Raw genomic sequence first — 121,896 nt, forward strand, 5'->3', positions numbered from 1 at the left:
CGCCTGGCCTACTGGAAAGGTCACAGGTTAGAACACACAGACCTGGATTTTAATTCTGTCTCTACCACTTCAGTGACGTGAGGCAGGTTATTTAATCTCTCTCCTGAGCCTCATTTTCTTCCTCCCTTAACAACAACAACAAAAGGTAGATCATAAATGAAACTTGCAGGGAGATTGTGGTGATTAGGAGTTAAGAAAAGCACTTGATAGTGGATATTCAATAAATAGGAACTGTGTGACCATGGGCACACCACACCAGTGCACCAGGGTCCTCTGGACCTTGGGCCATCATTTCTTAGGTTTGTACCTGGTACAATGCAGAGAATTGGGTGGGGGAGGAGGAGGCAGGCAAGGTTGGGGGTGGGTGGTAAAGGGGAAAAAGGAGATCAAAAGACCTATAAATATCTGTCAAACTTTAAAATGCAAATCCTTTGCCTGTGGCCCTGTTGGGACCAAATCTTCCATTATCACCTTTCTGGGAAGAGTTCAAGAGGAAAAAAAAAAAAAGATTAAACATAGTTTTTCCCTTTACGAAGTGTTTTGGTTTGGTTTGGTGTGATTTTGCAGCCAAGGCTGGATATGTGATAAATGTCTTCATTTTTTTTTTTAAGATTTTATTTAATCATGAAAGACACAAAGAGAGAGAGAGGGAGAGAGAGAGAGAGAGAGAGAGAGAGTGAGAATGAGACAAAGACACAGGCAGAGGGAGAAGCAGGCTCCATGCAGGGAACCCAACTGGGGACTCGATCCAGGGTCTCCAGGATTATGCCCTGGGCTGAAGGCGGTGCTAAACCACTGAGCCACCAGGGCTGCCCAAATGTTTTCATTTAACCCAGACCTGCAAGCATAGTAGGAAGTTAAGACACTAACTTCATATGAGTTTCTTTGTGGATAGACAATGAGTTCCTGAAGAAAACTGTCTCCCCCTTACTATACACCCTGTAATCTGCATGATACTTGACACAGAGTACCTACTTGTTGGATGGATGGATGGATGGATGGATGGATGGATGGATGGATGTTTATTCTGAGCATACTAAGTGATCTTCATAAGTTGGTGACCTAGTTCTCAAAGATCCCCTTGCTTCACATTTCACTGGGAGCCATGGTTGGGGTTGGAGGAATCTCTTCTGAGGGGCAACTGTGGCCCTCTGGCAAACTCTTGGATGGTCTCTCCAGTGGCCAGGGCTCTGTGCAACTCTATACCTGGGTATAAATGATGCTACAGAGCAGTTTTGCCCTACCACTTGCCCCCAAAGAGTTGGCCTCTTATGTGTTCCCACTGTTGGTGACTTATTTTTGGAGAAAGCATAGAATTCCAGGTGAATTCCACAAAAAGGAACTTCAAGGAGAAGAGAACCAATAATTATCTGACACTCACTGTGTGCCAGGTCCATCCCTCCCACCTCCCCAATCACAAGTCAGAAATAGGGAGCATTCACATCTTTTCTCCTTTCCTCTTCCCTTGCTGGCATTGTTTTCCCATGAAACTGTACTGGTATGTAATGGGTGAGGGTTTTTTTTCTAAAATGGCTCTAATAAATGTCTCCAGTCTGGGACGACCTAAAATACGTGTCATTGTTTAGACTGTATCCCGGATAAACTCACCAATGCTAACTAAGGCCTTATCCAAGAACCCAATAGTCTTCCTCTCCCCTTCTCTAATTGCATCCATCATGCAAACCTCCTACCAGCCACTCACCTCTAGAAAATATCTAAGGATTGTCTGGGTCCTCACTGACCACTGCAATCTGATGCTCCCAGATGCCACTGCCTTCATCCAGGTGGTATTATTTTTATCCCAAGAACACATGATTTTGATATTACAACTAAATTATAAACATCTTGGAGGGAGGGATCAGATTTCACTCCTCTATACTCTGTAACACGCCTAGCCCAGGACTGAATCTATGTTAAAAATTCAATTACAAATGGCAGCATGTTGGTGGTCAAAGCATGGGCTTTGGCTTCAGGCAGATTTGGGTTCAGAGATTAACTTCATCCATTCATTCATTCAACAAAGGTGTATTAAATGTGTGCTACATGTTAGGCACTGTTGAAAGCTCTGGGAATTCTTCATTATGAAAGAACAAAATGAAGTTTCTTCCCTTATGTTTTTATTCTAGTAATAAGAGCCAAACACAAAAAGATCTAGTAATTTGTGAAGAAAATAAGGCAGAGTAAGAAGCGAGGATGAGAGAGAGTGTGTCCAAGCAGTGGAGGTGGCTACTTAGCTAGGATGGCCACAGAAATCCTAGCTGAATGAGGATAAGAGATCTGCAAGAAGTCCAGGCAGAGGGAGAGCAAGTTCAAGAGCCAGAGCTGGATGGGTTTCAGGAAATAAAAGAAAGTCAGCACTCCTGGAGCAAGATGATGGAAGGGCAAGAGGTTGGAGATAAGGTCAGGGAGATAGGCAGAGGTCAGCCCTCGTGGACACTTTAGGCTGTGTCAGGGACTTTGGAATTTATGCAGAGCATGATGGGAAGTTTTAAATGGGTGTGGGTTGGGGGGCTGTTAGGATGTGATTTTCAATTTCAGTAGATTTATTTGGCTGACACATGTGCTGTGAAGGGCTCGAGCACTTTGAAGCTAGGAGACACTTTGAAAGCACTTTTGGTAGTTCATGCAAGACCTGCTGGTATCTGCCCTTTGGAGGCACAACACAGTTGGGTGGAGACGTGTGTACTGTGTGACCGCAGACATGTTGCTTTACTTCCTTCAGTTGCTTTCGAGATTAGTAAAACATGCATTTATTTGATTATAACAAGGTCTGGCCCATTGCAGGCACTGTGCAAAGGTGATTAAAGTTAGAAACAACTGCAAAAAGGAGATACTCTTAACCAATGCTCCACTGTGAACTTGTGGATGACTCACCTTGAGGACATTTGGCCCTGGTGGTTAGAGCTTTGAAGGAAGGGGACGAAAGCTCTGGGAAATTCAGTGCCCTTCTGTCCCTCACATCCTACTCCTTCCTCAAACACCCAATTCCCCAATCTCCCCACGTGTTGACTTTGATAGTTATTTTTTAATTCTGAAAATTAAAGTAACTTTCATGATCATTTCTTGAACATCCACAATACTGCTTCTTTCTAGGACTGTGTACTACTCTGATTTAGTGGCCAGTTTTCTATAAATCAAATCAGTACAGGTCATTGTGGCTCCCTGATGGGTGGTTTCTTGAAAAGTGCCACAGCCTTAGATAAATGTGGAGTATAGAAAAGCCTAATTCTTGCCAAAGAATCTTTAGAGATAGACTAGTTCTGGGCTTAAATGCTGGTTCTGCTGCTTACTAGATGTGGACCTTGGATGAATTCCTCAGCTTCTCTTAGCTTCATATATAATAGAGGGTAAAAGTGCCTGCCTTTTGGAGTTTTTTTTGGGACATATTTGGTGGAAGTTGAAGACTTAGTAAAGTGGGTGGACACAGTAGTAAACAATCTCTGTCATTTCTCTTCTACCAAGATTCACTAATGTTTTGCATAAGAGACTTTTTAAAAGATTTTATTTATTTATTTATTTATTTGAGAGAGAGAGAGAGAGAGAGAGTACAATCAGGGAGGAGGAGCAAAGGGAGAGGGAGAAAGAAAGAAGATTCCCTACTGAGCAGGGAGCCCTTGATGGAGTTTGATCCCAGGACCAGATCATGACCTGAGCTGAAGGCAGACACTAAAGTGACTGAACCACCCTGGAGCCCATTGCATAAGAGACTTTTGAAACTAGAAAAAAAAAAAAAAAAAGACTTTAAAATTGTGTGAACCTATTAAACTCTTCAGTGCCCAAAATACTCGATCTTGTCTTCCTATGTAAACTAGAGTAATTACTGCCTCAAAAAAAAAATCATACGGGTTATAATGGATCACATTTTAAAGATTTGTGGTTCATCAATGGATTTGGGATGCCCAAATCAGTAATGCTGACTTTGTACATTAATATATGTCTTTCAAGAAGCCATTCATCCCTAATATGTAAATGATTGTGAATAAAGGAGGAAGTATCATTCTCTCCCTACAAGAAGGAAAAACAAGCTGGAGGCTGGGAAGGTGGTTAGTCTCTTCGGAACTAGGACCATTACTCAGACCACTGCCTCTGAGGTTAAAGAGTGTCCTTTGGTCTGTTTCACAGGATGTAGACCTGGTTGTACCCAATCCTTTGACACCTCCCATAGAACTATCCCAGCTGTGAAGTCTTGGGGCCTCACAGGCCCTGGAGAGGAGATGCCTGTGTTTGGACAACCTGTAAAATAAGCCTTCTGGGATCTAGCATCCACAGAGAGAGCATTCTCAGTTCAATAGAAATAGAGATGATTTTAGCAATAATGATTACAGTGGCGCATTACTGCAACCAGTATCAGTTGAAAACAAAATAAAACAAAAAGGGAAAGCATGTGTAGTCTACCTTCCAAAGGACATTGAATAAATCACTTATTCTTGTACCCAGATTCAAAAGGAGACAGCCCTTTCCAACTTCACTCACGGCTGTTGAGTGGTAGATGAAGAGATCTAAGTCATGAGGATGCAAACACTATAGAATTTTTTCAGTAGGCCTTTTTATCGAAGAATTCTAAATACACAGACAGTTTTTGCCATTTGGAAAGGTCGACATTTACCTTTCCCAGTCTTGGCTCAGAATAATGCTGAGGAAGCTCAGATACTTAATGTCTGTTAAAGAAGTTCTGCTTCGGTGCTTACAAGAACTCTTCCAAACATTAGCAAAATAGTCAAAGTCAGTCCGCCCTCACAAGGGTCAGCTTATTTTGCTGATGACCCTCCCCTCCACTGCCAAACAGGCAATTTATTGAATTTATCTGGCCTGGAGATAAATAAGCCATCCATCCTTACAATCATCGGAAAGGATTCCACTTTTTTGGACTCTGACAGGGCTGACTCTGCAGCATGTCAGTTTATAGGCAATGTGGCAAGTCCTTGTAAGAGGCTGATGCAAGCTGTTAGCTGAGCCTGATAAAAGCTTTTCCTGGCTAAGGAGGTGATAAACATTGCCGGGTTAATCTGCAGATGAAAGGAGGTCGCCTTCAGTGATATTATTTATACTGTTTCACCCCAAGTGCTACCAGTGCAACAGAAACAGTGAATAGTTAGTTCAGCCTCCCCGCCTTAGGAAGGCAGGCATCTCACTACTATGGCGTCTATAAAATGACTAAGGGGCCTGCCATCAAGCTGATGAAAGGAAGCATCCAACCAGATTTGATCTTTATCCATGGAGATTGGAAGACCTAAGACTCTGAATTCACCACCAGGCAATCCACACCCATTCACTGAAGCTCTCTGTGTCAGCTCCTCTGCTAGGTGCTGCAGATTCAGAAGTACAAGCTGCTTGCATCTGGTGTCAGAAACAAAAATGAAAAACTATTTACAGGTAATAGTTTAGAAGTCTATCAGAAATAGAAGGGGCCCATAAGAAGCTTTATATATATATATATACATAAACCTTTCTAGAGAAGATCATATTCACAGTGAGTCTTGGTGGGTGAGTAAGAATTGTTGAAGCAGAGAATCACACTTTGTGCAGAGTTCTGACAGATACAAAAATAAATAATATTTGATCCCTGAAAGATTTCTCAGCCTTGTCTTAGAAAAAGATGGATACAATTATAAAGAAGAATATTGTGCCTCCTGCATAGAAGGTGCTCAACTAATATTTGTTGAATGAATGAATGAATGAATGAAATGTGATAAATATTCTCATGGATGTAAGCACAATTTCCCTGGGAGCACAAATAGATCAACTAATTCTGGTTGGAATTAGAGAGAAGCTATGACATTTGAATTGGTCCTTGATAGATGAAAAGGAGTTATCTAGCTAATAAGGAAGGAGCAGGGCTTTCGGGCATTGAGCAACTAACTCATGGGCAAAGACATAAATCACTGTTCAAGGAATAACACGTGGTATTAGGTGGCTAGAGCCAAGGTTCATGGCTAAGAATGCCTTAGCTGAAGCCAGAGAGATGGGTTGGAGTCAAGCTGCCCCAGCCTTGTGAGCCATGCTGGAGTTCTGAGACCATATTTTGCAAGGACTGTGCAGTCATACCTGGTACAAGGCTCTGCAGCAGGGGGATCACTCACATGGCTAGAAGTTCCTGTGCTGAGCACTGTACCATATTCTGTGAACAAAAAGGACTCAGTCCCTGCCCTCATCAAGTTTATATCCTGGCTTGGAAAATAAACAATGAAATAGGCCCCAGAAACATTTATAATGTTAGGCACTGCTAAATGTAAAAGGGAATAATTTTATTTTTAAAATTTATTTAATTTAATTTGCCAACATATAACATCCAGGGCTCATTATATCACATGCCCTCTCTAATGCCTGTCACCCAGTTACCCCATCCCCCCACCCACCTCCCCTTCTGCAACCTTTCCCAGAGTTAGAAGTCTCTCATGGTTTGTCTTCCTCTCTAATTTTTCCCCACTCAGTTTCCCCCCTTCCCTTATGATCCCTTTCACTATTTTTTATATTCCACATATGAGTGAGACCATATGATAATTGTCCTTCTCTGATTGACTTATTTCACTCAGCATAATACCCTCCAGTTCCATCCATATTGATGTAAATGGTAGGTATTCATCCTTTCTGATGGCTGAATAATATTCACATTGTATATATATAGACCACAGCTTCTTTATCCATTCATCTGTCAAAGGACATCGTGGCTCCTTCCACAGTTTGGCTATTGTGGACATTGCTGCTATGAGCATTGGGTTACAGGTATCCATCACTTCACTACATTTGTATCTTTGGGGTAAATACCCAGTAGTACAATTGCTGGGTCATAGGGTAGTTCTATTTTTAAGTTCCTGAGGAACCTCCACACTGTTTTCCAGAGTGGCTGTACCAGATTGCATTCCCACTTACAGTGTAAGGGGGTTCCCCTTTTTCCACATCCTCGCCAACATTTGTTGTTTCCTGTCTTGTTGATTTCGGGCATTCTAACCAGTGGAAAGTGGTATCTCATTGTGATTTTGATTTGTATTCCCGGATGACAAGTGATGTGGGGCATTGATTTATGTGCTTGTTGGCCATGTGTAGGTGAAATGTCTATTCATGTCTTCTGCCCATTTCTTGCCTGGATTGTTTGTTTATTTGGATGTTAAGCTTGATAAGTTCTTTATAGATCTTGGATACTAGCCCTTTATCTGATATGTCATTTGCAAATATCTTCTCCCATTCTGTAGGTTGTCTTTTAGTTTTGTCAGCTGTTTCCTTTGCTGTGCAGAAGCTTTTTGTCTTAATGAAGTCCCAATAGTTCACTTTTGTTTTTGTTTCCCTTGCATTTGGAGACATGTCTAGCAAGAAGTTTCTGTGGCTGAGGTTGAAGAGATTGTGTTCCCCTTTAGGATGTTGATGGATTCTTACCTCACATTTAGATCTTTCATCCATTTTGAGATTATCTTTGTGTATGATGTAAGAGAATGGTCCAGTTTCATTCTTCTGCATGTGGCCATCAAATAAAAGGGAGTAATTTTAGATGAGGTCAGGAAAGGCTGTCTGAGTTGACAGTTGAGTAAAGAACTGAATGCAGTATGGAAACATAGGATGTTTCCTTCACTAAGGATTTGGGAGACCTGGGTTCTAGTCCCAGCTGGATATGATTTGGGAAAATTATTTTAAAATCCATAGACTTCCAGCTGGCTGTTATACACAGAAGAGCATAGGAGGCCTGCACAAAGTAGGTCCTCAGGAAATACGTTAGGTGGCTGATAGATTTTAATCACCAATTATATCTGAACAAGCGCCTTATTCTTTTCACCTTATTCCAGTATCATAAACTTAGCTCAAAATGCCATATTGTTTAGGATCCCTTTTCTGATGATGTTAACCTAGAGGCAGAGCTTCCTTTTTCTGAAAACACTTCTGCTCTCACCCTGCTTCTTAGTAGAATGTTACAGTGTTCATGATTTTTTTACTCAAAGGGGAGTGTTTGGCTACATTCAGCTTAAATCCAAATCTGAAAGTTTGTTCCCCTTCCAAATGATAGTATCTGACACAGATACCATTATCTGAGTGCCTATAATGTGTCAGTGGTGGCAGCCACTTTACAGATATTAAAACAACCTTATGGAATACAGTTTACCACTGTGTCTCCAGGACCCAGCATAATGCTATCACATAATAGATGTTACAGAAATATTTGAATGAGTCTCAAAAAAAGTTAGGAAATACCCCCAGGTTCACATAGAAAATCTGTAGCAGAAAAGAATTTGAAAAGAGGCATGTCCAAGAACACGATCTATGTTACCCCCACCCCACCCAACACACACACAAAAGGAGGGTCCTCCTTATTATGCAATCTGGAAGAAAACTCCAAACCTTAAGACTGATCATACAAAGCCCAGAGTAGTTAGGCCAGAACAGGGCCTTAGTTTGAAGCCAACAGGGAGAAACCAATTCTAGGATTCTGGTAGCTTAGAGGCGGAACTTTGAAAGAGTATTTTGGAGTAAAGCAAGGCCTCGCTAGCAAGACAGTCAATGAAGAGACGAGCAAGTACATAAGCAGCAACTTAGGATAAAAGCCTGTTATCACAAGTGACATTATAGACCAAATCAGCAAGGAAAAGAAACAACATAGAAGGCTTTTTAAAAAGTGATATAATCTTGACAATGAAGGAAGGGAAATCTTTCAGGAGAAGCTGAAAATTGACATCAGAGTTCATATATTCATGCCCTATTAGATATTAGGCAGAATGAACACAGATCAATCACTTCCAACTAATTTTGTTTCTATCTCGTAAAATCCCAAGGACACCTCCAAATGCCCAGAGTGAACAAATCAAATCAAGATAAGCAGATCCCTGGAGGAATTTGGTGGTTTGCTTATTATTATTTTTTTAAGGAATGTTTTAAGGATTACTTTTGCTTCTGAATATTCAAAATACCGCAATACAGCCCTTAGAGTTGTTGAGAAGATTAAAAATCTTGTGAAAAACCTCGTTTGTATGTAGTAGGTATTCAAGAAATGTTCATTTTCCGTCTTGCTCAGCAATTTTAAATTCGGCATCTTTCTCCTCTTCTATGACTAGGTTGGGTGTACCTTTGGTAGTTTGTGGGAATTGATGATCTGACATATAAGCTATTATATGTGGCTTATATGTTCAGAATGCTTTAGTATCCTGGACATGTTCTTTGATACATTTTTTCCTATTTATTTAGCCTTTTGCCCTAAGATACCTTGGCTCACTTTCTGTTCTAGATTCCTCATCATCTCTCCTCCATTCTTGGCCATTTCTTTGCCTGTATAGTAATTTTGTTCTCTGGAGACCAGGGTTCCAAGTAAGACTCTGTGGCTGAGGGCAGCCCAGGTGGCTCAGTGGTTTAGCACCGCCTTTGGCCCAGGGTGTGATCCTGGAGACCCAGGATTGAGTCCCACATCAGGCTCCCTGCACGGAGCCTGCTTCTCCCTCTGCCTGTGTCTCTGCCTCTCTCTTTCTGTGTCTCTCATGAATAAATAAAAATAAAATCTTAAAAAAAAAGACTCCACGGTTGAAATGGATTGTTCACTATTCCATCAGCATGCCAAATCTCATGCTTTATTCCATGTCAATGTCACTTCATGCTGTTTCCACATCCGCTGAAATGTCCTCTGCTCAAAATGCTGCTCCAATCCTGCCAATCAAATTTCAAAGCCTCTACTTCAAAGCCTAGTCAACTCTCATGTTCGCTAAATAATCCTCCCTCCTCTGAAGGACTTGTGTAGTGTTCATTTAACAGTATTCTGTACTAGCCAATATATTCTTGTATGTAAATGCGCCACATTTCCCTACCTTGCTCTAGATTGTCAATTCCATGCAAGTAAAAATTGGATTTCACACCACTTTGTATTTCCTGGCAGTCCTTGACATTTGATGTGTACAATACTTATTCAGTTGACCATGATAATATCTCTTATCAATGTGCACTATCCAAATGACTTCACTTGGAACCAGGAACTGATTACAGCAAGGCTTGGAACTACATTGAGGTTAAATGTGTCAGGCACCTTAGAGCCTCTACCATCTTATTACAATACTCTTATTCCTAGTGATGTCAGGAGTTGGTTAAATAAGTAGATCTATAGATAAGGAGGGAAGCTTTAAAGATCTGTATCTGACTCAGAAGCACTTATACAATTGAAGTCATTAGAGTAGAAAATATCTAGAAAGACTGCATAGAGAGTAAGAGTAGGAGAAGAAAGAGAACTGGGATACCAGTATTTAAGGAGCATGAATACTTAAGCTTATGAGTTTAACATTATAGCCCAGGAGAGACTACATAAACCAAGAGGCAGTGTTGATATGGAAAACAAGAGAAACAGAAATTTTCAAGAACGAGGGAAGTTCAATAGTCCCAAATTCTGCAGAAAGGTAAATTTAAGACTATAAGTTGTTTATTAGCTGTAGTAACAAGCAGATTAAATTGGTGACTGACAGGAAAATATAAACAATGAATAAAGATAAACTACCTGATTTCAAGACTTACTCTAAAGCTACAGTAATCAAGACTCTGATATTGGGGACTCCTGAGTGGCTCAGCAGTTGAGTGTCTGCCTTCAGCTCAGGGAGTGATTCTGGGATCCGGGATCAAGTCCCACATCAGGATCCCTGCGTGGAGCCTGCTTCTCCCTCTGCCTATGTCTCTGCCTCTCTCTGTCTCTCATGGGTAAATAAATAAAATCTTTAAAAAATTTTAAAATAAAATAATGATGGCAGTGCATATGTGGGAGAGGTTACAGCATAAACATTTTAGATATTAAAGAATTTAGACAGGTAAAATTCTTGAAAAAATTTGTTTTTAGAACAGCTTTATTGTGATATAATTCACATACCACAGAATTTGTCGATTTAAATTGCACAATTCAATGGTTTTAGTAAATCGGCATTTTGCAACCATAATCAAAATCAACTTTAGAACATTTTCTTTATCCACTCACTTTCCCCCCCAAAACCGTCCCATTAACAATCATTTTCCCTTCTTCCTTCTAAACCTCCTATCCTCCATCCCAACTCTCACAGTCCTTGGTAACCATGAGTCTACTTTCTGCTTCTATACAGATTTATTTATTTTGAAGTTTTTACATAAATTGAATCATATATGCCGCCTTTCCAAGCAGCCTCTCACTTAGCATGCTTTCAAGGTTCATCATATTGTAACAGGTATCAGTACTTCCTTTTCTTTTTAATGCCAATATTCCATTGTATTGATATGCCCCATTTTGGTTATTCATCTGTTGATGGACATTTGGCTTGTTTCCAATTTTGGGCTATTATGAATTATGCTATGAATATTTGCATAAACGTTTTTGTGTAGACATATGCCTTCATTTCTCTTGGGTATATTTTTGGGATTGGATCTGCTGGATCATATGGTAACAATGTTTAACCATTTGAAGAATCACCTTTTTCCAAAATCACTTTTTCCTATTTTACATTTCTACCAGTAGGTTATGAGGGTTCCACTTTCTCCACATCCTCACCAACACTTGTTTTTATGATTCTGCCTGGTGTAAAGTGGTATCTCATTGTGGTTTTAATTTGTATTTTTCTGATAAATAACGAATTTGAGTCTTTTTATGTTTATTGGCCATTTGTACATCTTCTTTGGAGAAATGCTTACTCAGATGTTTTATTCACTTTTTATTATTGGGTTGTAAGAGCTTTTTAGACATGTGTCTCTAGTCATAAGTCCTTTATCACATTGATGATTTAAAAATATTTTCTACTCTTTTATGGGTTGTCTCTTCATTTTGATGGTATCCTCTGAAACACAAAAGTTGTTGGTTTTGATGAAGTACAATGTATTTGCTTTTGTCATCTAGGCTTTCAGTGTCACATCTAAGAAATTCTCCCTTAACCCAAAGTCAAAAAGATGTTTGTGTTTTCTTCTGTAAGTTGTATAGTTTGTAACCAGGTCTGATCCATTTTGAGTTAACTTTGCATATAGTAGGAGTCAGTGCTTAAAATCCATCCTTTTGCTTATGGATATCCAGTAGTGCCAGTAGAATTTGCTGAAAGAATACTGTTTCCCCATTGAGTTATATTGGTACTCTGGTTGAAAATCAATTGAACATAAACGTTAGGGCATGTATCTGGATCCTCAATTCTATTTCATTGATCTGTGTATCTATCTACCTTGATGTCACTACAACACACTTATTACTGAAACCTTGAGGTAAGTTTTGAAATCAGAATCAGGAGAGTCAAGTCTTCCCATTTCTTTTAAGATGTTTTTGTCTTTCTGTGCCCCTTAAATTTCCACATGGAGTTTTAGAATCAGCCTATTTGTGCAAAGAAATCTGCTGAAATTAGTAGAGAAATTAGTAGAGATGGCCTTTATTCTATAAACTAGTTTGGAAAATATCTTAATAGCAAGTTGTCTGATGCATGAACATGGGATGTCTTTCCCTTTAATCTGGGCTGAGTTATGCTTCTGGGAACTATGTTCCCTTTCATCTAGGTTTTCTTTCTTTCAACAATATTTCGTGGTTTTCAGAGTGTATATTCTGCATTTCTTTTGTTAAATTCATTCCAAAGTATTTTATCCTTTTTGATGCTACTGGGAACAGAATTTTTTTTTTTTAAAGATTTTATTTATTCATGAGAGACAGAGAGCAGGCAGAGACATAGGCAGAGGGAGAAGCAGTTTCCTCTCAGGGAGCCCGATGTAGGACTCAATCCTGTAACTCCAGGATCACGCCCTGAGCCGAAGGCAGACGCTCAACCACTGAGCCACCCAGGCGTCCCTGAACAGAATTTTCTTAATTTCATTTAATATTATTCACTACTGATGTATAGAAATATAATTGATGTTTGTATATTGATCTTGTATCCTGCAACCTTGCTGAACTCATTTGTTAGTTCTTGTAGTTTTCAGTGAGCTTGTTAGAATTTTGTATATAAAGACCTTGTCATCTGCAAATAGCAACAGTTTTACTTTATACTTTCCAATTCCGTTACCTCTAGACTTCCTGATTTGTTAAATAAATTAATGCACAATTTAATATTTAGAGTTACTGAAGTGAATATTGTACAAAATCACTTTTAAAAAAAGGAAAAAAGTGATATATATATATATAAAAGCCAATAGATTAGGAGGTGAGAAATCTGGCTCCCACACGATTATTAATCAGTTGTGTGATCCTGAGCAAATTTCTAAGTCTTTTCTCATTATACATTCTATTTGCAGATTTTTCCATTTGGCATAACTGTGAACTCCTGGGGTTAGTTAAGAAGTTAACTTTCCTCAGTTTTTTCAGCCATTACAACCATCATTTTCACTAACTATATTGGGCATCTTCCTCCTTTTCCATTTTTTGCCCCTCACAAAGAGAATAAGGTTACCAACAATGGAAGAACACACTAACTGTATCTTCATATTGAGAGAAATAAAACTCTGAGGAAAGGCACATTAGAAGACATTGAGAGAGTATAGGCAATTACAAAGAGTTATCTTCATCAGAACAGGCTGAAATATAAACGAAAACTTTAGAGGTTTGTGGAAAAAATGAATAAAAGCAAATGAATGAAGCATTTACTCTAGGACCGTGCTAACATCTTAAAACTTTAAGGAAAAATCAATAAAGATATAAAAATGACAAAAGTATGTTCTAAAAGTATACATTATCTTCAGTTTTTACTACAAGGATCATCTTTTAAAACCAAAGTTTTAGGCAACATTTTTTATTTCAATTTTAATTAAAATGGAAAAAGTGTCTCATGATATACAGAACCACATTCCATCTTTATGCCAAATGTAGAGACTTTGCCTCTGCTTCTGCTAGTGCTGATGGCACTAAAATAGTAAGTTATATTAAAATGTTTTTAATTTCACTTCAAGAGTTTTGGAACCTTAGTTTTAATCGCTGATATAAAGGAAGAGGACTATCCACAGAAGCAGCAGAGTCACCTTTATCCTTATGACACTGTAGAGAACTCAGAGAACCTTTAGCTGCATCTGGGAAACAGCATTCTTCATTTCCAGCTGCTTTATAAGCCTGGATGCACTGTTCAGTTTCTTTAATATATATTTTAGGGTTATTCAACTTGTTGGCATCATCTTTCTTGAATTGGGCTGAGTTATGCTTCTGAGAACTATGTTTCATTTTCTGAGTTGTGTTTTTAGCTTTCTCAAACACTAGGACACTTTCTTCATCAGAAGAATGTCTGTCAAGGCAAACGCTCTTCATTACACTTTTCTGAGTGGTGTGCAAATCAACTTTTTTACTATGATGTAAAGCAGTATTTGGTGGTCCAACTCTAACATCGGAGGTCTTTACTATTGGGTTACTGGCAGTAGAAGATACAGAAGTAGTCATTTTATAGTTTTCTTGAAATAGCTGGTCTCCTTTTAGAACTTTAGATTTTCTAGATTCATTTTGGAAATGAGTTCCTAGAAGATTCTTTGAAAGATGTGATGGACAATCAGAATCACTCTTAGCAATACAAGATTCATTTATGGTAAGTAGGGACAAAGTTTTCAGGTCAACATTTGGTTGCGCATTATCCTGCGGATATGATGATTTTATACGTATTCGTTCCTTTAAAGGCAAATCCTGAAGATGTAAATAAGTAATGCCAGAAAGTAGATGCTCTTCAGCAGTAGTCTTCTGAAGATCCTGACCCAACACTTTATTAATGTTTGTGGTGTACCATTCTGATTCACATGTTAATTGTGCCTGGGATATTTTTAAAATTTTCAGGGATGGCTACTTCAAGATCTGACTTTAAACTGAGAGAAGAAGTGTTACTTGGAATAGCTGGAGAATTACTAAAAGAAGTACCTTCCCAGTCAATGGTGCTTAAGTGTAGATCAGCAATTGCTGACATGTTATGGGATGAGGTACCAGGTTGACTAGATTCTGGAATTAGAGACATACTAACAGCTAGATCCTGCTGCATAGCCAAAGGTCTTGGAGAAGACATTAAGTGCTCTTGTGTATTCAAACAGGGAGTATCTTCAGGTAACATCAAGCTATTCAATGAGGCAGAAATAGATTTCTGGGGTAATGCACCATCAGGGGTAATTTCCAAACTTAACTTGGAATTCTGCTTAGAAAAGACTTCACATGTGGGGTTTAAATTCATCTGTGACTGGAAACTCATCATATTATCTGATTCTGGCTGTCTGTTTTCTTTAGACTTAATTTTCATGCCTAAAAATAAAAATAAATACAATACTATTAAAATCTCTTTTATTTTCCTTGTGTAAACAAATAACGAGTTTATATCAGAAATCTTCTATATGAGCAATTTTTATTTTTGTTTTTTTTTGTCTCAGTGCATTCCTGGAAACTATTTATAACTGTGTTATAAATAATCACAGCAACATAATTGTTAATATTATAAAATATTTTCTTTTGGAGACAATGTTATAATTGAATTTGTTTTCCTCATCAAGTTTTAGAAAATAAGGAAAACCTGTTTATAATCCAAAAGCTGCTATACATACTAGTTGCTCAACAAGTAATAGTACAATTACTATTAACACTTAAGTTAGCAGACAAGAGCAGAATGGTTTACCTATGGCTTTAAAAGAAGTGTATCAAGACAAAGAAGTAAGAGTAAAATTCTAACTCTTGATTTTATAGAACTTCCAGCAAAATTTAGACAAGATAGATTCAAATCTATCTATAGAAGAATAGGTAACTCTTCTATAACATTCGTGTGTGGCATCGATAGCTATGAAATGCAATACTTACATTTTTGTTTCTTCCCTTTCAGTTCTAAGTTTTGTTTTTGATAAACAGCAACAATCTCAGGATAAGCCGCTTCAAACAATGATTTTTCTTCTATTGTTTGTAGAACCAATTCTCCATGTTGATCTTCTATAGCATAATGTTCTAAAAGATTAAAAATTTAAAAATTAAATATCTGTTTTAATCATCTGTTGATACTAGTGCAGAAATGAGTTTCTTCTGCCTTGCAAGACCTGGAAAAAGATTCCTTTCAAAATGAGAACTTTAAATTCTCTCGCTCTAAAGGTCTACAGGATGGAAAACTTTGCTTAGATAAGATTAGTTCCTTTTAATTTAGTAGAGTAAGTGTTAAAATTCCAGATAAGGAATAGGAATAGACAGTTTTCTAAAACTCCAACATTAACTTTCTTTAGTGGTGGCTCCTGAAAAGAACAGAATTGAAGAAAGATACAGCCAGGCTCACTGGGCTCACAGCAGCTACTAAATGAAAAGGAGAATGCTTGCAAGTAAATTTACAATATGATATAAATAGACTAGATCCTTTTGTTTATACAGGAGGAAAAAATTGCATGAGAAGCCACACTATACTGAAAATATTAGTTGATGAATTTAAAGTACGAACTATGGAAACAGGTGAACTTACATTGTTTCTTAGTTAAACTGGTTAGGGGTAAATTTTCTCCCTTAAGAAACAGCACCCACAAAGGGCAATGCTCAGTTCTGGACAGAGGGTACTGCTAAACTGGGTTAATAGGATTTTCTTCTCTTAAAATATACTACGGTTGGTGGAACTGTTCCCAAATAGTCCTCAAAATTCTTCAGCTTTCCATTTTCCTAGTATTGCTTAGAATGGTTTATCAAATTCTTTGTAATTTCATTCTTCAAAATTACCTACAACTTAAACGTTCATTGACAAATTAACTGCCTTACTCATTCACATATAATCACACAATCTAATTTCAAAGTAAAATAGAAATAAATTTGGGATTACTTTCCTTTTTAAATGATCTGTGGTTTCCTTGCCTTCAGACTGAGAACTAATTCAGAATTCACTACATTTTTGTCTGTAGCAAAATAAGAGTAATTTGACAACTATAAATGCTCATGAAAACTAAACAAAGAAAGGAGAGGAAGAGTACCTCAGGTGCCATGCAGCAACCTTGATTTCTTTAGATACAACCACACAATGAAATCCAATGACTAGACTGTTTGCAGCAGCATTTTTTTCAGAAATATTGATTAAAACTACTTCCATACTATATTCTAAAACATTAATTATAATAGAAATGTAAACTTAAGATATTAAGATAAAATTACTTAAAGTAACTAAATTTAATACTTACTGTTAGTTAAAACTTAATTTATTTTTTATTTTTTATTTTTTATTTTTTTTTTTATTTTTTTTTGTTGAAAACTTAATTTAAGTAGTACAGGAAAACTATGAAATCAATCCTCAGTGCATGTGCTATGTCTCTTTTTCATTTATATATGTATTTATATATGTGTTTCTGTGTGTATACATATATATATGTATATTTTACATATGTATATGATATCTAAACATCTATGGTTAAATGTTACAAATTTTGTTTAAAGTGAATACATACCAGGCTTCTCCCATTCTATTTCAAAGCAATGAATTCCATTTCTGATCCGAGATTTAACAATTCTGAAACACAAATTCTTCTAATGAGATCCAAGTGTAGAAGTTATTTTGAAATTTTCAATTTGTAGGATGAATCATTCAATTTTTCAATAATTCAATTACTCAATAATTCAATTTCCATTGATTTTATTCTATTTTTATAATATTCTAAAAATACTGTAAAGAAGGCACCTGGATGGCTCAGTTGGTTAAGTGTCTGCCTTCAGCTCAGGTCATGATCTCAGGGTCCTGGGATGGAGCCCTCTCTTAGGTTTCCTGCCCCTGCTTCTCTCTCTTCCTCTGCCCCTCTACCTTGTTTTGCTAGCTCAAAAAAATAAATACAATTAAAAAAAAATACCGCAAAGAATTATGGCATAGTTATTCCTTTGACTAGTTTATTCAAAAGATAATTTCATTGTTAGGGGTACAGAGTTGATGATTGTTATATCCTATCAGTAGATTTCATTATTATCCAGTGTTCCTCTTTTCCATAATAATGATTTTTCTTTTAAAGTCTATTTCGCTTCTGTTAACTTTGCAACATCACTCTGCTAAATATTTATGTGATGTAATCTTTTAAATCTCTTTATTTTCAAATTTTGTGTAGTTTTATTCTGTACATGCCCTATAAATAGCAGACAATTGCTGAATTTTGTTTATTCATCCAATATATTGCCTTTTAATAGAGGAGTTTAAGCCCACTTATATTTATTGTGATTACTGATTTTGCTGGATTCATTCATACACCTTATTTTATGTCTTCTGTTACCCAAATTTTTCTTTGCTACTTCCCTCTTCCTCCTTCCTGTGATTTTTTTGGGTTGACAGTTTTACTTTCCTATTTTATGTACTGGTTTCAAAGATAGATTGTATTTCTGGTGTTTTAGTGGTTACCTGTAATTGTTTTATATTTATGCTTTGGAAGTTTTAGTTCATTATCATCATTGTATATAAATCATCAAGCATTATACAGTTATTTATATACATATTTTTTCCAGTTAGTTTATTAAAATAGCTAAATACATTTTATTGATTTCTCTATATTGATTGACCACTTTTTTGTTATCCACATCATCTCTCTGGGTTCATGTTTCTTATTGCTAAGGTACATCTTTTAGTAGTACTTTTAGTGGGGATCTGTGACTTATTCACCAACCAGTGAATAAGGCTTTACTGATTATTTTTACTCAAGCTTTGAAGTGTTATTCTATCAATTTCTGGCTTCTATTGCTGTCATGAAAGATGTATGCTATCAGATTGTCATTCTTTTGTAGTTTATCATTTTTCTTCGATACTTCCTCCCACCAAACTTTTAGTTGGAAATTTTTAAACCTTTAGAAAAGTTGCAAAAATAGCACAATGAATATTCATATACCATTTGCTGAGTTTTACCAATTCTCAGTTTCTATCCCTCTATTCACTTTTCATTTTTGTTTCCTTTCTGGTTCATTGAAATAGTTCAATGGTTAAGCTTGGCTCTATCATTTTATATTTATTTCTTTTAATAATCTGTTATTACTACTTGTTTGAAGCAAAAAGTGTGTGAAGGCATGAACTATGTTATCTTGATTGTAAATCCTGAATAAACTTTTAGTATTTCCTACTAGACCTTTACTCCATTTTTATGTAACAAAGAGCTATATATCCTACTACTAAGAAGATTATTTTAGATCATAAGATACTCAAGTGGAAACACCTCTTCATACAACTCTTTATATTACCGAATTGGCTGTAGTTGATTTGAATTCCTTCTACCGAGCTTTCTTTCTATCATGTCATAGTGGGTCAAAAGTACTAACAATTTCTCACATGCATAGTGATCGGGCCATTCCATTTTTTCAAGAGTAAATCTCTGTAAATATAAAACAAATAAAACAAGATTTTTTTATCTCTTGCAGACAAACAGCCCTGTTAGGTGATACAATTTTTTTCTTACAGAATTAACATTAGTTAAAATAGTATCAATGAGAATATTCCCAGAAAGAACAATGAGCCTCCTAAGGAGGCAAAATTGCATGAGAATTAAGTGTGAGGGTTGTCAGTTTGAACCCCAGTATCATATTTCTGAGATGTTGAGCAAATTACTTAATCTCTTTTAGCCTCAGGATTTCCATCATAAAATATAACCCAACTCAGAGATTATAAAGATTAAGTGAGGTTACATGTAATATGTTATTTATGATATTAAATTTTAATGTTCAGTCAATGTTTGTTGCCATTAGTATTACTGTTGTTGGTAGGGATAAGCAACAAATACGTATAGTTTATTGAACCACTCTGTTTCCCTAGCCACTATACTAGGGGTTATTATAACCCCTAATTTATATATTTAGGTTAAATATCTCATTTAATCTTCATAATGACTTCATGAAAAAAAGTAATATTATTTCTCTTTTGAGGACAATACATATACAAGGTCACACAGTAAGTGACAGACTGTCCAAATTTAAAGTTAGGTCACTGATTAAAAATCCCAATGCCCTTTGGAGAACATGGCATAATGTATAAACTTGTCAAATCACTATGTTGAACACCTGAAACTAATGTAACCTCATGTGTTCACTAAAAAAAAAAAAAAAAAAAAAATCCCATTACCTTTGCAAACTGTATTACCTTTTATAAAAACATACTGGAGCGTCACATTCTCTGGGTATTAGGCCCCAACCTCAGTATCTTCCTGAACACAATGTATCTGTACATGGTATATAAGGTGTCTTCTAAATAATAGCATAATTATGGTTTGCCTTGTGGTCTGCAAAGGTTTCTAGTGGCAAAGGAATGAAGATTAGAAATAAATGCTTAGAACTACATGTGCAGTCAAACCTCTTTCAAATCTCCTCTCAGACCACAGTGATTATCCCTTCTTATTTTCCAACTACATAGCATAAAGAAAGTTTTTATTTTCCAGTACCTGAAACAATAATAAATCAGGTCTTTGGTACCTGATTACTTTCACCAATTTATCCTTGTTCAAAAGGAATTCTTGAGTAACCTAGCAAGAGAAAATAAAATAGGAATTCAGATTTCAAACTTTTTAACAGAACTTCTGAAATAAAACACTCATTTGAATGTTAGTTATTACCTCATAGAATGGGAATCCCTCGCAACTGCATGCTTTTCTGAAAATAAATTACATACATGTTGTTAATACAATCAGGCAATTTTTCGACAGACTCTAAATTCATTTCATCCAATCTCTGCTCATTTAATGAAAAATGTCCTTGGATAATATCCGTCATCAAGCTTCTCTTTGAATAACTATTACATCACTATCTTCCGAGATAGCCTAATATTTGTACCAAATCAAAAAAAGGATTTTGTGAAATGTTACTAACCTAGACACGGGGGAAGGTTATGTAGAAATAATTCAAGTAGAGGTGTATATATATATCACGACAGGAAAAAAAGGAGTTAAAAAAAAGAACTTACTTCTTAATGCTATTCTCTACCGCAATCAATTGTCTCTCATGCTCGGTACGGTGCCAGTCACAAGGACAACAGTATTCGTAATCATGTGGTTCACAGTATCGATTAGTTTTACATAGTTTGCATCCATTACGTACATGATCCTTAGGTGAACCTTTATGCAAACACAAAGTAGGATTTTCACCACTTTTAAACTTACCTTCTACATATATGTTTTGCTTTTTTATCCTTATCCAAATTTTTAACAATGAATACTGCCTTGCAGAGTCCTTAGCATATAGAAGGTTCCATTACATTTAGACTGAATAAGTGATGCACACTATAATAATTCTTAAGACAATGTAGATCCTAAGCTACCTATAAGCTCCTCTTATATGACACTGCTTTTTGTTGTTGTTTCTATAGATTATTCTTCCATCTGACACTGTTCATTTGTTTTTTTTTTTTAATTAACTTTTATTGGTGTTCAATTTACCAACATACAGAAAAACACCCAGTGCTCATCCTGTCAAGTGTCCACCTCAGTGCCCGTCACCCATTCCCCTCCAACACCCGCCCTCCTCCCCTTCCACCACCCCTAGTTCGTTTCCCAGAGTTAGGAGTCTTTATGTTCTGTCTCCCTTCCTGATATTTCCCAACATTTCTTCTCCCTTCCCTTATATTCCCTTTCACTATTATTCATATTCCCCAAATGAATGAGAACATCCACTGTTTGTCCTTCTCCGATTGACTTATTTCACTCAGCATAATACCCTCCAGTTCCATCCACGTTGAAGCAAATGGTGGGTATTTGTGACACTGTTCATTTGTAATTAGAAATTATCATTTAATAACCAACTATAGAAAACTTTGTGATTTGGTAGCTATACACAAGAAAAGTAGGATATAATTACTAGCATTAAAAAAAAGATTATTTACCTAACAACAGAATAATTCATGAAGTGGTTTCCTGAATGAGAATATTAAAAAAAATATAACAGTTAATTACCTCTGCTAGTGTCTAGCCCTCAGTTACCTGCACAGCTATTTTTAAACTGTGCTTGGAACATGAACGAATTATGACTATGGCACAGGTGTGGGGCCCTAGTTCCCTTTTGAAGGAAAGCACAACCACTTTTAACATTGTTTTTAGAACACAGAAGTGCACACATAATTGATAGGAACTAAAACTGTCATTTATAAAGTCAAAAAACGACAGAATTGAATTTTATAAAGCATCTTACAAAAACATTTGTCCATGATTTCATCTATAATTTAATAATGTTTACGAACACAAAGACAAATAATTTTTCTTTTTTTACTTGTATTTATTTATTTTAAAAATATTTTATTTATTCATGACACACACACACACACACACACACACACACACACAGAGGCAGACACAGGCAGAGGGAGAGGCAGGCTCCATGCAGGGAGCCCGAAGTGGGACTCGATCCTGGGTCTCGATCACGCCCTGAGCAGAACACAGATGCTTAACCGCTGAACCATCCAGGCATCCCTACTTTTATTATTATTAAAGAGTTTATGTATTTATTTCTTTGGGGAGAGAGAGAGAGAGAGAGAGAGAGAACATTACCTGGAGAGGGAGGGTAGAGGGAGAGGGAGAGGCAGACTCCTCGCTGAGCAGGGTGCCAGACTCAAACCCTAGGACCCAGGATCATGACCTGAGCTAAAGGCAGATGCTTAAATAACTAAGCCACCCAGGAGCCCCAAGAACTTCTTCTAAAAGATGAACTAATAAGATCTCCTACTCTCTCCTGGGAGTGAATGGTGTTTCTGATCCAGTATATTTATTAATGACATTTTTCTTTTACCAAGGCTAATGAAGAGAAGCCAAGTTATTTTCAGTAATAATGAACACATATTAGAAATTAGTTTTAAGTCACTATCCTTATGCAATAAAAACAAATGGTTTCAGTTCAATTTTTCCTTAAGGTTTAGCAGTATGATATATTTTTTTTTGTTTAAATGGATTTCTATATTGAAACCATAATTTTAAAATCTATGTAATTTGGTATTATAATTTGAAACTGCACTTATCCTATATTTATCATGTATATCACATTATTTCATTCAATTAACAATTACTGAATGCCAACTATGCATATGTAACACAACCCCTGACACGAGGATTTTCAATCTACTGAGGAAGATAGGTATGTAACAAGTATAAGAATAGGATGACGATGTGGGTATCAGACACTAATGTTCTGCAGATATCATTCCCCATATCTGCTCACCTGGATGGGAACACACAGAACAATGGGCCAGTTTTTTAATAGCTAGTGGTTGTGGATCAGAGCAAGATTCTTCACTCCACTGTGTAAATCTGTAAAAAAGAAATGTTAAAAGGAAAACAACACAAAACAAAAAGAAAGTCACTAAAATGTCATGCTCTCAAATGTCAGGCTATTCTAAAAGTTCCCTTCCTTACCTGCCTACTTGTGTTCCCTTTGGTGGCAGATAAAGTCGCTGGCCCAGCCTGGAACACTCTCAATCTATGTTTTTCAATTTAAAAATGTGGCCCCAAAGACAACTGAATTACAACAGGGGGAAGAGAGAGTAAGACAGTTACAGAAAAAAACAGAAGTAGGAAGGGGGGGGCAGGAGAAGGAGGTAGCAGGAGAAGGAGAGAAAAGGAGTATGTATTCGTATATTCATATGTGTATATTCATATATTCATTCAGTTTTTGGAGTTTTTTTTTTTTTTAGAGAATCTTAAGTTAGGCAGCAATACGTAGGGAGAATGATTTGTATATGTCTATTTGATCTCTTTTCTGTGTGTGCGTATAAAACAAATAGAATTGTGAACATTTTTCTGTATCAGAAAGAGGGGTGAAGGGTAAAGTATAAAACTAAATAGAACATTAAGTTTCTGGGTAAACACTGTTTAAAAAATCTAGACTATGTGAAATTATCAATTTCATAATCTCTTATGAAAACAACAGAACATTATCTGCTCAATGGGTGATTTTAAGGAAAATGTGTATCTGCTAAGATTTCTACTAAATAAAAGTTAATTTTATTTTTGGCTAAAGTTCTAGGCAATATAAAGCCACCAAGGGGATAGTTAAGTATTCCTCATAAAACACAAGTGCTCTGAATTATGTTCCTCTACTTACAGAAGTTAAAGGTCTAATAAAAAGCTAAATTATCTCTTCAATTCATTGCGCAGTAGCTGGTACTAAGAGTCATTATTTGGCTTTTGGAATTTCCGACTCATTCACTACAAAGACCAGGTATAAGCTTGCTAAAAATTAACATAGATGCTGGATAAATCTATTAATGCTAATTTTTAGCAAACTTACACCTGGTCTTTGTAGTAAATGAATAGAATGTGGAAAAAAACAAGGGGGGAAAGTCAGTCTAAATTAATGTTAGAATGATACATTAATGATAATAAGGTAATTTTTTTCTTTTCAAGTGTTCAAAGATTTCATAAAATGTTGCCAAAAGCACATATTTGCTGAAATTACGTCAATAAGGATGATTTGTAGTTAGCCAAATGCCATACCTTCTTTTTATTCTTTATATCATTCTTTAAATTATTCTTCACAATTCCCAAATGATTCCATGCCAAAGTATACCTTTCTTTCCTGCTTTAGCACAGTACTCATTGATACCAGTAAGGGATTCGGTCAAGTCTTAGATCTATCAATAGCTTTATAGCTGAAGAAGCACTGCGATTTCTAATTTTTTCATGGTCATTCCTTCTTGATTTCTACAATTTAATATTCCCTTTTGTGCACTCACCATCTCAAACCTACTGGTGGCCAAGACGGCTGAAGTGTCCCAGTGCCCCAAATCCCTTTTATTCATTCCACACTTTATCATCATTAACATTAATTAGTAATTAATGTTAACATAAACCATTGCTTTCATTAAGTAAATATAATTCACACGCTTTCGAAACTAGACAGCACAGTTGGTAAACTTCCATATATTCTGTACCTTAGCTGCGCAGTCTATACTAATTAGAATTAATATATTACCAAATAGGTGGCTATAGAACAAAGGGCACCCAAGTAAAAACTGTGATCAAGTGTTACTTATTATTAAGTATTTGCAATATATTAGACATTTCACTTATAGAGAAGAAATATGATATCAAAATATTTTATGTCAAAAATAATTTTATTTTTTTGTTTTATTTTTATTTTTTAAAAAGATTTATTTATTTATGAGAGAGAGAGAGAGAGAGAGAGAGAGAGAGGCAGAGACACAGGAGGAGGGAGAAGGCAGGCCCCATGCTGGGAGCCCGACATGGGACTTGATCCCGGGACTCCAGGATCGCACCCTGGGCCAAAGGCAGGCACCAAACCGCTGAGCCACCCAGGGATCTCCTCAAAAATAATTTTAAATGTAAAATTATTTTATGGTTATGTTTATCTTTAAATAGTCTAAAATAGCCTGCGGTAAAAGCCCATGGTTATAAATAAACACATTTGGCATATTACTACTTGTATTTGTATTAAAACAATGCAGTATGGCTTAGGACATGTAGTCTCATTTTTTTCTTTGGAAAATTCCAGAATGAATATAAATCAGTGATTTTATTATTATTATTTTTTAAAGATTTAATTTTTGGGGGGGGGCACCTGGGTAGCTCAGCCAGTTAAACCTCTAACTCTTGGTTTTAGCTCAGGTCATGATCTTAGGGTCCTGAGACTGAGCCCCAGGTCCAGCTCCACACTCAGTGGGGAATCTGCTTGAGATTCTCTCCCCCTGCCCCTCTCCCTCCCTCCCTCCCATCCCCACATTCTCTTTCTCTAAAAAGTGATAAATTAAAAATCTTCAAAAAATTAAAAAAAAAAAAGACTTTAAGTAATTTAAATATGGGGCTCAAGCCTGCAACTCCAAGATCAAGGCATGCTCCACTGGCAGCCAGTCAGCCATCCAAAACTCAGAGATTTTAGGTGTGCTTGGGTGGCTCAGTTGCTGAGTGACGGCTCTTGGTTTTGGCTTGGGTCATGATCTCAGGATGGTGAGATGGAGCCCCATGTCAGAGTGGAGTCTGCTTGATATTCTCTCTCTCTCTCTCTCTCTCACTATCTGTGCCTCCCCCCACTCATGCATGCACACGTGTTCTCTCTCAAATAAATAAGTAAATAAATAAAACCTAAAAAAAATAAAACCAACATAATTCTAAATGAAAATATAGATCAGTTTAAAAATATGAAACCCAGGGCACCTGAGTGGCTCAACTGGTTAAGCATCTGACTCTTGATTTGGGCTCAGGTCATAATCTTGGGGTTGTAAGATCAAGCTCTATATGGGGCTCTGTGCTGGACATGGAGCCTGCTTAGGATTCTTTCTCCATCCCCTCTGCCATTCCCTGCCCCCCCCCAAAAATAAAAATACAAATACAAAAGCCTTTTTTTGGAAAGCATAACTGAATACTTTCTGTAATAGTCACTATTCAGTTCAACAAGAATAAAAATGTCTAATGTCACAAGAAAAGAAAAGAGTAATTTTTAGTTACCTTTGAAGTAAACTTTGCCCCTTCAAAATCTGTATAAGTTTCAATGCTTGCTCTTTGCCAACTCCAGGGACTCCCTTTTATAAAGTGGAAAAGAAATTCAAATGTTAATCATTGGGGAATAAAGAAATGAAGTATGACATGTTCATTCAATTAGAGATTGTGCAGTTGATAGAATAAGGTAACTATGTAATGACAGGAAAAGATGTGTAAGATAATTTGCCACGTATAAAACAAAAATTGCAAAATATCCCACCCTGTGATCTAGATTCGTAAGTAAAATAACTACCACATTGTTAATCTATGCAAACCAAAGAGTCACAGGATTATATAATATACCACTGACAGTGTTTATTTTATGGGAATGAGGAACAGAATTTTAGAGGACTTTTACTTTTCAAGTTAATTATTTTGATAACCTTTTTTTTTTTGATAACCTTTTAATTTTATCTAACTCCAGGTTATATTTGTAATCAGAAAAAGCATGTTCATTTAATATTTAAAGACCTCAACATCCAAAGAGCACAAAGGAGAGTTCCAAGTTAACTCTTGAAATTAATAGCTTAAGAAAAATTAAAATAACTGTTAAGTTGCCAACACAAAAAATGTCAATAAATGTATATTTGCACAATTTCTGGTTTGAGTCTTCCAGTTCCTATAAAAGCTTATGAGTTTATCCTTATAAGCAGGGTTGCTATTCAGCTAATACACACTGGGATAGACATACCAGTATTAAAATATTTCCAAGTTGGTTAGTAAATAGTTACTGAACAAGCATCCTACGTGCCTGCTGGCCAAAGGCACTTTTCAGCCTGAATCCTCTTCCCAACCCCCTTACACTTAGGATCAGCAACTAAAAGCGTAGCACCTGGCATACTAGTGGTCACCAGAAGTCTGTTTCATGGCTACAGCCTATGTTTTTACATACCCGTTGCTAGATATTTTGCATATCAACTCTCCTTTTATTAGCATTTAGCCACATGTTAAGTTTTTTGAAGGTAAATCATGTTAGTCCATAGGTGGTAAAAATCTTTAAGTAGAGCAAAATAAATAGATACCAGTTTCATCACAAAGGATAGAAAATGTCAAAATAGCTAAGGTTAATACATAATGTAACACCACTGTAGCTAAATTGGTTTCTGTGAGTTTAATTTTGTAAAGTTTTTCTTACATTCAACATTTGACTGTTTCTAGACTTTAATTATGATATAATTACATATGGGAAATAAGAATCTTCTATTTCAGAATGAGAATTATAATAAAATAATTACTTTTATGTTACTTAAAAGTTTCCCTCCTTCTGCTTCCTTTTCCTACTAGTTAAAAGAAGTGTTTCTCTCTTTGGTCACTGATGACATGTTAGAAATGATGGTTAATAATTTTACTATCCTGCTATTTTTTCCTTTCCCCAAGCTCTGGCAAAAAGAATATAGATGTCATCCTTCGTTAGATTCTCTTGGGGATAGCATACATAGTATAATGAGGGATTTAGTAAAAACACAGAGATGATCAATAGGGACATAATGATGGGACTACATAGTAAGAACTACAATACAAGGCATTTCATATTTTTAAATATATTTAAAAATGGGGTTATCCTTGTAATTCTTAATTTATCACTCACCTATTAGTATACCTGTTTGTTACAGAGTACTGTACTGTGCATCTTAAATAAAATGTTTTCATGAACAAAACTCAATGCAATGCCAGGAGGCAAGGAAGAATGAATGGCTTACCCCAATAATCATGTTGCCTAGCAACAGTAATAACACTGAGCATGTGCACAGTTGGAAAGCTACAAGAAGATTGAAAATGAAAAAATAGACAAAACAGTGATAGAAATTAATATTGGCATGACACAAGAAAAGAGTAATTCCTGTATTTTTTTTTAAAATGGTAGTAAAACTTGAATGTGAATCTCTTAGTCTAGAGTAGTGGCTTACTGCTATTCAAGCAGTGGGACTAGTTATTACTCCATTCTCATTTATAACATTCAGTGTCACAATAAGCCAGTTTTTTTTTTTGAGCCAGTTTTTTAACAGCACTTGAAATGCTGATTAATTACCAAATTGTTTATTATACCAAAAATTATACTCTAAATTAAACTCTTTTTTTTAAGATTTATTTATTTATGATAGACATAGAGAGAGAGAGAGGCAGAGACATAGGAGGGAGAAGCAGGCTCCATGCAGGGAGCCCGACGTAGGACTCGAACTCGGGACTCCAGGATCGCACCCTGGGCCAAAGGCAGGCGCCAAACCGCTGAGCCACCCAGAGATCCCTTAACTAAGTTAAGTTCTTAATCAGATAGCCATATTATGTTTATATTTATGCAGCACATAAGGTATCAAAAAAGACACACTATGACTAGTAAGTAAATATAACAGTCTAAGCATACCTTTGGAAGATAATCACAGCCAAGTAGTATTGCTAGTCCAACCAGAGCATCTCTATCCAAACCTAGTTTACTCTTGATAGATGACGCTGTATAACAATCAACATGTGGATCCTAGAAGAAAGTACAATTTAGTTTAATCTTCAAAAAGTAAACACTTATACATTAAACATTACAAAAAATAATTTGTCAGAGTTGTCTCTAAATGCTTAATTATTCCTAAAAGGTAAAATAGGAAAAAATTATCCTGATCACCAGGATCTTCACAGAATCTAATGCTTCAATATCCGGAAATAAAGTCATAATTTCAAAAACTGGCTTAAAAAATAATCTATAATGGGCAACATTTTTCTCTTTATTATTTTTTGACGTCTACAAAAGATTTTCATCTTACAAAATTAGACACTGTAAAGTGAATTTTATAAAAAGTAAACATTCCTTGTAATTGCAGTACCTAAAGTTAACTATTATACTATCATTAGTAGTGCAGTGCATGTTCTTTTTTTTTAATTAGTTCAGAGGTAGAATTTAGTGATATATCAGTTGCATATAAACCCAGTACTCATTACATCAGTGCCCTCCTTATTAATACCCATCACCAGGATGCCTGGGTGACCCAGTGGTTGAGCCTTTTAGCTCAGGGCGTGATCCTGGAGTCCCAGGATCGAGTCCCACATCAGGCTGCTTCTCCCTCTGCCTATGTCTCTGTCTCTCTCTCAATCTGTGTCTCTCATGAATAAATAAATAGATTTTTTTAAAGATTTTTTTATGTACTCATGGAGACACACACACACACACACACACACACACACACACACACAGAGAGAAAGAATGGCAGAGACACAGGCAGAAGGAGAAGCAGGCTCCATGCAGGGAGCCTGACATGGGACTAGATCCCGGTCTCCAGGATCACGCCCTGGGCTGAAGGTGGCACTAAACTGCTGAGCCAGCTGGGCTGCCCATAAATAGATCTTTAAAAGAAAAAATTAATGCCCATCACCCAATCATCCCTCCCTTCACCTCTGCTCCAGTAGTTTGTTTCCTAGAGTTTAGTGTCTCTTATAGTTTGTCTCCCTCTTATGCATGTTCTTGCAAAAAACCCTTGACTCACATATACAAGTATTTACTATTAGCTATGTTTAGAATTATATGAAAGTACTATTTTGTAACATTTTTGCCCACCAATATACTTTAGTATCAATAATACATATCTTTTTATTTTTTGACTTTTTAAAATGTTTTTAAAGATCAAGACCTGAGCTGAGATCAAGTCAGCTGCTTAACTGAGCCCTCCAGGTGCCCCAATACTATCTTTTTAATGACTGCTTGCAATTACATTATAATGGACCCTAAGGCAATGTTTCTCAGTGGGGACACTATTAGCATTTTCAGAGAGATAACAGAATTGTCTGGCAAGAGGTTTGGCTTTCCTGGCTCCAATCTACCAAATGTCTATGATCTCTCTTATCCAATCTTGAATAGTTACAACCAATATTTCCCCTGGCAATATCTCTCTAACTAAGAACCATGGCTATGTTTAACCACTCCCTAGAAATGGGCATATGAGGGGTACCTGGTTGGCGCAGTTGGTTAAGCAGCTGACTTCAGCTCAGGACATGATCTCAGAGTCCTGGGATCAAGCCCAGGGTCAGGCTCCATGCTCAGTGGGGAATCTGCTTCTCGCTCTACCCCAACCCCTGTTCATATGCGTGATCTCTCTCTCTAATAAATAAATAAAATCTTAAAAAAATAGAAATGGGCATTGTAATTACTAACAATGCTGCGATTAACATCCTTGTACATCTCCTCTTGCATATTCAGAGGTATCTGAGGATAAATTACTAAAAATGGAAGTTATAGGTCAAAGCAAGATATTTCATATGTATTTTTATAATATATTATTGAAACTGATTTAGAATTAAACCATGTGAAACAAATCAAGCCTTTTGGAGAGAAATCCACATTTCAGAGAAAATGAATATCAATTATCAATATTTGTAACAATACTGCATTTCATTTAGCAACCGCTATGTGCCGGGCATTATGGTGTTTTACACGTATTATTTCATTTAATCATTTAATAATTCCTTTAAAAAAGGTACCTTGTGAAACAAATGCTGAAAAAGAGAAAGAAAAGTACCTTGGTATTCATAGTGAAATTCCTATAAACGGTCTGGGCACCATAGAGGAAAGCATCTCCATCATTAGTGAGACAGCCATCTACATGACCACTGGCATTAAGATAAGCACACATGGCTTCAGCTTCCCCAGCAGCTTGGACCCAGGGAATTCCTAAGCATTCCAGCATATCGAGACACTGAAAAGAAAACATAGGTGCAAGAAAACTAAGAACATTTTTACTTTTTTTTTTTTTTCAGTGTTTAACTGACTTCAGTATTCCAAATATTAATAGTAACTACTTAGGCATTTTACAAATTATGATATTTAAGATACAACTGGAAATTTGAATAGTGAATACTTTATGGCATTAAAGAATATATGCTAAACTTTAGATGTGATGATAAGAAATGTATTGTGGTTATGTTTTCATCTATTTTTTAAGAGTCCTCATCTTTTAACAAAGATTCTGAAATATTGAGACTAAGGCAATATTATGTCTGGGATTTGCTTCAGAAAGACATGGGAGTAGGCAATGAGTGAGGACACTGATAATGCAAGATTGGCCAAGAGTTGGTAATTGTTTCAGATTGATGATGGGTTACTTTTATATTGACCTAAAATTTTCTATAATGAAAACTTAACAAAATTGTCAATTAAAAAGCAATCCACATTCAATTAAAGAGTAATTTTAAAATTACATTTTAGGGGTGCCTGGGTGGCTCAGTTGGTTAAGTGTCTGCCTTTGGTTCTGGTCATGATCCTGGGTCCTAGGGTTGAGCCCCACATTGGGCTCCCTGCTCAGTGGAGAGTCTGCTTCACTGTCTCCCTCTGTCCCTCTCCCCTGCTCGTTCTCTCTCTCTAATAAACAAATAAAATCTTTACAAAAAGTTACATTTTAGACAAAATACTAAATATTCAACTTTCAGTTTTGTTCAATGTTATCTCAAGATTTAAAAGAAATATCTTTTTAAATGATTAATAATTAATCACCTTAAGATTTACATCTGCAAAACTATAAAAATTCTTCTCACATGATGGCCAAGGTAATATGAGCTCTTCCAAAGAAGATGCTACTATCAAATTTTACTTGAGATGTTACAAGTCTCTTCTTTTCCTCTATCATGCCTGTACAATGAAACTCTAATGTTGTGGGAAACCACACAGGGACCAGTTGTTGATTTGCTCCCAGAAATCTAATATCTATGCAGATTGTTCTTATCAATTTGCTGATTTATAAATATTTCTCTAAGAGCTTCCTTTGTGTTATGAGTTGAATCCAGATGAACTTATAGTCTAGCCTTAGAGCCTAGAGCATTCTTTCTTGATGTTCTTGCACTTTACAATGAGAAATACTGGGTATGGTGAGGAAAAGAGGCTTTTTACCTGTAGTTTCTAGAAACTGATATTATAAATATCTTTCGCTTTAACTGATTGCTTGCATGCTATATTACATAATAAAAACCTTTGCCAGATGTTGCCCAAGGTGGATGCGGTTCAAAAAGACAAAGTACTATGTTGGAAAAAAGGCAATTTTCCAAGACTCTGGCTGGGTGACTTTAGGGAGATAGTTTTGTTATAGATGTTAGACAAAGTACTATGTTGGAAAAAAGGCTATTTTCCAAGACTCTGGCTGGGTGACTTTAGGGAGATAGTATTGTTACAGATGTTACCTCTGCCTTCCTCTAAATAAGAAATATCCTTTCAGGGGCACCTTGGTGGCTCAGTCTGTTAAACTTCTGCCTTCAGCTCAGATCATGATTTCAGGGTCTTGGGATGGAGCCCTGTGTCCAGCTCTCTGCTCAGTGGGGAGTCTGCTTCTCCCTCTCCCTCTGCCCCTCCCCCATTTGTGCTCCCTTTCTTTTTCTCTCAAATAAATAAATCTTTAAAAGAGAAAGAAGGAAGGAAGGAAGGAAGGAAGGAAGGAAGGAAGGAAGGAAGGAAGGAAGGAAGGAAGGAAGAAAGAAAGAAAGAAGACAGAGAAAGAAGAAAGAGAGAAAGAAAGAAAGGAAAGAAAGAAAGAAAAGAAAGATCCTTTCATAATAAAGAAGAGAGTCTGGAAGTATTTCAAATTCCTGCATTATTTGCCATTCCAACTCTTCAAAAACCAGGACAGAATTTGTAAATTTCCCTACTGTAAATCTCTATCATGTGGAGTGGTGTTGGAGAAAGACTATTTTGTGTTTCATGCTTATACCTAAAAGATGGCAGTGGGTTATTAGGAAGTAGGGTCTGGTAATTGAGGGTACAGAGATATGAAAATGAGTTTTTTATTCATTTAGGGAACAGTGACCACTGACACAAAATGCTTAAGAACATCACAATCACTGTAAGAACGAAATAGAAATGCAGCAGTTTTCTCAAGAAGAGATGGGCATCTTTTTGCTTTAGACTGGGTATTTAATGCCCTGAATGTATGTGGGTCATGGATATTTCCAGGAACAGACTATGTAAGAAATAACTAGAATCCAGTACAGATATTTTCTTCAACTACTGATAGTCATTAAGGTAGAAAAATCACTAATTGAAAACCATTTTAAAGATCACATAGGAATAGAAAATAAAATTTTAAGAGAAAAATGATTGTTATTTCATGTAATATCTTTTAAAAAGAATGAAAATTTTAACCATGATGCAAAAGAAAAATGGAGATATGAATTAAAAGCAAATATGATAGAAAAGTTTATATCTCTAACACAAAGAACTTGAACAAAAAAAAAAATAATTAAAACCTCCAAAGATTTTTCAGGCAAAGACACAATGGCCATTTATCAACTGAGATGCCAAAAACTAAAATGTTTAACCTCACCATTAAAAGACCAATACATATTAAATATGTACTATGTGTATTTATATGTATTACATAAAGAAAGAAGTATCTTTGTTTACTAAAGAATACAAAGATAAATCTCTTACCACCAATGTTCCTCAGGTGTACTGAAATTGCATTATCTCATATCTGTGCTGGTGGAAAGTGATTGGTGAGAACTATAAAATCATTTCTAAACTTTGGTCTATCCATCCCACTTTGGGTAATTTATCTTAAAATCCCAAGTGAAATTATAATTTCACAAATAATAGAGAAGAATGAAAAGTAAACATTATATATAATCATGGGGGATGATTTCATAGCTCTTTATAGTATTTCATACACATTGCACAACCATTACAAATTATGGATTTGGATAGAATGTAGCAAAAGGAAATGTGGGTACTATAAGCTAAGTTACAAATCCAAGATACAAGTTAATTGTGGGGGCACCTGGGTGGCTAAGTCAGTTAAGTGTCAAACTCTTGATTTCAGCTCAGGTCATGATCTCGGGGTTGTGAGATCGAGCCCCACATGGGCTCCACACTGGACAGGGAACTTGCTTAAGATTCTCTCTTCCCTTCTCCCTCTGGTGCCACCCACCCCCCTGCCCCAACCGTGCACATGTGCACAGGCACCGGCACACACTCTCTCTCTCTCTCAAAATAATAATAAAAAAACCATTTGTGCACTATTATGGCAAGTTTAGAAAAATATATACAGTTAAAAAGAGGCAAAAATAATAGTTGCTATTGTTTTAATTATATATTTTATTTTAGTATAGATGATTTCTCCTTAACTTTTATAAAAATATACATTTTACGAGCCACCTGAGTGGCTCAGTGGGTTAAGTGTGCAACTCAATTTCAGCTCATGTCATGATCTTAGGGTCGTGAGATGGAGCCCTGTGTTGGCGTCTGCACAACATGTGGATTCTTTCTCTCCCTTTTTCTCTCCTGCACCTTCCCGTCCCCCACTTGCTCTCTCTCTCTCTCTTAAAAAAAAAATATAACAATAAGTTCTTTTAAAAATTACAAAGTCCTAAGGATAGCCAAATATATTTTCTATATATAAACTATTATTAATCCTGAACGAGTGAAGTTTAAATTAATTAGACCTCTAGTCTGGGAAATTCTTTTAAGGAAAAACATAATAGGTAACATGTATCAACTCCCTACTATGTAGTAGTTGCTTTAGATATTGGATATTTTCACCACATCCCTGCAAAGTCTATTCGCATTACACAGGGTAGAAAGTGAGGCAGATATAATTTTAAAAATCTTGCTCAACGTCTCAGAATTTTTATGCACCAGAGCTGGGCTTAAGCTTAGGTTAGAATATAAACCCTCTTCTCAAAATAAATAAATAAATAAATAAATAACAATAAAAAAATAAACTCTCTTCTCTATCCTATTTATAGTAAGGTTAGTGAGTATTAAAGATGATTATATATAACAACATTTATCAGAGTAAAATGTAATCTCTAACTCAAATCAGAATTATTGAATGATATCTAAACATTTACCTCTTTTAAGACTGATTTAAAATGTGATCTCCCTGCTTTTTGAGACCATGTTTTTCCAGAAGGCCCATACCGAATCTGATTCCTCCTGCTCATGACATCAGCTTTCAGCTTCGGGGGTTCCCCTTCCATAACGAATACCAGTTTTACGTCCATTAGTGTTAAATATGAGATACGAAAAAATAAATTCCTGAAATATAAAAATTAGTAATACATTAATCATCATATACAGATAGCAAAGTCAACACAGCAGTATGACCTAATGGCAAGAACATCAGACTAGTATCAAAAAAGTTATATGCAATCACTGAGAAATCATTGAATGTTTTTAAGCAAGAGCAATTTTTGATTGTTCTAAGTGCACATGGAAAATGGTTTAGAGACAGAGGAGGTTTGGAGCTCAGGAAGGAAAACTCCTGAATATGTCATTTCAGTATAGATAAAGAGGATGGTGGCATATAATGAGGTGATATCTCTGAACATCAACAGAATTTATGAACACAAGGTGTATTTTGCAAGTAGAGCTGGCAAGACTTCCTGATAGATTGGATGTAAGGAGGGGTCAAACAGAGAATGGCTCGCAAACTTCTGGCTTCTAGTCACTACAGTTTCCTAGTGGATACATTAAGTAGGCAGCTAGGTCTGTGAATCTGGAACTCAAAGGATAGGAAGTACAGATTTGTGTCACTGATTTAGAGATAGAAACGTGTTAGTGTATTTTAAAATCTCAAAACATAAAGCAAGAACAACAAAAAAACAAAGTGGAAACAAAACCAAGACATCAGCTGCTTATGCAATCCTACATTTATATACTAAGGACTTTTATTATATACCTGAGGTGGGGCTTCATGACTGTTCCAATCATTTTTTTGACTGTCTGTGCTTCACATACCCAGAGACTCAGATCAACTGCAATGGTTTTCCCACAAAGATGATGCAAGTGGATGTGCTGCTTAACAGGCTCCAAAATTTGCCACAAGTCGTTCACTCCCATTCTGGTGATTACCTGATGTTACTTGAAACACACTTCATAAGACTGTTAAAAGACACAGAAGCTTAGAACCGAAATTCAAATAATGTATTCTGTGTTTGTTTAGGATAATTCATAAATAGAGAATTCTCCTTGTCAGCTTTTTGGAATGAGTCAAGAACATGTGAAACATTAATAGTGGTAGTAACTGATTTACTAGCTACAAAAATATTGATGTATCTAATGGATTAAAAGTTATTTGTGGACCGCTGGTTGGCTCAGTGGTTCAGCAGTCTGCCTTTAGCTCAGGGTGTGATCCCAGGGTCCTGGGATTGAGTCCACATTAGACTCCCTGTGTGGGGCCTGCTTCTCCCTCTACCTATGTCTCTGCCTCTTTCTTTGTGTGTCTCTCATGAATAAATAAATACTTTAAAAAGTTAATTGCAAATTGTACCATGCTAAGTTTGTTCATTAAACCTACTCATCACCAAATATGGGTTTCTCTGTAGTACTGAAAAACAAAGTTATATTTAAATTTAATGTAACTCAAATGTCAATGGTCTTATCCCTCCTCATTTTCTCTTCTTGTCTATGTTCTCCTTAGCAGTGGTTGAGAATAATATTTCTCACATGGTTACATTAACATTACATGAAATTTAGAAAAGGAGAAAGAGACCCAAACATAGTAACGGGCTTTGTTCCAGCTGTTAACAAGAGATGACAAATGCAGAGATGGGTACCAGGGATGCTGCAAATCGTATGTCTTCTTAAGAAGTCACTCCTTGATATACATACCTAAAGGGAGAATAGGACTAGTTCTCTATCATAACCAGGAAAAACAAGAAAACAAAAGCAAAGAAGCATGCAAACAACTAAAAAAAAATCCCCCCAAAACCCAAGGGGTCAATGAAAGAAAAGTATGATGAAAAATGAGGAGGGATAGGGTAGGACAGAAAATGGAAAGCTGGAGGCATATGGAATTATCGTTTTTAAAAATCATTAGTTCTTCAAATTGCAAAATCACACGTGCTCACTGTAGAAAAATAAAATATCTTTTAGAAGAACAAAAAATTTTAAATCACCTATAGTGCCACTATTCAAAGAAAACTAATACTAAATTCTTCAGCATACAAAACATTTTAAAAACAAAATTGACCTAAACTCTGCTATTCTGGTGTGCTTTGGTATCTTCTGTAGTCTAGTTTTTCCTTACTAAACATCTATATCTTTCTCTTAATTTTTTAAATATTTGATGAGAGTATTATGTAATTGCAATGAAGATTCAGTCTGACTCTACAAACATAATCCAGATTATCATTCTCTGAATAATGACCTTAATTCATTCCAGAAACACAGGTAGGATACAAAAAATACTGCAAAAGTCATCACCATGCATCGAAGTAAAACCAGGGCAAAGTCATTCCAAATAAAAAAAAATACTGTCTCATCTATTTAACAGATCCCACAACCAAAGCAAATTTTCTCAAATCACACATGGCTGCAAAGAAAATAAATGCTGGAGTGTTATTTTCTCTGCACTTTTCTGAATCTTAATTTTATAACGTGGTCAGGGTCGCTGTAAATATTGTGTATTCATTTTCAAAATACAGAACTGCACCAATATTTACTGATAGGTCACTTTACAAAGAAAAATATACACATTTAAATTCAAAGTCTAAAGCATTTAGTAGTCAGTTTCACATAAAAAGCCCCTCTGGTTGAATGTTGCACGGTGGCATTAATTTAAAGATAAGGTTTTGTCTCCATTAATGTATAAAGTTGTAGTTAACTCTGGACAAAGAGTGGGGACACACTTTTGTAAGTCATTATTATGAAAGGGAATGAGACTTTTATATTCTTAAACATCAGAATGCATAAAATTCAGAAGGAGAAAGTCTGAGAGGGACATTTCTTGTTGACAGTTTGGTTTTCTATTTGTGATTCAAGTTGTATACTGGAAGGGATGGCTATTGAAGGAAATTATGCAATTTCTCTCTCTGGAGGAATATTGTAACTGATCACATTTCATTTAAATGTGACCCTGACTCTAGCTGTCAAAATTTTAAATGCAGGTTATCTTCTGATTAGCAAAAGCTCTCCCAGGAATTTAAGATACGCTCTTAGCTGTGAGCAGATTTATATAAAAGGGTATCGATTGCAGCATTGTCTATAATAGCAAAACAATGAGAAGAACCAAATGTCCATCAATAGAGGAATTTCTTTAATAAATTATGGTATGTTTGAATAGAATAGATAATGCAGCAGAAAAAAAAAAGGATAGATCTACATGTGCAAGCAGTCTCCAAGTTTTAAAATGAAAACAGATACAAAATAGGTTCTATATCAGGGATGACTATAGGAAGGGGAAGAATAATTACTCTTCAAAGTATACCCCCTTTGTGTTAATCTTTTAAATAATCATATGCATATATTACTTTTCAAATTAAAAAAAAATTAAAAAGTATGATCCTATCTGAAAAACGTTGGGGAAATAAAACTAGAAATCTTTAGATTGGTTTACTTCTTGCCTAAATATGGAGACCAAATATGACCATAGTTCATGGGTCAAATTAAAAAGCCAGTTTCTGCAAACTTATATAGAGTACCTCACATCAAATTTGTCTTGAGAATGGCTTTTTTAGGATGAGAGATTCACATTTTTCTGGTTTCCTTCAGATTGTGTAGGAGCTAGTCACGTGGACTTAGGCAATTCACATTTTTTCCTCTGGTCTTTCCTGCTCACAGGTTCCTTCCTTCCTGTCTTACCTCTAATGTTTCATTACATGAGTTGACTAAACATATATAAGTAAATAATAATGAATGAAGATTGCCATCTAGTGCAGTGTTATTTATGATGGCATAGATAAACACACATTTATGTACAGGACTGCAATGCATATTATATTTCTTCTGAGGATTATAGAAAAAAAAACAGATATTGATGAAGTAGACTTTTTTTTAACAACTGTAGTTCTCTAAACACTAGGAACATTTTGTAAAGACTTTAATGGAATACTATTCACTAGAGTAGTGAAGCCTGGAAAAAAATAAGGCTGGGAAAAAAAATAGGGCTGGAACTGATTCTATTAAAACATTAAAATTCCACAGATTGGATCACTTAATCAAGAGGGCTTTCAACTAAGCCCATAAATAGTATTTTAATGTAACATGATTATTACACTTAAAACTTAATTCATGCTATTTTATTTTCTTTTGTCAGAATAAACCTGGTTTAAAGAATCCACAGTTATGTTACAAAACAACCAGCACTGGTAGTTGAACAGTTGTAAGTAGTGTCTATCTGGGGCATCTATTTTGGCTATTCCTTTATTAAAATGTGAGGGAACACTACAAAGTTGTAACAATAGCTACTTAAACACAACTGTTATGAACAATGTAGGCAAAAAGAAAAGTAACAATTATCTATTGGTTCCCAGACAGCAAAATTTGAGTTACTGTCTCTGAGCTAAAGTGTTTTTTTCTCCACTTTTCCTGAGTTATGTGGTATTTTCCAGAAAACTGTCTCTTTCCTTGCCAATCTTTTTGGTCACTATATTTTAAAAATCTATCTCAAAGCTTTTAGAACAACTTTGATATTTCACCTTACAGTCTCCGTGTATCTATTGAGATGGATTTGAAAAAGATGGGAGTCTCTCTTCTGCTCCCCAAGTACACACCTATTAAATAGTAATGCTTGCCTCAGTTTCTTTCATTAGCGTAGAATTGTTGCTACTGTGAACTGTGCTATTTTTTCCACTTTTCTCTGAATGATAGGAATCAAGGGGACATCTTATAGGAGCTAGCTTCTATGACATGCCCCAAAGAATCTTTTTCTCTGAGTAACTTGAATGAACTTCTATTAGACCTTCTTGAATTACAAGGCTTTATAAAGCTTTCACTACTTTTAACTAGAAAATAATGAATTAGAACAATGCCAAACAACATATTAAAAAGGTGTGGGTGGTGGGCATGGGAATTGGAAAGTGAGCAGAAGGAATTATAGGAAGAGTATTTTTAGAGGCAGAGGCAGACTACACTAGAAAGCACATTATTGCTGAGCCTCCTTTGAAGACTCTATAGTAAACTCTTCTCCATTCTCCCCAATATTATTTATCCCACTTCATCTGCCATCTCCTGTGGGCACTTAACTAGATTTGCCTACTTTGCCTTCATGTGGATGCATAATATGCATTTAACTATTGATTCCACCACATCTCCTTAAAACTTTGATTTCCAGTTGCTTAGACCAAAAACTCAGCAGTCCTCCTTGATTCTTTACTTTGCTCCCCAATACCCGCTCTACCAGCAAATCCTCTACCTTCAAAATATATCTGAAATCCTCATTTTTTAAAAAAGACTTTATGTATTTATTCATGAGAGATATAAAGAGGCAGAGACATAGGCAGAGAGAAGAGCAGGCTCTCTGTGGGGAGCCTGATGTGAGACTCGATCCCAGGACCCCAGGATCATGACTTGAGCCAAAGGTAGATGCTCAACCACTGAGCCACCCTGGTGCCCCTGAAATCCCCATTGCTAATGAAAATCCCCTGGCATTGCCTGTATATAAGTAAGTCTCCCAACTGGCCTCCCTGCTTCTTTTTACTACTCTTCTCCCTCACACAACTGTTCTCCTCAAAGAAGCCAAGTGATCCTGTTTAAAAACTTAAAACATTAAATCACCTTCCTGTTTGTCACATGTTAATTTACTTCTTCACTTAACGGTGCTATCTTATAGCCAGTTATAAAACACACACACAAAAATAAATAAATAAAGAGTAAAATTACCTAAGTGTTTGACATGTAATCCATTATTTCAAAATCCTATTTTAGGATTATTGTCATTAGATCTACTATCTAAATTGGTTAAGTTTAAAATGCATGTTCCTTTTGAAGATCACTCCTAAAAGCAGCATAAAGAATATCCCAATAGACCAGAAAGAGGAAAATTATGTGAAATGTGTATTTTATGAAAAATAACACGTTTTAAGAATGCAGTTAATCCAAAATGTCTATTCCCACGTTCTATAGTTCTCCACTCCATGCCACTTTCTTTGCTCCAGCGCTTCCTCTGAACATTAAGTTGCAACGGTAAGATGATAAAAGGATATAAAGTTCCAAAAGGGACAGAATCCAACAACTTTTAAGATATTCAAGTACAACTACACTCAGAGATAGAATAGATGGTTTTTGAATGAGTTCATGATCAACCTGATGAGGTTACTTGAAAATAGCTCAACACTAAGTAAAATTTAAATACAACATATATCAAACTCACAACTATGTATAATTTTTTCTTGCTTAATTTGAAAAATTTGTGATGTGGGACATGGTGAGTCTCTGTTCCCATCTTTTATAATGTCATAGTTTTATTGACATCAATATGTATTGCAGCCAATATATATTACATATAAAGTCCCATTAACATAGTAACAATTCTTAAGAATTAATGCAGCACAATACTTCATGTAAATCAACAAAGTCAGAACAACCCACAGTAAGTAACTTTATAACCTATTAGTGTATTCAATTTATTTAGTTTACTGAAAAGCGCTTGTCTTGGGATGGAAACCTAGGATGTTGGTCTTGGATGTAATACTGAAGCTGTATGACCTTGGAAAGACATTTAACCCATCTACAAAATGAGAGGTACTACACCAAATGAACCCTAAGATTCTGATAGTCTCTGAATTTCATGAACAATTTTGGTAGTTTGTACTACAATAAAAACACTCTATTCTAGATCCTACTGCTTGACAGAAAGAATATGAATTTCTAGTTTAAAAAAAGGGCTCAGGAATCCACTTCAGGTTAAAACAAAACAAATCCTTTGATGTAACCATATGGTGCCCATAAATCAATTTATGCTCCTAAAACTTCCTTAAAAGCTAATAAGCTTTTATTGGTTAATTATAAAACTGAATGAGGTGAGAAAAACACAGAACCTTGCTAATTCCAGTAATGAATCAAATTTTAAAGAACATAAAAAGAGGTCAGTGGATTGATTTATGCAAAAATACACATTTTATTAAACCAACAGTTTTCCAATTTTATTTCAGTTTTAAGCAAAAACATTAGGAAAAAACTGTTTAATGATAAAGTGAAACATTTTAAATTTCCCAATTCCCAAGACTATGTTTTCATATAAAGATAGGTAAATGGTTTATTTCAGGACAAGACTGGATTGTATGGGATTTCCACATAATTTCACTAATTAATGCTGTTTTTTAAATTATTTCTTCAGTTTTATTTTCCTATGAATTTAGTGTAGACTTTGAAGCATAACATACCTCAGACTTAAATTATCATTAAATATTTATTAAATGCTTATTGTGTACCAGGCACTCTAGATGCTAGAAACAATAAGGAGAGATAAATCCCTTCATTTAAGGGTTTTAGTAGGGCAAGTGAAACTAGAGGTGAAAAGACAATTACAACAACGTGACAAGGACAGGCAGAGGTACCAGGAGTGAGCTATAGAAGTACATAGACTACGTACCTCACCCAACATTGGGCATCAAGGAAGGCTTCCTAAAGGAAGTGACATCTGAGCAGAAACCACCCAACCGTTTCCCATTGTTTACCAGGGAGGAACCATTGAGACCAGATATTGCAGTGTTCTAGTCTAGTTTGACCAGGTCCTACTTTTCATTGTGCCATGGCAAGGGCCACGATGGGAACAATATACATTTGATTATCTTTAGAAGCAAAAGGTGACTTCGATGGAAAAATTCCATTCCTGGAGCCCAGAAATGTCCTCTATTTGGGGGTGAAGCGGAGTAGCGGTAAATGCCACTTTTTCCCATCCGCTAAGGGAAGGCTGCGGAACACAGGAGGTAGAATATTTGACTAGATCAACGTAATCACTTGAGGAGCTGTGTAAAGGCAGAAGAGGCAGGTTAATAATGTCTGGGCGACTACAGCACTGAAAACTACGCCAAGAAACTTAGAACCTCATTAGTTCCGATATTTCTTGGGGAAGAGGGGTGGTTACACGGCCACCCTGGTTAAAGGCTGTAACTAACCACAATGCCTTAAGGTAACTGCTATCATGGAAGTATTTTCAGAGCACATCATGAAAAAAGGAAAACCCCAGTGTGATTACGTCCGCTTGGGCCTGGAATAAGGTGTGGGCATTCGCCCCACAGTGTGCCCAGGAGGACGTCCAGGGGCCGCCCCACAGTGTGCCTGGGAGGACGTCTAGGGGTAGCTCCACCGTGCGCCCGGGAGGAGGACGTCCAGTCCGGGGGCCGCCCCACAAGGTACCCGCGAGGAGGACGTCGGGGGCCGCCCCATAGTGCGCCCGGGAGGAGGACGTCGGGGGCCGCCCCATAGTGCGCCCGGGAGGAGGACGTCGGGGGCCGCCCCATAGTGCGCCCGGGAGGAGGACGTCGGGGGCCGCCCCACGGTGCGCCCGGGAGGAGGACGTGGGGGGCCGCCCCATAGTGCGCCCCGGAGGAGGACGTCGGGGGCCGCCCCATAGTGCGCCCGGGAGGAGGACGTCGGGGGCCGCCCCATAGTGCGCCCGGGAGGAGGACGTCGGGGGCCGCCCCATAGTGCGCCCGGGAGGAGGACGTCGGGGGCCGCCCCATAGTGCGCCCCGGAGGAGGACGTCGGGGGCCGCCCCATAGTGCGCCCCGGAGGAGGACGTGGGGGGCCGCCCCATAGTGCGCCCGGGAGGAGGACGTCGGGGGCCGCCCCACGGTGCGCCCGGGGAGGAGGACGTCGGGGGCCGCCCCACGGTGCGCCCCGGAGGAGGACGTGGGGGGCCGCCCCATAGTGCGCCCGGGAGGAGGACGTCGGGGGCCGCCCCATAGTGCGCCCGGGAGGAGGACGTCGGGGGCCGCCCCATGGTGCGCCCGGGAGGAGGACGTCGGGGGCCGCCCCATAGTGCGCCCGGGAGGAGGACGTGGGGGGCCGCCCCATAGTGCGCCCGGGAGGAGGACGTCGGGGGCCGCCCCACGGTGCGCCCGGGAGGAGGACGTCGGGGGCCGCCCCACGGTGCGCCCCGGAGGAGGACGTCCGGGGTGCACCGGCCTCAGCGGAGAGGGGCGAGCGAGGAGCGGCGGGGCCAGGCGGGCAGGGCCGCCTCCGACGCTCCGCGGGACTTACCCGGACAACCCTCTCTCCTCGGTTTTGGAAGACGCCCCCTCCGTCATTTACCACTTTGGCCCGAATCCTAACAGTTGCTGCCTCCAGGTTTACAAACTTTCTCTAAAAAAAAAAAAAATAAATAAAAAGGAAAGAAAAGGAAACGCCTTCCCTCCTTTTGCCCTAAGCAAAGGCCAACGTTTGGGGCGCAGCACCCCGACGCGGGCGGCCGCGGGGCGCGCTTCTAATTCGGCGCCTCCCCACGTGGCCCCGCCTCTTCCGGGAAGTAGCCGTCCCCTCTCCCGACCGCCTCTCTCGCCAGCCTTTCCCAGCGCCCAGCCGGTCGGCTCTACGCATGCTTGGAACTGTTGCCGGGCTACTCCGACTCGTCTTCCCTTTCGCTTAGGCAAGTCGGTCGGCCCCGCGCGTCCCGCCGACGCCGAGCCCTGCGTGCCTACCCGCTTCCCCGTCCGCAGAGGGGCACTTCCGGCCCCTCCTCCTGGGCTCTAGTGGCGCGAAAACTCCGAACCGCGCACGCGCGGGCTGAGCCCCTGCGGGAGGGGGGGCGGGGCGCAGGCGCGGAGCGTCCCGCGGTGGGCGCCGGGGCAGCCAGCCTCCAGCCTCCTCCCGCCGCGGGCGCGCGGTTCCCCGCGGCCAACGGCGGCCGGCCGAGGCCGAGACGCCCCACGGTGCCCTCAGCGCCCCGCCGCAGCGCCACACCGCGCCGGTCCGGTTCCTCGGGGAGACTTGGACTTGTTCGAGGTAAGGTGAGGGCGCGCGCTGTCGCTCCCCCCGGCTCCGAACCGTCCCCTGGCGCTGCCCCCTCGGCCGGCGCCCCCCAGCCCACCTGGTGGCGGCTCGGGCACCCGAGCGGCGGCGGCGGCGGCGGCGGCCCGGGTGTCCCCGCGGGCCGGAGCGGACGGGTCCGCCGGCCGGGACCTTCGGGCTGTCTCTGCGGGGCACACGGGTCCCCTGAACCGCGGGAAACTTGCTCGTCGCCGCTGTGGGCCCCTCCTCGGGCTCTGCCGGGCTGTGGGACCCGGCGCCCGGCCGCGGGCGGCCCTCGGCTGGGAGTCGCCGCCTGAGGGGACGGGGTCGGGGGGGGGAGGGGAGGTCGGACATCCGGCTCTCCCTCGGCGGCTGCAACTTAGTCTGTCGAGGAGATGCAGGCGATGAGCACTTGGGTTGGATTTGTTGTCGAGCCCCAGCGTCATGACAACGCAGATTGTATCATCTAGAAGAAAATTAAAACTGTCATGTGTGGAGGTTGCGTGGTGGCATTTCTGTTCCCTCTTTTTCTGGTGGGAACGAGCTGGAGAGGAATCCCGACTGGGAATTGTGGAACCCAAGACTCCAGAGAAACGGCTGCAGGACCAATAAGACTTGAGAGAATACTGTGGTAATTCCTGGAAAGAGCCGCTATTTTGTGTGTAAACCTTGGAAGGCAGAATTTACGCGAGCTCTCGTTATCCTGTACATCTCACGAGTAGGAGATTAAAAGCGAGTGTTTTAAAGACAGGCTGTAGCGGAATGTATATTCAAAGAAGAAGAAAAAAAAGTCCAAACTCCCTAACTTTTAGATGGCTGCTGTCTTTTAAAATATTCAATAGCAAAACAAAAACAAAAAAACCCAATAGCCTGTGCATTGGCCTGCAGGTATTAGGTGTAGTAGTAGTTCCATGGGTGTGTGGTTGGAAGGGAACGTATTAGAACTTCTGCTTAGATTGACTTTATCTGATTCTTGTACTGTGTGAAATACAGAGTGATAATCTTATGCTGAAATATGTATTCAGATTTTCTTCTCCTGAGTGGGTAGGAGTACAGAAAATTGGGAGATCCCTAGAACATTGCCTTAAAGACATGTTTTTATGTGAGAGAACGAGTGTCGGGAGACCCAGAGCTTTTGGGTATCACCTCTCTTAAGTTTTCCTTCTTATTCTATAATTGGAGGAAAATAGCTGTAGTACCTAACCGCAGGATTCTTAAATATGTGTGTGTGTGGTGGGAGGAGGGTATTTATAGCCCTATCTCTATCTGTAATAATTATACATCATTTAATATTGAACCTGGCAACAGGGTAAGTACAAATGGTATATTAAAGTTGTTAAAGTGAGAATCAGTTTTTATTCCCCAAAGGCTAATTTTACTAAGTGTCTAGAGGTGGAATTTTATATAAAACCTGCCTAAATTTTGACGCCTAAATTTTGACTTATTTTAAAACTAAAGTTAGAAAAGTGAATCAAAGCTGTACTTATTTTTAGGAATCCATAAACAAGTAACTCAAATTTTACCGTAATGATATGCATATATGCATTATAGTTAAAACACAGTTACTTGTCACAGTTCTCTACACACACACACTCACTCACTAGTAAGTCCAGGTCCTTGAGGGTCAGGTAGAGTCACTAATATTAATGTTGCCATTCTCATTTACTAGTTAATGAGATACATTTTTTTCGCACTTAACATACTTTCCCTGGTGACCAAATTCAAAATAATTTCTGTAGCTTTCTTAGTACCACTCCCAAATCCACTCCTACTGCTGAGCATATTTTACCGCCTATTGACCTCTCCTTCGCAATGTCGTAGGCGCACTTCAAACTCAGTGTTTCCAAGCAAAATAAATGTATTATTTATCCCTTTTCTTTCCAAACCTGCACTGTCTACTTAAAATGACATTTAGCATTGTGTGAAGGTTGTTTCTAAAAATGAAACACAAAATGATTTTATAAAGCTCAAAGTTTTAATAGTAATATTAGAAGGACACATCACAATAGAATTCTTTTTGTAGTTTTATACATTAGCAAAGATAGATAAGAAGATGACTAGATTAATAGCCAGTTTTGCTGCCTATAAACAAACTCAGTTGCTTATGCCTGGAGGAATCTAGGCATTGAAGAGGTTTGACTTTGGGTTTTGGCAAACCTGGGTTTAGATGGACCTCTACTAAGGTATAGCTACACAAGCCTGGGCAGAATGTCTTCCCCTGGAGTCTCAATATTCCTTTTTGTAGAATAAGGGCAGTACTTATAAAGATTTTGAGGATCAAAGCAGATAAATTGTTTATCTCAAAAGCTAAGCATGTAGTAAGTAGATATTTAAGGAAATTAATGCTACTCCCTCACTTTACCCATACTTTTACATCTCTTGGTTTCTTCTGTTCCTTTCATCCCTGATCCTGCCACTGCTTTGCTGCACTGCCCCCTCACCCTTTAGTGGCTGGTCTTATTTGCCCCTATTCACTCTCTCTTATTTGACCTCCAGGTTGAGGCTACAAGGATGTTATTAAAAATAACATATATGAGTCTTATAAATAAATAAATAAAGTCTGAGTTTTCAGATTTTATTATCTGAAATGCTATGCTTGCTGTTTCCCAGTTTTGCAGATCTAGAATTGTTTGATAGACTTAGGAATTTTTTTCACTTAAATATTTGTATTACTTGTTATGTGTTGCATCTTATGATTTTGTGATATATCCTAAGCAGTGTGCTTAATTAATTAGTTCCATACATTAAAAATGAGATTGTTTAATGCAGAATTTAGTATGTTGGTGGTGGTGGGAGGGGCAGAATTGGAGATGAGGTAAATAGTCTACAGCTGATACAGATGTAGCAGCAATTTTCCTTTATTTTTTACCACATTTTCTGTTGATAATTTCAGTTCTGTCTGTTCTCACTGCCCTTGGTTCTTACTTGGGTATTAATGGGAAGTAGGAATTATTAGATGGCTCATGATAAAATTTAAAATTGAGAAATTTATATAATCCTGTTGAAGTGTATTTGATCTATCAAATTTCCTATTCACTTGCTGCAATGAACTCTTGGTTATTGATTTTTCCTTCTTCAACTTATTTTTTTATTGATAGTTGTATATATGTTACTATTCTGCTCTGATTTGCCTCCAGTGAGGGATAGGAGATATGTTCCTTAATTCTGACTTTTTTATTCTAAATAAACAAATGAAGAGCTTTAAGGATGTATTGAAAATCTCAGAGGAGATTTTTTTTTTTTTTTTTGCCTTTTGTATTTCAGAATATTAGAAGTATTTTTCTTTGCATCTATTTATATGTCTCTTCAGCCTTTTGGAAACAATTTTACTGTTTTAACTTGTAGCTACCTCTCAGGACATTCATATGTGTTTTTAAAAATCCATTATCATTAAATTACAGAGTGATTTTTATGTTTTTTAATTTTTTTTTCAGAGTGATTTTTATTTTAAAAGGTAGGATCCTTCAGTGTCTGTCAGATGCATGTTACCATGGCAACCTAATAGCAAACTGCAAATCTTAGGCCAGGCACAGCAAATAAAAAACATCGTCATCGTGTAGCACACCATCTTCCGTGTAGTACAGAATCTCACATTCATTGTAAGAAGCTTAACCACATTTATCTATATGCACCTCCTCCCCAGAGTTTTACTTGAAAAACTGCCATTTTTTTTCATGGTAAAATACTAAGATCAGTCAGCTGATGTCTCAGTGTCTGCTAACTGCAAGATCATTATTGGGCATTAATGAAACAGTATTGGTAATGTGTCCTCTTTGCTCTCCTACAATAAATAAATTACTGCTCAGTAAATGTAAAGGAAATAGAGGATGGGTGGGAGAGAAGGAATTTTTGGGAAAATAATGGCATGGTGATATTCTAGGGAATTTAGGTAGCAACAAGCTGAAACTAATATACATTGAGCCTTGTTAAATAGTTTGAGGAATAGGTTGGATTTTCAAGTTTTGACTTGTGTAAGAGATTCAAAATTAACATTCATTTATTTGTAAAAAAAAAAAGATGTTGAATATTATGTAATTATGACGTAATGCTAATATTATTTTAGGCATTTGTTTGGGTTAAATGTCCTTCACATTTGATCTAACAAATACCTTTTAGATGGTATTTGTTTTATCATGATTAGGTTCTTTATTGCCTTATGGATAGGATAAAGTCGAAGTTTTAAAATGTTTACAACAGTTCTTAAACTTTAATGCACTTACGAATCTCCTGAGGTCTTGTTAAAAATGAAGATTCTGATTCATTTGGTTTAGGAGGGGCCTGAGATTCTGGATACCTAATACATTCCCAGGAGATATAGATGCTATTTGCTGGTCCTTGGACCATACTTTGAATATCAAATCTATTAGTCATTCTATGGTTGGCTTCTTCTCTTCTGTTCTAACTTAATTGCTTACTAGCTATGCCTCATAATTTATGGCACTGTGTCATGGACTTGCTTATAGTATCCCCTATACTAAACAGTTTGCAGAGAGTGGTCCAGGATCCATGAGACTCTTTGAAAGGGTCTACAAAGTCAAACAGTTTCAAAATAACAGCCTGATATTTGCCTTTTTCACTGTCATTCACCTATGAACGAATGGAGTTTTCCAGAGGTTATAAGAAATGTCTCCTTTCAGAGTCATTGCTCTGAGGATTTATAGAAGGTGTACATGTGTGTTCTTTATTTTAAAAGTTTCTCAGTTTTAATTTACAATATGGTCAATATTGATAGATATAAACAAAAAGCTCTTTGAAGTCCTGAGAACTTTTTAAGAGGTCAGTCACAGCCTTTGAGAACTGTAGCCCTATGATATTAGGTTGTAGATGCAAAGATTCTTGTCTAAAACTTTACCAGAGCTCTTTCCTTAGCTGCAGTGACTACTGGATCAGTGGGAATTTTGGTGTTTCCATGTACTTTTACCTCCCTGGGTAGGGGTAGAAGTTCTCATGTGACACCATCCAATGGGAAATAGGAGTAAGTAGCACCCTATACTGCCTGATGGGAGTGGATATCTAGGCTCTCTAGGTGGGCCCTACTGACACCATTATGGCTCCCTATTTGGCCAACGTGGCATTCTCTGACACTAGTCCAATTGGGATGTGGAGATGCGTACTTAATGGTCTTATAAACTGGAAGTACAGGCCAGTGCTTGGCCTTTGCTAGTGTGTGTGTGTGTGTGTGTGTGTGTGTGTGTGTGTGTTGTTGGGGGAGTAGAAGGAGGCACTGTAGTTTTTTTTGTGGTATTTGGCTGGAGCAGAGCAATTATGATTTAAATGTCTTCTGTCTTGTTAGGATGCAGTTTTTCTGGTCCTTTGGCTGGAGAGAACAGGCTTTCATTTGGGTCTTTTTGCCCTCTGCACCTGCTGATTTCTCCCCAGCTGCTGTCTTCTCCAAGTCTGGGATATTTGTGGCAAAGCAAAAACTCAGGGAACTTACCACGATGTCATTTCTTGTGTCCTAAGGTCCCTGGCCAATCTACCTCCTTTTCATTCAGAGTCATCTTATGTTTGTTGTATATATATAATTGGTAAAGTTTTTGGTTTTACTAAGCAAGAGGAATAGGGAAAAGTATATCTATTCCATTTTCCTGGAAGTGGAAGTCTCTGATTGCTTTTAATTTGTGCTTTGAAAGATTCAAGGATTAAATTCTCGACCCACTGCATATATCCTTTATATTTGGTTGTATAAAAAGTATGAATAAACATTAAAATATTCCCATTAAAGAAAACCTAGATTGGAAAAAGCAAAGATCTAGTTTTTGGAGAAAATATTTCAGTATTTAGTTAAATAGAATTTATATGAAGGAGTCATGACTGCAGATGAGGATTTTACAAAATGTAAGGTAATCTAGCTTTTTACTCTCAGTGTTTTGGAAAATAAAATTATTATGGAAAAATGATTCAGGAGGATATAGTGAACCTGTGAAAACTGATGTACAAGAAAAAAATTTAAATGATTTCAAAAAGTTAAATTTCAAGTCTCTACTTTCTAATAGCTTTAAACCTACTTCTCACTTTGAAAAAACATTTTAATGTGTCATGCAGTAGAAGTGATTTCAGAACAATAAGAGGATGGGAAAACCACTCAAATCACTTAATGAGGCATGCATTGTCAAAATAACCAAGTCTGACAAAGGTAGTTCCCCAAAATATGCACAGATATTTCTGCAAGATTGGTTATGTCAATATAAGTTTGCAAAGCAGTGGATTAAAAAAATTAAACCCTGTGTTAGGATGTCTCTTCCTTTCTTACCCTCCTTTTCTTGCTCACACTCCTTCTAATAGAGGCCCCATTCTGGTTCCAGCACATCTCTTTGGAACCCCATTCCACTCTTCCCCCACCCTTCCGACAAATATACAATAAGATTGGCTTTGTTGCCCTGTGTGCATATCGTCACATATGGCTGTCGTCTCTATTGAGGACTACCTGGAATCCATCAGTCTAAAATCAAGAGAGAGAAAACCTTATTAACTCTTTTGCTGCCCAGGTACCTGGTGCAGACCTGGTTGCTATGGTATGCTACATGGGGTCTTAAATAGATCAAGAGTAGAACTGTTCTTCTTTCTTTGTATCTTAGACATTTTTGATTACCTATATTGTGGATTTTTCTCTCCATTTACTCAGCAAATAATTATTTGGTACATATCATTTTAAGTCTTAAATGTATTTTATAGAGAAAAATGAAAGTAACAATCAGTATTTAATTTTAATCAGACTGTCCTCTTTAACTTGAGGTGCAGTATTCATACGTTCTGAAAATCTTGTATAATTTTAAATACATTTGTTTTCTAGGCATACATTTTATATATATTGGTAAAAAGTAGATACCATGGACTATTTCTTTAGAGAATAGATAAGGGAAACAATAGTTTTATCTGAAAAAAAAAATGAATGGTTGCTCTGGGATAATTTCAAAGGCATTATGGCATCTCTATTAATACATCTAGGAAACTAGAAACCACAGCTTCACAAGTAAAATCTTTTACCTTTTGTGAGTTTAGGAGTCAGAACATTTAGATAGGCCCATATCAATAAAATCTTGGTCATGAATAACTGAAATAAAATCAGATAGTGTAGCATATGCACATGATTTAAATAGGTGAAATCATACATTTATTACCCTGCAGGTTGTAAGTCTGACATGACTCCCAGGGCTAAAACCAAGGTGGCAGTAGGGCTGAGTTTCTTTCTGGACACTTGAGTGGGAGAATATGTTTCGTTGCCTCTCCAGCCTCTAGTGACCACCTGCCTTTTTTGGCTCTTGGCCTCCTTTCTCATGTACAGATGTTATTTTTACTTTTTTCAAAGTAAAAACCAAATGAACATAGTACTTAAAACTTAAGCTTTGTTTCACTTATTTTGTTAAGTTCAATATGTATGGAATAATTATATGGATGCCTACGCTTGATTTACTTCATTGTTACTCTAATAAATGTTCAGACCCGATGGCCAAAAGAAAAGAAGAAAATTTCTTCTCTCCTGAAAATGCCAAAAGACCAAGACAAGAAGAGTTGGATGACTTTGACAAAGACGGTGATGAAGATGAATGTACAGTTTCTTTCACTAATGGTACCTCTACTTTGGTAAGTGCAAAATTTGGCAACTAGCATGGTTTCATGTCTGGTTTATATGTCATATTCTTGCTAATTCAGTATCAGGAAAGGTGAATGATTTTTTTTTTTAAACTAAGGTAAAATAATATGACTACTTTTGATATTTATGTTAATTATTAGAAACAATCAGTAAAGAAAACAGTAAAACAAAGAGCTTGTTCTTTGGAAAGATCAATAAATTTGACAAATCTCTAGTAAGGCCAACAAAGGGGAGAAAAGAAAGAAGACACAGATTACAGATTATAGGAACAGAAACAAAACTGTAGCATCAACTCTGTAGACTTCAAAAGGACAATAAGGGACATGAGATGGTGTTCAACATCATTTGTTATTGGGGAAGTGCAAATTAAGACTACAGTGAGATATTACTACACACCCATCAGAATGAGTGAAGTTAAAAACAACAGTGACAAGTTCAAATGCTGGCAAGGATGCAGGAAAACTGAATCATTCATAGGTTACTGGTGGGAATATAAAATGGTATGGCCACTCTGAAAAATAGTTTGGCTGTTCTTTTTCTTTTTTTTTTTTTTTAAATTCAATATGCAGCAACTTACAGTACAACTCAGCATTTGTCCCAGAGAAATGAAGATATACCTTCACACAAAAATATATACATGAATGTTTATAGCAGCTTTATTTGTAATAGCCAAAAACTGAAATGACCCAGATGTCATTCAGTGAGTGAATGGTTAAATACTATGGTACACTCATACCATGAAATATTACTTAGCAGTAAACTCCCGATGTAGGAAACAATGGATATTTCTATAACATTTGTGGAATGACAGTGTTTTATAAATGGAGAACAGATTAGTGGACCAGGGGTTAAGGTGGGGGGAGATGGGCTATAAAAGGACAACAGGAGGGATCCTTGTGGTGATGGAAATATTCTGTATGGATGTTGACTATTTCAGTGTCAGTATCCTGGTTATGATAGTGTACTACAGTTTTTAAGATGTACTATGGGCAGAAACTGAGTAAAGAATTCATAGGATCCCTCTGTATTATTTCTTACAACTAATCTACAATTAGATAAAAATAAAAATTTATTTTAAAACTCTTCAACCATAATTTCCAATATTCTGCTCATAAAAGGATGTAAATATTTTTGCTTTTTAATAAGATGATGTCCAGAAGGAGAGAGCCAGGGAGTTTTTATTTATTTATTTGTTTGTTTTTTGCCAGGGAGTTTTTAAAGACACTGTTAAAATAGATGGATATTGGTAATATATGGTTGATGTATTTTGGTGTTTCTAATTACAAAATGTGACCCCTATATGCCAAACTCTTGATTAAAACATTTCTAAAACTCCAATGCTGATGTATGTATATTTACACTATGGGAATAATTTCTGTTTTATAGATTTAGAAACTATATATTCTTTATACATTGTCAAAGTCACACAGTTTATCAATAGTGACAGAAAATCACAAAAAAAGTTACTTACCTTTTAAGAACATGTGCTCTATTGTTTGAATTGTTTATAGCAAATTGAGTGTTCGAACCATAGCTGGATAGTCATCTTTCAGGGATGCTTTAAATATTGTTTTATATTTTATAGGAAATTTTACTGTACCAATGATTCTCAACCAAGGGGAGATTTTGCCCCCCACACCCCAGAAGACATTTAACAATGTCTGGACATGTTTTTGGTTGTCATAACTTGGAGTTAGCTGTGTGCTACTAGCATCTGGTGGGTAGAAGCTAGGGATGTTGTTAAAATTCTCAAAATGAGGGCAGCCCTGGTGGCCCAGCGGTTTGGCGCCGTCTTCAGCCCGGGGTGCGATCCTGGAGACCTGGGATCGAGTCCCGCATCGGGCTCCCTGCATGGAGCCTGCTTCCCCCTCTGCCTGTGTCTCTGCCTCTCTCTCTCTCTCTCTCTCTGTGTTTGTCATGAATAAATAAAATAAAATCTTTAAAAAAAAATTCTCCAAATGCACAAAATAGCCCCACTCCAACAAAAATTACCTGACTCAAAACATTAGTATTGTCCGTATTAAAAAACTATGTGATACAGTTATTAGATCCTTTAAGGACTTTAGAATGAGTGATTACTCCTAGAAAGTTCCCATTTAATTTCTTCTTACTCATGGAAGTTAAGGTTATTCAGTTACTATAACTGTTCATTATAACACTGCTGATCTTTCTCCAAATGCTTAGATGATTATAGTAAATTTATTAGATTGTTTTCTCTCTCTTTTTTGTTAATAGACTGCAGCAGAAGTTGGAATAATTGAGAGTATTCAGCTAAGAAACTTTATGTGTCATTCGATGCTTGGACCCTTTAAATTTGGTTCTAATGTCAACTTTGTTGTGGGCAACAATGGAAGTAAGTGCTTTTGCTCTCCTTATTTGACTTTGAGGAGTACTTTACAGTTAGAATGCATTAGCTTTTTAAAACAGATGGCTGTGAATGCTAAAAATTGAAGTTTTAGATCTATAACTTGCAGTCATGAATATTTTCAGTATTTGCTGCCAGCCTGCACTTTAAGAAAATAATGAGTTAACTTTAAGTTCATTATTTATACAGTAAGAATAAACATTTCCTGCTTAATTTTTTTTAAATCCATTTACCTTGGAATTCATACTGTAGAAGAGTGGACAAGCTACCCTCATTGGACCAAGGTAGCCCAGCATCTTACATCTATTAAATGCTATAATAGAGCATAAACAGAGTGCCATGGGAACCAAACATGAAAGAAACTAATTCTCACCATGGCCAATGAAGCTTAAAGAGAAGGTAGTATTTGTGGTGCTACTTGAATGAAAATTACAGATTATTTAGATCTCATTGTCAAAGAGGCTGAGATATTCCAAGCAAAGATTACACGTTAGCAGAGGTTTGAAGGAGTAGAAGTAGATGGGCATGGACAATGGCAACAACTTTATTTGGCCTTATTCTACATGATAAGGAGGGACAGAAACAGACACTGAAGAGTCCTGTTGTAGGTGATATTGGTGAGGATCTTGAATGCCATGAGAAAGATTTTAATGTTTTATTCAAAAGTCAGTGGAGAACCAGGTAAAGTTTATGAGTAAGGATGACAAGGTCAAGATTTTTGAAACAAACTGGCCGTGTTGTTGTGGACAATGGATTAGAAGGGAAGAGAAGAGACACAGGGTTAGAAAGACCTGTTAGACAGCTTTTGTGATGGGCCAGCGAGCTGTTGACATCTTGATTGAGCCAGTACACAGAGTCTACAGCTGGTGGTGGTGCTAGAACAGGACAGTAGGTGAGTGCAGCTTTACATTCTGTTTAGTGTATAGTTGTTCTTTGTTTCCTCTGCTCTATATTCAGTGAAGAAAAAAATGTTTTCAGAAGGAGAGAATGGACAGAGGGATCAGTGCTGCTGGGAAGTCTCATGGGACAAGAAATAAGGCATGACTGGTGGGTTCTTCAATTAGGTCTTTTTTTGTTGTTTTTAAATTTTGAAGCAGTGATTTTATTAATAAAATAATGCAAATAGTGGAGGCAATGATTTGGAAATGAAGAAGCTGGGACTTAGAGATTTAGAGGCTTGAAAGGTATTCCAGATTCTAAATCAGGTTAACCAGTAGTATATTTGAGTTAATTTAGGGTATATTGTTGAAAATGATGGGTGTGGTAAGAGTTGATTGAATTAGTTGATTGTGGAGTTCAGAAAATGATTACATATTCTGAGTATTTGTTTAGATTTTGAAATTCTAGCTTATGATATAACTGTTAGTGTAAAAAGAAGTATACTTTTCAGAAAACTAGCAAATGAATAATATTCAAATTAGGAATAGTAATTGTCAAAATATTACACAGAAACATTCATCTTTATGACTGATGATTTTTCCATATTTAAGTTCATTCATTCATTTGGTAAATACCAGAGTGCCTATTATGAGCTGCTTTTGGAGATACAGCATTGAATAAAACAGGCAACATCCCTGTCCTTATGGAGCTTGCTTTTGCATTTAAGGGTTGTTAAAAATAGTTTCTGATTTCTGTGAATTTATGGAGAAAGTAAATTACGCCTAAATTAGAATGTAATAAAAGTTAGATGAAGTAAGTATACATGTGTAATCACAAATATAGGCTTGTTTTTAATAGGCTGATGGACCAAGAGAAACAATGAGAATTTTATGTTGGAAAGATAGCAACCATTTTTACCATTTCCTTATTAGTGGTGAAAATTTGATTTCTGAAATGTACTGTTTTTTTTCCTGATAGCAGCAGCTAAATATCTCATGATAGGTACAACTTTTTTAAGGTCTCTGAGAGAAGATGATAATTGAAGTGTAACACTTCAGGGTTAGAACTAATTTACATTTTTATTCAGAAATCTTTTTACATCAAATGGTAGAAGGCAGCCTTTTTGTTTCTCTCTCTTTAATGAATGTGATTTCTTTAACACCTGTCTCTTTAGGTGGGAAGAGTGCCGTGCTTACAGCTCTCATTGTTGGCCTTGGAGGAAAAGCTGTTGCTACAAATAGAGGCTCTTCTTTGAAAGGTTTTGTGAAAGATGGACAGAAGTAAGTGTTTGCTTTCTACGTGTATTTTTCAATCCTTTAGTAAGAAACAGCTGCTTTAGATTCCTAGTTCATGTAAACATGATAGGGAATGAATTGGCTTCCCAGAAGTAGAGCCAAAGAGTCCTATTTTTGCATTCCTTTCTCTTGCTCCCTGTTGCCAGCATGGCCGCTGTTGCCTGTTACTCTCTCCAGACAAAAAGCTTGTGTAAAGTATTGCCGTGTACCTGCCCACTTACACTTTTATTTCTCTTACCTTTTTGAAGGAAAGAACTAGTATGATAAATCCATGTATTTCTCTTTAAGGGAATATTTATAAACCTTGGACTTTCCTGGCTCTTGACCCAAACTTCACCAAGTCCATGTTAATAAGATGTAGGCAAAAGCAGAGTCAGTGACCAGCCAAGGGTCCCTGCATAAAATTTCTGCCTCCAGTCCCTAAGAATTCCAAAGAAGTATTCCATTCTCTGTCTTTGATTTTGTGTGCTTTACTCAGGTGGTTTGCCAGTGAGTTTGATTTGAGGACCACAACCACACATCTATTTGGTGGTCCATCTTGACCCTTGGAGAATGGTCATGTAACTACTGTCGTTGGCTCTGTGCATATTTTTCTTCTTTTTTTAAAAAGATTTTATTTACTTACTTATTCATTTATAAGAAAGCAAGCAAGTGAGCTAGAGAGCAAAAGAGCAGGGGGAGGAGCAGAAGGAGAAGCTAACTCAACACTGAGCATGGTGCCCAGTGCGGGCTTGATCCCACAACTCTGAGATCATGGCCTGAGCTGAAATCAAGAGTCAGATGCTTAAGCACCTGAGCCACCCAGGCTCTCCACTTAATATTTCCTTTTGATATAGCTTACCTTCATGTAACTTTATATTAATTGCCTGATTTGCATCATTGTAGACTTAAGGGCTTTTGCCCATTAGGTGGGCTCTTCAGGCTGAGGTCCTTCTTCTTCTTAATATAGCTTTCAGTAACTCTGAAGGGTTCCTTGTGTCTCCTAAAAACTGGAAGTAAACTCTTGTTATTCTAGCTCTCAGAGTGAGGCTACTCCCATTGCTCATTTCTCGTGCATTCCCATGCCCAGAACCTCTTGGAACTTTGATAATTAACAGTGATCTTCTTTTTTCATATAACAGATTTTCCTTCTGCTCCCTATCATATCCATTTAACTTCTTCAATTTTTTTTTGCTAAAATATAGAATGGGGATGGGATGTGGACCAGGACTGTAGTTTTCTTCTGTATCCCTCAGAAAACTATAGGAATCTTAACCCTAAGCCAGAGTTCCATGTGGACTCAAAAGAAGGGATGAAGATACACAGAAAGTAATTTCCCATGCTCTCTGGCCTTGGAAAATAACTATTTACTAACAATTCTCCAGCATATTTTCTGTCTCTCCATATCTTATTTGGGTGCCAGCCCAGCAAGGTCCTCTTTCCTTCAGAGTCCCCAACCAAATAATAGCTGTAGTCAAAAATTAGTTGTTTAAACATTTTTAACAATCCCAGCTCTGTTTCAATTGATTATACTTAACTATACATTTCTCAATTGTCCAATCAGTCTACCCAGCCAGATAATACATTGATCTTTCAAATAGGAGTTTTAGGAAAATAAATTTTTTTCTGTACCACTGGATATTTTATTAATGTTTCAATTAAAAATTTTTTTGGTTTTTTTTTTTTTTTTTGGGGGGGCCGTTTGGGAAGTATCTGGACCAAAGCAGGAACTTCTTTCTGAGACTTATCCTCAGAATATCATTTTTAAAAAGAAAGAGAAAAAGAAAGACCAGCTCACACAAATCACCAACTTTCAAGAACACAGCTGCCTGTAGATAGTAATATTAATATATTTTAAAGTTAATAACAGTTGAAAGCTTTAATTTGAACTCAGTCTCCTTTTTTACTGACCTTGTCTGAAAAAGTAACTTAAAAATAGCTTTTTCAAACCCAATACTATTCTTCTCTAGTCATCCCCTTCTTCATTTAAAATTTAAAAACAGCTCCTCCCATGGTAACCTCTCTCAGTAATCCAATCCTCTATTTCCATCTTAGTTCATTTTTCCTTCCCTTCCCCTGTGTCCATGTTTTGTTTCTTAAATTCCACATATGAGTGAAATCATATGATGTTTGATCTACCTCTGACTTACTTCACTTAGCATAATACCCTCTAGTTCTGTCCAAGTCATTGCAAATGGCAAGATTTCATTCTTTTTGATGGCTGAGTAATATTCTAATTTGTGTGTTTGTAAGTATGTATTCTTTATCCATTCATCTGTTGATGGACATCTGGGCTCTTTCCATATTTTGGCTAATGTAGACATTGCTGCTATAAGTATTGGGGTGCAAGTGCCCCTTTGAATCACTGTTTTTGTATCCTTTGGCAAAATACCTGGTGTTGTAATTGCTGGGTCGTAGGGTAGCTCTATTTTTAACTTTTTTTTTTTCTTTAAAGATTTTATTTATTCATGAAAGACAGAGAGAAAGAGATAGAGAGAGGGAGGCAGAGACATAGGCAGAGGGAGAAGCAGGCTTCACGTAGTAAGCCCGATGTGGGACTTGATCCGGGATCACACCCTGAGCCAAAGGCAGATGCTCAACCACTGAGCCACCCAGGCTTCCCTGTTTTTAACTTTTTGAGAAATCTTCATAGTATTTTCCAGAGGGACTGCACCAGTTTACATTCCCACAAACAGTGTAAGAGGTTCCCCTTTCTTTGCATCCTTGCCAACATTTTTTTTCCTGTGTTGTTAATTTTAGCCATTCTGTCTAGCATGATGTAGTATCACATTGTGGTTTTGATTTGTATTTTCCCAATGCCGAGTGATGTTGAGCATGTTTTCTTTCATGTGTCTTTTGGCCATTTGTATGTCTTCTTGGGGAAATTTCTGCTCATGTCTTCTGCCCATTTCTTGACTAGATTTGTTTGTTAGGTATTGAGTTTGATAAGTTCTTTGTAGATTTTATCAGATAAGACATTTGCAAATATCTTTTCCCATTCTCTAGATTGCCTTTTAGTTTTGTTGACTATTTGCTTTGCAAAAGCTCTTTATCTTGATGAGGTCTCAGTAGTTCATTTTTGCTTTTGTTTCTCTGTAGTCACTTTATTTTTATTTTTTATTTTTTCAAAAGATTTTATTTATTTATTCATGAGAGAGAGAGAGAGAGAGAGAGAGAGAGGCAGAGACACAGGCAGAGGGAGAAGCAGGTTCCATGCAGGGAGCCTGATGCAGGACTCTATCCCAGGACTCCAGGATCACGCTCTGGGCCAAAGGCAGGCGCTAAACCACTGAGCTACCCAGGGATCCCCTGTCACTTTATTTTTAAAATGTGTTCATGAGGTACATTCACTTAATACTGGGTAATCATACTAAATATTTTTGTCTCCATATAGTAGGCCAACTGCCCTTCCCCTGTTATACTTTAGTTAGTGGTTTTCAACCTTGACTGTTCATTAGAATCACCTTGGAATCTTTTAAAAATCCTATTAGTTACAATTTTCCAGGAGCATATATGTCTTAATTGTGTATTTCTGATTTAAACACGCACGCCCCAGCTTAAAGTAATTTAGAAAAGGAGATTTATTGTGTAGATTCAGGGATATATTTCTTACAACCTGCAGGGAAGAAGTTTTCACAAGTGACCAAAACTGAGAGACTTCAGAAGCAAGTTTTATCTGTCTTTGGGCCTTTCTTTTTTGTGTGTCTTGTGGGCCTTTCTCTCTGTGTGTCTTTAGATGCACGCTGCAACCCTTCTGCTCTACCACCCTCCGTCACCCCCTCACACAATGGGCTGTGCTGTTATGTTGTGTTACTTTTCCTCAGTCCTCTTATAACAAGTGTGTGGGTTTGTGAATGTGTTTTTCTCTCATTGTCTCTGGACTATGTATTCCCTTCCTTATAACTTCCCAGAGTCTTTGTTACCCTGTGTCTTTGCGTGCACAGTCGTTGACCTCTTACCACTTTAGTCTGTGGCGCTGTGTGTTTAAGGAAGTACTCTCATGTTCTCTGTGTTTCTGACTCACTGCCAGTGTCTGTGGGTGTGTTTCTCTTTCAATGTGTCTTGATGGTTTCCCAGGAACTTCTCCATTGTGTGCTCCTGCTGCTCTCTGGAGCCTCTCATCAGGAGCCATGTCCCAAACTGGTTTCCCTGGTCCTCAGAGGCCTCAAGGAATCCCCAGCTCTTAAACTGGTTGTGCCTTCATTTGGGTTTGTTGATAAAACGTTTTCACTGAAATCATCTAGATTTATGGAAATGTTGCAAAGGTAGTACAGTTTCCTTTATACCCTTCATCTACTTTTCCTTAATGTTGACATCTTAGGTAACAAAGGTACTTTTATCAAAGCTATGTAGTTCACATTGGCACAGTATTACTGAGGAAACTATCGGCCTTATTTGGATTTTACTAGTTCTTCTTAATTTGAATTTTGAAAGAAGAGAATCTGCTTCAGTTACTGTCAGATTTCTGTATTTAGCTCCATCTCTGGGGACAGGGTGGAGACTGGACTGATCAGCCCTATCTTTCCACTTGGGCACTCAGAGAAGAGGGTGAGGGAGCAGCAGCAGAGAAACCCTTCCTTCAGTGGGTCTACTGTAATACCGGCATACAGTAAAGTTCATCTTGCGTGTATTTTTCTGCAATTCTTGTAAATGGAAGCAATTTGGGAATATGATTACAAATTCATGAAAATAAGTAATATTAAAGATTCCATTTAATTATCAATTAAAGCAGTTTCACATTAAAGGACTTTAGCATTTTGGCAGAAGTTCATATGAGCTAGGAAAAAAGTTATCTCCTTTTATGTTTAAGGAAATTTTAATGTATTTAGTAGTAGACTTGATTGACATTGTTTTTCTGTCTCATTTTAACAAAAATTAAAGTAGAAAAATAAAGATTGATATATTTTTTCCTATAACATTTTACTTATTTTTAAAAAGAATTATTTATTTATTCATGAGAGACAGAGGCAGAGACACAGACAGAGGGAGAAGCAGGCTCCATACAAGGATCCTGATGTGGGACTCGATCCCGGGACTCTGGGATCACGCCCTGAGCTAAAGGCAGATGCTCAACCGTTGAGCCACCCAGGCGTCCCTCCTATAATATTTTAAAATGTACATGGCTATAAATGCTTTAAACTTTTTTTAAAACTTTAAAACTAATTTTCATAATACCAATAAAACTTCAATAATTTTTTACCTTTTTTTGTTTCTTGATACCAGATACTTTCATTTTTTTATTGCCAAGTATTTCGAAGGTTAAAGTTGCTTCTTTTGATTCTGATGCTCTTAGAAAGTTATTACTTCACCATAATTGTTACTTAATCATTCTTAAAGGTCAACTGTTAGCATGATGCTTTATTATGTAATTTAGAGTAGTCAGGTGGTATAGTATTACATGCTGCTTATAGGAAAACGTATAACTTATCAACATGATTTGAAACCACCAAACTTAAATGGTTTTAGGGTGCTTGGGTAGCTCAGTTCATTAAGTGTCTGACTTCAGCTCAGATTGTGATCTCAGGGTCCTGAGATTGAGCTCTGCTTTGGGCTTTTGGCTCAGCAGGGCATCTGCTTGTTCTCCCTCTCCTTCTGCCCCTCCCCACTCTCTGCAACTCATGCTGTCTCTCTCAAATATATAAATAAAATCTTTTAAAAAAAGAGGTTTTTATGTGAATGTAATATTTCTATTATAGATAGGATAGTCAATGTTTTTATAACCCTTATTCTCAACTTTGTTTTTTTGTTAGGTGTGTTATCTTCGACATTATTCTGTCATAATCTGGTAGCCATCAATGGCCGGTGTAAAGCTACTTTTCAAATGAATTAGGCAAATTGCTTTGGAGGTTTTGAAAATTATAGCAACCTGGATTGAAATTGCACTGTACATTCATGTAACTTCTCTTAACCTTCTTGCTTTAGCTCAGCAGATATCTCCATAACATTAAGGAACAGAGGAGATGATGCCTATAGAGCAAATGTGTATGGCAACTCTATAGTCGTGCAGCAGCACATCAGCATGGATGGAAGTCGGTCTTATAAACTAAAAAGTGAAACAGGTTTGTTATGAATGTCTTTTCATTTCATATAAAATGCTACTAAATATTCAGTTAGAGTGAAGTGATTGTTCAGATATTCATTGAATGGGCATTTCTTCCCAATCTTTTGAAACCATTTTCTTGTCATGTGATAGGTTGGCTGCATGTATTACACACCCATGATTAAATATGAACATATATACACAGTTGTTTTACCACAAGACATACCAGCAGAACCATGATTATCAGTCTGAGTCCACTTGAAACAGGCTTTACCACTTTGTTCCCAGCTGCAGGCCTCCTTCCACTTCTGTAGTTTTTATCACATGTAGAAAGGGGAGTTAACCAAAGGTGGAAAAGGACATGAAGGAAGAGGAGGTGAAGACCTAGATGAGAAGGAAAAGCCATTGTTTTGCTATGGGGAGAACAGCACTGTCCTTGTATCCATGCTGTTTCCTCCTCCGTGTGCTTGGGTGATGATGACTGCAGCATGCAGCTCTCTCAGATCTGTGCCTATTCTTAAGGACATGACAAAAAATAGTTAATATTTGTATTTATGAGTGAGTGCTTATTTTTTCTCCATATTTTTGCCCTAGAAATGGTCTGGTCATTTTATTTGTTTCTCTTAATCAGGCACTGTGGTTTCTACTAGAAAAGAAGAACTGATTGCAATTCTTGATCATTTTAACATACAGGTAATTGCTAAATTTTGTTTGAGATTAATGCACTGGTCACTTTCTCATGTGATTTCATTTGTAGTGTTGAAAGAACTAAAATGGACTTCTATGAGTAAGTTGACCATAGGACAAATGTTTACAACCGTTGTTAGTGAAGTTGCTTAAAATTTACTAATTCAGCATTTTCAATGCATGGCCCAATGGTATGGGCTAAACTGGATGTTACTAAAGGCTATAAAGTTTCTTTGCTTCCTGTTATTCTAGTTGGAATAGCATCTAAGTTTTCTAAACTCAGATGCTAAATTTTTGTAGAAAGGAAATTTATTCTAGAAAAATAAAGCATTTGTTTATGTATTTTGGAGTTATTGGTCGTACCTATAGGAGATAAGTCCAGTCCTTTTTGCTGAGATACTTTGAATAATTAAAAATAGAGCATATGGTCTAATTAATTAGTATTGGAGTTTCCTTTGGAGGTCATCTAATTCACCTTTATTTTATAGATGAGGATACAACTGGAAAAAGTAAATTTACCCCACTGTCTAGGCGTATTTGTTGGTAGAGCCTGCATGGGGATCCAGGCGTCCGTGTTTATCCTAATGTACCACCCTCCTTACTTACTCCAGGATGTAGAACACCAAGACTAGTTACTAAGGAGAAAAAAACAGTTACAAGTCTAGGTCTCTTTTCCATTTTGCTTTAGAACAGATCTGTCCAGGAAAACTTCCTGTGATAGTAGAAATATTCTGTATTTTGCTATTCAGTGGGTCAACAACTAGCACGTTGCTCTTGACAGAAATGTGTGATTAAGAAATAGAGTGTTTGATTTTTATTTACTTTACCTAAGTATAAAAACTACATGTGGATAGTAGCTTGCATATCAGACAACGGAAGTTTAGAAAAACAATTATATTTGGAGAAAAGCAGATACATCAAATAAATTCGAGGCTAGAATTCGGGACAAATTTTAAGCAGAATCAAGAATACCAACAGAGTATGGAATCGGATGTTGGGAGAATTGTGAAGGGCATCCAGTAGAGTTCTCACTGGATTTACCCTGTGTGGAATCTGCACCAAGTGTCCCTTCAGCGACTGCTTAAGTGGATTGTGGTGGAGAAATCACTTCTGCCAGAGACTTCTGATTCCTTCTGTGGACAGCTCTAGTAGAAAGTTTTTATTAGGGAAAGGTTAAATAAAGCCTCTTTCTCTAAGCTCCCATTTCCTTGACGAATGTAAAAACATGTTTATTTCTTTCAAAATATTTTTTTTTATATTTGAGTTTATTCTTCATTTAACTTTTAAAACACTACTATAGTTGAATATTAAAACAAAAACAATAGCAAGTAGTGAGCTATGATTATAGTCCTTCACTCATCAACTACTGCATATAAAATACCAGCAGCAGTGTTATTCACTGGCTCCATTAAGAGGTCTGACACTGAACACCACCCCTAGGATGATGTTCATCATCCTCATGCTTCCCCATTGTAATGGCGCTGTCTTTCCTGATTGGGATCAAAGTCCACCAGTTCTACCTGGTCCATTTCATCAGTCTCTTCTACTTCCTTCCTCTCAGGTAGGAGTTTTTCCAGCAGAGAAAGTTTATCAGGAGAGAGAAAGCCATTCTCGGGGAAGTTTACCTTAAATTCGATGATTAGGCGACCCTTCTCATGTGGTCTACGATAAATTGGCATGCCTTCATTTAGCACACACTTGATATCCCCATGCTTGACAATCTGACCTGGATGAGAGGTGATGACGATGGTTCGTTTGTCAAGAGTAGATACTGGCTTTTGAAAGCCACACAGGGCTTCAACCAGCTGTATATCCATACACATGAAAAGATCTCCTCGTTGAGTAAAAACAGCATGGTCCTTCTGATCTAAAACAGTGATAATATCTCCTGGTTCCAGTCCTGGTTCTTGGTCTCCCTCACCATGGAATGTTATCTTCTGGCCATCCTTTCATGCCTTTGTCAATATGCACTTCTAGAATCTTCTTCTCTCGAACTATCTTCCTTCCGTTGCAGCTTTTACATCTATCTTTAGGACTGATCCGTTCCCCATGGCCCTGGCACTCCATGCACACAGATTGAATTTGCTGAACCATTCCAGGTCCTATCTGATGAATTCTTATTTGCATTCCAGTACCTCGGCAATTGGGACAACATTCGACTGCTCCTTTCTTACCACCTCGGCCTTCACATTTATCGCAAATCACATTCTTCTGCAGAGCTAGTTTTCTCCTTGCGCCATTATATAAATCTTCTAAGGTTACTGAGAGCTGATGTACAACATTTTTACCTCTCCGTTCTCTCTGCATCCTGCCTCCTCCTCCAAAAAACATATCAAAGATGTCCGTGGGGGAGCCAAAACCACCACCAGCTCCACCTTCTTTAATTGCCTGTTCTCCTTTGTCATATAATTCCCTTTTCTTTGCATCAGAGAGCACTTCATAAGCTTGAGAAATCTGTTTTAACTTCTCTCCTTCATTTGGAGTCTTATCAGGGTGGTACTTCAAGGCCAGTTTTCTGTAAGCCTTTTTCAATTCCTCCTGGGTGGCATTGGGTTTGACCCCCAAAACATCATAGTAAGTGGTTTCTTTCACCATTTTCTACAGCCAGTGAGAGGGCCGAAGCCAGTGTGGGGGAGCGGGAAGGAGAGCATTGCTGGGCGCAGCTCAGGCAGCCTCCGCGTCTCACCGAGCATTCTGGAAAGTTCTGCCTCTTTTGAAATATTTGAAGATTGTTATCATACTTCCTTTAGTCCTCTTCTGGTACTATGCAGTAAACTGCAGGTTCAGGTTCGGTGATCAAAACAAAGAAGGTCTAGAGCTACATTAACCTGTACAGGAACCACTAGCCTTATGCGGATATTAATTAAGTATTTGAAATGTAGGTAGTCCAAATTGACATTTACTGTAGTTTGAGATATACATTTGAAGACTTAATGCAAAGGAATAATTCCATTTTTATATAAGTTATTAAAATAATATTTTAGATAGATTAGAAATATTAAAATTAATTTTGGCCATTTCTTTTTATATTTTTAATGTAGCTACTAGAAAATTTTAAATTCTGTGTGATTTGTATTACAGATCTATTGGTCAGTGGTGGCCTAAAATAACCACAAGGGAGGAGGATGTTTAATGTCTTTAAGTACCTGATTATATTTCTCCTGTGCCTCCCCTTCTTATCCTTTCTCTGACGTTTATCTGTTTGTGCTTGCTTTTATGCTTGCTACCATCTTAACAGGTAAAGCTGCAAGATTCTTACGTAATACCTAGGGTAGTAGCAACTAGGAACCCCATTTCAAAAACCATCAAAAAGATGCAGACAAAAGAATATAAATTTTGTAGAAGCTACTAATTCAAAGTTGGTTAAAATGTCTGTCATTAAAGCTAGTGCATTAGGTCTTATTTTTTAAGAAGTCATATGGAATATGAAATTAAGATATAGGGCAAATCTTATAAAAAATATGTAGCAGTCAGTGTGATTGATCTATATAATAATAGAGTGTTATGTAGAGATTTCTTTATAATTCCATAAATATTTTGTCTTAGAAGACCTAAAATTTTACTTAAAAAGGAAGATTTTAACCATTATTATACTAGCAGAGTGCAATCAGTATTTTACAGATGGTAAATGAAGTTTAATTTTTTTTTTCATTCAGGGGCACCTGGGTGGTTCAGCAATTAAGCATCTGCCTTCATTAAGCTCAGGTCATGACCTCAGGGTACTAATATCCCATCCTGGGATCTAGCCCCAGGTCAGGCTCTCTGCTCAGCAGGGGAGTCTGCTTTTCCCTTTTCCTCTGCACCTCCTCCCCACTTGTTCTCTGTCTCCTCTCTCTCTCTCTCTCTTCTCCCCCCTTCTCTCAAATAAATAAATAAAATCTAAAAAAAATAAAATAACTTTTCATTTATACTGGTGCTATGTATTCTATAACTTTGCAAATGGGATTATTTTCTAATACATGAATTACTTTCTTATTAATACCAAAGATATAAATGAGTAATGATCTTGAATCTTTCTGAAACAAGTTTAACATATGTATTTATATTTTTTCTACTTTTTCACTTGTGCTTTGGTCAGTACTTTACTGTTACCATAACTGTACTTGAACTTGTTAGGTATAAGTAGTTTCATTCAAGAAGTGGCTTATTTAAAATGACTCCTCCAAAAGGTAGAGTGGTTCCAGCGTTTTTATTTATTTTATAACATCTTCATGAAGAAATAACAAATGGAAAGTCTGAAGAACTGCTGTAAGAAAAATAAATACTACTTGGCATCATAATTCTGATTAGAAATAACCAAGTTAGACTTTTTGTATTCAGTTGAAGAAACTAACTTGCCCAGTGCTACATAGAAAGTGAGACACAAAAACCCAAGTCTACTGAGGGCTTTACTTACTGTTGTCTGATTGTTAACCAGTAGCGTAGGAGTGAAATTATATAAAACAGATGAAAGAAATGAGAACTTTCTGATAAAAAACACTTCTTCACGGAGTTCTTGTGCTCGTGTCCTCATATAGTGGCAGAGTAATTTTGGGTATGGTATTTATTTTAGTATCTTGAAATACTTTTTCTGCATTCAGAAGTTCTAATATTTTTTCTTTTCTTTATATATTTACCATAATACTCTAACTTTAGTCTTCTTGATGACACCATAGGTGAACTGTATTCTGTATTTCAGTTCATTTATTCTTAAGGTATTAAAATGAAATCTGCAAAAATAACCTCTCTGGTTTGTTTCAGGTGGATAATCCAGTTTCTGTTTTAACACAAGAGATGAGCAAGCAGTTCCTTCAGTCTAAAAATGAAGGAGACAAATACAAAGTAAGGAGCACCAAAGGAAATAAGAATTTATCAAAAAAGAATATATTATAGATAAGACATATATACCAAACATAACTCTTGCCCACATAATCAATGTTGAGTGGGGTTTTTTTAAAGCCACCTATTTACAGTAATATTGTAGGGCTAATTTAGGAAAATTCTAAGTACGATGGAAGTATAATTTTCTTGATAAATTCTTACTTTCACCTTTTGGCTTTTAATTTTGAGAGAGAATGGATTATTCTAAAATTAATCTTTAAGGAAATTCAAGGGAATGATTGATTGGCTATACATAGTAACATTTAAACCTTAAATTATTTAAAACTTAAAAAGCTAACAAGAAATTTGACTACTACTTATGTTGTAATTTTTTTTTTTGAGGTTCCAAGTAGCTTTAATGAGCCTGAGCACCTCTTATGTTGTAATTTTTGAATGGGTTTCAGGATTTCCTTTTCTAAAAATTCAAGATCCAGCAAGATCAAGAATACAGATGTTTTCTCTTTATTCATATTTGTTTAAAGAATGAAATAATCAGTGAAAATGAGTTTTCAAGGTGGTGTTATTCTTCCACCAAAAGTGTTTTCTTTTTTTTTTTTTTAAAGACTTATTTATTCATGGGAGGCACAGAGAAAGAGGCAGAAACATAGGCAGAGGGAGAAGTAGGCTCCCTGCGGGGAACCTGATGTGGGACTCCATCCCAGGACCCTAGGATCACACCCTGAGCCGAAGGCAGACACTCAACTGCTGAGCCACCCAGATGCCCCACAGAAGTGTTTTCTTACATGAGCTCTTAAGAGCTTTGGCAAATGAATGTGTAGATGTGAGCAGAGTAAGTTAAGTAAATTTTAGGTGTGAAGACTTGAGTTTGTTTTTATTTTCTTTTTACATAATTGGTCAAAAATATTTGGAGACCAAAGTTTTGTTTTTCACAGTTCCATGGAAATTTACAAACTCCTAATTGTGTTTTTCTTATCAATATAGTTCTTCATGAAAGCAACTCAACTTGAACAGATGAAAGAAGATTATTCATACATTATGGAAACAAAAGAAAGAACAAAGGAGCAGATAAATCAAGGAGAAGAGGTTTGTAAACACAATGAAAATATTTATGAGATCAAATTCTTTTAGTATTTTTAAATAGTACTGTAAAATTATGTCCCTATATATAGATCTGTATTTATATAAAACTAATAACACTTTCATAGCACTGTATGAAATAGAGGAAGTATGTTTTTTTATATTCAGGGTATTAGCCTTTACTTTCTTTGTTTTGGAATAATGGGTATGTACACGTTTTCCTCTGTTAGGCTATAAAGTAGAGGACAGGGCAATATTTTACATATTTGTTAATATATGACTAATTGGTTCTACAGTAAGGTATCAGTGTAAGTAGTTTAAAAACTCTAATACTTCTTTTGATGGGAAAATAAGCACAAGTCTCAAGCTGATATTGAACATAATATTCACTTGTAATTATATACAGTAGGTAATTCTTTGATCACACTGGTAAAGTGTTAGCATTCATTAAGCACCGATAGCTTGGTAGCAGCTGTCACATCCATCCTCACCAGCTTGGCAGCTGTGCATATTTGTTTGACTTTGCAATTAACTCAAGCCAGTGTGACTTAATTACTTTTTTTTTTTAACGTCTGCTATATTTTCTTCTTGTACTTTCTTCTTCAGATTCCTGAAGATCCAACCTTCTGTCTGATAATCAGAGACCTCAAAATCATAAGGCTTATTACATTTCAGCTTTTCATCCCGTACATTAAGCCCCACCAATTTTTTTTTTAGGATTTTATTTATTTATTTATGAGAGACACATAGAAAGAGAGAGGGAGAGACACAGGCAGAGGGAGAAGCAGGCTCCATGCAGGGAGCCCAACGTGGGACTCAATCCCAGATCTCCAGGATTAGGCCCTGGGCTGACAGCGGCACTAAACGAGCCACCCGGGCTGCCCAAGTCCCACCAATTTTTGTGTGATGCTGTGTATCTTGTTCTTTTGTTACTTAGTCAGTTTATACAACCAGTTGAGCTTCCAGCTCTTTCTTAGCTTTTTCTTTGACACAGAATTGTACTAATGATTGAACCAGGTCAACCCTTTTACTTCAGGTTTTGAGGATTGAATATTTAAAGTTAGGTCTGTGGTTGTGTGAAAACTCAAACAGCAAAGATGAGTGTATTTATTTTTATTCCCCACAGTATTCCTTCAAACTCAGAAAATGTGGATATGGGGAGGCACTATAAACCATAGAATTAATCTTAGAATATCAGTGTTATTGGGAAAAGGAAAGGAAATATTTGCATATTCGAAAAATGTAATAGTATATGTTACATTTATTATTTTAAAAATAGCATCTCAGGATCTTGAAGAAACTTGTTTGCTTCGGACAGCTAGAGGTTAAATACCCACTTTCTCCATGATATACTTTATTATTAACTATTAAATATATTTTGATTATGAAGTTGAAGAAGCACTTCCCTATATGTAACAGAGTTCCTTATGTATAATATGCACATAATAAGAGGTTTTTTTCCTAATTAATTAAATGTCCTATATTCTCAAAATAAACTCTGAATTTGAATAGTTAAATCTGTAGGAAGTAGTATGTGAAGGTTAGATAGAAACTAGAAGGTGTTCAGTCAATAAATACCAAGTTCCAGTGTGTGCCTTCTGGCATTGTGCTTTTGTCCATGGCCATATGACAGCAAATACGTAGCAGGGTTCTGGGGTCAGAGTATGGTGGGCACCGCTAAAGGACTCATGACTAGATTTGTACAAAAGCACCTACGAGGGTGTCAGCGCTGGGAAGCCGAGACACGGGAAGGATTTATTTGTTCTAAGGATGATGTTTAAAGTACGAACTGAGGATGAATGATGCCAGGCAAGGGATGGGGAGAGTAAAGAAGGGTGTTGTTCCTAGGAATAAGAATCGCAGCATCTTGGGCAAGAGAGTAATATGGTGCTCTCAGAAAGTTGAAAGAATTCCAGATTGGATCGAGTGAAGAGCACAAGAGTGAGAAAGAAGAGGCCAGAACGTAGAGGACCTTATAAACCTAAGAGCAGTTAAACAAATGAAAGTGGATGATTTGTAGATTACTCTGCTGTGGAAGAGAGTGAATTGCTGTAAGGGAAGAACTAACATAGAAAGATCAATAAAGTGTTAACAATCGTCCAGAGATGATGATAGCATAAGTTAGCAGTAGTAGTGGAAAAAAGAGTTTTGAAATGATTTGAGCAGGTGTTAAGTGGGATAGGGAGGGGTGAAGTTGAGACAGATAACAAGGGTGACCAAATGACCTCCAGATCATTGACCTGAGCAATAGACTGAGTTTCTGAAGATAGGAGTCTTGGGACGAGGGAGCCAGTCTTTCTTTTCTTTTTTTCTTCTTTTGAAAGTGATGAATTTCACTTTGAACACATTGGTTTTGAGGTTCTTATAAAACATCCAATTGAATATAGGAGTGAGGAATGCAGAAGTCTGGCTTCAGTACAAATTTGGGATTCATCAATGTGTTGTTGGTGTATAAGCTGTGGGAATGACTTAAATTGCTTAAAGAGGAGAGGAAAGTCCAGGCCTGAGCCATGAAAAATGTTCACAGAAACCATAGAGGCCAAGAGAAGAGAATGTGAGAAGGCAGTAGTCACAACTGTGTGATATTCTGAGTGGCAGGCGCCAGAGAGTTTGACAAATAGTCCCTGTATTTACTGACATAATCTGCATAGAGGCCTGTGGCAAGACAAGTTTCAGGAGTAGTGAAAATGGAAATCAGATTTGTGGAGCTGAAAATGTGAGGAAATGGAAAAGAGAGAGAGAGAGAGAGAACTTTAAGGAAACTTAGAGGGAAAGAGGAGGAGGAGGTACCCAAGGTTGGGTAGTGGCGGTTTTATTTGTGAACGGGAAAGAGAAGTGAAGATTTAAACGTGATAATGGAAGGGAGTCAGTGGAGAGGGCCAAGTGGAAACAAAGATGAAAAGATAGGGATGAAAAATAAATTAATTCAGACTTCCTGAGAAGGCAGAACCTGGTGGTCAGATCCAAAATCGGTGGGTAGGGGATGAGGGCTAGACTTCAGTGTCAGGAAGCTACCTCCTCCTGTTTTAGATTTGTAAGTGAGGTTGTTGGAAGTTGGAGAAAGTGTCCTCTGCTGGCCACTAAATTCCCTGAAGGAGGAGGGAAGGAGAATGAGTGAGGGATTAGGGTGGTGGGGATGTATGAGGCTTGAAGAGAATGATAATGGATTGAAATAATCCTGGAGAATGGGAAGGTGACTGGTAGGGATGCATTAGATCTACAGTATGAGGCCTCCTTGAAGATGGTACGCACGAGTGAGGGGGAGAGGCCATCTACCCAGGTGTACAGAATCTAAAATGTAGAGGCACTTTAGAAGCTATTCTAATGTTGTTATATTTGATACTTGTTGAATGATTTTATTATTATTTTAATTTTTTGAGAGTCTGCCTGTGCAAGCAAGCGAGTGAGGGAGGGGCAGAGGAAGTGAGAGAATCTTAAGCAGGCTCCACACCCATCACTAAGCTTGATGTGGTGGGGGGAAGGGAGGCCAACGCTTGATCTCTTGATCTCAGCCAAAATCGAGAAGTAGAAGCTTAAGCGACTGAGCCACCCAGACACCCCTGATTTATTATTAAGGGAGAACTTAGATTTTAAAAATTCTAACTTAGGTTACCTGACTCAGTCAGTTGGGTCTTAATCTCGGCTCAGTCTTGGCCTCAGGGTTGTGAGTTTGGACCTTGTGTTGGGCTCCACACTGGGTGTGGAGCCTACTTATATATATATATATTTTTTAATTTTTTTAAAATTAAATTAAAAACTTATTGGGCTTTTAGAAATAAATTTCTTCTGTGTCTTCCATTATCCTTGGAATGAGTACTGGGTATACTTTGCCCAAAAGAACATAACTAGTCTATTAGATATGGAGTCGAGAAATGGGAAACTAAGTTTTATGATTTGTCTATACTTGTGAGATCTTAAACCTTTTAAAGTTTAAGGTTTTAAGATCTTTTAAGATCAAACCTTTGATCTTCATTTGAAGAGTTTTTGGCCATCTTTATAATACAGAAATTAAGAAAATAATTCACTTAGTAAAAGTATACCAAAGAACCAAATATTTTTATTTTCACCTTAAGTCATTTCCTTGCATATCTTTCTAACTACCTGTTAAGATAGTACATTCAAAAGAAATACATTTGTAAAATGTCTGTCTTTTCAATGTTAATAAGAAATATATCCTTTTTTCTTTTTTTAAGCGACTTACTGAACTGAAACGCCAGTGTTTGGAGAAAGAAGAACGTTTTCAAAGTATTGCCGGTCTAAGTACAATGAAAACTAATTTAGAATACTTGAAACATGAAATGGCTTGGGCAGTGGTAATTTTTACTTTATGACGTATTCACTTATGCTTTTAATATGTAGAAAATATTTGGTTACAGTTACTCTTACACATGATTTACTGTATAATTTCTTTGTAGGTCAATGAAATTGAAAAACAGTTGAATGCTATTAGAGATAATATCAAAATTGGGGAAGATCGTGCTGCTAGACTTGACAGGAAGATGGAAGAACAGCAGGTAATTTTTTAAAATACAGATTTAGTAAGTTAAATCATGAGATTACTGATATTAGACTATATTAAAAGACCTACAAAAGTAGCGGTTTCAACTTATATATTTGTGTTTGAATTTATTACTCAAATGAACTGACATAAATTTTTCTTCAAGTACTATCATGCCAATTCTTTTTTATTTTATTTTTTTTTAAAGATTTTATTTATTTATCCAGAAGGGGTGGGGGATTACAGAGAGCATAACAGGCAGGGGGAGGGGCAAGGAGAGAGGGGGAGTGAACATCTTAAGCAGACTCCTCATTCATCATTGAGTCCAAAGCAGGGCTCGGTCTCACAACCCCAAGATTGTGAACTGAGCCAAAATCAAGAATCAGACATTCAACCGACTGAGCCACCCAGGCTCCCTGGCAACTCTCTTTTAAAGAGTGTTGTGGGGATCCCTGGGTGGCGCAGCGGTTTGGCACCTGCCTTTGGCCCAGGGCACAATCCTGGAGACCCGGGATCGAATCCCACATCAGGCTCCCGGTGCATGGAGCCTGCTTCTCCCTCTGCCTATGTCTCTGCCCCCTCTCTCTCTCTCTCTCTCTCTCTCTCTCTCTGTGACTATCATAAATGAATGAATGAATGAATGAATGAATGAATGAATGAATGAGTTGTGTTCGTATGTGATCAGCCAGTTGAGCCCAGTGATATAACACTTTAAACTCATGCATGTGGACAGTGGTACTTCCTTACCAACTAGAGATGCTATAACATGAAGCTTCTACTCTTGTGTTCATTAAGAGTGTCAAGATAAAAAGTCTTGAGGTGCTATGATAATAGCTGAGTACCATGAAGTATGACACTTCAAAACTGAGCACAATGCCTAGAATTTCCAGGGAACTGGGGAAGTTTTAGGGCCCAGAACCATCAGAAGATTTTGTGTAGGTAGAACACATATGGAACAAGTTGTTAGGTCTGTTAAGGTTAATTTCAATCCAAGAGCCTAGGTGGAAACTATGTTATTTATTTATATAAGATTCAAGAGTCTTCCACTGGGGCCTAAAGGTAGAAGTTGGCTGAATGGTAAATAAAAGCAGTAATTTTCTGTTAGTGGTGTCCACATTGACCTTTTTATCATATTGTAGATCCACTGTTTATACTCACCTTTTCATTCTTTTTTTAACGGCTTTATTGAAATAGAATTCATACACCATATAATTCACCAATTTAAAATTTGAACTTGAGTGTTTTTTTTTTTTTTTCAGTATTTCACAAGGGTATATAGCCCACAGTGCATAAGTCCTTGCATTTTGTCATGCCAGAGGTATAACAGAGCTAAACTCTTAGCTTTTTCATTTTTATAGGAGCCCCAGCTATTCAGTATGGCTAATATACCTCTTAGTATTCTGTTCTATTCAAGTGCTTTGGGGCCCCAGGCTTAATTTATAGTATAGAATGTAATCTTCCCCACCTTTCTTTTTCAAACTAAGCGGATATTTTTTTTCCCTTTAAGTGTTATGTTATATTGGGATGCCTAGGTGGCTCAGCAGATGAGCATCTGCCTTTGGCTCAGGGTGTGATCCCGGGGTCCTGGGATCGAGTCCACATCAGGCTCCCTGCAGGGAGTCTGCTTCTTCCCTCTGCCTATGTCTCTACCTCTCTCTCTCTGTGTGTCTCATGAATGAATAAATAAAACCTTTAAAAAAAGTTTTACGTTATTAATCTATTAAAAGTAGGAGATAAATATGTAAAAATAACAGAAATAGGCCAAATTTCTTACTACCTCTTCAGGTGGTAAATGGAAGTTCAACCCCACCCACCTTTTCTCACTTCAGATTTTCATTTCTGTGAGAATATTCTGGAATTTTTTTCCCCATTCTCATTTCTTAGCTTGTCATAGAGGAAGATGCAAGTTACTTTTCTACTTGAACTCCAACCTAAAAATGGAATCCAGGGGCCCCTGGCTGGCTCAGTTAGTAGAGAATATGACTCTTGATTTGGGGGTTGTAAATTTGAGTCCCATGTTTGGTGTAGAGATTACTTCAAAATAAAATAATTGTTTTTTAAATTAAAAAAAATAATAAAAATGGAATCCATTTTGAGTAATAAATGTTCACTTTTTTTCAAATGGGAAAAGAGGATTTTGAGGCGGGGTGATTCTTTAGTTCTGCAGGCCTTTGCCCCTCTTAAGCATTTGGGCACTCTATATAGTAAATGGTTAATTTCTGGAGGGTAAGAACTATCTTATTTTTTATTTGTATCCTTCCTACCATGTCATGTATTTTGACATGGTGATAGATTTTAACCATTCATGTATTTTGCATGGTGATAGATTATAGAATGACTATTAAGTGGAAAGAATATGAAGAAATAGTGTCTACTACACTCTCTCTTTCTGGAAAAAGTTTGCTGATCCCTGATCCTGATAGTTTATCCATTCCTATTGTCAGTGCCCCATTTTGGTTTCAAATTCATTTCGCTCCAGAATGTTAACTCTTTACACTCCAGTTGTTTCCTTTAATTTTCCCTCCACCCTGTATGTGCTTCCAAAGTGATTTGATGTACAGATTTGGTCATGTCTTTTCTCTCTGTAACCTGGAGGGTTAAGTTGTAAGCTGATTTTCAGGGAATTCTGGCTCTTCCACACTTCCGGCTCAGCTCCCACCACTACACTCTCAGTTTAAGCTCCAAGTATTTTCATTTTCAAAAGTAGTGTTGTTATTGACTTTCTACATGATTTCCCATCTGTCTGTAACACCTTTCCCCAGCTTTTCTCTTGGTACATTTGGATTAATCTTTCTAGTCTCTGTTCAAATGCTGCTGCTGCTTTGAAGGCATTGACATGTTCTGGCAGACCTCTGGGTTCTTTCTCTGTGCTTCCATGATTATAAATAGACATAGCAAGCTTAAGCATTATTGTAACCGAACCGTATAATCAATTTAAGCAATCTGTTCTGCTGTTAAATTGTGTCTGTCTCCCTTTAATTGTGTTACTTGCAGACCATTGTTACTCTATCTTTATATCCCCAGAAGATAGCATGTTTGTTGGATAACTAAATGTGGAATTAAAAATTATATTTTAGTATTTTATATAATTATGTTTGCCTCCCTAATGTCTTGGGATTATTTAGTCTGAGTGAAACTAAGTTTGCTATTTGCTATATTATAATTTAAATTTTTTTTCCTGTTTATTGAAGAAAAGTAAAATCCACTCTAACAATGTTATTTTCTTAAAGGTTAGACTTAATGAAGCAGAAAAAAAATACAAAGATATTCAAGATAAACTGGAAAAGATAAGTCAAGAGACAAATGCACGAGCACCAGAATGTATGGCATTGAAAACAGATGTTACTGCTAAGAAAAGGGTCTATAATGAAGCTGAGGTGAGAGAAATTTTTCCAACCTGGAATATTAAATACTTCAGATCAAATATAAAATACTGCCCATTTACTTTTAAAAGTAGAGTTTCTGTGATTCGGTAGAAATCTGTGCTACTTTCAGACTTCAAAAAATGTAATGGTTTCATATGGCTGTTTAAGTACTTTATTTAAAAAAAATACTTTTGCATATATTTAGCAAAATCTTCTGATATGAAGATGTGGCAAAAGTGGATTTGAATGGGATATATATATATATATATATATATATATATATTTTATTTTACCAAAGTGTGTCTAATTTTTTTGTTAGGTTTTATATAATCGTTCTCTAAATGAGTATAAAGCATTAATGAAAGATGATGAGCAGCTTTGCAAAAGAATTGAAGAACTAAAGAAAAGGTAAGATGGTTACTTGGCCATGTTCATGATTACCTCATTTTAATACTGTGAACTCAGTGAAATGGAGTATTTTCCATATTGTTTCTAAAGGAATTTTATCACATTGCTTTGTATTTTTTAAATGTTCAATTTTCCATGTAACATTTTCTACTTTGGGTTATTTACTATCAGTACCGATCAATCTTTGGAACCTGAACGATTGGAAAGGCAAAAAAAAATATCTTGGTTAAAAGAGAGAGTAAAGGCCTTGCAGGATCAAGAAAGCTCAATCAGTCAAGAGATTGAGCAGTTTCAGCAAGCCATAGAAAAGGACAAAGAAGAACGGATCAGAATTAAGTAAGTTTCAACAACCTTAGAATGATTTTTTTCAATGATTTGAAAATCATGTGGTTTGGTCTTTATATGAAGAGAGACAATATGTTTTGTTGTGGTTGCTGTTCTTGTATTGAGTAAAATATTTAAAATTACCTTTCTCAGAGTTTTCTAACACTTGTAGAGCTGGACAATTTCTGAGATTTCTAGTCCTCATCCCTGTGACATCATTATTTTCGTGCTAAGTTTTGAGGACTTGAGACTTTTTCTCTAGTAACACAGTCATTTTCAATTTCGTCTTTAGTTAGCCGAATCATTCACTGGCATGCAGGTGTTAGAGGGAAAGGCTGGATATTTCTGTATAACAGTATCACATATCTCTTCTGTTTTTCTGCTTTTTTTTAGGAGGGAAGAATTAGATGTGAAGCATACACTGAGCTATAATCAGAGACAACTGAAAGAATTGAAAGATAGTAAAACTGATCGACTAAAAAGATTTGGCCCTCATGTTCCAGCCCTTCTTGAAGCAATAGATGATGCCTACAGGCGTGGGCATTTTACCTGTAAACCTGTGGGTCCTTTAGGTATTTGTCACCATTTGCTCAGGGTATAGGAAACATTAAAAATAAGGTTTTATTTTCAGGAAAGGATCTTCTGAATCTATGTAAGAGGTGCATAATTATATGTGGATTTTAATTATATTTTAAGAAATAATGATAAAAATCACTTTATAATTTCCCTTTATTTTTAAAGCATAAAGTAACCAAAAGCAAGAGAACTTAGGGGAAAAAAGGTATCTATAGGGTTGAATAATCTGATTTTTTTTCCTAAATGAATGAATAAATAAATGAGCTAATTTGAATATTAATTAGTTGGAAATAATTGATTAGTTGGAAAATCCAGTGACATAGTAGTACAGTCAGAAGAACCCTCACCACCTGAGTTTTGTGTCACCTTTATAAAATATCTTTTCTTAGTTTCTATTAAGGTAGGACAACATTGTTTTTAAGTCCTTTTCAGGGACACCTGGGTGACTCAGTGGTTGAGTGTCTGCCTTAGGCTCAGGGCGTGATCCTGGGATCAAGTCCCACATCGGTCTACCTGAAGGAAGCTTATGTCTCTGCCTCTCTATGTCTCTACTCTCATGAATAAATAAATAAAACCTTAAAAAAAAAAGTCCTTTTCAAGTGAAAAACCCTGGGTTTATTGAATTATCCATATATATATATGAGATTAAAAAAAATATTTGTTGAATTCTCCTGAGAAGTTATCTCTAATTCTGTAATATCATTAAGTGAAAATGATGCTGTTAATAGAAATATGTATTGTTGCTAAAGCAAGGTATTACTGTGTAAGTACAGCATTATACACGGTGTTAAGTGTTACAGTAAGGTCTCTTCATGTAAATGCTACGGACCTCTATACCAGGATCCATTTCAACAGATGAGGCATTTTCTCTCTGTTTCTAAAATTTCAGTATTAATCAGTTTTACAGAAAATAATAATCTATAAACAGTTTGGTTTCCTTTTCAAAATGCCATTCAGAGCCTGGAATAATATACACTTACATAGAAAAACATCTGTTCATTTACACTGGAGTGAGTGAGGCAGTTCTTTTCACAGGATTTGATGGGTTTTCTCCCCAGTGTATCCAATGGATATGTGGGGATCTCACATTTAGTTAACATAAGATCTGTAATGTCATGTAAGCTTCTTTATATGAAAATATTTTGGACGTCATTTATAAACTATTATAAAAAGATATTTACATTAATATTTCAAAATATTTATGGGCCTTTTCACAATTTTCTCTCACTTTTAGGAGCTTGCATTCATCTTCGCGACCCTGAACTTGCTTTGGCTATCGAATCTTGCTTGAAAGGACTTCTGCAGGCCTATTGTTGCCATAACCATGCCGATGAAAGAGTTCTCCAGGCACTGATGGAAAGGTTTTATTCACGAGGGACCTCACGGCCACAGATAATAGTTTCTGAGTTTCGGAATGAGATGTATGACGTAAGACACAGGTGAGGCATCAGTAGCTAAATGCCATTTCTGGTTTTGCTTAATCATGTCCAAGATAAGAAAGAATTAAGACATTTTTATGTTAACTAAATCTATAGTACTGATTTATGAAATTTCATCAAGCCACTTCTTTAACTTCAGTCTAGGTACTGGAGATACGTAGCTAATTAAGACATGTTCCCTGCCCATGAGCTCCTTACATGAGGTCTGTGGTGGGAGCCAGTACAGTGGAAGAGATGTGGTGGGGCATAGAAATTATACTAAGGAAAGTGATACAGACCACAGCAAATTAAGGGGAATGTGGGGGTAGGGATACTAAAGAAGAGCTTTGGCACTGACTACTTACAGTTCAACTCTTAAGGTGCTTTGCAGATTCCATAAAGAGCTGTGGTCATTTTCTTTGATGACCCTAAAAAATTTTCTCAAGGGCACCGTACTTAAACCAGCCTCTTTGCTAACTGCTGACTGGCTAATCACTTTACTTCCAAATATAATATGTATTTTCTCTTTCATCCTTTGTCAGCTTTGGTAAAATTGGATCACAGAATGCATATGTAGCTCAGATGAGAGAGTAATTATATGTTGGTAGGTTAGCGAAGAAATTAGAGAAAAGAGGAAAAGTGATCATTCTTCAGACCTGATGAATTTGTCAAGTGACGGGTTAACTGCCTTTTAAGCAAATAGAATTCTATGTGCAAAATGCATAGAGCCATGACATAAATTATTCCGCGAAAAATAGTGTTTGCATTATAGATAGCAAGGGCAGATTAAAAGCAGTATTTAGGGGGTGCCTGGGTGGCTCAGCTGGTTGTGCATCTGACTCTTGGTTTCAGCTCAAGTTATGATCTCAGGGTTGTGAGATCAAGCCCTGTGTTGAGTTCCACTCTTAGCAGGAATTCTGCTTAGGATTCTCTCTCCCTTTTTGCCCCTCTCATTGTGGTTGTGCGTAAGTATGTGCTTTTTCTCTCTCCAATAAATACTTAAATCTTTAAAAAATAATAAAACCATTATTTAGGAAGAAATCAATAAAACTTGTTACTTAAATGTAAGAGAATGAAAGAATTGAGGATAACCATTAGGTCTCTGGCTGAAGTGACTACTGAGCTGTTGTTGCTAGTAATTGGTTTAGAAAAAGTGCGGTAAAAGTGGATTTGCCAATATTGGATAAGTCCTATTGTAGAATTGTCAACTTTGAGCTTTTAGGTTAGAAATAAGTATTTGGGAGTTAGAGGTAAACAGTTTTCCCAGTGTGCATGAAAATTTGGCCTTACATTAGTTTCTAACTTTGATTCCTGATTTCTAAATCCTGACAAAAGTGAAATTTCCGTTGTGCTACCAGACAACATTGGTTATGGTAAAAAATGACCCCTGTCAGGGTAGTTGCATCTAGAGTGAGAGAACTTGAGTGCTTGGTAGAATGCCAATATGGTGACTTGCAATTGGGCATTTCCCTGCAGGGGCCTTGGAAACTATCCCTGGGATATTGCTATGAGAGATTGACTTCTGTGAGGAATATCCTCCTATACCAGCACTGTCCTTTGGGAACCAGGAACAGGGGTCCTGAACAGCTGTTGGGACTGCTCCATGATTTGTGTGTGGACTCCCATGAATAGGAATGCCTGGCACTGCCCTACTGGCACACTGTGTTTCCCAGTGATTGTATTTGCAATCTCCCAGCAATGTATCACCTCCTGTGACGGGGTGCAGAGTGAGCTTCATTTGTGCAGCATGATGTCACTTCTTTGAAATAGGTGAATCAGTGTGCTGTGAAAGAGGGCCTCAGGAGTTAGGTAGGTTTCGGACAGTGAGAGAGGAAACTGAACCAACATCCACTCAGGATTCAAACACTCGTGGTGACCACAGGATTTTTGGCTTTTTAATAGGTAGAGAATGTATACTATTGGGTTAATACTACATTAGAATTTTTTAGAATGGGTAGATATTATAGAAGAAGAGGGAATCAACTGAAAAAAAGTGCTGCTTGGAAAGTAGTTCATTGATTGACCATGAGGCCTAGGCTGGAGGCGAAGAAAGTGAGGCCTGCAAGCCTCCATAGATCTGCTGGATGCAGTTAGCAGTTTTAATAAGGCATGGTCAGCTGGGAAAGCTCTAGCTGTAACTCGTGGGAAGTTCAAGGTTAATGGAGCAGCTCCAGGGCATGACAAACTCCATGTTTGCCTTTCAGAGCAGTTTGGTATTAGGCTGAAGTTCAAGTTGGTGGAGTTCAAGTAGAAGAAGTTGGATATTACTTTTAGGTGTTGACAGAATATTGACAAGTTGGGTACATTTAATACTCTCTCAACTTCAGCTGTCTACAGACATTTTGGAGGAGTGACTTTTTTGTGAAGAACTTTATCAGTACATACTGCAGTTCAAACGCTAAAATTTTAAAATTGGGCATGTTACTTTAATGTAGAAAGGAAGAATAAAACACCATTGGAATATTAAAATGAATCAGGTATATTAAGCTCACATTAGTTAGACAAACTCAAAAGAGGACCCTGGAAAAGTGTATAGCTCCCCAGGAAATACTAGGAAGTGTTTCCTTTCCTATAAAGATGGCTTTATTCCCCTTGAAGTACGGGCTGCTGAACTGCTCAGTGTGCTGGCTACCCATAACTGTGTCTACATCTGCACATCCTGTCCTGCTCAGCAGAAGAGATGCTCTTTTTCTCTAAAGCTGTTATTCTATGTAGTCTCTGAATTGTATGCTTTCTTGCCAACTGATTTGTTGAACTGTTATTTTTAATTATTTCAACTCTCTCCTGAACCTTAAACTTTCCTACTACGTTGACTTCTCTCCTTTTGAAACATGCTAGGTCAGTGTTTTGCCTCCTCCATCTTAAGAACAAACTCCTTTAAATTAGAGAATAGTATTATCAATCCCATGGTTATGAGGATTAAATGGGCTAATATTATTCATAATATTCTTAGAGTACCTAGCACTTAATATAAATGTTTGTTCTTTAAACCTATTAACAGATGTTTTCAAATGTTATATTTTCCATTGTCTTATCCAGTCACACATTAAAAAGATATATGTATAAAATTAAAGTTTGATAAATTAATACTTATATATTTTTGTTTCCTAGAGCTGCTTATCATCCAGAGTTTCCAACAGTCCTGACAGCTTTAGAAATAGATAATGCAGTAGTTGCAAACAGCCTGATTGACATGAGAAGCATAGAGACAGTGCTTCTGATCAAAGTAAGATAAGATGCTTGCTGAATTTTATATTACTTTAAAATTTTCAGAACTGGATTGGTTATATAAATTCCTATTCCCATTCTGTATTATAGAGTTATTAATAGGTTTTACTACTGTACTTTTACCTCACAGGAAACCATAGAATAATACAGAGCTGGTTGGTTTATGCATTTTCTGCCTAGGGGAACTTTATACTTTTGGCTGTTCCTCAGTAAATGTTTCACAAATACATACTATTTTGGTGAATGATGCTATAATTTTTTTGTTGTTTATTCTTATTCTATTTTGTTGTTTATTCTTTTTGTTTATGGATTGGCTACCAAATTCATTTTTTATTTACCCTTTTATATGTGTATTATTATTTTGTTTTTAAACAAATACTCATTATTTTATGAGTTCTTTTATCAAAACTTTGAAAGTATTGTAAAAAGATCAGTATTTCAGTATTTACTCTTCATCTGTGTATTCTTGGATTAGATCTTCATTGGCATAAATTTACTGAGAAGGAACAGGAAATTCAAAACAAATCTAATCAAAACAAATGTAGAGTTTGTTTTTCTCATTAATGGTAAGGGAGAAGTAATCGTATCAGTAATTTAAATGTATATACAGTTGTTGCAAGGTCATATTGTAATTATTTGTGGGCTTTGCTCACTTACATGTTAGAAGGGTACTTGAAAGAAAATAATGAAGATCTCTTGCCTGTCCCCAGAGGATAGATAGGCCTCCATTAAGCCTGATGCCCTTTTAACTTCTTCTAGGGCTTATTTCCAGGCTTTCCTCACATAATTCATCATATTAATCTTTTATTGCAATTTGCTGTTCACTGACACCTTTTTTTTTCAGGCTGTAAAAGTTTAGAAAAAGTAAGATTTGTATGAACTCTGGCCTAAAGTAAATATTTTCATGTGGAAATGTACTTAATGTACTAATTAATATACTAAATATGTACTAAAATTTTTAATTTTAACGGATAGTAATAGTAGAACTTAAATCAATTTCTCATAAAGCATTGCTTATTCTGTCCTAAAGACTGTCAGTAGTTTTAATTCTTTGCATCTTGAGAGTTGATTTTGAAACTCTTATTTAACTTTCTGGAATTATTTTACTTATGTTTAAATAAATGTTTAAATAAAAAATATTTGAATCTTAAAATAATGATAGGTAACATTCAGAAATTGTGTATCAGAAATGCTGTGGCATAACTTAAAAAATCTATTTTTCCCCTTATTTTTCAGAATAATTCTGTAGCTCGTGCAGTAATGCAATCTCAAAAGCCACCCAAGAATTGTAGAGAAGCTTTTACTGCTGATGGTGACCAAGTCTTTGCAGGACGTTACTATTCATCTGAAAATACAAGACCTAAATTCCTAAGCAAAGATGTGGATTCTGAGATAAGGTTAGTGTCAGTATAGCGTTATTTTGGCATTCCTACTGCTTTTTGTAGGGTTTGGTTCCCTTCATATTACTCCATTAGTAGTTATTTCAGTGAAGGATTGTGAGTGATCTGTTCAGGCTTAAAAGATCATTTAGTTGGATGTAGAATTCTGGGTTGATGGTTGTTTTCCATCATTACTTTGATGACCGTATTTGCTAAGAGCACGAAGTGTGTTCCTTTGACCAGCTGATTTGCAAGGAGATAGGAGCTGAATTCAGAATATACATCAGCTATACCACTGTCCTGTCATTTAGCTCTGACTCTGCTCAGTGAGAGTTTAGGTGTGCTGGTTTACAATCTGGCTCAAGTTCTGTATTGTGTCTCTGACTGTATTTCGAGTTGCACTGTTCTAAGAAGGTCATTTGGCACAATTAGAACACATATCTAGAAAAATAGAGCTGCCAGAGGAGACAAAGTGAGAAGCTGAACAAAAACTAGTAAGTGTATTTAGTGAAATTCATAAACATGGCAGAAAATATTTTTGGTACCAAAAAAACCATGATTTTTTAACAAAACTAATTCAGTTAACAAATTGATAGGTTGGGACTAAATTAGTGACCTGCAAGGCCTTCAGTAGAAGGACTTAGAACTTATATAAAATAAACACCTAAGAAAAGTGAGTAAAAGTATTCTAAATGACTTGCAGGTGTAGGGGAAATGAGAGTTTTGTTGAAATCTCTTGCTTTCGAATAATCTTAGTCATTTTTGTGTGACTATGACAAGCAGCATAAAGAAAAATAGCCATAATGGATATCAGTCAGAAAGTTTGGTGAAACTTCTTACTTAGCAACAGAAAAAAATTGGATGACCAGCAACTTGGTGGCCTGGCACTAACCAACCCCACGTTTGACACTGAGTCTCTTTGATAAGGTATTTATGTCCTAAGTCTTAAAAAAAAAAAGAGGAAGTAAGGCACTTTTGGGAAAGATTGTAAGTATACCTCAGCAGCAAATTGTAATCTCTGATTCTAACATTTTAGTGATAAAGGTTTCAAGTTGATACTTAGCTTCATTTTTTGGCTAATAGTATTTGTATTAATGCGTAGGGGACATATCTTTTGTTTTAAGACCCAGACGAACAGTGGTTTTTTTTGAAAGGTTTCCCCCATTGATAAACTTTATTGATTGTAAGTATACCAAGTTCTGGGTATTATGTTAATTTGAGTAAGTCAGAGAAAGACATACTGTATGATTTCATTTATATGTGCAATCTAAAGAACAAAACAAACAGAAACCAACACATAAATATGGAGAACAATCTGGTGGTTAAACAGTCTCTCTCCAGAGGGGAGAGGGATGAGGAGATGGCTGAAAAGGGGGAAGGAGTTTAAAAGGTATAGACTTCCAGTTGGAAAATAAGTAAGTCATAGAAGTGTAATGTACAGCATAGGGAATATTAATATTTTAACAACTTTGGTGACAGCTGCTAGATTTATTTTGGTGGTCGCTTCATAATGTATATACATTTTGAATCACTGTGTTGTACACCTGAGACTAATGTAACGTATGTAAACAACACCTCAAAAGAGAGAAAGGCTAATAGCTAAAAAAGTCAAGTCTGAAAGAATGTAGGAAGGAGATGAAGGCAGTGAAGGAAATAAAATTTCTGTATTTTCTTCAATAAATTTTTTTTAAAAAGAGCATATACTAGGTTCTAATGATAGTTAGATGACTTTTGTGTCATCTGTTTTGACCTGAACCAGTGTGATAGTTGCTTGATATTGGGAAGTTTAGAAAAATTCACTAGTATTTTTTAAATATAGAAGAGTATAAATTGGGAAACAAAAGTAGTTTATAATTGTGTTTCTCCATTGTCCTTGTTGACTTTTTAAAAAGCAATTAAAAAAGGGAATATATAATGCATATGGTGAGAAAGTTCAGTGTAGAAAAGTATACAGAGTGAAACTGTTCTTACCTCTCTTTCAGAAGTAAATAGTTCAGCAGTTTCTTATATATGTTTCCAGAACAGTTTATATCTTTGTACCATTTATAGTGACTTTTTAAATTGAGATATAATTCACATACTATAAAAATTCACTCTATTTTAAAGCATATAATTTAGAGATTTTTATTACATTGACAGGCTTGTGCAGCCATCAAGGTTGGCTAATTCCTGAACATTTTTTATCACATTAAAAATAAAACCTATACCCATTAATCTTTACTTCCACAATTCCCAACTCCTGGAAACCATTAATCTGCTTATGGATTATACTATTCTGGATATTTCATATAAATGAAAATATACTATGCAACATTTTGTGCCTGGTTTCTTCCATTTAGGTGTAAAGTTTATCCATACTGTGCTATGTATAAGTATGTATATGGTTTCTACATCTTGCTTTTTTTCTGTCAGTGTTATATCTTGGCAGTCATACCATATCAGGGCTGTACCAGTACGCTGCTTAGCCAGTTCGCTGTTGATGGACATAGGAGTGTTTGCCATTTCCTCTTATATCATGCTGCAGGGAGAACACACATGGATCTTGGCATATTTTTGAAAGTGTGTGCATAGCTTAAATTCTTAATAAGGGAAATGCTAAGTAAGAGGATATATAAATTTTTAAATTACTTAATAGCTGCTTCCAAATGACTATAATTGATATGTTAATATATAATTTATGGTTTGATTTTAAATAATAATATTAAGCAATTACTAATATTTGTAATATGTATAATAATGAGCTTTAATAGTTATTAAAAATACATAATTTAACATTATTTTATTTTTGTATAAGTTGACCATTTAACAGTGATGGCTAAATGACTAGAAATATTCCCCGATTTCCCCCCATACTACGAGTATATGAAGGGTGCCCTCTTTAACTCAGCACTGACAGATTTCTAATGATGAAAAACGGCTCTAGAATTTAAGCAAAAAGATTATAGTGTATTTCATAATTTCATAACGAACAGAGTGACTTTTTAATAGGCAGAGGGTTTTAGGTCTTAAGTACAAGTACTGATTTGGTTTGATTATCCCAGTGTGGTTTCCCATGATGAAAGTATACATAAGCTGCAAGACAAATGTATAAGGTGGCTCTCAGAATAATTCTGGTGTAGTTACTGCTTACATACGAGATCCTAAAAAAAAAGTTTACTTGTGGATTTTTGAATTGCCAAAATACTCTAACATTTTTAATGTAATTTTCCAAAGTGAGTTTTTCAAATTTATTCTTTAAAACAAGTACTGAATGAGTACTTAATGGCCAGGCCCTGATCTGGGCACAAGGCACAGCACAAAATAAAGTACAAAAAATTTCTCATCCTGGAGCTTAGGGTAAGAAGAGGGAGAGAGACTGTATATAAATACTAACTGGGTCACGTGCTTTGGAGACAAACACAGCAAAGTCAGGGCTGGAGACTGAGGTGTGTGTAGATAGGCAGCTCAGGGACCTCTGTTCATCCCCTGCAAGCGATGCACACAACACTCAGCTCAGCTACTGCACCTGTTTGATTAGGTGGCAAAGGTTCTTGCTCCATGTAAAAATTCATTAAAAACTGAGGACCACTATATGAAAGTGTGTCACAGAATTCATCCTGTGATGCAAAAAGGAAGTTGTACAATTTAGCAGTTTTGTTTATATAAATTATGTTGATTGCTTAAGTTTATTTTAAGTATTCAGGAAATTGTATAACAGAATATTGTCTGTGCTTATTTTCTTATTTTTGATTTAGGCTCTGGGTTTCAAAGTTTGTTTACTTGGTAAATATTTTATTTTTAGTGGAATTATTCTTTGTTAATAAAGGTATATATTTGTATGATAAATATTTCTTATTAAATCTTGGGCTATCTTAAGTTTTTGTATCTGGCTCCATTTTTAACAGAAATACCAGTTATTTTCCTACTTTCCTCATGTTTATCATTTATTCAGCTAACATTTATTGAGTCTTTTTCTGATTTTGAGATTCTGGCAAAGTAGCACAGAGTATTTCATCAAATTTAAGCTGCTCTGTTATTAAAAAGAAAAAATGCTGCTAATTGAACCATGAACTGGAATATGATTTCAGAGATGTTAAAATGTGGAAAAATATGTATCTTACTGAAATACGGCAGACAATGTCAGTTAGTGACAAACTTTTAACTGCAAAGGTAGTTCTCTCCCACCAGGCACACAACTCTAGGAGACAGGTGCTTGGGTCCAGGAGGCAGGAAGAGTTGACTTCTCAAGACAGTGACTGCTGTCATAGAGACCCTGTATGGCTTTGGCATCTCCTTTTTCTTACATCTCTTCTCATTGTCCTCTTCTCCATCCCTTTCACTCCAGCACATTTGGAGCATTTATCCAATGACAGTACCTGTTGAGCTGTCAGCTTTCTTTTTTTCACTTCTCTGTGCTTCGGCATGTGTCTTTCCATGTCCCACAGTTGGTCCAGCTGAGGAAATCTTTAGAAAATACGGTTCAGTTGTCACTTCTCCAAGACTCACTCCTATGTGCCCACGGTTCTGTGGATATATACTGTCCTGTTCATAGTTTAACATTACAGCCTATTTCCTGATTTTCCCCCTTTTTGTTTGATTCCTTCATGTCTTAATTCTGCTTCCACCTCTACCTATCACTGTGCATGATGCCTGCCACACAGAAATCATAAATATGTCTTAATGAAATGAGTAAAATAAGATTCCAGTTTAGATATCTTTTTAAATCGCTATATTTTCATGTTACTAATAACTTAGTAGGAATATAGAGCTGGTTTAACAGAATAGAATTTTACAAGTGTGTCATCACAAACAAGCTCTTCTATATTTATAAAGACCTAAGTAATTGTAAATTTCGGAAATACAAAAGGTGTTTCTTATCCTCTTCTCTCTATCCAGTGACTTGGAGAATGAAGTTGAAAATAAGAAGGCCCAGATATTAAATCTTCAGCAACATTTGTCTGCCCTTGAAAAGGATATTAAGCGCAATGAAGAATTTCTTAGAAGGCGCCAAATACATTATAGAGAGTTAAAGGTAAAAAAAAAAAATATATATATATATATATATATATATATATGTCTTTTTTTTTTTTTTTCTTATGCACTTCCAAGTTATTTTTAAGGTCCTACCATTCATTTAGTTTTAGAGGAGTTCTCAAACTTTTTCCCTCAAGCCTCTTTATAGTCTTAAAAGAGCTTTCCCGTATGTGGGTTTTACCTAATTATTGAAAGTTAAAATAAACTTCAAGAATATTTGTTGGTTCACTTAAAAAAAACTCATGTGTTAACGAAAATAACACTTTTATGGAAAATAGGTATATTTTTCCAAAACCAAAAATATTTAGTGAGAAAAATGACATTTTTATATTTTTAAATAGTATAAAGGGTACATAATACCTTAGTTTTTTTATGAAAATAGTTTGAGGGATCCCTGGGTGGCGCCGCGGTTTGGTGCCTGCCTTTGGCCCAGGGCACGATCCTGGAGACCCGGGATCGAGTCCCACGTCGGGCTCCCGGTGCATGGAGCCTGCTTCTCTCTCTGCCTGTGTCTCTCTGCCTCTCTCTCTCTCTCTCTGTGTGACTATCATAAATAAATAAAAATTAAAAAAAAAAAGAAAGAAAGAAAATAGTTTGACCTTATGACCCCTTGAAAGAGTCTCAGAAGCACCAGGAGGTGCTTGGGTCATACTTATGAAGCATCAGATTAGAGTATTTTGCCATAACCTCAATCTGGGTGTTTCAGAAAAGAATTTTCTTACTGAATTCAATGTTGTCATTTTAAATGCTGAGATATGGAGTCCTTCCATCTTTTTTTCTTGGCAGCGGATTAGCAATAAGGGTGACTATGAAAGACTTTATACACCCCTTTCTTTTGTTCATTTAATACTAAAGTGTCTCTTTCATTAGCTATGGTACCCTCTGTAACAAAAGCAGAGTAAGAGCTTTGTGGACTAATATATCCTTTCTGGGGATTTTATTTATTTATTTATTTGTTTGTTTGTTCATTTATTTATTTATTTAATTTATTTATTTGTTTAATTTATTTATTTTTAAAGTGAACATAATCTCTACACCTAACAAGGGGCATGAACTCACAACCCTGAGATCAAGAGTCACATGCTCTACTGATTGCGTTAGCCAGGCACCCCTTTATTTTATTTTATGTTACTAAAATTGAAATACTTTTTTTCCAGGTAAAAATAACAGAAAGTATTTCTGAAATTCGGGAGCTTGAGAATATAGAAGAACACCAGTCTGTAGATATTGCAACATTGGTAAGATTCTTTTCCTCAGTTTAAATGTAATGTTAAAAGACAAAACTGTCATTTAGGTTAACATCTATGATCCTCAGCCTTTTTTTAATCCTTTAATTGGGGCTCCTTTTTATGATCGCTGTCTTTATTTGCAAATAAGGTAGAAACTACCTGGCTTATTGCATTCAAGTTCTTTAATATTTTGTATATGTAACTTGCATGCATAGTAATTGATTTTGTCTTCTACTGTCGAAGCTTAAACAGTGTGCTTCTGAATATGTTTTCAAACCAAACTGCCTAGCATAGTATATTTCATAATTAATGAGTATTAATATTAATATCTTTTAGTCAATTGTAGTTGCTCTCTGCATTATTGGAGTTTTTCCCCCAAGAAATTGGTTTTCATTATTTATCACACGTTACTCTTGTTTTTTCAGGGAACTATTTATGACATTCAGCTTAGCTTCTCTGAGTTACAGTAAGCAGTGGATTAGATAGATTGAGGTCTGGTTAAAATGAATGAGTATTTATTAAGTATCCTCTTTGCACCAGGTACCATATTAAGTGCTGGAGGATATTACAGTGAACAAGACTGATAAAGTCCTGGTACTGATGGAACTTTACCTGAATGAGAATTTGTCTTTGTTTTCTATTAGTAATCTCATTCTCCACTGTTTATTTTGTTTCGCTTTAATTCCTTAGATTTCTTAAAGGTATGAAGTATGTCTTGTTTATTTTTGTTTACTCAGCATCTAACATATTGCCTGGCACTAGTTAGGTACATATATACACTGAGTTTTGAAAGAAAGAGTAACTAGATAAAATAAAAGTTCTTCTGTTTGATTATGACTTTTCAATCATAGTATAGTTTAACTTGTCTCCCAAATGTCTTTTTGTTGAATCATTGTCTTGTTCTTCCTGATTGACCACTAAGTGTATGAAAATACACTGGCTTTCTTTGTGTTTGTCTTTCATCAGATTGCCTGGAGCCTATAGTGTTTCTTCTCTCAGAATTTTGTACTGTTTTTCTAGTTCATAATTTAAGTATTTTAATTAACTCCATTTGCTTTGTAAATGTAACCAGGAAGATGAAGCTCAAGAAAATAAAATCAAAATGAAAATGGTTGAGAAAAATATGGAACAACAAAAAGAAAATATGGAACATCTTAAAAATCTGAAAATAGAAGCAGAAAACAAGTATGATGCAATTAAACAGAAAATTAATCAGCTCTCAGACCTAGCAGAACCACTTAAGGTATATGTTATTGTTACTCTGTTACATGTGTATTTGACATTTCAGTTGTGTATCCCCACTGTACTTGCTGGGGATTTCCCTAACAGAATTTCTGGTCAAATTTAATGTAACCACGTAAATGGGATGTAAACTAAATTTTCATCAGTAGGTCAATTAGAAATAAACACTTCTGTTCATGTCTTTAGGACAGTAAGTTGCCAAATTTGTTTCCCTTAGAAGATTATAGGGTTTTTTTGTGTGTGATTTTCTTGTTTCTTTAGAACCAGAAGCAGAGATATCTTGTCCATCGTTCTGCTTCTGTGCTCACCTATTCTTTTGTCCCTCTTTGCTTTCCTTGAGTAATTCAGGGATTAATTATATAAAAATAGAGTTATATATATTAGATATAAAAGCTAACTTGACATAAAATGCTACTGAATTCTTGTTTCTGACACATCTCTGTTAATATTCCAGCTTGAATTAAACTGGCCTTTTAAAAAAAAAAAACTTTTTTGAAACTAAATTTAGGAAAATAAAATTATTTAACAAATTATGTACATCTCCCTGTGTGTTTATTAGCTTAGTTATCAGTAGCTTATTGCCATTATCATTTTTATGAATAGTTCAATTACTCTCAGAACTTTAAATTTTATTTATAAGACTGAGAAGAATGAATAGTAGTATATTTTAGAAGTCTGAGAGGGGTATGTTGATGATACAATTTCAACGTACCCCTTTTTTGGGGCAGGAAAACTCCTTTTGAATCAAAATGGATTTAGATATGCCAATAGCTTAAAAGAATCATACATGTAATGTTTATTATACTTGTGTCCATTGAAAATTTTAAAAACCCTGGCTTACAGAGTTGGGAGAATATTAAAGGAAGGTGCCAGAGACGTGCTGCCTGGAAACACGGTGCTGGGTCATTGGAGCTGGTGTCCAGGGGCTGGATTCCTGCCTGATGTTATAACCCAGAGCAGCTTGACTCTTTTCTATTTGTGACAAGAATTTAAAAATGAGAAAACAGTTAATTGATTAAGAAGAATATAAAGTTTAAATATTAGAATTATAGGAAAGAAAATGTATTGGTAATATTGAGAAAAATAATAAAGCGTTTGCTCTAGGTGCTATAGGGAATAAGAAGGTAAAAAGTCTAAAATAGAAGAAAATTAGTTTTTAAAAGAAAACAAAGTAAGACAGAGTAAGATAAATATTAAAATCGTCAGGAATAGACAGGTAGAATTCAGAACTCAGGAATTAGAGCAGTGAAGTCACAACAAAGATAGGATAAAAAATATTTTAAATGGGTCAGGGATGAAACAGGGTGACTTAAAAGGATGAAATGCATTAAAACAACATAGAAAAGGAAATGTTGGTACCTAAATTATTCCTCGCAGACAACTTAAAATTCAAAACAAGAGATGACGAGGTGTAAGCTGTGTTCTGTTCTTTTAGGGACCTTTAGGAATACAACTCCTGGAATTGGGAGTTTGAGTAAGTTTAAGAGCAGAAAATATGGGCAGAAGGCAATAACGATTCTTGATCTTAGCTCTTTGCATTGGCTGCAAATAACTGAAAGCCAGGAGGTGAGTCCTTCAGTGAACTTGCATGCAATCAGCCAATAGCCCAGAGGCTTTTCCTCCCCAGTATCGTGTCCCACTAGCCATCCATAACAGCAGGACCAACAGGCTAACAAAATAATTTAATTCCTGAGACACTGCCATTGTGATATATTATCAGCTTTAAGATGTAATCTGTCTGCTTTTAGGACAATTGTTCATTTTGTGTCAGGGGTGGTGAGGGGTAAAGTACTCTGTTTTAGATATATAGTCATTGAAATTTTGGTACGGGGAATATTTTTCTCACTTTGAACAGTTTGTTTTGATTTACACTGCAAACTTAATGCTTTAGTTTTAGTTGCAAGTTAAATTTGTCAGACAGGGAGCATGACCAACATCGAGCCTACAAAGAGAAATGGTCTATATTATTAGAGTAGGAAGGACTCTCAGCTTCTGATTTAGAGAGTTTGTTAGGGCCAAGGGTGACTGTGCTCTTAAAAATTCCAACATAATGTTTTTAAAAACCTCATAATTGACATAGGTTTATATGAAACAAGAGGCAATAATAATACCAAATTAAATACAATTTATCCAGTGTTGCTGAGTAAAACTGGTTATCTTAAATATCCAAGAGAATAACATTTTTTAATGATTATGTTTCTTCTACCATCCTAACCTATTTTTTAAAGACTGTAACTTCTTAAAGTTTAGAAATGCTACAAGTTTAGGGCTACATCAGACTTTAATTTTAGGCCTAATCCCACTTATGCCTAAACGTAGGTTGGTGTCATTAACTGGCTGTTCATATCTTTAGGCCTTCATTTCATCAATAAAATGAAATAAAGTAATCTCTTGCTTCACTTTTGGTTTTAAATTTGATGGTACCCGGGACATACACTTAGGTACACAAGGACAGGTCAGTCACGATAAATATGGAGGAAGAGATAGTAACCTCAAATCCGTTTCTTTTCGTCCTATTTTGTGAGTTAAGTCCATACCTTTCCACAGTTGCTAGGAGGGAAGATTAACCAGTACAGAAATGGCCTGAAACACTTTACCCTTTGCTCCCTGAAGCAAATGTGGGCCTATGTAGTGTGAGAGTTCCTACCACAAATGATTCGAAAACTCAGTGTTCAACCATCCTGTTTCATTGTAATGTCTCGTATTACATCAGTTGCACCCATTTTAAAAATTCTGTTTGAGGTAAAAGAACAGCTTTTCTCTATTTTTCCATGTAACAGTGTTTTTAGTTTTAATTGAACTCTTTTATAATCACACATTAACCATGGGGGATAGTTATTTTTAGCAGTGTGAACAAGATGCAATAAATTGTATTCTTAGGATAGAAGATAGCCTACATCCCATGTTATATGAGGTAAACGTTTTCAGTTTTTAGCTACTTCACATAATGAAAGTATTCCTTTGGGGATACTTCCAAATGTTCTGTCTTTCTTGATGCTGTTTTGGTTGGTGTTTGTTTCTTTCTCTGTTTCTGACTGTAACTCTTGAGGTTGACCATGATCATCACAGTATGTATGATCAGTGGTAAGCCCCAAAAAACAAACCGACAAACAATAAATTTAATTTGGTGGTCCTTAGATCAGGAGACTTTTAAAAACAGTTTTATTGAAATATAATTGATGTATAGTGAATATATGTAAGTGTACGGTTTGATAAGTTTTGACATGTATAACCTGTGAAACCACAGAGAATGGGACCTGTTCTTCACACTCAAAAGTTTCACCATGTCCCTTTTGTAATCTCTCTCTCTCACCTCTGCCCCTTGTCCCCAATTACCAATCTGCTTGCTATTTCTATAGTCTACATACTTTCTAGAATTATGTGTAATGGAATCACACATTATATACTCTTAATGTTTTTGATTTGACCTTTTTCAGAACCTAACACATTGTTTAGAACATAGTGTCTACACTATATTTTGAAAGTGAATAGAATAAAAGTTATTCTTTTTGATTATGATATTCATCCATATTTTTACTTGAATCAGTAATTCATTTTATTGCTGGGTAGCATTCTATTGTATTTAATACATCACAGTTTGTTTATTCATTTATCTATTGATGGACTTAGGGATTTTCAGTTTGGGGGCTATTACAAATAAAGCTGCCCTAATCATTAGTGTGCAAGTCTCTGTATATCAGACTAAATGAACAAACTGTCTACTAGTCTAAACTTTCTTTTTGTGGTTCTTAAATCTATCAGATTTTTGGTAAATATTTTTTTAGATTTTTATTTGAATTCCAGTTCATTAACATACAGTGCAAGATTCATTTTGGGTGTAAAATATCATGATTCAACATTTGATACAATACCCTGTGCTCATCACAAGTGCACTTCTTAATCCCCACCTCTATTTTGCCCATCCACACACACACCTCCCTTCTGATAACCATCAGTTTGTTCTCTGCAGTTCAGAGTCTGTTTCTTGATTTACCTCTTTTTTTCCCCCTTTGTTCATTTGTTTCTTGAATCCCACTTTTGAGTAAAATCATATAGTATCTGTCTTTCTCTGATTTATTTTGCTGAGGATAATACTCTCTAGCTCCATCCATGTTGTAGCAAATGGCAGTATTTCTTTATTATGGCTAACATTCTATCATATGTGTGTGTTATATTTATATATATGACATCCTCTTCAAGATTTCTGACCCATGTTTATTCATTAGTCTTTTGATTCTCTTGTGATGTGTTTGATTTTTTTTTTTTTTTTTTTAAATTACGGCTATATTGGCCTTACAAAGTAAGTTTGGAAGTATTTTCCCTTCCCTTTTCTGAAAGTTTTTGCAGGTTTGGAATTATTTTTTTTTATATTTAATAAATTTACCAGCAAAGCTATCTTGACCTGTAATTTTCTTGGTAGCCTGTAGTTTCTTTATGAATTCAATTTCTTTAGTTGATTCTGAGCATCTTAAGTTTTCTAGCTAGGGATATTGTCTCATTGAAGTTTATCACATATATTAAACATGTAGTAGTTCATAATTTTTCCTTATAAATCTGAACAACAGAAAGTAGACTAAACCAAACCAAAGGAAAAAAGTGTGAAAAATGAATAACACTTTAAGAATCTGTTTTAGACTATATAACCAAAGATAATGACATTTGCATTGTTGGAGTCCCCAAAAGAGAAGAGAAAGAGGACAGGGCTAAAACAATACTCCAAGAAATAATAGCTGTACCCTTCTCAAATTTGGCAAAAAGTCTGAACTTACAGATTAAGGAAGGGAGTAAACTCCAAACAGGATAAACCCAAATAATCCACAATAAGACACATCATAGTCAAACTTCTAAAAGTTAAAGACAAAGTCTTAAAAGCACACACACACACACACACACACACACACACACACACACAAAACTTACCTATATGGGGGGGTGGGGAGGAACTATTTGAATGATAGCCAGTTTCTATCAGAAATCATAGAGACCACATGGAAGTAACACAATTTTTCAGTGCTGGAAGAAGAGACCAGCCAAACTATAAGCTAATTCCAGCATAAGTTATCTTTCAGGAGTGAAAGAAAAACTGAAACATTTTCAGATTAAGGAAAACTTAAATAAATAAAATATTTTAAGAAAAAAAAAGGACTATATAAAATGCATATCCTTTTTATACATTATTCACAGTGACCACCAGGTTTACTTATTCTGGAGATGCAAGACTCTTTTCACTGTATTAATAGGCTGAAGAGGAGAAATCATATATCAATTAGTACAGAGAAAATATCTGATAATATTCACCCATTCGTGGTTTTTTTTTAAAGCCTCAGAAAAATAGAAATAAAGAGGAATTTCCTCAACATTTTAAAGACCAGGAACAACCTCGTTAACATGAAGAAGGTAAAAATGCTTGTCTCACTACATTTACTCAATGTAGTTAGTATTGGAAGTTCTAACCAGTGCAATATGGTAAGAAAAGGAAATAATAGATATATAGGTTGTAAAAGAAGAAATAAAACTCTTTGATATGCCGTGTCTACTTAGAAAAAAACCTCAAGGAATCTACAAGAAAACTCCTAGAACTAACAAGTTCAGCAAAGTTACAGAATACAAGATAAACATACCACATATCAATTACATTTTTAGGGCAGCCCGGGTGGCTCAGCGGTTTAGCGCCGCCCTCAGCCCAGGGCTTGATCCTGGAGACCCGGGATCGAGTCCCATGTCAGGCTCCCTGCATGGAGCCTGCTTCTCCCTTTGCCTGTGTCTGTGCCTCTCTCTCTGTGTGTCTCTCATGAATAAATAAATAAAATTTTAAAAAATAAAAAAAATTTTAAAAAGATGTTAAAAATTACATTTTTATACACTAGCAATAAATGGATATTGAAATTAAAACTACAACACCATTCACACTTACTCAAAAGAAATGTTTCTATGTACATCTAAAAATATATTCAGGATTTGTATTCTGTACAGCCACTTGGCAACCACTACTTCTGTTTCTATAGATTTGCCTATTCTTGACATTTCATGTCAGTGGAATCATACAATATATGGTCTTTTGTGACTGACCTCTTTTATTGAGTATGTTTTCAACATTCATCCCTGTTGTAGCATATATCAGTAGTTTGTAACTTTGTATTGCCTAGTAATACGCCATTGTGTATCACATTTTATTTATCCATCAATTGCTGGCCCTTTGAGTACTGCTACTATGAACATTCATGTACATGTTTTTTTCCTCTTGGATAAATACCCAGGAGTAGAATTGTTAGGTTACATGCTAAGGCTGTGTTTTGAGAAACTTTTAAACTGTTTTCAAAAGTATACTGCTTTACAAATTCCCATCACCAATGTCTGAGTGTCCCAGTTTCTCCTCATCCTTGCCAACTAGCACTTGTTATTGTATGCCTTTTCTATTTTAACCATATTGTTAAGTGTGAAGTGTTCTTTTTTTTTTAAGAAACTTTATTTATTTGAGAGAGATAGTGACAGAGAGCACGAGCAAGGGTTAGTCAGAGAGAGAGAGAGAGAGAGAGAGAGAGAGAGGGAGAAGCAGACTCCCTGCTGAGTAGGGAGCCCCATGTGAGGCTTAATCCCAGAACCCTGGGATCATGACCTCAGCCAAAGGCAGACTGAGCCACCCAGGCAAGCTGCTTAAGTGTGAAATATTCTTGTTTTTGTTTTGATTCTTGTTGTGGTTTTATGGTTTTGATTCTTTGTTGTGATTCTTCATTTTCCTTATGTCTAATTTTGTTGAGCAAATTATCATGTTCTTATCGCTCCTGTGTGTATCCTCTTTGGATAAATGTCTGATCAAATCTTTGCCCTTTTTTTACTTGTGTTATATGTCTTTCTTGTTGACTTTTAAAGCGTTCATTGTGTATTCTGGGTGTGTGTTTGACGTTTTGGATGCTATAGTGAATGTTACAGATGTTAATTAATTTTTGAATTATTCCTTGCATGTAGAAATATTACCGATTTTTGTTTTGGCTTGGTATCCAGTGAGTTTTCTGACTTATTAATTTAAAAGCTTTTCCTTTAAAATTTCTTCATAAATAATCTTTTTTTTTTTTTTAAGATTTTACTTATTTATGTATGGGGTGGGTAGGGCAGAGAGAGAGGGAGAGAAAATCCCAGCAGGCTCCACGTTCAGCACAGAGCTCCCCATGGGCTCAATCCCATAACCTTGAGATCATGACCTGAGCTAAAACCAAGAGTCAGACACTCAACTGACTGAGCCACCCCAGACACTCCAATCATCTCTTTTTTTAAATGTGGTTTTACTCTTCTTTTCTGATATTTATGCTTTTTATTTCCTTTTTATATTTTAATTGAAGTGACCTGGGTCTGCAGTGCAGTGTTCAGTAGAACGGGACTAGACATCCTTGCCTTGTACTTGGTCTTAAAAAGAAAGCATTTAATCTTAAAAGTAATTGCTGCTATTTGTTTTTTCATTGTTCTGTTCCTATTTCCTCTCTTAATAGGATTAGACTAGTAATTATGAGTGTTCCTTTTTAAAATTTCTTCTAGTTTTTAGGCCATAACTCTTTTCTTTTTCTAGTGGTTGCTGTGCATTATAATATGCATCTTTACCTTATCATACTCCACTACTATTTATTTTTAAGGTGATCTTGGGATAGCTTCTTTACAATTAGGTTTTGTGCTAAAATATGAGGTTATACTTCCAGAATGATGACTAAACATGTCAGTGATAAATTTTTTGCATCCTTTTCTCTTTCACCCTGACTCACCTTCTTAAAAAAAAAAAAACAAACAGATCACCTCTGTAAATATTCAGCACTTGAGTTCTTTTAAGTCTGTTCAGGTTGATGTGGCTCTCCATAAAACTACCTTGTTTACCAAAGTAGAGTTGTAAGCAACATAATATATGGAGACTTCATGATAGGATTTGAATATAATAATGTGACTTAATTTGTTGAAACCCCTCACTTCCATTCATACACTTGGATATGAGCTCTAACACTTGCCTCTGGAAGCATCGTAACCCTGTCCACTTGTTAAGTTGTCAGTTTTATATCTATGCTGGTAATTTTTTTTAAACAACTTTTCTATATAGATTATTTTGGCTTTTTTCAAACAGGATGAATTAAACCTTGCTGATTCTGAAGTGGATAACCAAAAACGAGGAAAGCGGCATTATGAGGAAAAACAGAAAGAACACTTGGATACTTTAAATAAAAAGAAACGAGAACTGGATATGAAAGAAAAAGAACTAGAGGTTATCCAGCATTTTTCTTTTGTGTTTTGTTTACAAACTCAGTCATGGCTGTTAAAGTGTTTTCCTTAATGTCGGGTTTTCAAACACAGACACGGGGTCTGATGAATATCCATTTGGTATAGAATGATAGTTGTTTCAGTGAATCAACGAAACCACCCACCATGGAGAAGGCTTTAGCTCACACAGCAGGTCTAATCTCATGTCTCTGAGGGATTTGGAAAGTGACACTTGCTCTCAGCTACTTTTAGCTCCTTATATGCCCAGCGTGCCAAATAGATGGAACTTTATTTCGGAAAAAGGCACCCCTTCCTCTGAGTAGCATGGGTATAGACTGGGCTGGAATTCAGCTCCTGCATACTACCACACACCCTTGTTAGCAGCTGTTAGCAGCAGCCCTGTCTTTAGATAACACTGAAGAGGCAAACTTGGTCTAACCAGAAGAGGTAGATTCCAACTTTTCTTAGGAAAATAACTTTAACTCTGATTGCTTGTCTCACTTGCTTATGACTTATATGAAATGTTACAAATATAAAATAAGTACTATGTGTAAAGGTACTTGGAGTTTTTAAATATTTTATGAATATGAGGGTCTTTTTGTTTGTATTTTCAGTACTATTTGATGTTCAGAGGCCATCCTAAAATACAGAAAACTGTCTGACCTCAGTTACGAAAAATGCCACACTTTCCATAACTACCACTTGAAGTCTGTTTCACTAGGAAGATAGGGAGATATTAGAAATTACTAAAGTCGTGCATAGTAATGCAGTTTCCTCTTGAAGATTTGTATAAAGAGTCTAGATTCTCTTCTCAACATAAGGCTTAAAGAAATAACAAGCTATTAAAATACCTGTAAAATTCTGATCCTAAGCTCAGGATTTTACTGTGCATTTGTGGGCACAAGTAATCCAGTGAATTACTATATTTTTAAAGATATTAAACATCTACAACCTTAGGAGAAAATGTCACAAGCAAGACAAATCTGCCCAGAACGGATAGAAGTAAAAAAATCGGCGTCAATTCTGGACAAAGAAATTAATAGATTAAGACAAAAGATACAAGCAGAACATGCTAGTCATGGTGATCGAGAGGAAATAATGAGGTAAGTGGTTGGTAGCTTTTCTGCTTCATTCTTCATATATATTATTAAGACATAAAATTATATTCTTAAAAAAATTATATTCTTAAAAAAATGGGAAGAAACACAAATGTAGTAAGAGAAGTTTTTCTTTAAAATAAATAAGTTTTTTAAGTAAAATCTCCACAAACCATAAGAGACTTTTAAATCATAGGAAACAAACTGAGGATCACTGGTGGGGAGGGGTTTGAAGGGTGGGGTAACTGGGTGATGGGCATGAAGGAAGGCATGTGATGTAATGAACACTGGGTGTTATATAAGCCTGATGAATTGCTGACATCTACCTTTGACACCAATAATAATACACTATATATTAATTAATTGAATTTAAATAAAAGAATAAGTTAAAAAGAAAAAACAAAAACACAAAATTAAAAATGTAAAGTTTAATCTCCAATTTATTTTTTTTTCCAGTGAACATTTTTTCTTCAGTCCTTAGGGACTTGACTCCTTCCACCAGCTTTACTGGAGGTCAAGGGGCACATCAGGCTGAGGGTGTTGGGTCATGTGGTGCTTCCTGAGAACTGTGCCCAGCTGCCCTGCTATGAATAGAATGGTTTGCACAGCCCTGTAGTCTCACACACAGCTTGAGCAGCAAACAGCCATCTAAGACACTGCCCTGGCAGTGACCCTGACATGGTGGCCTCAACACTGTCCCAAATGAATAACAACTTCTTAATTGTCTTGCCCTGGGTTGCACCACTTAGGGGCCCTTTGTGGCACGTCCTGTATTATTCCATCTTTTCTTGGAAATGAGGACCCGACAGGGCATTACCTCCCATGTTTTAAATTCAGTATAAAGGGGCACACCATGAAAGGTGGCTATTTCCAGTTTCATCTCTGCCACTTTTCTCTTTTTACCTAGTTAAATTTATTAAATATACTTTAACTGTTTATATAAATGGAAAGTAATATGAGCATATGTTACTTTTCATTCTTGCCAGATACAAGAGGTAGCACAGTAAATAAACTGTTACAGATTGCTTTCTTTGATTTAATGATCTATTGTGGAGATCTTTTTATATCAGTACATAGGTATTTTCTCATTGCTTTTTACAATTACGTGGTATTGAATCATCTACTGATGGATAGTCGAATTTTAATCTCATCCCTTGCTGTTATAAATGGTGGTGCACAGTAAATAATTTTGTACGTGTCTTACTGTATAATCAGGGTGTTTTAATAGGATTGAATCCATTTTGGAAAACTCCTTTCTAGGGACTGTGCTTATTTGCATTCCTAAGGGCAGTGTGTCTGAGGGCTTGTTTCCCCTCAGCCTAAACAGTGTGTGATAACCTTAGATTCTTTTTGCCAATGGGTAGATTTCCTTTAAAAAAAAAAAAAACACAATGTAATTTTAATTTCCATTTACTTATTTTGAGTCTGAACATCTTTTCATGCCTTAAGGACCATTTATATCTTTTTCTGTGAACTTTTTGTGTACTTCTTCATTTTCCTGTATTTTTGGTGTGAAACGTATATTTTATATTTTTCCAAAAGGCTATTTGAAATTTTGTTGTCTTATAATTAATTGCTTCCCTAAGAATGGCCATGTGAAGTAATGTGTTTTGTTTTTGCATGTTCAAAATGATTTGTAGCTTTTGAATTGGAAGGGATAGTTCAACCTGATAGAACATTCTTTTTCTCCTTTCTGTTTACAAGTGCTGTAACTTGTCCAGAATGTCAGATTCTGTAATCCTTTCTTTGGGGTACACTGTGTTATTTTAATCTCTAGATTTACCTTATTTCTTAAAATTTCTTTTTTGTATTTTGTTTTTAAATATTTTTTGTGCTGTTGTTGGTTTTGCCTAGGCCTTTGTTGCACACATTGTATGTCCTTTGTCTTCTGTTACTTTGTCTAACCATGTTATCTTTTCCCCCGTTTTTTTGTTTTGTTTTGTTTTGTTTTGTTTTGTTTTTCTTGATTCTGATCTCTTTGTCTACCAGTGTTTTCTGCACTGTCTCTTTTGCCCTGTGCATCATCTCCTCATTTTGTCTTATCTTTGTTGTTTTTTTGTCTAACTCCCTCCCCCCAGCTTGAGTTCTGTAGGTTCCCACTTTCCACCTCCTCTCACCTGGTTATCACCTGTTGTTTACCTGTCTGTCCTGTCTGTTCTCTGAGTTCTTTGATTTATCTATTCTTTCAGTTCTTTTATTTCTGTTTTGTGGTGTGTCTTCTGGGTAGCTTTAAGTCTTGTTCTTTTCTCTTTTAATTCATCATTTTCAGGTATAGTTTTCATCGGCTTTGTAACCACATTGTTCTAATGCGTTTTCTTTGTCTGTTGGTTGTGTTGTGCTGTTGTTTCCCAAGCCTGTTTCTATTAATATCTGTGTGTGGATAACTGTACTGGTGCCTTTTCTGTTACTCATTTTCTACTTGGATTTTCCTGGACTGGGCATTTGAATGAGCTTGGGGTGGGCAGCTGTAGAGCCTTGGCCAAGGTTGCTTTTCAGACTCGCTCAGGAATCTTCTCTCTCTTGCTACACTAGTGAGCAGTTGCCCTCTGTAATAGCACTTTCAAGTGGCCCTGCCTTCTTTGCCTCTTTGACCTAGACTTGTTCAGGCTGGGATTGGCAGATCCTAGTGCTCACCCTGTGTTCCTGCACTGGCATCTGTCACTAAGGGAAACATTTCTTGCCTTCCAGTGTGATCCCTTCACTTTCAGAAGGTGGTATTTGCTGGCATTTTCTAAGATCTGCCGTTCCGGCCCCCACCTGGGCTCTTTCCTCATGTCTTTCCTCTGCCTTCTCCAGGGCCTGGACTTTTCCTGCCCAGCCCTGTCTGTGTACAGGGCTTCCCCTTCAAGGCAGCAGATGCTCATTCTGGGAGTATAGTTGGCCTGGAGACAGGACAACCTGCTATTCCTGGGCCCCTTGGCACTCCCTGCACTCTTCCTTCTTCCCCATTAAATATATTTGAGATTTTACTTATCTTTATGTTTCTTTGAATGGCACTTATTGACTTAATATTTTTTTCATAAAACAGGCAGTATCAAGAAGCAAGAGAAACCTATCTTGATCTGGATAATAAAGTCAGGACTTTAAAAAGGTTTATTAAATTGCTGGAAGAAATAATGACTCATAGATATAAAACATATCAACAATTTAGAAGGTAAGTGCATTTAAAAACATTATTACATATTTTACATTTTCATATTTTCTTTGTTTTCACATTACCTCTTATAAATAATAAAATTAAATTGAAAGAACTTTACACGACTCAGTTAATGAAGAAACTGCCAGTGTTTCCTTTATTGGTCAGTACTTAGGGTCCTGTCATTTAATCAGAGAATACTAGATTGGAAGAGACTTTTGAAACAAGCTTATCCAATTTTTCCACTCCATTAGGTACCTTTACTAGGTAACTCAGGGCTATTCAACCTCTGCTTACATAGGTCCATTGAATGGATGCTCACTGGCTTTGAAACAGCCTATTTCACTCATAGACATTGCAGGTTCTTAAGGGATACAAGTATTTGATAGGACCTGTTGAGGTAGTATCTCAGTTTATGATCTGATGGAATAGTGTGGCTCCATGGATGTAGACTCTGATTTGTTTACTGCTGTGTGTCCAATACCTACTACTGTGCCTGGAATATAGTAAAAAGTTGATATATATGGGTTGAAAGAATGAACACAAGGTCAGAGAAACTGGATATTATTAATATACCCAGAAATATTCATACTCTCAGGAATAGATGGATCCCAGTGAAAATCACAAACAACAGAAATAAACCAGAGGTCAGTTTATGGGTAAGGATAGACCTTGACCTACTTGGATTCAAGGCAGTCCTAGTCTTTGCATTTAACCTCTGTTTTCCACAGTGGCATTCCCTCGTGACCTGCTGTTCACCTGTCTTTATACCCAAAACTCTATAATCCTGAGACTATAGAATTTTAAAAATATATCTAGTATGTTTGAGGAAATTGAGGTAATTCCATAAAGAAAAACAGGCTTTGCATTTTTGGCCATATTCCTTAACTAAACTATAGGTCAATATTTGAAATGTGTGCTTCAGTTTTGTAAGTGTGTTATTAGAACTTCACTTAAATAGGATTTATTTTTATCCTTTTGAGACTGCTTGTAAGTTTCACGCAGTGGGACCTGAGCAGCTGATCCAGGACCAGCCCTTTCCTACCTGTGAAGCAGTGTTCTTTGGGGGTACTCCACTGATACCTTGGGAGTTAGAAGGCTTTTGCTGAGACCTGGGGGTATTCCTGGCTCTGGGTGACCTATGGGGATTGCTTCTGCTGCTTTGGGATGTTTCTTGCCCCGGTCTCACAAATACAGAGAGAATGGTTCCCTGTGTCAGTCTTCTAGAGTTCTCTGTGCCCCCATCTCTAGGCTTTGAGAACTGAGCACTTTACCTTCCCCCAGCTCTGTCTTCAACAGGGAGACCTGCAGGCTCCACCTGCATTTCCACTCCCCTTTACTCTTTCTGAAATTAGTGATGTGGGACATCTGGAAGGCTCAATTTATTTGTTTCCTGTATTTCAGAGATCATTTTGACTGGAATTGCCTCTACTGTTCAATGTCAGTCTGAAAACTTGTTGCATTTATTTTGACCAGTCTTTTGGCTGTGTCAGGCTGAGAGTAAATAAATCCAATGCCCATTTCTACATCTTTTTCAGAAGCAGTAGGATTTTTTTTATACTGTTATCCAGAAAATTTATATTCAGAATATTTTCTGTAAAAGTATTTGTCTTCCAGTTTATTATCTTGATATGTTTCTTCACCACTGATCTATTCTATCTTCTTTACCCAGTCTTAGGAGTAGAATGAGAATGATCAAATTCTTAAAATCGTTTATCTCTTTACACTGGAGAACCTTGCCATCTTATGAGCACAGTCTTAGACATCTCATGTCTGGAAGCAATTGAAGAATACTTACCAGTAGTGAAAGAAAGAAAAGTTAACAGAAAATTCTGACCAGCTAGCTATGGTTGCTGTGTCACAAAAGAAAACTCAGCTATCAGATTTTCTGGGGTGGAGATTTAATGTAGTTTAGCAAGGGAATTAGGGGGATAATAAGAAAATGATAATTACTCTGAAGAAATGAACCTTAGGCTCATTAAAAAGCAAAGATGTTAAGAAAATACCAAGTCTCCTCTCATTTGGATCTTATTTTCTAAATACCATTCCCTCCTTGGAGAAATGGCTGGTTCCGGAGCTGGGCAGAGAAGGTACAGAGGAGCCTCTTGCTGTGCCAGAAAATAAAGAGTACTCAGAAGAAACAGTCATGCTCCAAGGACACAGGAGGCTCCCACTGGCCAGACCTGGGCCCATTTGAGGATAGGAACGGATGGTAACTCTGTGGAGAAAATGAAGAATCTGTGACTCCATCCTGATACATAGGAAAGTGAATAAGTACATAAATAATTGAGGAGGAAAGGAAAGGTCTTCCCTACAGTGGAATGCCGTGTGATAAATGGAGTTTGCATTGTGCCAGGCGGTGGATAAGGTATTCTAGGTACAGAACGATTAAGAGGTTGCCCTCACCCTGAATGTCTCCATAAGTCGAGAAGTGATATGCAAATGAATAGGCCATTTATTTATTATCTTAACAGTACTAGAGTTTCATCTCTCTAGGACAAGATTTATGTCTTCTATATTAGGGTGATGCCTCATACGAATTGCTTGAATGATTGATGTATTCCTATGGATTGGCTGTAATGTAATAGAAGATATTAAGTGTGGGATAGCATCTTTATGCATTCTTTAGTGTTTGTTGATTATAAAAGGAAATGAAGTGGTAAAAATGTGGGAACACAAATAAAATACAAAGACGAGGGGGAAAATCTTAACAATCCTACCTGTTAAATAAGCAGCCAGAGTTAACATTTTGTTATATTTCTGTCTGGCCCTCCATGCTGGCTCAAAGATCATGCTGAATATACACAGTTTAATGTGCCCCATGTCTTCATTTCAAGGTGTCTGACTTTACGATGCAAGTTGTACTTTGACAACTTACTGTCTCAGCGGGCCTATTGTGGAAAAATGAACTTTGACCACAAGAATGAAACTCTTAGCATATCGGTAAGTATCTTAACTCTACATATTGCTAATTATTAGGAGGATTAGCTGCTGTATTTCCTTTGATGATACATTGATAAGCTTTAATCTGTTGTGTTTGGAAAACAAAAGAACTTACTTGTAAGCTAAGGATAGTGTTGGTCAGAGTGTTGAATATTAGGTTGACCTCACTGGCTAACGCTGCCTTCGTACCTCTCCCCTATCTCGACCTCAGACAGCCACTGTGAAGGTAATTAGGAATTTTGTTTTCAGTGACAAATGTTTACCCTCTTTTCACTCCACGGATTTCTTGTTTAAATTTATGTAGCATTTTAAATTATGTGGGATATTATAGGAAGTCCGTATACTCTGAAAGTCACTAAAAAAATGAAGAAAGGATTTCTCTGAAGCATGTTCTAACCCAGGTAATTGTCTTTGCATTTATTTCTAATGGTGTCTGTAGATCCAGCCTCTTTTGAATAAACAAAGCCACTACATTCAACTTTGTGGAGACTGTGTATTCTTTTAATAGTCACATGCATTGAAAGAGGGAATATGGGAGATAGTATTAAAAGTTATGTAGTCAGGAGGTCAAGAGCAACCACCCACTTTCATAACCGGGGCGAAATTCTTAAGTAATTGCTTATTACTCTTAGTTGCTATAGATTTTTTTTAATTTTATTTCTTTATTCATGAGAGACACAGAGAGAGGGGCAGAGACATATGCAGAGGGAGAAACAGGCTCCCTGCAGAGAGCCCAATGTGGGACTCCATCCCAGGACCCCAGGATCACGACCTGAGCCAAGGTAGACGCTCAACCACTGAGCCACCCAGATGTCCCTAATTGGCATAAATGTTTATGGTATCCCTAGTTGCCACTTCATTTTAATACTTAGAATAAATAATAATTTACAGCACATATACATACCTAATAAACCTCATATACATTTTTTAAGAATAATAATTAAGAAAAAGAATGACAGTACATTTAGAAATGATCAGAGCGCTTAAGGGGGAACTTTATAAGTATCCAAGTAATGAGTAAGTACCTGAAAAAGTACTCAGTATCATTATTTGTCAGAAAAATACGAATTTGGGGCACCTGGATGGATTCAGTCGGTTAAGCATCTGACTTATGATTTTGGCTCAGGTTACGATCTCATAGGTTGTGGAATTGAGCCCTGCCATAGGCTCTCTTTCTTTCTCTCTCTCTCCCTCTCAAAAGAAATAGAGAGAGAGAGAGAAAGAAGAAGAAAAAGAGAGAGAAAGAAAGAAAGAAAGAGAGAGAGAGAGAGAGAGAAAGGTTAAACCATAATAAATGACTATTGTACTGCTACCAGTGTGACCAAAACTAACAACACCAGTAACATCTTAGGTTGGTGAGGCTGTGCACTTGGAACGCTCATACTTTGCCAGCAGTCATATAATTTGATAAAACTATTTTAGAGGGGATCCCTGGGTGGCGCAGCAGTTTAGCGCCTGCTTTGGCCCAGGCGCGACTCTAGAGACCCGGGATCGAATCCCACGTCGGGCTCCCAGTGCATGGAGCCCGCTTCTCCCTCTGCCTATGTCTCTGCCTCTCTCTCTCTCTCACTGTGTGCCTATCATAAATAAATAAAATTAAATTAAAAATTAAAAAAAAAAACTATTTTAGAAACCTGTCTGGAAGTGTTTATAAAAGCGATCCCATTCTTCAAAACTCTTCAAAAACTGATAAAAATTCACCTGATTAAATGGTGATGATTAGAGTCAGAATCATTGTTACCATTTGGATTTTTGTCACGACTGGGAGAGAACACAGGGAATCTGCTGGGATGCTAGGAATGTTCTGTGTCTTGCTTGGAGTAATTACCCAAATAATTGAGCTGAAAACTTAAGCTTTATATTCTTTACTGTATATGAATTATACTCTAATAAAAATGAAAAAAAAAATAGTGGAAATATTTGGATCATTTATCTCCAGAGCTAACTGTGTAGGACAACCAAAGCTAGACCTTCTGACATTATCACTTCTGTTATTCAGTAAAAGAATATTAGTGTTTTAGGAATCCTTAAGTTCTCTAGTCTTTGTTTTACAAATAAGGAAACTGAGACCAAAGTCCCATTATAAGTTAATAATAGATCAGGCGTAAAATTTAGATCTCCACAATTAATCGAGGGCTTCATTTATTAGATTAATACAAAATGCAATTTTTGAGCGAAAGACCACATCCTGTTACTTAGTTCTTCTTTCTTTTATGTGGGGTAGTTTGGTTGGTTGGTTGGTTTCATCTGGCTTTTTACTGCTTAGTTGCTTTTTCATTTGGAGTCTCACAGATTCAGACTTACAGATGATAAATAAATTTCAGTATATGTTTAAATGAGAATTTTTATAACCCTTTTATAAATGAATGCCACTTGAGAGGCACATAATTTTCAGATAGTGGGTGAGAAAAATATGTGAAGCTGTGTGTCTGCTAAAACACATATGGTAGGACTTTATGACAGACAACCTGATGGTGCCCTGATTTTCCATCTTATGGATATATATGTGTGTATGGAATTTTGCCCAAATGAAATAGAATTCCTTCTGATTTATTTTATGTCTCCCCAGGATATTGTGTGAGAGTTTATTGAAAGAAATTTTACATGTTTCAATTCACTGCTGCTGTTTATTCCTTGGCCAGTGTGAGCCCCTAAATTTAAGTTGGTCCTGGTGTCTTTTTGACATTCAGTAATTACCTTTTAAAGTAGCTTAGCCACTAGATGTCACTGTATTTCAAGTAACAAAAGATTATCTGAGCACTTCGCAATGTTTGCAAAAAGAAAAAAAAATGATCTCATTCACAGTAGCATCAAAAATAATAAGATACTTAGGAATAAATTTAACCAAGGAAGTGAAATATCTGTACACTGAAAACTGTAGGATATTGATGAAGGAAACTGAAGAAGACACAAATAAATGAGAAGATATCCCGTGTTCATGGATCAGAATTAATATTGTTATAAATACATGTCATTTCTGTATCATTAAATCACTAATGATTTTTTTTTAACTGTAAACCCATTCTTTTTAATGCTAGCCAACCTTTTTTTTATAGAATTTAGTCTGACTTATGCTACACTTTGTGTTTTATGAACTCATTCAAGGTTCAGCCTGGAGAAGGAAACAGAGCTGCCTTCAATGACATGAGAGCCTTATCCGGAGGAGAACGTTCTTTTTCCACAGTTTGCTTCATTCTTTCTCTGTGGTCCATTGCTGAGTCTCCTTTCAGGTGCCTAGATGAGTTTGATGTCTACATGGTAGGTATTAAATTTTGAATTCTCTAATTTTTGTTGTGTTGGAAATGTGTATTTTGAAAGGAAGCAGTTCTTTCTTTAGTTTTACCCACAAGACAAGGGATCCTGCCCTGACACTTTAGTCCTTAAGAGCTAGTAGGGAAGAACTAAGAATCTAGCTAGTGCTCTCCCTGCTAGCCTGCAGGCCCCATCCTGGGCTTCCACCTCTTCCCTGGCTTATTTCCATCTTCCATGTTAACAGTGGTAAGCATTTCCTTACCCTTTCTTGGACCAAAAGAGCAGCAGATATAACATGAGGGCAGGAAGTTTGACTTGGAAGTTACAGACCTAGGATTCAGACCTCCTCTGCCACTGCTTATCCAGAGGACTTTGGGCCTCATTTCATGTATAAAATCACATAATTCATCTCTCCTACCTTGTAGGGTTATGGGGAGATGCTACAGTGAGGTATGACTTATAAATGCACTTAGGATGATGGAGGCACATGGTGAGTCCTCACAGACCAGCCTTTACCCGTTCTGTGTAGTTCTTCATGCCTCGTTCTTCCCTAAACCCAAACCCACTATACTCCGGGTTTAGACTATGATACTCTGGCAAAACTTGCTTAGCAAGGATTATCAATGTACTTTAAGCATTATTTTAATTCTTTTACATATTTGACACCAGAGACCAAAGTATTTGGCATCCTCTGTCTCTTATAATGTGTCTTCTTGCCAGTTTCCTCTCTCCTCTTTTCTGGTTCTAGTGTGTTCCGTGCTGCCTCCCCTAATGCCATTCCCCTTCAATGTATGAGGTTCTCTTTTATTTTTTATACTGTTGTTGATTTTCCTGGCTACCATAGCCTACCTACACCTACACGCTAAACACATGCACAGAGTCCCCAACACTACCACCTACATTTAGATACCAGAAAGTCTGAGTGTCTCATCCTGACATCTCTCTTGTACTCCAGACCCCTGTGCCCAACCATTGTTAGATGTCGTAAGGTACAACCACACCTCAGACTCAGCGAGTCTTCCACTCAGAGCCTCTTCCTTCTCCTAAATCCCCTACTTTGATTGGTGGCAAATTGCTGTTACCAACCCAGTTAGCTTTCACTGCCAGAGCTTTGATGTATCTGTGATCCTCCCTTCCTTTTTACTTGCCCATCACATCACATCTGACCTTCTGAGTCTCTGCTCCTTCCTGATACCTTCTCTCTGTCTCCCCAGCCCCTGCCTGTCATAACCACCTCCTGTCCAGACTCCCAGACTTTAATCTTGCTTCTTCCTTGGTCCCTCCTTCACTATTTTGCCGGATTTACATTTCTAAAATGAATCTGATCGTGGTCACTTACGTGTTAGAACTCTGTGGTGGCAAATTATCTTATCTGGGATGAATGTTTAATTCTTTGGGTGACTGTGAGACCCTTCATGATATAGTATCTGCCCACTTTGTGGCCATCCTAAGCTACTTGTGATTTTTCCAAACACTATGCGTCTGCCTCTTGTGCTCTTCTCTGTGTCACAGTCTTACTCATCTTTCCAGACTTGGTTCAGATGTGATCTTTATATAGCCTTTGTGACCACCAGGCAGGATTGTGAGCTCCCTTGGCACCAACCTACACCAATTCATGCTATTATCTTTATATTTTATATTATAAAATATTTTATTATATAATTGTATGTTCTGTACCTGTCACTATTGCATATTTTATACATTTTCATTTTGTTGTGGTCCTCTATTTCTCTCTTTTCATGTTTGAATCTCCCACCAAATTATAGCCGTTTTGGAAGTTATCAACTGTCTTTTTTTTTTTTTTTTTTTTTGATGATATGTCTACCTACTTAATGTCTAGCCCATAAGTGTTTACAGAGTGCTCTTTCGTGGAATTTATACCTGTGCGTCCTGTATAATCTTTTGGTGTCATTTTTTTCCCCCTATGTTACCATTGTTGCAATTGGTTAGAAATGCCTCTGAGGATTGGTTTCAGGGCTAATTCATAAATCATAGAAGACAGTTGTTCTTACCATGCACTAATTTTGTTCAAAATGCCATTTTGCAATCTTATCACCCATCTTACTTGTCAAATTTAATTCTGAATAACTTCCTTCTCTTTCAGAAATTTAGAGGTTCTTAATCAGGATGGCATTTTGCCCCATTGGAATTATTTAGAAAAATGTACCCAAGTTCTGAAATCCAATTGGAAACAAATACATACATTTTGGTGGTTTGACAGCTTTGTTACTAAATGATATGCCTCCCTAGGGCAGTGTTTTGAAAGGACAGCATTCTGCTTATGCAAGCTCTCATTATTTTTGTTAACTTTACGTTAGATTGCTTTACAGATATGCCTGAGGGAAGAATTTATATAATACAAGCCATTGAGCAATAACCAGGATGTTGGTCTGCCTCCAAAACAGTGTGTTCTTATCCATGCTGTACTGCCGCATAAAGTTTCAAATAGAACTTTAAAAACATATGCTTATAAAAACAGTTACGTTTTCAACTTTTCAGGAGTTTTCAAGGTACTCCGATGTTTTATTTTATCTGTTATTTGAACTTGGAAAATGTAAGCCCACAGTTTAATTTAGTTTCAGACCTGTTTAATGAAGCATTATTTTTATATACGCTGATATGCTGTTTAACTTATTTTAAAGATTGAATTGAGGAATTGGTTTGTAAATTTAAATTGGTTCATTGTAGAATGTGATGGGGTAGGGGTAAAGGTTTTAAAACACCTTAATTGAGGGAAATTTTGAGAGATTTAGTAACTTTATAGTTGTCACTTTTGATACTCTTCTGAGGGTTATTATTACTGTACAGATTATATTCATTTTCTAACATTTAGTTGTGTCTTTGGAATATTTGCTGGTTATTTTAGTTGATAAGTATTTTTGAGGGAGGGAATTATACTTACAAATAATCTGACTATAGAAATTACCTGGAAGATTAGGTATATTCAGTTATTTTCCCCAAGAGTTTTGAATATTACCTTTCCCTATATGAATAGTTTGGCATCACAGATAAAGTAGTAGATGATCCTTGGATAAAAATGCCGGGGTTTGTAACAGCCAGCAGAATGCTGCTTTTGCCGGGAACATGATTGATGCAACAGAGATCCTACCTTTGTTCTTCAGGACATGGTTAACCGGAGGATTGCAATGGACATGATACTCAAGATGGCAGATTCCCAGCGTTTCAGACAGTTTATCTTGCTTACCCCTCAAAGCATGAGGTAACTTTAAAAAATTCTTTGGTGAATATATACCTCAAGGAACATAAAAGGGGAAAATAAATCTTTTATAATCTTAATTTTTAAAATGCAGATACATAAATCACCAATAAAAAGAAAACTCGGTTCTTGTGTCAGGAGATTTAAGATATTTTTTCCTTCTTAGCGATTTAAAATTTTGTTAGTGTTAATCTCCCTTCCATAATAGAAGCAAGTCGATGTGAATATGGTTATTGACTTGTTACTATTTCTCTTTTGACTCTGCTCCTTTGTGGTTATCATGAACAACTAATAAAGTAATTTTAGTAATTCTGTTTAGACAAAAGACACAGTTTATGATTTCCTTAGTCTGGGCTCTTTTCCTGGCCGCTTACTGCGACTAGGCCTTCAAAGTGAAGACCTCTGTCCTGCGGTCAGTCAGCCTGTACTGGTTACTTATGCGGTGTCAGGCATTGTATCCCACAGAGTTGATATTCTGCATCTAAAGTGGTCACTTGATTCTTTGGGGATTGAAGTTTGTGATTGGAAATTTTCAGGTAACTCCTTCCTGGCAGTTAGAAATCGTTGGTATCTCCTCATTTTCTTTTTCTTCTAAACTGAAAGCCCATAGCACTTAACAGGAAGTCTATTTTAATTTTTTTAACATGTTTTTTTGGGCTACCTTGAATTTTTTCAATCAGCCACTTTTTTTGCAGGACTTGATCCTGGGTCTCCAGGATCAGGGCCTGGGCCAAAGGTGGCGCTAAACCACTGAGCCACCCGGGCTGCCCGGAAGTTAATTTTTAAAAATGAAAACAAATTATTTCTTTATTGCAACTTGTATTTCTCCTCGAACTCCAGATATTGCAGCATATCCAACATTATCAGATACAGCAGATTGGTCTTTTCAGGAAGTAGTTTTGGAATGTGTTTTATGTGAAAATTTCCTAGTAATCTTAGGTAATTAATTTTGCTTCCTCTAGTTCACTTCCATCAAGTAAACTGATTAGAATTCTTCGAATGTCTGACCCTGAAAGAGGACAGACGACATTGCCTTTCCGACCTGTGGGCCAAGAGGAAGAAGAAGACCGAAGTTGATCTACAGCTCCCTGTGCCCTGTGCCATGTCCTCATGTTGCCAGATTTGTAAAGGGAAAGAGATTCAGGAGTATTTGATGAAATAAAATGAAACTGAAGATAATCTAAAATAAAAGAAACTCCTTTATATATCTGGCCCCAGTAAAATATGTAAATAAGTCTAGGAAGCCTACGACAACCAGCAATTTAAAATTACTGTTACTTTACTTTGAGGAAATTAATTTCATAGTATTGGTTTTAAATCTTTTTTTAAGTTTGTTTTTTTTTAACCATCTACTTTTATAGATTGTTTTTTCAGAAGTAAAATTTTGTACATATGTACATGTACATATCTGTTTAGTTTGGGTTCATTTCTATGGTATTTTGTAATAATTAAAATAAAAGTTTGAGCATCTGATTATATTTAGTTTTATTTTCCAGAATATGACCTCTTCATTGCAGAGGTTGGGGTGCACAGGCGGTCTGTGGGTAGGGACCAGTTTACAGAGGATTTACTGTCTGGTTTTGCTCATTAATTATGAGGGACCTGCACAGGACTCTAAACCTTTGCTCAGAATCCCTGCACAGGTCATTTTGTATCATTAGAGATGCAACTAGAGATTTGGGCTGTACTTTTAATAATTAAATTGCATTCAAATTTAGGATGCTGTCTCTACAGCACTTTGATGGAGTACCACAGCACCACCAACCCTGACCCAGTGCCTTTCTCAGTCCTTGAACGTCATCCATCCAACTAAGTGTCTAACCCATGTCACAACGGGATTGTGTCACAGCCCCACACCCTGACCTGTGGCATGGTTGCCTGGTTTAAAACCCCTCCGTTCATGGGCCAGGGCTCTTGGCTCAGCTGAGAGGAGCTGGGGAGAAGGGTTAAGAAAACAGGCTCCCTCCAGAGCAGGAAAGCCCAGCAGAGCCAGAGGCCGGCCTATTGATGGGGAGCTGACACCTGTGACCTCAAAGACACATCTGACTTTAGAGCTGTTTAAGAGTGGGCTTCTTAGAATGATAAAACATAGCATCTTGTAGGAAATGCTGTTTATCAACTTTTCTTTTTTTTAAAGGCATGAGTAATACTCTTGCTTGCCTATATTCTCTTTGATACTAGGTAAGTGTTAAATTTTTAAGACAGACGTGGATATTCCAGGAGCATTCCCTGTATTGCTAGCGATAAATATTTATGGAATTGAAAAGGAAGTATTTTAAGAAAAAAAGGCAGTATTTTAAAAGTAGCAGCACTTCTGTTGTTACTGAGGAAAACTGGGTTTTGTTTTTTATTTTAGTGGAGGGGAGAGAGTCTAATTAACCTTAAAGTGAGATCAGTTGGTAAATGAGAAGTCTAAAAATCTGTGCTTTTCTAATCTAAGAATTTACAGAAGGAGGAAATGTATACTGAAAGTTAATGAACATCCTCCTAAAACCATGCAAAGTCTGACCTTTAAAAGTTATGTTTATAACTAATTTGTATCAAAACTTTTTAACATATATGTGCTTTTTTCAAATAAAAAAATGTGGAATATACCACATGCGTAGACTTATATTAGATAAATAATTTTAGTGTCTGAATCTTTGTGATAGTTTTTGAAAGTTATGGTTCTGAATACAGAATGGGAAATAGAATCCTCAGTTACAAACATCTTTTGTTAAGAGTCAAAGATTATTCATTGCTTTAGCCTCACAAAGTTTTGGTTTCAACTATCATTAAGGGAAAATACATACCTTCGATTAATGGCCTAATAATAGTAACATTAATTAGAATAAAAGAAAAAAATTTTTTTGTCTTTAAATATGTGTAACTTCTAAAAATAAAACTTTAGGGGTGCCTGGGTGGCTCAGTCAGTTAAGTACCTGCCTTTGGCTCAGGTCATGATCTAAGGGTTCTGGGATTGAGCCCTGTATGGGCTCCCTGCTCCGCAGAGAGTCTGCTTCTTCCTCTCCCTCTTCTCCCTGCCTCGTGCGCTCTCGTTCACTCTCTCAAAATGTTTTTTAAAAAATTAGTAAATAAATTTTTTAAATAAAACTTTAAATGTGTATGTATTGTGCGACCTCGCTACAGAGGCTAAAGCAGAGGCTTCCCTGACCCCTGGTTCATCATCAGGACTGACCTGAGTAATGATGCCCTGGGAACTGGGAGGCATTGCTCCCTTGGACTCCTAAACCTCACCTCAAGTCCGTGAGGTGGAGAGGTGGGCAAAATTACAATCATTCTCAAAATGACAAATGTGATGAATTGTAGTTAAACCAAGATAGAAATAATAGAGTTACTCAAGCTGATAATCAACAGGAAAGATTCAGGCACAGCCTTCTTTTTTCTTAAGTATTTTCACTTCTCCATCCCATCAAGTGCTGCTTTCTCCCCGCCCCTACCCTCTTCACCTTCACATGTCTTCAAAAATGTCTACAGACCAAAATGCCTCAATTCTGAGTAAGAAGCTATTGTCCGGGACTGGAGCTGGATCAGAAATGTTGCCAGCTGTGGTGGAGACCAAGTCACCCAGATTTCCCAAGAATTAGTACGAGTTATCATTTCCCGAGTCAGGGAGGTTCTGGTTAGGTATAGGACTTGTTTATACATCAACACTGATGCCTATACTTTGACCAAATCAGATTTTCAGGAGAATCGGTTTGGAACTTAGAGTTCTAAAAGTTCAAACAGTAGCATATCTCATGACTTGAAATAAATGACTATGGACTGGAAGGTACATCAAAATATGTAATAGGACCAGCTTTTGTTCTTTAAAGAGTGGTAAAGTAATGTGGATATAAATTAGCTATTTCTTTGAGTCAGCAAATGAAATTCTCTTTTTTAATTATTTATGATACTGATACCGAACCCATTAAATTTTGGCTAGGGCATCTGGATAGAATCCAGAGAAACTAATGTGTCCTGAGACTACTCACTGATCAGCAAGCTTAAGAGGGCTGTTGCCTGGTTTTCTCAAGTTGAAGAATATAGAGATTAATTCATTCAAAAATGATGACGTTCCTGCCATGTGTGTGCTTGCAACAATTTAATGCATGGGGAATGATGCTGGGAGTATACCGGATCTGCCCCTGGGGAGCAAAAATTCCAGTTGAGGGGAACATGTGCTGTATATAATTCCAGAGAACAGTAATTGCTATGTGTAATAAAGCAGGGTAAGAAGTAGAGTGGCAGGGGGTGGGGGTCTCAGAAGCAGCATTGAGGGAAGACTTTGCAGAAGGTAGTATCTAAGCAGAGCCTGAATGAGCGAGAGAACAAGCTACAGGAAGACCTAAGGCAAAGGTTCTAGGTAGAGGAACTGAGTGTAAGGCCCGTTAAGTGAGAATGGACTTCGTGTCCACGAACCGTAAGGCCCATGTTGGGGCAGGGCTTAGTGAGCAAAGGGGATGAGGTTCAGAGGTAGGCAGAAGGAAGCAGGGTCATTCGACGTCTAATATGTTTTCAGACCTGGTCTAATAAACGTATTAAATATCTCTCTGGCTGCTGTGGGAATAGGTTAGAATGAGAGTATGGTGAACGAAAGCAAGCTCTGACAGCCGTCAGGTCAGAGGTCAGGGTGACCCAGCCAAAGTGAAGGAGGTAGTGTTCCAGTGTGAAATGAGGCAGTGGGATTTGCTGGTAATACTATGGAGTTGTGAGAGAGGAATCAAGGATGATTGGCCTGGGTCCTAAAAGCAGTAAGAACGATGATGTCATTCACAGGAAAGATGGGGAGGTGGAGGCAAGCACCAAGTAGCAGAGCTACTGGGCGAGTAACGTCACATTGGTGAGTGTAAGAATGGAAACCAATGACGTGACTTAATAAGAGTCTTGGAGATGATATTTCACCTGCAAGATGCTGGGCAAAATCCGAATTGTATGCCCAAAATACTGGAGACACTTAATTTCTTATAGGAAAGGAGCTCGGGGAACCCCGTTATTTTTTATTTAGAGCTCTAATTGACCATCAGTTTCTTGCTACGCCTCTACACATCCTTTGCCTTGAGGCCCTCTGAAGACATCTGTTAAAACATGTGTTTTACTTCTTGACATGAATTCTAACCACGTGGAGGGAATCAACTGGCCTCTTTAAGAAGGAAGTTCCTATTATTCATCCAGAAACCGTGATCCTGAATGAGTGAATCACAGGCGATACGAAGCCTGCAAACAATATGATTCCCTTGTTAAAAGGAAGACTCGGAATCTAGTTCCCTTGAATATGGATGGCTCCGTGACTGTCTCGTCATCAAGAAAATGGGTGGAAGTGCTATTTCATGACTTCTGAGGTCAGATCAGAAAAATCTAGGAATACTCCAACCTCTTTGCAGGACTACTTGTGCCGGAGCCTGAGCCACCATGAAGGTCGTGAGTGCTGAGGCCACCATCCCACGAGGAAGCACAAACTAGCCCAGGACGGGAGGAGCCCTGAGACCACAGGAAGGGAGATGCCAACCAGGCCCCAGCTCCTCCAGACCCCCGTGTCCGCTCAAGCTACCATGTGGCTGCAACTATAGAAGGGACCCTGAGCCAGAATCGGCCACATGAACCTCTCACAAACTCCTGACCCACAGAAGCTACGGAAATACTAAAATGATTATTTCTATTTTTAGCCACTAAGTTTTGGGGTGGAGTTATTGTGGAGCACTAGTAACTGAACCACTCCTACCACTACCCACCCCTAGAAACTATCTTGAGATGATACTTCCTGGTGTTTTACATGCCTTTGGTTGTCTTTTTGTGAGAATGCATATTTCATTTATATATATTACACCATGCATGAGATTTTGTTTCTGTTTTTCCCAATTGGCATTTAAAAGAATTATATCCAGGGTGCCTGGGTGGCTCAGTCGGTTAAGCATCTGCCTTCAGCTCAGGTCATGGTCTCAGAGTCCTGAGATGAAGCCCTGCGTTGGGCTCCCTGCTCAGTGGGGAACCTTGCCTCTCCTTCTCCCTCTACCCCTCCTTCCTCTCGTGCATTCTCTCATAAAAAATCTTTTTTAAAGAGCTATGTCCCTTTTGCTGTCAGTCTGTTGCCTCCAGCCAATGTGTAGTATGCATAGGCTGCATCAACCACGTTTGACTTACCTAGTAGTCCCCTAGTAATGAGCCACCAGGATTGCCCGTAGAGCTGTCACAGACATCCTGGGACACGGCCCTCAAGGCCCTCTATGAGAGCTTCTTGGGGCAAAATACCCAGAGCTGAGAGTGCTGCCTCGAGGGCAAATGCACACTTACTCTAGCCAAGTGCCGCTGGACTGCTCTCCCGGTCACTGTTCCCGGGCCACGCTACCGGCGCTGTGTTCACTTGCTGGCCTGATCATTACATTTTATTTATGAAAAGAACTAGTCAGGGGCACTCAGCTCGGGTGGGATCTCACGTTGTGGGAAATAGCGTTGCTCAGGCTCTGTGCTCAGCAGGGAGTCTGCTTGAAGATTCTCGCTCCCTCTGCCCCTCCCCCCACTCGTGTGCCTTCTCTCTCTCTGAAATAAATAAATGTTTTTTTTTAAAGAAGAAAGAAGGAAAGAAAGAAAGAAAGAAAGAAAGAAGAGAAAGAAAGAAAGAAGAGAAAGAAAGAAAGAAAGAAAGAAGAAAGAAAGAAAGAAAAAGAAAGAAGAAAAGAAAAGAAAAAAGAAAAGAAAAGAAAGAAAAGAAAAGAAAAGAAAGAAAAGAAAGAAAAGAAAAGAAAAGAAAAGAAAAGAAAAGAAAAGAAAAGAAAAGAAAAGAAAAGAAAAGAAAAGAACTAGTCAGTTCTGCTGGAGAGGTTTATTTTCCCCCATGATTGCCCTGAACATCCACATAGCTCACTTCTTACTTCAAATGTCATTTGACCTCTCTTTCCTAAATAGCCACTGCCTCCCATCCTTCTCCATCCTTCTTAGCTTGTGCTTTTTTCCTTCATTGTTCTTACAGGTGGTCATCTCGTGTGCGTGTGTGTGTGCGTATGTGTGTGTGTGGTTTGGTTATTGTCTGTCTCTCCCCGTAAGGATGGTGCTGGGTGCGTGGTAGGTGACCGTGAAGATTTGCTATGAAGGCAGTACCAGCGTCAGACTCAACCCAGCACCTTTCTAAGGAGCCCCTCTAGCTCTTCACCCCGCTCCCCCTCATTTAGGGGCAGAGAATATCGGGAGGCACCAAAGATCTCCCATCTCTCCTGCCCCCACATTGGACTCACCAAGCACAGGGGTGAAGGACATTCTATTACCACTTGGGATGGTTCTATCAGTGATTCAGGTACCGTCGGTGTCCTGAGTGTTTGTGGTGAGGTGTGCTTGCTCACAGCTTCCTGTGCAATGGGTGCATGGAATCATTAGGCCCTGGTCTCTGGTCTTAAGTTAATGATCCTAAGACAGACAAAGGAAGAGTATTTAGGGGGGGAAAAGGCACTCGATAAAAAGTGAATAACAAAGCACTACCCTGATACTATAACTATGAGCTACATGTGGCAAATTAAATTTAAATTATTATTTTTTTTAGAGAGGGATATGGGATAGGGGCAGAGGGGGAGTGAGAAAGAGAATCTTAAGCAGTTTCCCTGCTGAGCACAGAGCCCAATGTGGGGCTGACCCTGAGATCATGACCTGAGCCGAAATCAAGAGTCGGATGCTTAACCGACTGAGCCACCCAGGCGCCCAAATTTAAATTGAAATGAAAAATTCAG

General features: G+C 37.0%; 2 protein-coding genes and 1 pseudogene across 3 annotated transcripts; 1 reads left to right on the forward strand and 2 right to left on the reverse strand.

Moving 5' to 3' along the window:
* Nucleotides 1-12,739: 12,739 nt before the first annotated feature.
* GEN1 (GEN1 Holliday junction 5' flap endonuclease) lies at nucleotides 12,740-46,384 on the reverse strand. Its single transcript, XM_041755423.1, is given in 16 exon segments — nucleotides 12,740-14,662; nucleotides 14,664-15,139; nucleotides 15,686-15,826; nucleotides 17,290-17,351; nucleotides 19,049-19,179; nucleotides 20,239-20,319; nucleotides 20,410-20,446; nucleotides 20,757-20,907; nucleotides 22,997-23,085; nucleotides 26,239-26,312; nucleotides 28,634-28,744; nucleotides 30,771-30,947; nucleotides 35,083-35,269; nucleotides 35,913-36,115; nucleotides 44,159-44,260; nucleotides 44,985-46,384. Coding segments are annotated over 14 exon segments (2,721 nt in total). The 5' UTR covers nucleotides 36,074-36,115; nucleotides 44,159-44,260; nucleotides 44,985-46,384; the 3' UTR covers nucleotides 12,740-13,819.
* On the forward strand, nucleotides 44,721-115,388 carry SMC6 (structural maintenance of chromosomes 6). 2 transcript variants are annotated; one of them, XM_041755422.1, is made up of 27 exons: nucleotides 44,721-44,899; nucleotides 52,347-52,489; nucleotides 54,735-54,852; nucleotides 56,918-57,023; nucleotides 62,940-63,076; nucleotides 63,689-63,750; nucleotides 68,485-68,565; nucleotides 69,547-69,648; nucleotides 73,836-73,955; nucleotides 74,058-74,156; nucleotides 77,371-77,517; nucleotides 77,825-77,913; nucleotides 78,085-78,249; nucleotides 78,631-78,809; nucleotides 80,048-80,252; nucleotides 83,343-83,457; nucleotides 84,696-84,856; nucleotides 89,714-89,849; nucleotides 91,009-91,089; nucleotides 92,153-92,323; nucleotides 100,424-100,561; nucleotides 101,515-101,660; nucleotides 104,683-104,808; nucleotides 107,628-107,733; nucleotides 110,839-110,991; nucleotides 111,411-111,475; nucleotides 114,108-114,205. In XM_041755422.1, exons 2-26 carry the CDS (start codon nucleotides 52,352-52,354, stop codon nucleotides 111,432-111,434), a joined length of 3,105 nt encoding a protein of 1,034 aa, XP_041611356.1. In that variant the 5' UTR covers nucleotides 44,721-44,899; nucleotides 52,347-52,351; the 3' UTR covers nucleotides 111,435-111,475; nucleotides 114,108-114,205. The 2 variants fall into 2 exon arrangements, with proteins under 2 accessions (XP_041611356.1, XP_041611355.1); XM_041755421.1 differs by lacking the exon at nucleotides 111,411-111,475 and adding an exon at nucleotides 115,165-115,388 and having other exon boundaries at nucleotides 44,723-44,899.
* On the reverse strand, nucleotides 64,998-66,339 carry LOC121491052 (annotated as a pseudogene).
* Nucleotides 115,389-121,896: the final 6,508 nt, after the last annotated feature.

Source organism: Vulpes lagopus, chromosome 5, assembly GCF_018345385.1.
Source record: "Vulpes lagopus strain Blue_001 chromosome 5, ASM1834538v1, whole genome shotgun sequence".
In the NCBI taxonomy this organism is placed as follows: domain Eukaryota; kingdom Metazoa; phylum Chordata; class Mammalia; order Carnivora; family Canidae; genus Vulpes; species Vulpes lagopus.

What these genes read in the sequence shown, in the direction of transcription:
- SMC6 (XM_041755421.1), top strand. Translation starts at nt 52,352, where the DNA reads ATGGCCAAAAGAAAAGAAGAAAATTTCTTCTCTCCTGAAAATGCCAAA. An exon ending in CTAATGGTACCTCTACTTTG is followed by an intron (nt 52,490 to 54,734) that starts GTAAGTGCAAAA and finishes TTTTGTTAATAG; the next exon opens with ACTGCAGCAGAAGTTGGAAT. An exon ending in TACATTATAGAGAGTTAAAG is followed by an intron (nt 89,850 to 91,008) that starts GTAAAAAAAAAA and finishes CTTTTTTTCCAG; the next exon opens with GTAAAAATAACAGAAAGTAT.